The 115,000-nt window shown below is 43.2% G+C and overlaps 1 protein-coding gene across 1 annotated transcript; it reads right to left on the bottom strand.

Moving 5' to 3' along the window:
• Positions 1–7,060: 7,060 nt before the first annotated feature.
• Positions 7,061–88,678, bottom strand: LOC137645868 (negative elongation factor A-like). Its single transcript, XM_068378866.1, has 10 exons — positions 88,469–88,678; positions 70,709–70,830; positions 50,398–50,542; positions 40,822–40,987; positions 29,380–29,543; positions 23,452–23,707; positions 22,371–22,666; positions 21,569–21,844; positions 17,329–17,428; positions 7,061–10,502 (listed from the first exon to the last, which is right to left on the bottom strand). The coding sequence occupies exons 1-10, from the start codon at positions 88,676–88,678 to the stop codon at positions 10,321–10,323; spliced, it is 1,917 nt and encodes a 638-aa protein (XP_068234967.1). The 3' UTR covers positions 7,061–10,320.
• Between the last annotated feature and the right edge of the window lie 26,322 nt (positions 88,679–115,000).

The raw sequence follows: 115,000 nt of genomic DNA, 5'->3' as shown, positions 1-115,000 counted from the left end.
TTAACTCCAAGATTAAACCATTGTTCTCTAGTCTTGGGTAGTGCCATAGCCTCTGTACCACGATCTTCCACTGTCTTGGGTTAGAGTTCTCTTGCTTGAGGGTACACTAGGGCACACTATTCAATCTCATTTCGCTTCAACTTGTTTTGTTAAAGTTTTTATATTTTATATAGGAAATATCTATTTTAATGTTACTGCTCTTAAAATATTTAATTTTTCCTGTTTCCTTTCTTCACTGGGCTATTTTCCTTGTTGGAGTCCCCAGGCTTATAGCATCCTGCTTTTCCAACTAGGGTTGTAGCTTAGCAAGTAATCTATCCCTCTCCATATACCAAGGCACTTCTAAAATTTGGGTGGTAGCCAACATCAAACAAATGAAAAAAAGGGGACCTTTCCTCTCTACGCTCCTCCCACCCTGACGAGGCACTCAACCGAGTTTGGCTAGTACTGTATTGCTAAGGTGCCCCAGCCCACCCTCCCCTGTTATCCACTACAGATGAAGCTTCATAATGCTGAATCCCCTACTGCTGATACCTCCATGGTCATCCAAGGCGACCGGAAGGAGCAGCAGGGCCTACCGGAACTGTGTCAAAATCACTCGCCATTCATTCCTATTTCTAGCACGCTCTCGTGCCTCTCTCACATCTATCCTCCTATCGCCCAGGGCTTTCTTCACTCCTTTCATCCACCCAAACCTTGGCCTTCCTCTTGTACTTCTCCCATCAACTCTTGCATTCATTACCTTCTTTAGCAGACAGCCATATTCCATTTTCAATATGGCCAAACCACCTCAACACATTCATATCAACTCTAGCTGCTAAATCATTTCTTACACTGGTTCTCACCCTCACTACTTTGTTCCTAACCTTATCTACTCTAAATACACCAGCCATACTCCTCAGACACTCCTTCTCGAACACATTAAATTTCTGTCTCTCCGTCACTTTCATTCCCCACAACTCCGATCCATACATCACAGTTGGTACAACCACTTTCTTATACAGAACTCTCTTTACATTCATGCCTAAACCTCTATTCTTTACCACTCCCTTCACTGCCCTCAACACTTTACATCCTTCATTCACTCTCTGACATTCATCTGCTTCCACTCCACCATTTGCTGCAACAACAGACCCCAAGTACTTAAACTGATAAACTTCCTCAAATAACTCTCCATTCAAGTAATAATAATAATAATCTGGAGAAAGCTTATGATAGAGGTGTTAGAGACGTGATGTGGAATGTGATGAGGTTACATGGAATTGGTGGAAGGTTGTTGCAAGCAGTGAAGAGTTTAAACATAGGAAGTAAAGCATGTTTTAGGATTGGAAATGAAGTGAGAGTGGTTTCCAGTGAGAGTGGGGCTGACACAGGGATGTGTGATGTCACCATGGTTGTTCAATTTGTTTGTTGATGAAGTTGTGAGAGAGGTAATGCTTGAGTGCTTGGTTGAGGACTGAAACAGAAAGATGAGAGTGATCATGAGTGGGAGGGGAATCAGCTGTTGTTTGTGGATGATACTGTATTGGTTGCTGAGTTGCAGACTCGGAGGAGAAGCTGGGTCGATTAATGACAAGACGTTGGGAGGGTAGGCTATGTGAGAGAAGGAAGTTGATAGTTAAAGTGGTTAAGAGTAAGGTTATAAGATGCACCAAAATGGAGGGTGGTGCTAAGTTGAATGGAGAGTTACTTGAGGAAGTAGATTAGTTAAAGTACTTGGGGTTTATATACTGTAATGTACTTAAAAACTTTGAATGCTATTAACTGTAAAGTTCACGTCAATATATAAGTACTACGTATTTACACAGATGAGGAAAAACCACTACTGTATATTCACTAGTAATGTACAGTAACAATTTGGATAAATATACTGATCATATACTATGTACCGTACTAAATACGAAAGTACTGTATCTTTTACCACACTATTTACAACAATACAGTGGTACCTCTACATACGAATTTAATCTGTTCCACAACCTACTTCGGATGTAGAAAATGTCCGGATATCGAAACGAATTTTCCCATAAGAATACATTGAAATAGGATTAATCCGTGGTTGAGCCCAAAAACCTATAATAACTTCTTAATAAACTACTAAACATAATTTCCCATGAGAATAATGCACACTAAATTAGATAATAGACATGTAAAAAAAGAAGAATTATCAAAAAATGATAAATAAGAAACGGGTTTTTAGCGTCACTTTACCTTAGAAACTCCAGCGCAGGTGTTGTTGATCTTGCTACACAGAGAGGAGACGGACGGGTGGCGAGGAGGTAGAGAGGTTAACTACGATAAGCTTACACTACCGTAACTTTTTCTAACTTACACTAAGTGAACTTTAACATAACTTAGCTTATTTTTTTTTATAATTTATATTTTTTTTTACATTTTCTTTTTTTCTTTTTGATGATTAATTTTAATCACTTTCACTCTCTACACTTGAAATTGATTGAATTTTTTTCTCTTCACTCTTTGCTGTTTTCTTTGAACCACTTCCTTCCTCTTCATCACGAGTTCGCTTCGTAGTTTTTTTAAAGAAGCTATCGATAGAAAGTTGCTTGGTACAGCTTTTCAGAATGTTTCGAAAATAAGTTAGGGAAACATCATCAAACTGCGCAACTACACGACAAACCTGCAATTTCTTTGGATGGTATTTGTCAATGAAGTCAACCACGTCTTGATATTTTCCTAACACCTCTTTTATTTGCGGCGAACCTATTGCAAGTTCACTCATACGGACGCCATGCTCATGCTTTTCAATAATTCCTTGCTTTACTTCTAAAGAAAGCATTCCCTTATACCTTTTCTCACCACTACTACTACCACTTGCGAAACTAAGCCTTTTAGGACCCATGATTTACGTAAAATACCGTAAAAGGATGAACGTAAAAATTCACGATTAAAACACAGTTAATAGCAGAACGCACAGGGCACAACTACACGAAGCCGAGAGAACAGAGGAATGTCCCAAGCCACGCTAATTGAGGGCCCCTCCGAGGTCGAAGTGCTGCCTTCTATCGGCGGAAATAAAAAACACATCAGGTGCTATGAGCACCGACTACGCGTACGAGTATTGTTTACTTCGGGTGTCGAAAAAAAAATTCGAGTGTAGAGTAGAAAAGTGTTCGAATTGTACTTAGCGTGTCAAAAATTCAGATACAACCGGTACGACGAAAATTGCTTACTTCGTATGTCGAAATAAAATTCGGGTGTAGTGTCAAAAATTTGCTTGAATTTTACTTCGGATGTTGGAAAATTCGGATATAGATACGTTCGGATGTAAGGTTCCACTGTAATAATACTACAGAACATATATGACATACATTATTGGGAAATATTCGCCACAAAGGCACAGTTGGTGAAGTGGATGAAGGATAAGCTGTGTCGTTACAAATGGATGAACAATGAAGTGATGTAACTGCACAGCATGACACATCTACATGGATGAGGTATCACTGCTGCAAATATAAAATGATTAAAAATGGATTAGACAAAGATAATTAAAAATCATATACAGTACAGTATAATAGAACTGTATGTACATGTATGTACAGTTAGAAAAAATTAAACTAAGGTACTTTATTGTACTGTATTAAAAAATTTTAAAAATGTACCCGTATTTAATTTCAACACTGTAAATTATAAAAAAAATTATAACTATAGTCTATTTTTTATAGCGGTGCATATTTGCACTTGACTCACAGAGGTGCCCTTTTAGCTCGGAAAGGTTCCTGATACCTGATTGGTCGGAAGTATTTTTGTCCGAACACCTTCATTGTTCTCGAATGATTACCAAGTAATGTGAATCGAAACTTATTTTTTAACCTATATTTCTCCATCATATATATGTTTTGTCAATAAACAATGTGAAAGAATAAATATATTATAAAGAATCGTCTTGGTAAGTCTAGATTTAATAACACAATCCGCCGAAGTCAACGACAACAGCTTGTTTTCGGATGCACGCTTTGTAATTTTGTAATTTTTCACATATTTTAACACTAATTGGGATAGATTACACTCATCATAAGTTAAACATGTTATTATAAACTTTCTTTGAATACCAGAACTTACCGAAAACATGGAATTAATAAAACCCGATATTCGTGAAAACTAATGGGGAGGTAAAAGAACAGCCTGTAGTGGCCTGCGGAAAAACGATCCCTTCTGACTCGTAGACGCAGTTTGGTTTTTTCTTTCGTAATATAGTTCGGCCTATTCCTTTCAGTTTAAATAGTCTTATATTGTTTCTCTTCGTATTATTTTGCTTAGTATTTTCCCACATTCCTGTTCCTCACCGAATATCTATCTATTTTCCCCGATATCCCTTCTTTCATATAGGCCTATGTGATATCCGCACTACGATTCCTTATGTTTTGCACCTTACGTCAGTAAGTATGTAAATAATAATAACAACATAAATGTTATGCTGTGTAGCAAGTATAACCTATTCTGTAAACCTGATATTAAGCATAGTATTTTTTTATTCCCGCCTCTACACTATTTTAATGAGACTAGCACGCGCTTCCCTTCAAGCCATCACTTTCGACAGAGGATAAGTAATAAGGAATCGTAGTGCGGATATCCCATATATGAAAGAAGGGATATCGGGGAAAATAGATAGATATTAGGTGAGGAACAGGAATGTGGGAAAATACTAAGCAAAATAATACGAAGAGAAACAATGTAAGACTATTTAAACTGAAAGGAATAGGCCGAACTATATTACGAAAGAAAAAACCAAACTGCGTCTACGAGTCAGAAGGGATAGTTTTTCTGCAGGCCACTACAGGCTGTTCTTTTACCTCCCCATTAGTTTTCACGAATATCGGGTTTTATTGATTCCATGTTTTTGGTAAGTTCTGGTATTCAAAGAAAGTTTATAATAACATGTTTAACTTATGCTGAGTGTAATCTATCCCAATTTGTGGTAAAATATGTGAAAAATTACAAAATTACAAAGCGTGCATCCGAAAACAAGCTGCTGTCGTTGACTTCGGCGGATTGTGTTATTAAATTTAGACTTACCAAGACGATTCTTTATAATATATTTATTCTTTCACATTGTTTATTGACAAAACATATATATGATGGATAAATATAGGTTAATAAATAAGTTTCGATTCACATTACTTGGTAATCATTCGAGAACAATGAAGGTGTTCGGACAAAAATACTTCCGACCAATCAGGTATCAGAAACCTTTCCGAGCTAAAAGGGCACCCCTGTGAGTCAAGTGCAAATATGCACCGCTATAAAAAATAGAGTATAGAAAACTACATTATCATACGTACATTCTGTAAAATTTTAAAATCTTAAAATGGAAAAATTACTGAAAAATGTCTTACCATTTGGCATGGGGATGATAATCATCTATGACATCATTGTCACCGATCTCCATTGTGGTTGCCAGAGGAGTGGTTTCAAGCTCGGGAGAATTTGTGGAGGAGGTGGTGGTGGCAGTTTCTCACGATGAGGGAAGACATTGCTATGGGCAGCTGCTTCACAGACTTCTCCATCACATCCAAGATGCTTTTGTAACCAGTCTCATCCATGGAACGTAAGAACTTCAGAGCACATACCAATGAATGATCCATGCTGTATGCCATTCGCTTCAACTATTCCACCAACCAGAGCACAGACTCCATGGCAGTGTTGGTTTGCTTGTCCCCCAAGTGGCAATTGAGCTTCTCCAATGGATTCTGTTTCAAGCTCATAAAGTCTGCTAAGGAGATAAAACTGTAGAGTTGCTCGAGAGGTACATTCCTCTCCTTCATTACAATCAACAAAGTAGACCATAAAGAAGTGCATGATATAAGGTCTTCTCCAAAGAATACACCAATTTCATCACCATACATCTCTTTTATGGAAAGGCTTGTGTTTTAAGATCAAAATAGTTGGTCAGAGAACTACGACTTCTGCCAGTTCAGTACAGTAAACAATTCCGTCAATTCACTTAAATCAAAACTGGAATGTCTTGGCGAACTACTTTTGCAGCTACAAAGAGCTTTAGGAAATTGCACCCTAGAACCCTATATAACCTGGACCTTTAGTCTGGGATGGAGGAACAGGTGCAAATATCACATTAGGGCTCCCACTTTGAGGTGCCCCTACCTTCCATTATCTGGTAGACATCTTTTACTATTTGAGTGGGAAGGCTTCAAATGAAATTGTGCCATCAATGCCTTTGTTAATTGTTGAGAGGGTCTCAATTTTGAAAATGCAATAAATCCATTCTATCTCTTGTATGAAGGAAGATTACTCTTGTACCATTGTTTTCAATGGGCTTTGTTCAAATCTCCCTACAGGCATACTTAATCATGAAATAAGGTTTGATTTTAGGAGTGTCCTTCTCCTAAAAGAGCAGCTAACCATAGCTAAAGTGTCTCTTCTACCCTTACCAAGAGGAAAGTAGCCACTGACCAATACCATTGAAGTAGTTAACCCCTTGAACGAGGAAGAATTGTTTGGTAATCTGTGTTGTAAGGTGTATGAGGGCAGAGGAGAATATGTAATGAATAGGCCAGACTATTCAGGGTGTGTGTAGGCAAAAGGAAAATGAGTCGTAACCAGAGAGAAGGATCCAATGTAGTACTGTTTGGCCTGTCAAAGGACCCATTAACTGAGGTAGTATCTCGACAGTTGGTCCATACACTTATCCATTTATCTAGGAAAAGCAATAAAAAAAATAAAACGGCCAAATCTGAGAAGGTACTATTTATGGCAGAAGTTCAAAGTGAGGGTCTAGTTGCCTAACAGGTTAGTGGGGGCTTCCGCACCACCTGTCAGTAATTAGAACTACCTTGTTAAAGTTTTAATAGCTGTTCCAGCTTCACAAAAGTCATACTCCTCAAATTAAAGGATGACAGTATATAATTGTGTAGGAACAAATAAACTGAGCGTGAGAAGTTGGGATAAAACAGTCTGTAGCCTGACAACACATGATTAATTAGTAGAGTTGTATAACAGTATAAAAAAATTATTATTTCAAAGATTTAGACATTGTGGTAGACTGCAACGTAACCTATGAGATGAAGGACATTAATAAGGTCTGTTCAGATGGTTCACTTTAATCACAAGGTTTCAAAATAGGCTAACATAATAAACTGTATTAAATATAACCACTCTTTCTCCATCCTAACATGACACAATAGTAATTCTTGTGGTAGATTCATGAAAAAAATATTTTCTAAAGGCAAAAAGCAAAGAAAAATTATCTACAAAAACTTGGACCAAAATAACTTAAGAGAAAATGACAGTGGGCTATGACCTGCACGGTCCACTCCTCACAAGTTACTGGAAATTGCAAATAATCTAAATGGTACTGTATATGAAACTATTATGCAACCGTGAAACTGGTAACAACTGCACCAGTACTCAATTAGCATTGAGATCTGATTAATTTAACTAATCTACCTTTTAAACATACATGCATCACAGCATTTGTGTCTGCAAACGGTTCATTTCATCAAAGACATTACAAAATAGATCAACACTGAAATATCTCTTGAACTTCACAGCATTTTCTAATCTGCATCTAGCATTAGCAGACTTTTCCAAAACTCTCCAGACTAGCTCGTTAATGTAATGAGAAATGAATAACAAAACAAAAATATTTACAAAAATAAGAAAAAGAGAATCAGACTTGGGCCTACTATTACATATATATATATTTATATACTAAGCTCTAAATGATACAGGTACAGTTGAGGAAGACCTAAGGTTGATGTTGCTAATATTTCTGTTATGTACCAATCAATTTTATCACAAAAGACCAGAAGCATAAAACAGAACGCATTGCTTCATCAACCTTAAAGGAGATTCCTTTGTGTGGGACCTGGTCAGATCACACTGGCAGCTGGCTTGACTTGACCTAGGACGCGGTATTTCCTCACAGGAAATAAAATAAAAATAAAAACCAAGTTATATTGCAAAAATACACAAAGCAACTAATATACAAAACGTTTGATATACATCTTCAATATGAAGGACATTTTCATTATAGCTAACATTATTTACAGGTAATAATTCTATTTCTTTTGAAAAAGTTATATAAACATGCAAACATTAAATTTACAGCTTTAGACATGTTTGCATAAAACAAACAACTGTACCCCTCACCATAATAGGAAATTATTTGGTGGCATTTCTGTTACACATCTTGCCAATATCCACTCAAGGGCAACATTTTTATCAATCTTGCAATGCAGCATTATAATCAAAGCAAATTATTAAGGTAGCACTGTTGCAAACATCACTTTATCAGGCATGAAAATCCTGTTAACAAGAGCTGCGATGTAGATAATGTAGAAAATCTAGTTTTATGAAAATGTGAAAAACACATGAGACGTATTGAGGATTCATCAACAATAACCTTTGGCTTTTGATAGAAAAATACAAAAGTTTTCTGGCACACAATGCTGAATTAGCCATCCTGAGGCACAATTTATATACTGTATATATATATATGATTTTTTACAAATCTCAAATGTACAATTCAAACATTCACTACATTGATAAAGAAAATAGATCAATCTGAACACTCTTAGGCCTTAAAAGATGAACAATTCAAACAGAATATAACCACAAGCCTACCTGAAGCTGCATATAAATTAAATGGCAACTTAAAAACATAAGGCAAACGTTATCAAGAAGGGGCTGAAAAACATTTAAATTTCATTTGAAATGAGATATCCACTTATACAGCTATTTTTCAATTCTTCCTAACCTTTTCTTCGCAGTATTTTTCAAAAGAATTAATAGAAAGAACTACTTTTTTCCATAACTATTTATCAAGAGCTCTGAACATTTCATTCAAAAGCTCTAAGTATTTTATTAATCAATGAATAACTATTATTACATATTCAAAGAGCTTCATATCAATTTCAAAATACAATACACCATCAACTATACAACAGGTGGAGTATTTGAGTCACATTATACATGATTATACTGTAGTTTTTCATATATATATAAAGAATATTAAGTGATTACCAAGTTTACATGAAAAAATGAAAGTACATAAGAGGTTCTGCCACTTACCTCCTGTACCAAAATGGAATGGATAGTAAAAAGTAGTATGAAAGGTCCCTGTCAAGTTTCATCATTCAAAAGGATGGGCTTCAAGGATTTTTTTCCATATGTCTAAAAAAAGTATACTGTACATAGTCTACTTAACCAGCATATCAATATCAATATCCATTTAAAACTTCTCTAAATCAAATAAATTGCACTTGTATCCCTTCAGGAATAGAAATATGAATGAATATGAAATCAAATTTAAAATTTGCAGTTTCAAATGACTGGGATTAATTTTCTTATTCCACAACACAATACAAGAGTGACCACATAACAATCACAAAAATAGAAATAAATACAAGGGATGTGGAAACCACAAAAATAGAACAAAAAATTCTGAAATTTCTTCAGCCTATTGAATATCCTGTATATCAAAATAAGAATATCAGCTTCTTTTCATCACTGGAAGAACAAGGGCATTTATTCTCAAGTGTACTGTATAAAATTAACAAGGTTGGCCAAAGTAGGTTGAGGTAAATCCAAATTCACCTAAAGTGAACTAGATAAGAGGATAATTGGTGAAATACAGTACTGATTTTGCTACCATAATCATTCCAAGAATGTTAGCAAAGTAAAAAATAACACAGTTGTTCCCATTTAACAAAATAAAAATCAATATCTTGTAATTGTACATTTTAACAAATATGCAAACTCTGTTACATGACTTTTCAAACTTCCAACAACTTCATTCTAAGTTCCTCTTTACCAGAAAATTAAATCGGACTTCATTACTGCCTCCTTTTGATCCTGATGTTTCAACGTAGGGTACGTCACTGTCTTTGTTGTTGAATGATAAATGCACTTTAAATCCAAGGACTTTGGCTCAAAAAGAGCCAATTTAATTGCACTTAGCTTTATTATTCATTATGAATAAACTCTCTATAAGTACAGTACATAAGAATATATATAATTTTCAATCTTTACATTAACGTAAGTAATACCTCTGTATACTTTTCCCCTTTTCTAACTGAACTCAGTTCATTGTAGTACTTTAAAAATAAAAAAAAAATAAAATACAGCTTTTCTTTTACTTAGACCTATGTGATACAAACAAAAATGCATTCACAGTCTCATAACTTTGGCTGTAATGATTCAAATATACTGTCCTTCATTTAAAGGACAACTACAAGATCAGGCAGGCACTAAAGCGCTCTCAGACACTTCACTTTGTAGTACCTTAATACCACTCAAGTAACACATGCAGCAAATAACAATTCTATACCATTCGACTATTAATCACTCGGGGGCAGGCAGCGGTCTGTACTTTTTAATGCGTTTCCACTCTCCAGTGTTGTAATTCATTTGGAAGTGGGTCTCAGCTAACATGGTAACGAAGGTTCCATCTGGCTGTGATACAGTCTCTTCCCCTTCACTTAGCTTGATGGTCACAATATTACCCAAATGTGGACATGGGTTTTCTGATATAAAAAGAGAAAAAAAAAAATCATAAAAGCCTTGAAATTTAGTTTATCATTATCAAACTTACTTTAAATACACAACAAATATAGTTTTGTAATTTTAAAATCCAAAACGTTCACAAATATGAGTATAAAGCAAAATGCAAGCATACCCAATAAGAATTATGGATTTTGTACCATAAGGCAAGGGAGGATATTCATTGCAAAGATGCAATTGGGATAAAACTCTGCAGTTACACAGAAGAAAAACAAGTTGAACAGCAAAATTTAGAAAAGTTAAAGGGAAGGTTTTAAAAGTCTACATGTTGTAACCTATCATATTTTTTTTGTTTAAAATTTACATTTACGTACGTAAAACAATCTCTCTCTCTCTCTCTCTCGGTGGGTGAGGGAAGAACTTAAACAAACAAGTAACCTAACAAAAGTGATAGGTCTCTCTCTCTCTCTCTCTCTCTCTCTCTCTCTCTCTCTCTCTCTCTCCAATGTAAAACTTATAATCACTAGGTCCATCCATATACCAAAGGCACTTCCCCCAATTTTGGGGGGTAGCCGACATCAACAATGAAACAAAACAAACAAAAACAAAGAAGGGGACCTCTACTCTCTACGTTCCTCCAGCCTAACCAGGGACTAAACTGAGTTCAGCTGGTACTACTAGGGTGCCACAGCCCAACCTCCCACATTATCCACCACAGATGAAGCTTCATAATGCTGAATCCCCTACTGCTGCTACCTCCACGGTCATCTAAGACACCGGAGGAAGCAGCAGGGCCTACCGGAACTGCGTCACAATCGCTCGCCATTCATTCCTATTTCTAGCACGCTCTCTTGCCTCTCTCACATCTATCCTCCTATCACCCAGAGCTTTCTTCACACCATCCATCCACCCAAACCTTGGCCTTCCTCTTGTACTTCTCCCATCAACTCTTGCATTCATCACCTTCTTTAGCAGACAACCATTTTCCATTCTCTCAACATGGCCAAACCACCTCAATACATTCATATCCACTCTAGCCGCTAACACATTTCTTACACCCGTTCTCTCCCTCACCACTTCGTTCCTAACCCTATCTACTCGAGATACACCAGCCATACTCCTTAGACACTTCATCTCAAACACATTCAATTTCTGTCTCTCCATCACTTTCATTCCCCACAACTCCGATCCATACATCACAGTTGGTACAATCACTTTCTCATATAGAACTCTCTTTACATTCATGCCCAACCTTCTATTTTTTATTACTCCCTTAACTGCCCCCAACACTTTGCAACCTTCATTCACTCTCTGACGTACATCTGCTTCCACTCCACCATTTGCCGCAACAACAGACCCCAAGTACTTAAACTGATCCACCTCCTCAAGTAACTCTCCATTCAACATGACATTCAACCTTGCACCACCTTCCCTTCTCGTACATCTCATAACCTTACTCTTACCCACATTAACTCTCAACTTCCTTCTCTCACACACCCTTCCAAATTCTGTCACTAGTCGGTCAAGCTTCTCTTCTGTGTCTGCTACCAGTACAGTATCATCCGCAAACAACCGATTTACCTCCCATTCATGGTCATTCTCGCCTACCAGTTTTAATCCTCGTCCAAGCACTCGAGCATTCATCTCTCTCACCACTCCATCAACATACAAGTTAAACAACCACGGCGACATCACACATCCCTGTCTCAGCCCCACTCTCACCGGAAACCAATCACTCGCTTCATTTCCTATTCTAACACATGCTTTACTACCTTTGTAGAAACTTTTCACTGCTTGCAACAACCTTCCACCAACTCCATATAACCTCATCACATTCCACATTGCTTCCCTATCAACTCTACCATACGCTTTCTCCTGATCCATAAACGCAACATACACCTCCTTACCTTTTGCTAAATATTTCTCGCATATCTGCCTAACTGTAAAAATCTGATTCATACAACCCCTACCTCTTCTAAAACCACCCTGTACTTCCAAAATTGCATTCTCTGTTTTATCCTTAATCCTATTAATCAATACTCTAACAGAAAATAAATCAGCTCTCTCAATATCTTTATCACTGGAGGATTCAGAACAAGAGCTATCTTCATCTGGGAAGCCTGTCATCTTCAGCATCATTCCTGGCAACACTCACAAAAATGCTGGAGAGAATGTTTAGCACTTAGTGCTCCTTTTTAAGTTTGCTGTTCACTGGAGCTTTTGGACACACAGCAGTAGCTGGTATGCCTCAGAAATAGGGAAAGCTTGAATCTACAATGGGGGATTTTTCTGAGTTGTTGGAGTGTGAGATTATCATTGTACAACATGTTTGGAAAGCTCTTCCTTCAGCCACAGTGTCCCAATACAAAACTTCACAGTGGCAATCCCCACAGTGTGCCCTAAGTCAAGAAAACTGATAAGTAGGCTGATATGAAGGGTTTTGTTTCGGCTTAAGCAGGTTCCATGGCTGTAAATCTCTGAGTGTCTTTTTGGTGCCCATTCCCTGATAGTTTTGGAGCCATTCTTTTGTGACAGGCAAAGGAGTAAAGCTTTCCCTATAACCTTGGGGTCTGTGGCTCCCACACTCATTGCACCAGTAATCCAAGCCCTGTATCTATATTATGTGTGCCAGTGAGTGTTTACTGCTTCCCATGAAAGTGATTCTAGCATTGGTTCTAGGTAGAGCAATCAATGCATTAGAACTTCATCGTCGATGGTGGCTCAGAAGATTTCTCTGCTTGCAGAACCTGAAGGTTAAGTTGGTAAGACGAAAATGCAAGTTCACCTCTCCTCCTCTTACATGTCTTCCTCCCACTTTTACCCTTCTTCCCAGTAGAAAAAGAAGCTGAGGAAGGTTAGTCATTGTTGCAATAACAGGACTCATGACGACACTAACACCACCGCCTCCTCTTAGGAGGAGGTAAACGGTTGCTGGTGGTACACTGCCCCATGAAGGATGGGATCAATACGTTCGGGGACAGGTATCTGGTCGCTGGTCCGACTACTCTGGTAGCCAAGCTAACAGAATCACAGCCTCACGCTGGGCTCTGCACTTTGCTTGATCATGACCCCGTGCTAGAGCCAAAGCCCCATGCGCCTAAAGAATGAGGTCAAGGCACCATGCTACTGGAGAATGGGGTTATGATGCCATGCTCCTGGGGGTTGAGGTCATGGCACAATACTCCTTGGGGTTAGAGCCATGGCTCTGTGGGGCTGAGGCCCAGATTGCTAGCTTAACTACCCTGTATCAGCATGGCTAGCTGATACAAGGGCCGTGCACTCCTGAGTAGGGAGAGTGCTCTCCCTTCTCTTTTAGATACTTAGGTATCGCAAATGGCACCTCTTGAGGATATCAACACTTGCTTGCAGGTAACTGGCAGCCACAGGTTAGTGAATGATGTGACATGATCCTGTGCACGTGGCACAGGACTGCAGTTTACTTTCTGCCAGGATCAATGGCACCTCTTGAGAATATCAACACTTGCTTGCAGGTAACTGGCAGCCACAGGTCAGTGGATGATGTGACATGATCCTGTGCACGTGGCACAGGACTGCAGTTTACTTTCCGCCAGGATCAACAGAGAAAATACTTGATACCTCTTCTGGCTATAGGCTTGAGAGATTTTTCTCCCCAATGAAAACCACCTGGCCCTTTATCAGACCTCAATTACAATGCTGGTTTTGTCCTTTGGACAGAACGCTTGTATTTCTGGGGAGGGGGCCTAGTATATCTCCTGAGCAATCTCCAGTCCTCATTCTTTGCAAAGGATGAAGACGCTCAGGGTTCTCGTGCCAATGGAACCAGAGAACCTAATCAGAGTAAGCCTTTTTGGAGGTTCTTGCCTTCACAATGAATTGGGTGTGGTGATCATGGGAGCAGCTTCTAGTGAGTTCTGTCCTGATGGGCACTTGGAAACCCCTCAAAGGTTGAGATCTTCTTTGGAGCTGACATGGACAGATCATGCTAGTCGGGCCTGTATCATGATGACGATGAGATCTGTGAAACTGAGAAGTCTCTCTTCCAGTGTGTTCAACAATATCCTTCATTACACGCTTCAAGGCATTGGGGTTCTATGGAATCTTCTGCACTTGCATTTCTTTAAGTTGACCCCTCTGTATGCAAATTGATGACTAAGTCTCCACTTGGAGAGACTCGGATCAAGCCAGTAGCCATGGAGACTTTCTGCCATTAAAATCCTCCAAGCAGTCTTGTGACAGGTACCATGATGTACTTTGCAAAGATGACGATGTTATCAACTACTGACACTTAGCAAAGTACAGGAGACTCATGCTGTCTGGTATAGTGATCTTTTTATCACATAAGCTATAAAACCAGTATGCCAACTGAGGGAGAGGGGCCCTCTGATATCCCAATTCTCAAACTAGTTGGTCCAGAGGTAACACTAGTATTTTGGAATACTTCAGTATGCATGTCCAACTGAAAAGCATAAACTCTCCTCTTCAGGGGAATTGCCTATGCTTGTGAAGAGCTTTGACCTGTCTTGCCCATGCCAGGACATTAGGCCACTAGAGTCAGATGTAACCTGTGTTCGTAAGTCTCTTATGCAAGCCCTCCATGACCCTTTGAGGTCATCAGACAGAGTTCTAACTCTTCTTGCTAGGATTAATTTTGGAGAAGTGAGTTAGCAAGTTGCAAGGATTCTCTAATCTTGTCTTTCAACTAAAAAGCATAATCTCTCCTCTTCAGGGGAATGTCTATTCTTGTGAAGAGCTTTGAGCTGTCTTGCCCACACCAGGACATTAGGTCACTGGAGCCAGATGTTACCTGTGTTCGTAAGTCTCTTATGCAAGCCCTCCATGACCCTTTGAGGTCATCAGACAGAGTTCTAACTCTTCTTGCTGGGATTAATTTTGGATAAGTGAGTTAGCGAGTTGCAAGGTTTCTTTCACCTCAGAAGGGAAGAAAAAGATCTCTTAAACTGGTGCCTGAATTTGGGACCAAACTCAGAACCCATAGACACACAACTCCAACGCGCAACCTTCTCCCTCCCCTCACTTGATGGGTGATAATTAAGGAAGATCCTTTTGTGACACGTGAGGGCTCTGAGGTGCTACAAGTACAGGACTTGACATCACAGGTTAGAGCATCAGCAAATCTTCCTTAGCACTGGCAAAAACAAAGAAATCATTTTCGAGAACAGGATCTAGAAAGCTAGAGCATCAGCGGCTTCCTTAGCACTGGCAAAACCAAGAAACTTATCAAAAACAGGACCAAGAAAGTTATTGAGAACAGTTTCTTTTTGGCTTCTTGGGGGAATTAAGGAGCTTACACTCCAACCTTTGAGGAGGTTTCAGGTAAGAGCTCAAACTACAGGTCATGAAGTAAGGGGTATTGAACCCACTTTAGTTTTGGAAGAACCTTGCAGTCATTATTGATATCATTACTAGGTAAGCTACAACCCTAGTTGGAAAAGCAGGATGCTATAAGCCCAAGGGCTCCAACAGAGAAAAATAACCCCGTAAGAAAAGGAAACATGTAATAGACAGGTAAAGAAGAAATGTGAAAGTGCCACAGTCTTCACAGCCTTCTATTCTAAAGAGCATACCCAAAAGTTCTTTACATTTTTGGTTCTTGGCCCAGTGGTGGCCGCCCTTGTAGTTATATAGCTTCCATGTTGGGGACAGAAAGCATCTTGTCATGTAAGTCTGTGGGAAAGATAGAATGGACTGGATCTTCTGCTTCTTCTTTTCTTCCCCTCACTTGGAAGATGAAGCATTTGTATTATTACATTAATGCTGGTAAGCTTCAATTCTGAACACCATTCTTATTAGATTATCTATAAAAAGCAGTTTGGCCCATCCTCCCTTTACTAGAGGAAGATGGTGGAATGAATACTTACCTATTGGCTATCTTGTGTCAAATATTTCATTTCAGGGTGTGTCATCTCTTAGGGGGAGAAAGAATCCTTCAACTGAGAACCAGGTATAAAACCAAGTACTGATCAGACCCTATAAGCATAATCATCCCTATCATGGGTTGACAGGAGATTGCTAGAGTTACCTCCCTTGCTCTCGTGTGGGACCATGAGACTGACATGTTCCATGAAAGAAAAAAACTACCCAGTTCAGTTCTAAGTGACTTCATACTCTCCAACAAGCATCTCTCCCTATTTTAAAGGACAAAGGGTTATAAATGAGCAGGAACAAATAAATTTCAAAAGCCATCTTTATTTTTCTACCTATAACAATCAGACCTTTAAAATTGAACTTTTCCCCTCAACCACCCCTCTTAGTCTTGAGCAAAGGTTAAAAGTAAAGAGTCTGGAGAGTGGGCAAAGCTACTCGTCACACCAAGCAGTTGTTAACAATTTCAAAGGAAATTCCAACTCAGCTGAAGACAATTCCCTATTTTAAGACTCATGTTTGCATTGCTAAGAAAATCATTTTTTTTTTTTTTTATATACATCTATATTAGATAATTTTCCAGAACCTATTTGAAAATTATACTTACCTTTTAGAATAAACAGAAAAACAATCTACTTTTAAAAATTGTCCAGATTAGCAAGGATTATGTTCGGGTTAAATGAAATATGGTGCTACTATAAGTTTTGGGCCATGGCACATTTCAGTTACCTTAAATACAAAATGCTAGCATATGAGACTGCATCAACTTTAGATCACTGCTAAATCAAAAACATTTACCTTTTTCATAAAATCATAATCTACTGATTAGCAAGATCGTTAAACAAAGTAGATTCCTTTGCAAATCCATCATATGCTTGAGAATACGATTCTGTTACCAAAAAAATAGACATAATTTTATTGAAGAACAGTATCTATATGTTACTACAAATTTATAAAAACTAAATAACTAAATATATAACATACCTCTGGAACCAGCCATAAAACCAAGGATAAGAGCTTTCTCCGGTCGAGTGACTTTGTTGCTTGTGCGAAACATTTCCTGTGCTTCCAACATTTGTTCTCTCTGTAAAATGAAAAAAATTCTATTATTACTGAGGTAATAAAAAGATACATGGTTCTTTTGAAATAAGCCAAAGCACCACCAAAAAGATTGGCAATTGTTTTTACAGAAGATATGACTACGGGAAGAGGAGGAAAAGTAAAAATATTACTATTACTTTTGATAACCAGCTATTGAAAACATAAAAACTATTATAATGTGGCTGTCTGCTAAAGAGGGTGATGAATGCAAGAGTTGATGGGAGAAGTACAAGAGGAAGGCCAAGGTTTGGGTGGATGGATGGTGTGAAGAAAGCTCTGGGTGATAGGAGGATAGATGTGAGAGGGGCAAGAGAGCGTGCTAGAAATAGGAATGAATGGCGAGCGATTGTGATGCAGTTCCGGTAGGCCCTGCTGCTTCCTCCGGTGCCTTAGATGACCGCGGAGGTAGCAGCAGTAGGGGACTCAGCAGTATAAAGCTTCACCTGTGGTGGAAAATGTGGGCTGTGGCACCCTAGCAGTACCAGCTGAACTCGGCTGAGTCCCTGGTTAGGCTGGAGGAACGTAGAGTAGAGGTCCCCCTTTTTTGTTTTGTTTCTTGTTGATGTCGGCTACCCCCCAAAATTGGGGGAAGTGCCTTGGTATATGGATGGATGAATAATGTTTATGATATCAATCCAACTTCAAACTTATAATGTGAAAACGGCCTTTTAATTCACTAACATAAAATATCATCAAAATGCCTGCATTTTACAAATCAAAATAGACTCACAAGGCTCCCTTGAAGGATTTATTCTTAAATACCGACAGAAAATAACCAAAAGTTAAGGAATATAAATAGCAAAGAGAGAATGGACTAAAGGTATCCTGCACAGAATTTTTAGTACAAACATCAATGCTGCACAAGTTATAGTACAGTAGTGGTATCCCCCTATAGGGTGTATCTAACTTAGTTAGGAATGAGCTTTTATCCCAAATTTACCGATTAGATACTAGCAATCTTAGCGTTAAATATCAATTTCTTAATTCTATATATCATTATTTCCTTTCCTCACAAGGCTATTTTTCCCCTGTTTGAACCCATGGGCTTATAGTATTCTGCTTTTCCAACTAGGGTTGTAGCTTAGCTAGTAATAATAAAAATGATAACAATAATAATAATTAGACAATAAAATAAAATAGTGACTGAAAAGTTTTTTGAAATTAAGAGTCAGTGGCAGAAAAAAAAAAAAATGAAAACTATAACATCCTTAGCTATAAATTTTATCACTCTAAAATTTTCATGTACATATAATATTGCCTACAGCATAAACATACCATTTGAAATACAAAATAAGTACACAGTAGTATTGTACCTAGGTTTACTAGTAACTCTTAAATACATGCAAATCAGGATACTAGCACACAGATTCAAATTTGATTAAGAGTATTGCATCGGTCAGTGAATATTTTTAGTTCTATATGACCATTTTTCATGGAAAAAAGACAGTACGAACGAAACTCATCTGATGCGTAGACCTTCTTGGGCGTAATGAACATCTCAAATTAATATGCTTTAAACGTTTAATAAGACTTATGACGTCTCTATGAATATTCTACTGTATACAGAATTAACTATTGTGTGCTCTCATTTTCATTGCTGACTTTTTAAAGAAAAATTTTCTGACCAATACTACTTTTAGGTAATGATCCCACTGCTAACACTCATTGGAGCTCTATTTAAGGGACATGACTCAGGCCCATTAAAGAAATGTTACTTTGGGGTCATTTCAAACTTAATCTACTTTTTTGTTTCATAACCAATTTTCAACATTTAAAAAACATTTTAAAGATAACTTTCTTGGCAAAAATATTATAAAAGTTGTTCCTTATGAATCCTCATTCGTTTAAATGTTGTTTTCCAAACAAATTGGCAACTAAGTAAAGATTGTTATTTTTCATATGCAAGTTTTTAAAATTTTCCAAAAACATTCTATAAATACAAGAGCATAAAATTTTCCATCTTTTCCTGTTTGAATGATTATTACTAGTCAATAAACAAAACAGTAAGTAGTTTCAATTATTTTTAAAAAATTTCCTGCCCTGAGAAATCACGTAAAGTTTTTTTTATAGAAATGGTCAAATTAACTTTATTATGAGTTAGTATGGACTTTTAGCAGCAAAGATACCTCACCACTAGGGATCATAAGGGCATAATCACCATATTGCAGGGTTATTTACAAAACAGTAATGAGCCCCTTCCCCCAAATCCAGAAATATATACTGTACTGTACTTTACATGTACACTACAATTCTTCATCAATTCTGTGTCTCCTTAGCTTCCTATGAAGTGTACCAGATTTAAAGAAGCCAACTGTACAAAATGCCCACACTAGTAAGATGTTGCTTGCACATTCTCGTTAGCGTACATTCTGGGCTAATTTTATGCTCTAGTCATATCTAATTATTGTCTCAAATTTTATGCTTAGTCATATTTAATTTTTGTCTCGGAAACTTTGCACATCTTTAAATAAAATGTTATCATAAAAAATGTACGAGCAAACAAAGAAATACAAGGAATATAGCATACAGAAATGTACAACAAATCTTTACCTTACAATGCTACAAGGAACAGAAATACGAGACTCTCCAATGAGGTGTTACAAAGAATTGTTAATGTGAAACTATTAAAAATATATTTTCCTCAAACTCTTAAAGAAAGAGTAAATAAATAGGCACAGGTACTATGATCAGAAAAGGGTTGTGTAAGGGACCAGATGTGCTTATGTAAATAGAAGAAAGGGATGTTTTAACGATAATATTGTTTCACTAAACACAATATTTGAAACATGAATTACAGACATTCTCCAAGCCAGAAATGCAACAATTTGTATTTCCCCAACTGCAAGCAAAAGAACACGAGTCGTACCCTTTCACACATTCATCATCATCATCTCCTACACCTATTGACGCAAAAGACCTCGAGTAAATTTCGCCAGTCGTCTCTATTTTGAGCTTTTAATTCAATACTTCTCCATTCATCATCGCCTACTTCGTACTTCATAGTCCTCAGCCATGTAGGCCTGAGTCTTCTAACTCTTCTAGTCCCTTGTGGAGCCCAGCTGAACGTTTGGTGAACTAATCTCTCGAGGGGGGGGGTGAATTCTTACTTAAAAATTCACACTTATTAGAGCTTTGTAATATACAGTTGCTAGCAAGGGTTTCCAGGTTAGTTGGTGGAATTTGGAATTTCTTTGAAGTTGTGACTTGATTTGGTAAGTGCATCTTTTGCACTTAGGGTCACCAAGTTGTCAATTTTTAGTTGTCTACAAAATATTTGTTTTGAAAGCGATTATTCTGCATATGGATCATGTGATCAAGCCAATGGTGAGCTTGTGTATCCTGTTCATTCCAGAATGTGTAAAATCCAATTTTTCCTGTTGCTTGAAATAGTGTCAAAATAGAGTTCAGGATTCTGCAACTTCCCGTAGAGTTAAGATATACTGTACATTGGTTTATATAAATATTTGGATTTCAGTGGTCGGTCTTCCCTAAAGTTTCATACATCTCATATCCCTAAACCAGTTTGCTAACCAGACCTAACAGGAGATGTCCAATAAGCAGGGGAACAGGACATCCAGGAAGTAAAAGCAGGCTTTACACTAACACTTCATCCTCTTCAAACACTTAGCAACCCTATATTTAGAGCTAGTCTAAGGCAAACTGTAAATAATCTATACTCAGATCTTCAGGCTGTGTTCACATTTGTCAAAAAAATTGGAGCACATGAGACATTGCCAAGCAGGTCTACTTAAGCTGAGGAAAGTTTATCAACCTTAAAAATAGGAAAGTAGTGAAATATTGCCAAGAGGAAGCATAGATATTTGTTGTGTTATAAAGATGCCAGACAAAAAAAAAATGCTAGTGTCAGGAGAATATATTCTAGAGGAATCTTCCACTATTCTGTTGTCACAACTTTCCTGCTACCTCTTATGGGAAACTACATTTCTAAAGCCATTTTTCTTGATAAAATTAACTTTATAAAAATGTTATTTCTTAAATTAGTAACTCAATTAAATTCTATTTTTGCCTGATTGTATTCTGCAAATGCTTAAAATAATTCTCAAGTTTTCATCAAATAAAAATATAATGTGAAGGAGGATTTTCTCATAGCAAAAATACTTACAGTAAGAGAAAGGCCACGCTTCTGTTGAGTTTGCTGGTGCGTGTTAACAGCTGTTTGATTAATAGGAACCTGCTGCGTCTGTTGATTTTCAGCCGGTGGTGTAGTAGTTGTAGGTGTGAAGATTATCTGCGTTGGTGCTGTGACTTGAGTAGCTTGCTGTGGTTGTGATGGCTGCTGCTGTTGTGCTGGTTGTTGCTGAACTGGAGTAGCTGGTGCAGTAACCAACGTAGTGGTTGTCAAAGGAGTTGCAGCATACACCATATCAGGCTGAACAGGCTGAAATAGAGTAATAATCAATAGCTTTAAATTCCTACCTATAGAAAAACCAAATTGTAACTACTATTTACAAAAATCAAACCTAATCACAAGCAGAACTCCAACAGTCACCATTTTCATTAGTTTATTCTCCTTAGAGAATATACAATACTTAAGAATGTAAAAAAAAAAACTACAATTGTACAGAAAAAAAAATCTGATTAAAAATTATATATGTGTCATATAAATAAAATTACATCTATGAATTGTGACTACTGTTGTTTTAGACAAGAGAATAAATTGAAACCTCAAATATCATAGTTTTACAGCTTTATGATCATCCAATTTATTACATTATGGAATGATCAGACACGACTTCATTTCTAAAACACAAAAACAAATAGCTTACCCAACTAATGATACAGGTTATGACAAAAGATATTCTCAATGTGTTTAAAGAACTTACTAGTAACCTTAAATATTATTGTTAACCAGGCCCATATTAAATTTTTGCAACTGACAAAATCAACATATCTTAGTAACGTACTTGTAAAGTTGCATACTGGGGCTGGGTACCAGAGGCAGCTTCTGCAGTGGAGGTTGCTACTGTTACAGGTGTAGCCTGTACAACTTCTGCTGTAGTGTATGCAGCATTGTGTGTTACAGTGCGATAAACTACAGTAGGTGAACCAGTTGCTTGACTGCTAGGTGTAACGATGATGCGTTGTGGGGTAGCTGCACCAGCAGGTGTAGTGGGAGTGGTTGGCGTAGCTCTCTCCCCATTGCTTGTTGTCTGCTGCAAAGTTGGTCTTGTAGTTATAGTACCAACCGTTACAGCATTTGCTGAAAGATGAAAAAAAATATTCTTAATTCATTTGTTACCCTACATAGTAAGAATAACATAATTAATAATGAAGTATTCTAAAAAAAAACAAATCAAATTTCATGAAACCACATCAAAACACCAAAACATTTCTGTAAATAAATGCACAAAGTATTAAAGAACAATGTTTTTACATGCAAGATATTTTTCTTGAAAACTATTACTGTATGATTGGCCTTAATTTAGTGCTGCCCTTGATTTCAAACCTTAACAGCTAGGAGTAGTTGGGTCTTTTCTTAGTATCATTATTGAATTTTTAAGAAATCAATTGCTAAGAGTTGTTGAAGGGCACCACAATGACTATAGAAATGTAATATCTGGTGTTCTTTAGGGGAATGTTCTTGGCCCCTTATTTTTCATACTATATATACATTTTGTTTGGCATAGAAAACAAGTTTGTTGTATGTGCAGGTGATGCTACTCTTTTTGCATCAACTTCACCTCCTGAATGTAGATCTGGAATTTCCGAATCCCTTAAAAGTTCGGATAAAATTAGTGCATGGTGCAAATTGTGAAGCAAATTTACTTTTGAGAAACACATTCCGTATGTTTCGTCTTCAATTTTAAAAAAAATTGAGAATCTTAATTCTTTGATTTTATTGAGGATTTGTATTTATGTATTTATGTCGAAACCTACACATTAACAAAACAATGTTTATGTTTATTTCTATAAACAGGTGTCATCATTAATTAAAAAATGACAAGTACTGTATATGAGTTAGATTTAAATAATATAAAGTCATACTGTGTAAAGTTGTTGTAGTGCCTGCAGCTGAAGGTAACAATGTGGTAGATGGTGTAGGTGGTCCTGGAGTAGGTGGATTGGAAGGCGTAAGACCCGCAGCATAATCGGGGGTAGTTTGCTGCTGTGGAGTTTGAGGTGGTTGTTGGGGTTGAGCTGCTCCCTTGGAATCTCCTGCCTGTGATTCTTTTCTTTTTTCTTCTGTTTCTGCTGCTTTTGTTTCTGCTGCTGTGTCCTGAACTTTTCTTCTCTTTTTTGCCTGCAAATTCAATTTAACATGTTCAAAATCATTTTTAAAATGCAAAGACCCGTCATATCAGATAAAGTGGTTATTACTCATTTATTTATCTGCCCTCTCAAAGATATAACTTCATGAATTCAAAGTTCCTTGTGTAACAGTAATTTGCCCTACACATTAAATAGCAATTCAAATCATAAATAACCCCACCTTCATACAAATCTTGTTTGATTATTTTAAGGCTTCAAATGTTTCTAATACAGTATATTTGCTCATTTCCCAATTTGCTGCGTCTGGCTTTAAAAAGACATCATAAACTCCAAACACCAAATGTACTGGCATTGATAGTCCACCTAACATTCTTAATCAAAATATTTTGAGGGGTCACATCATGGTTTGTCAGCAGTACATTAACAAAATCAAAAGAAATTCTAAGCCAGATATCAGCAAAAGGAAACGGGAAATACCACTGGATAGAAGTTTGTAAAAAAAATAAAAATAACACAAATTTTACAGTAAACTTAATTTGTATTTTTTTAACTATACAAAACTGAGTCCTTCAATGAAGATTGATTCAGGAGCAGCTGGAACTTGGCACTTAAAAGCTATAAAAAGGTGTCGGAGGTAGCCGGTAATTACTGGCCGGTGGCGTGGCAGCTACATACCCTTGCCAGTACAATGAAAAGTCCCTAGGCTTGGCCCCCACATCCTCTTGCCAATATAATGAAGTCACTAGGCTTGGCAACCATATCCCCTTGCCAGTACAATGAAAAGTCACTACGCTTGGCAGCCACATCCCCTTGCCAGTACAATAAAAAGTCACTATGCTTGGCAGCCAAATCCTCTTGCCAGTACAATGAAGTCACTAGGCTTGGCAGCCATATCCCCTTGCCAGTACAATGAAAAGTCACTAAGCTTGGCAGCCACATCCCCTTGCCAGTACAATAAAAAGTCACTATGCTTGGCAGCTACATCCTCTTGCCAGTACAATGAAGTCACTAGGCTTGGCAGCCATATCCCCTTGCCAGTACAATGAAAAGTCACTATGCTTGGCAGCTACATCCACTTGCCAGTACAATGAAAAGTCACTACTCTTGGCAGCCACATCCCCTTGCCAGTACAATGAAAAGTCACTAGGCTTGGCAGCCACATCCCCTTGCCAGTACAATAAAAAGTCACTATGCTTGGCAGCCAAATCCCCTTGCCAGTACAATGAAAAGTCACTACGCTTGGCAGCAACATCCCCTTGCCAGTACAATGAAAAGTTACTACGCTTGCGTCTGGGACTTTCAGGAGAGGAAAAGGTGGGCAGTTGAGTTAAAGGATTCAGATTTCTGTAGTTAGACAAATACAAATTACTTTTCAAATTTGTGATTTGTTTCTACACCAATAGAGGCCTTTGTCCTTTAATAGGAGACTCATCCTTAGGTGGGAGGAAGTCCCCATTACCAATCTGGTAAACCAAAATCCCAGGATCACTAAGCTATGACCTGATAAGGCATCTAGAATAGCATCCTAGACACCTAGTGAACCAAGGTAGAAAGTATGTATTAAAATACTGTTCTCGAAAAAATATTCGGTACTTGACCAGTGCGAGTAAAAGCTTACCAAGCTGAACACAAATCAGTTATGCGTTGGCCGTTGTTTCCAATGAACGTAAATATAGTAGGTTGGCCGGGGCACCTGCCACCCACTGAGATACTACCACTAGAGTGTTATTGGGTTCTTTGACTGGCCAGACAGCACTACATTGGATCCCTCTCTCTCGTTACGGCTTATTTTGTTTTTGCCTACACATACACCGAATAATCTGGCATATTCTTACCACATTCTCCTCTGTCCTCATAAACCTGACAACACTGAGATTACCAACCAATTCTTCTTCACTCAAGCGGTTAACTACTGCAATGTAATTATTCAGTGGCTACTTTCCTCTTGGTAATGATAAAGAGACTCTTTAGCTATGATAAGCAGCTCTTTTAGGAGAAGGACACTCTAAAATCAAAACATTTTTCTCTATCTTACTTGGGGATACACACGGGCATGCTATTCTATCTTATTGGTCTCCTCTTGTTTTTTTAAGTTTATATAATTTATATGTGACAGATCTAGTTTAATGTTGTTACTGTTCTTGAAATATTTTATTTTGATTATTTATACTTCTCTTGTAGTTTATGTATCTTCCTGTTTCCTTTCATCACTGGGTTATTTTTCCCTGTTGTAGCCCTTGGGCTTAAAGAATCTTGGTTTTCCAACTAGGGTTATAGCCTAAATTGTAATAATAATAATAATACACTCTGCCTAATTTTCGTTACACTATGCTATATCTTTGTATCTTTTTTATTTATTTTGATTCATTAGCGGGGCAAATGAAAAATAAGAGTGAAAGTGGTCATTTCCAGCCACAAAAACAGAATGCGTGTTTCAGATCTCAAATACTCTATGGCTAAGTCAACAATATTGACAATTTTAAAGAATAAAGAAATACCGGTAATAAAGAGAGCTAATGTTGCCAAAGAAGTGACTGCTTTAATAAAGCAAAGGTCTTAGGTACTTAGGAAGTGGAGAAGTTTTTACCTATTTTTATAAAAGAGAAACAGTTACAAGGTGATATCATTAGCGACGCATTTATTAGTGAAAAGGTGCTTGGTATCTATGCTAAGTGGGGGTGGGGGGGGGGGGGCAGTTCAAGCTTTAGTCAAACTCAGCCTGATACCATAATAACCAATGGGGCTGTAAACCTTTTCAATGATAATATTACGTCTCATTACCATAAGATTCTGAAAAAAAAGCAAAAGCAACAAGCATTGGCTCAGTTTTGAATTAAAGGAAAACTGCCCCAAAACAACAGAAAAGGGAAAAAATCCCCAAACCTCAATTACTAGACATTTTTATGAAATGGAAATCCCCCCGTCGGAAATAACACCTTCCTCCCTCCCCACATCGCCATTCACTTACGCTGTAATATCGCATCCAAATAAAAAGGTAAATTTTCTTATATTAGAATAACTTTTAATGTTTTGTGTGTTATTGTATTTACTGTTTGTGTAAAAAATTCAAAGCACATCACTTTTTCTATGCTAATTTGTCATGCTAATAGAAAATCAACTGGGACTTGGAATGCAATATTCACTTCTACATTATTTGTAATGGGAAATAATGATGCCTTATTCGAACGAATTCGTACTCAAGCATCTTTTTGGAACTAATTACGGCAGAAGACCAAGGTATTACTGTATACATGTAAGGTTGGTTAAAATGGCATAACGCTGATTCTATTTTTGTATTTAATATTCAAAGATGAGCAATGTAAAGCCTGAACTGATAAATGTCAACCCACATAAATAGGGGTATTACTGTACTCAATACAGTCTCATGTATATCTTTAATATCAGGGATGTCATTGGCATAGTGAATATTACACACTTTAATATTATCATTATTATTACTTACTAAGCTACAACCATAGTTGGAAAGCAGGATACTAAAAGCCCAGGGGCTCCAAGAGGGAAAATAGCCCAGTGATGAAAGGAAAAAAGGGAAAAATAAAATATTTCAAGAACAGTGACAACATTAAAATAAATATCTCCTATGTAAACTACAAAAACTTTAATAAAACAAGAGGAAGAGAAATAAGATAGAATAGTGTGCCTGAGTGTACCCTCAAGCAAGAGAACTCTAACCCAAGATGGTGAAAAACAATGGTACAGAGGCTAGGGCACTACCCTAGATTAGAGAAAGAAAAGGTTTGATTTTGGAGTCCTCCATATATAAATATGAAAACATTCATCATTGTTTATATTTCTATATACATGTGTATAGTTTCTGGTATAACTCTGAAGAATTTAGTGGTATGTATCAAATGCTCCCTTTATTCATAAAGCCTACATTCATTATGAACCAACCATACAGTATACTACTACTCTATACAAGTGCTGTATGTATTAAATAGTTCATATTTTAAAATGGGCTTTTGCCCAACTTGTTGGGTGCAAGCCCAGTACAGTGATTAGGAGGTATCCCCTTCCCCCTCTCTCCTCCCCAAGGTTGGGGAGCTGTGGACTTGGGAGGGCCTCTCGATTCAAGAGCTTGACTCCAGGCACTTAAGTCTCCATTTTCCTACACCCAACTTGTCTGGATGCCTCGATTACACCTGAAGTAGTCCTGAAGGGTTTGTTCCTCTTATGTCTTCTTTGGGTACAATTTTACCACATTGAGTAGACATACCCTGAACCTCTAAATTGGAGGAGGGGAATTGAGTAGGTGAGTGACAAACAATCTATTCCCCCTAATATTCTCATTTGGATAGGTGGTGGAATACACTAATCTGATTAAATACTTTTACAATATTTTACTTTTCTCATTACATATAGGTGACATGAAAAAGTTAAATACAGCACTGTATAGCCAGCTGATGCATACCAAGTCCACCAAACCCCTCTGGCATTATTCCTGTCACTAAAAGTGTAACTACTGCATTACTTGGGGGAAGGCTTGGGACCCTGTAATTTGCTCCATTTGATGTTAGTGAGTACAATCTGTCAAAATTAGGACCCAAAGGTGGCTAGCCAGCGAGATCAAATTTTTTCTTCGGCATCTTTATATGGGGAAGGGTTTTACCAGAAAATCTCTCTCTTTTCAACATCTCTTATGTTGGTGAAGGGTTTTGCAAAGATTTTGACCTTTACAGAGTACCTAGCTTATCTCATCTGTGTGAGACTTGGCAGTTAGGGGTTTCAGTTACAAAATCATGATGTACCAGGTCTCAGACCAAAATGCAGGTTATGGGTCCGAAGATGATCTAGATATCAGAAGAATGGCACAAATTTACTCCAAGGCTTCAACACTCCTTTCTGCCGACCAAGCTACTGTTCACCCTGGGTTCTGCTAGCTTGCAGTCCCCCATGGACCCCTCCTACATCACACAGATGGTTGATACTTCTGTCCACTCCCTCTAGAGAGTCTTTGCTAGAACTCATCAACTGATTGAGGGACCTGGTTCCTCTTGCTCCTCCCTTTGCCCTCCAGGATCCTGCAGTGCCTAACCCCTCAAGTCTGCAAGCCACAAAGAAAGAACCCAAATGGGGCTTTCCTTGTCAGGTACATATCTATTGGGAACAAGTTCAGTGACAAGGGAGGAGTCATTAGGAGTGGGGTTTTCTGCATCTTAATTTGCTATAACATATTTTACATATCTCGCTAAGTAAAATTTCTAGCCATGCGTCAGGTTCAAATAATTTGAGCATAAAATGTGGGTAAATTACAACTATAAGCATTCAAGCTGAACATCCTTGGTGAAGAAGGTTTGATATTAAATATTCAAATTTTCCAAATATCTGATTGCTTCTGGATTACTATGCATACTGATACTGACACCCAGTTTATATTTTCTTCTGTAGTAGTTTAAAAGCTCTTTCCCTGGCATATTTAATTATGCAATTCAAAGGTCAGCTTATGGTTCTTTACAATAATAAATAGCTCAGGGAGAACAAAAATTAGTTTAGAGTAAACAAATTTCAATCATTGCTGCCAGCTGTATAATCCTAATGCTTATATTTCTGCCCATATAGACTACAGTAAATCCAAGCTTGTCACAAATAATTGCACAATCACATTCTAAATCCTATTTGCAGCAGCATTCCTTTCCATCAACTAATAAGATAAAATAGAAACCAAAACAAAATTAAACTTACCTGCTGTGCTGCGATGGGCGACTCAGTAATATCCAAAAGTTTGATGCCACCATCTTTTCGAGTACCACTCGGACGAACTAAGGGTCTAGTGATAGGTGTTGAACCTAAACCTGACCCTCTTAAACCAGAACCGGGCAAACGACTTGGGATTCCCTTCATGGGTGCTGAAAAGCAAGTTGATATATTAATAATTTGAAATCGTTACAACAATTAAGACAATGAAATTGTACAAACTAATGTTCATTAAGAAATTTCCCCAATTCTTAATTTATCAGAACCAAAAATTCAATATTTTTACAATTACATGGGAATCAAAATGCAAATATCTTACACAATCTGAAAGCATCTTAATCTTAGAGCAAAAATAAAAAACAGTATCTCAACACACAATATCCTTCTCTCCAGAGACCATCCAGTGTGGTACTGTGAGCCAAACAGAGTTCAAACTTTGCTTGTTGTTCAGGAATCCCACCTTACTCAGTACTCAAATACTATCAAAATTCTTAAGGAGCTGTAACCTAATAACAAAATACAATTTTCTTCAAGAAAGGGGAAGGTATATGAATTACAGATAAATAGAAAAATAATAAATGTTATCATACCTGTCTCTATTTCCATCATAAAACTAAATCCCACACTTCCTAGGAGGTTCAAATTGATACTAAAAATATACACAATTTATTTTTCAAACAATTTAAATAAACATATTACTTTCAATACAATTTCACTTTATCAAGGAATAAAAAAAATGTCAACTTGCCTCTTGGCAAATAAACCAATTTAGAAAAGACATCAGGATATAAGGAAGCATAGGGTTTGATAGACACTTGACAATCCTCCCAAAATGAGATAACAGATTTAGTCTGTTATGAGGGAAACAGGAGTGTAGCCTACCTGCACCATTTGCCTAATCCAGCAACTAAAGGAGGCAGCTGGTGCACTCCCCACGAAGAAAGACGTAGAAGTAGATTACTACCTAAGACAAGATGCTTAGTCTGTCACTCGAGGGTGCTGGGATTACTACACAACCAGTTGAGTGGCTATCTCAGGGCACAATAAAACATTTCCAAGGACTTGTGGGCAACGCAAAAAAAAAGATAAAAGAAGCTGAAAATGGTTTAGCATCTTCAGACCCTAGCCATCATCAACTGATGTACCCACAGGTTCTTCTTAAGGGGACCGTCCGCGGTGGTATTTTGGCATACCAACTTGAAATATTCAAAAATCGTTTTATTGTCTCTCTGAATAGAGAAACATATCGTACATGCTCTCCAGAAGTTTCAACCCATTATTTTTACAAATAACGAAGATATAGAGGTTTTTAAATGATGACGTCATCCTTACTGTGTCGTCTGCATGACTTAGTTTGACAAAATCGTCTTTGTGTGTAATTTTGCATATATATAGCGATTTTTCACTTATATTTCGATCTATCGTACGTCTGGCAGAAATGGAAGGCATTTGTAGAGTGTAGATGAACGAAGTCTACTACAATAACAGAAGCCAAAGTTGCCAAAGATGTATAGAAGTTATAATGTATGCCTATGTTTACTTGAAGTTCGTATGTACATTGTGTTTCCACAACGCCTTCGGGAACATTATAGCAAGGCCAATGTTACCTAAGGTTGTAGAAAGAACAAATAGTCAATAATTTTTCCAAACAATTAAAATAGCGGTCTTTAAATGATGACGTCATCCTTATGGCGTCGTCTGCCTGACTGAGTTAGACAGGAGCGCAGTTCTCTCTCTCTCTCTCTCTCTCTCTCTCTCTCTCTCTCTCTCTCTCTCTCTCTCTCGAATTTACCACTGCCATTTATACAAATACTTTTATTTCTCTCTCTCTCTCTCTCTCTCTCTCTCTCTCTCTCTCTCTCTCTCTCTCTCTCTCTCTCGAATTATTTAAAACTCCCATTTATACAAATACTATAATAACAATGTTCAACTTTCTCTCTCTCTCTCTCTCTCTCTCTCTCTCTCTCTCTCTCTCTCTCTCTCTCTCCTCTCATGTTTCGAAATCTCGTACCTCTGGCAGAAATGAAAGACATTGGTAGAGGGTAGGTGAATGAAAACTACCACCTACGAACACATCACAAAGTTTCCAAAGACATATAGAAATTATAATGCACGTGTTTATTTACTTGAAGTTTGTATGTTGATTGTGCTTTCACAACGTCCTCTGGAATTTTATAGCAATGCCAATGTTACATAAGGTGATAGAAAGAATAAAAAGTAAGTGGAGAACAAGAAAACTGAAGACAAAGATGCCAAAGATGTATAGAAGTTATAATGTATGCGTTTGTTTACTTGAAGTTCGTATGTACATTGTGTTTCCACAACGCCCATCGGGAACATTATAGCAAGGCCAATGTTACCTAAGGTTGTAGAAAGAACAAATAGTCAATAATTTGTCCAAACAATGAAAATAGCGGTCTTTAAATGATGACGTCATCCTTATGGCGTTGTCTGTAGGACTGAGTTTGACAGATGCGTAGTTCTCTCTCTCTCTCTCTGTACATCCTTTTATTAGATAATAGAATGAATCTCTATTTTCATTTGTTCGTATATCCTTGCAAAAATTCTCTCTCTCTCTCTCTCTCTCTCTCTCTCTCTCTCTCTCATGTTTCGAAATCTCGTACCTCTGGCAGAAATGAAAGACATTGGTAGAGGGTAGGTGAATGAAAACTACCACCTACGAACACATCACAAAGTTTCCAAAGACATATAGAAATTATAATGCATGTGTTTATTTACTTGAAGTTTGTATGTTGATTGTGCTTTCACAACGTCCTCTGGAATTTTATAGCAATGCCAATGTTACATAAGGTGATAGAAAGAACAAAAAGTAAGTGGAGAACAAGAAAACTGAAGACAAAGATGCCAAAGATGTATAGAAGTTATAATGTATGCGTTTGTTTACTTGAAGTTCGTATGTACATTGTGTTTCCACAACGCCCTCGGGAACATTATAGCAAGGCCAATGTTACCTAAGGTTGTAGAAAGAACAAATAGTCAATAATTTTTCCAAACAATGAAAATAGCGGTCTTTAAATGATGACGTCATCCTTATGGCGTTGTCTGTAGGACTGAGTTTGACAGATGCGTAGTTCTCTCTCTCTCTGTACATCCTTTTATTAGATAATAGAATGAATATCTATTTTCATTTGTTCGTATATCCTTGCAAAAATATTCTCTCTCTCTCTCCTCTCTCTCTCTCTCTCTCCTCTCTCTCTCTCTCTCTCTCTCTCTCTCTCTCTCTCTCTCTCTCTCTCTCTCTGTGTTTTGAAATCTCGTACCTCTGGCAGAAATGAAAGGCATTGGTAGAGGGTAGGTGAATGAAAACTACCTGCTACGAAAAAATCACAAAGTTTCCAAAGACATATAGAAATTATAATGCATGTGTTTATTTACTTGAAGTTCGTATGTTGATTGTGCTTTCACAACGTCCTCTGGAATTTTATAGCAATGCCAATGTTACATAGGGTGATAGAAAGAACAAAAAGTAAGTGGAGAACAAGAAAAAAGAACCAAGAAAGAGGGAAACATGAACCCAGACCCTACTTGAAGAGGAAAGACATGCACGAACGTTAACAAAACTGACAAAGTCGGTCACCCCCAAAAACAAGGGTAAACCACCACAAAGTTACTTAAATGCAGCATTTACCCCAGGCATGCATTGTGTGTGTTAATGAAGCCACAAAAGGAAGAAGAAAAAAACTGAATATTGATACTTAAAATATTGTTCTTGAAGGTGATCTGAATACACAAGATTCACCCATGTTTCTGTAACAACAACGAGAAGCGAATGGAGATTGAATGTTTATTGTTACGTAGCTACGCCCACGATAACTGAGTGGATGGCTCCTTGCTAGGATGCCATGCATGACATCATTCACAGCAAACGACTTACAGTTACTGAGGTGGTGTAGCAAGTTTAAATAAGCCTCAACTCGCAAGTCTCCAATATCCGCAAAAAGTTTATGCTTTGCACGTGGATGCACTGGCTCTAGAGCAGGGGAAGCAATATTTCTTTGATAATCAGCTTATATCGGATTCCTGTTCTAGCCTTCAACAGGAAGTCCTTGGAGACCACACAGCACTCACATAAAAAACAACAAGGGATGCATAAACTTATGTATGAATGAACAACACTATATAAACAAAATGATATTTTAATTATAAAATAAATTTTTTAATATACTTACCCGGTGAATATATAATAGCTGAGCCTCCGGCGGCTCGACAGAAAAACACAAAAACTCACGAGCAATCGCTATGAAGGTTGCGGGTGTGCCCACTAGCGCCAACTATCGGCCAGATACCGCATATACATGTAAACAGCTCCAGTTCTTCTCATCCCGCTGGGTCTCTATCGGGGAGGAAGGGGGCCTTTAATTTATATATTCACCTGGTAAGTATATTCAAAAATTTATTTTATAATTAAAATATCATTTTTAAATATTTAACTTAGCCGGTGAATATATAATAGCTGATTCACACCCATGGTGGTGGGTAGAGACCAGAGTTAATTAAGTTTACAGCGTATATGCTTAGAGTTTTTGACAGTTATATCATAACAAAACCCACATATATATAGGTACCTGGTAAGGAAGTTGACTTAGACGATTACTCTGCCTTGTTAGTCTGTCTTCCTCACGAAGCCCAGCCATCCTCTTAGGATGCTGAAAGACTCCCAGGAGCTGAAGTATCAAGGGCTGCAACCCATACAACAGGACCTCATCAAACCCCTAATCTGGGCGCTCTCAAGAAATGACATTTGACCACCCGCCAAACCAAAAAAGTATGAGAAAGGCTTCTTAGCCTTCCGTACAACCCAATTAAAAAACATTTCAAGAGCAGATTAAAAGGATATTGGAATTAAGGGAATGTAGTGGTAGAACCCTTACCCACTACTGCACTCGCTGTAACGAATGGACCCAGTGTGTAGCAGTCCTCGTAAAGAGTCTGGACATCTTTTAAGTAAAATGACGCGAATACCGACTTGCTTCTCCAAAAGGTCGCGTCCATAATACTTTGCAGAGATCTATTTTGCTTAAAGGCCACGGAAGTTGCTATAGCTCTTACTTCGTGCGTCTTAACCTTAAGCAAGCATCGGTCTTTTTCATTCAAGTGAGAATGAGCCTCTCGTATTAAAAATCTGATAAAATATGACAAAGCATTCTTTGACATAGGCAATGATGGTTTCTTAACTGAGCACCATAATGCCTCAGATCCACCTCGTAAGGACTTAGTACGAGCTAAGTAGAACTTAGAGCTCTAACTGGACACAGCACTCTTTCAAGTTCGTTGCCTACGATCTCTGACAGGCAAGGTATATCAAAAGACTTAGGCCAAGGACGAGAAGGCAGTTCATTTTTGGCCAGGAAACCAAGTTGAAGTGAACATGTGGCTTTTTCTGTAGAAAAGCCGATGTTCTTACTGAAGGCATGAATTTCACTGAACCTTTTAGCCGAAGCCAAGCACACTAGGAAAAGCGTCTTGAGGGTGAGATCCTTCAGGGAGGCTGAATGTAATGGCTCAAACCTGTCTGACATGAGGAACCTTAGGACCACGTCTAAGTTCCATCCAGGAGTTGCCAAACGACGTTTCTTAGAGGTCTCGAAAGACTTAAGGAGATCTTGGAGATCTTTATTGTTGGAAAGATCTAAGAATCTATGACGAAAGACCGAAGCCAACATGCTCCTGTAGCCCTTAATCGTGGGAGCTGAGAGGGAGCGAACATTTCTCAGATGTAAAAGAAAATCTCCGATTTGGGCTACAGAGGTACTGGAAGAGGACACAGATGCTGGCTTGCACCAGTCTCGAAAGACTTCCCACTTCGACTGGTATACTCTGATGGTAGAAGCTCTCCTAGCTCTCGCAATCGCACTGGCTGCCTCCTTCGAAAAGCCTCGAGCTCTTGAGAGTCTCTCAATAGACTGAAGGCAGTCAGACGAAGCGCGGGGAGGCTTTGATGAACATTCTTTACGTGGGGCTGACGTAAGAGATCTACCCTTAGAGGAAGACTTCTTGGAATGTCTACCAGCCATTGAAGTACCTCGGTGAACCACTCTCTCGCGGGCCAGAGGGTAGCAACCAACGTCAACCTTGTCCCTTCGTGAGAGGCGAACTTCTGCAGTACCTTGTTGACTATCTTGAATGGTGGGAATGCATATAAGTCCAGATGAGACCAATCCAGTAGAAACGCGTCTATGTGGATTGCTTCTGGATCTAGGACTGGTGAGCAATAGATTGGTAACTTTTTGGTCAACGAGGTGGCAAAGAGGTCTATGGTGGGTTGACCCCAAGTAGCCCAAAGACTCTTGCCCACGTCCTTGTGGAGGGTCCATTCCGTGGGTATCACCTGACCCCTCCGACTGAGACAGTCGGCCAAGACGTTCAAGTCCCCCTGGATGAATCTCGTCAACAGGGAGATGCCTCGATTTCTTGACCATATGAGAAGGTCCCTTGCGATCTCGTACAGCGTGAGGGAGTGTGTGCCTCTTTGCTTGGAGATGTACGCCAAAGCTGTGGTGTTGTCTGAGTTGACCTCTACCACTTTGTTTCGAAGAAAGCTTTCAAATTTCATCAAGGCCAAGTGGACTGCTAATAGCTCCTTGCCGTTGATGTGCATGCTCTTCTGACTTGAGGTCCACGGACCCGAGCATTCCCGACCGTCCAGGGTCGCACCCCAACCCAAATCCGACGCGTCTGAGAACAACACGTGGTTTGGGTTCTTGACTGCTAGGGATAGTCCCTCTCTCAGACTGATATTGCTGTCCCACCATTTCAGGCATACCTTTACTGGTTCGGAGACTGGGAATGACACCGTCTCTAACGTCTTGTCCTTGTTCCAGTGAGAGGCTAGATGGAACTGGAGAGGCCGAAGGTGTAGTCTCCCTAGCGAGACAAACTGCTCCAGGGATGAGAGAGTCCCTACGAGACTGTTCCAACTCCTGACTGAACAAACGTTCTCTTTTCAGAATTAGTTGGACTTTGAGCAGGGCTTGTTCTATTCGGGTGGCAGACGGAAAAGCTCGAAAAACTGGACTGCGAATCTCCATCCCCAAATATAGAATAATCTGGGATAGGATCAGTTGGGACTTTTCTAGGTTGACCAAAAGTCCCAACTCCCTGGCCAGACTCAACGTCCAATGTAGATCCTGCAGACAGCGAAGACTGGACGATGCTCTGAGAAGCCAGTCGTCCAAGTACAGGGAGGCTCGGATTCCCGATAGATGGAGGAATTTTGCCACATTCCTCATGAGCCTCGTAAACACGGGAGGAGCAGGACTGAGGCCAAAGCACAGGGCTCGAAACTGGTACCCCACATTCCTGTAAACAAACCTCAGAAACGGTTGGGAATCCGGGTGTATGGGAATGTGGAAGTATGCATCCTGAAGGTCGAGAGAGACCATCCAGTCGCCTTCCATTAATGCTGTCAAGACAGCCTGGTAGACTTCATCGTGAAGTTTGTCTTGACAATGAACACACTGAGCGCACTTGCCTCTTACGTCCTCCTGCAGTGAACGTGGCTGCCAGATCATTGGAGCCATCCCTGATAGACTTGTTCCTGCAGAGAACGTGGCTGTCAGATTACTGGAGCCATCCCTGAAAGCCTTGTTTATGCATGACATAATTGTACAGCAAAACTTCAAACGCTCGAAAAAAAAAAACTCCTAACAGGAGATGGTCTAGCTCTGAAGCCGACCATAAAATCTTGGAGCGTCTCATGGCCGGGCGCCAGGGAGAGTCTATGAGGTTTGAGAAGTCTATCTGGGCAGAGGCAGGAACTCCCAAGCCGAGAACTTCTCCCGTGTCATACCAGACTCTCGCTCTATAAGCCAGCTTAAAAGGAGGGAAAGCAAAGGATGTCTCCCCCAAACTCCTCCTGGTGATTAACCAGTCGCCTAGCAAACGTAAAGCTCTCTTAGAAGAGCGAGAGAGCACTAGCTTAGAAAACAACGGCTTCGAAGTAGCTAGGCCTAGTGTAAACTCTGACGTTTAGGCGAACGAGGAGCAGCAGTTACAAAAAGATCCGGACAAAGATCCTTAAAAATCAGCATGATTTATTTAAAGTCCATAGAGGGCTGAGCAGCTTTAGGCTCCTCTCCGTCTGACAGAGTCCTCAAGGGAATATCAGTAGGAGGGGGATCAGCAACTTCCTCATCTGAAGGAACCTTGTCCGACAATTGCCGAGTCTCAAGCAAGGGAGAGACCTGCCGTGGTGGCAATGCTTGACAAGCAGTCCTCACGCAAAGGAGCAACAGTAGTAGTCAAGGACGCTATGTCATGTAACTGCTTAAAGGACTGACCAGCAACAACAACAGGTGCGGGAGGACGCTCGACGTCAACTCGAGACTGCCTTGACTGCCTAGACTGAGCAGTCAAAACAACTCTTGACTGCGGTGCTTGACGCTCAACGTCAAAACAAGTCAACTATGCTGGTTGGCGAACGTCCTGAACGTCAACAAGAGCAAGCGGCAGCGGCTGAACGTCCACAAGCGGCTGAGAGTCAACACGGGACTGCATCGAGAGAGGCTCTACAAAACATGATTGACGTGACTTAGTAACGTCAATGTCAACAGGACGAGCAAAGGCTCGTTTGGGCGGCTGACGGCCAGGATCTCGATCAGCTAAGCGGCGAGGATCATCGTGAACCTGCTCGGCAGAATAGTCCTCCATAAGAGAGGCAAGCTTATTCTGCATGTCTTGCAGTACAACCCATTTAGGATCAACGGGAATGGGTGCGGTAAGAGACGAGGGTAACGTCTGTGACTGCAAAACCTTGCCTACAATAAGACTCTCGGAGCCTGTGTTACGCTTTTGTTTAGGCGGCGAGCAGTCTTCCGATGACTGCATAGGGTCAGAGCTGTCCCAATGGCTACAACCAGGACGCTGGACCTGTCCTGAAGGGACTGACTTTCGCTTTAAGGGCCTCGAAACCTTGCTCCACGGTTTCTTACGCGAAAAGCCTTCGGATGACGAGGAGAAAATCGTCTCGCTCGTCTTATGGTAGGGGCGGTCTTGATGAGACACGCCTGAAACCATAGAGGGAACGTCTGTTCGCTGATCAAGGCCTCTCGAACCCATAAGTCCTACGACATTACTTCTCCCTGGGGCTTGGGAGCTTGCAAGAGGTCTCGGACTAGGCGAACGACAGGCACGAACAGACGAACCCTCGGTCGCAACACTGATAACACTTTGCGCAATTATCACTTTATCACTACGATTTTCTGTTTTGCACTTACTTCACTGAAATCGATTTTTCAATAATTCACATTAGGCATGAATAAAACTGATTTCTACCTGAAGCAACGCAATTCTACCCTATATCAAAAGGTTATAATTGTGAAATAAGTCGTATAATGTAAGCACATTAATACAAGCAAAAAACGGTAAACATATATATCGAGGGGGAAAAAAGGAAATATATAAAGATAAAAAGATCAGTGACTGGGGAGGAGACTAAACACTAGTTCATTCAAAACTACGTTTTCAATCTCTCACCGTACAGTGCCTTGGGACGAGAATAAAAACTAAAAACGTTTTATCCTTTCTCCCCGTACAGAGACTTGGGATGAGAGTAAAAAACTGACTCGAGAACAACGTTACTCGCTTGGGACGAGAATAAAGATCGGAACGTTCTCTCTTCCTCTCTCTCTCTCTCTCTTGATTTCACACCGAAGAGAAAAGCCCACTCACCTTTCGTCAATAAACAGGTTATTTGACCAAAGGAAAAAACTGAAAGGACTAAGAAACTGAAAATTAACAAGTTCCTTTAAATTAGTATTTAAAACATTTCAGTTTGAAAGAAGAATGAACAAAACGTCAGAATCGATTTACTCTTTCTGCAAAGTGAAACCGTGATTCTCTCTCTCTCTATCGTAACGATAGAGCGCAAACTGCGTAGCATAAATAAACCAAACGTTAGTTCATCTTTGAAACAGTACGAAGACTATTCAAAGAAAATCTTTCATAAAATATCTACTAAAAAATATTCATTTAATAAGTTTTAAATCATTTGCTCTGTAAAAGTTATTTACGATTGAAAGGGCTCAACGTTGTTTAACTTCGGTTTCCAAGTTAGGACCGCCTACTCTCGGATTAGGGGAGGAATAGGTAAGGTCGCATCTAAACAAATCATTAAAATTTATCTTGATGTTTATTATAAATGGAAAGCTAATCGAAGAGGCCTAATAAAGGCGGTTGAGATATAAAATATATAGAGGAAAATCTATAATTAACAACAACAATTTATAACGTGATAAGATAATTGCTAAAAGCCTAAAACACACTTCCATACTAAGGGAAGGGTCGGCCATTTTTAAAAGTCAAAGAAAGTCCAAAAAAACAATCCAAAGTCATCAACAATTAAATCTATCCAAAAAAGAGTTCAAGATTTAAGTTGAAGATAAAACACCTGCACTGCGAAAGCTCAAACCAAAAGAAAGTACTTCACCAGGACTGTTGAAAAACTCCAGGTTAACAGCGAGTAATGGTACGTCTTGTCGAACAGACCGACAGAGAAGAATTGGGTCTGTTTACATGTATATGCGGTATCTGGCCGATAGTTGGCGCTAGTGGGCACACCCGCAACCTTCATAGCGATCGCTCGCGAGTTTTTGTGTTTTTCTGTCGAGCCGCCGGAGGCTCAGCTATTATATATTCACCGGCTAAGTTAAATATTTAAAAATCATGTAAAAAGACTTCAATCTATATTTGTTATACCTTTTTATATGGTTTATTCTATCCTTGAATGCTCTGCAACAAATCTGAGGATTCATTGTCAAAATTTGAAGTAGGGCAAGTCTGAGTAAGCAAACACTACTTTATTCTCAATGAACACACCAAATTTGCAACGTAAGTACCTCTCCCAATTCAACACATTTTGTAATATTGACCAACCAGAAATAATTATAATTTTCTAAAAAGAAAGAAAATAATACGTACACAGTGGAGATACAGACTCACTCACTCTCTCGAGCCCCTATTGTGATCATGACCAAACCCATGCAATTCGAACCCATGCAATTCGATCAAAACTGTGACTCAAAATCCATAAAATAATAAAAACAGCCAATTATACAGTTTTTTTATTTGTTGAATCTATAGTATTTTTAGTCGTATCTACTGATGATGTAAGGTAGTGTTTATAACCTCTAACTAACTAAAATTAAAACTCAGCTTGTTAGTTACCAGATGTGACAAATTGCTCTTAGATACATTTTTCCCATGTCTAGTTCTTTTTAATCCTTTTTTTTTCCTTAGACTCGGTTACCTCATATACTATCCAAATAAATTTACTATTCCATGAGAGTTATATGCTCACCTTTTAGTGTTACACAAAAGGCCAACCCTAGGAGTGTTTTGACTCTGGTCTTATTAAACTAGCAACTAATAATACAAAGGCATAAGCATTAACTGGTCTAAACCTATACTTACTGGTATCAGGCATTTTACGTGGCATCCCTCTCGACCTAACAGGCACAGTTGGTAGTTGACTTTTCTTTATGTTCGCTTGGGCATCTGCAGAACGACTAATGAGTTCAGCTCGCAACGCTGCAGCCTTTGGTTTTCTTTTCAAAGCAAAATGCTTTGTCACAGGTGGCTGGAAATTAAAAATTTACATTTTCATAATGACCTACACAGATTACAGGTATTTTTTTTTTTATAAAAATAGACAAAAATAAAAAATCATACAAATGACAACTTTGGAAGTAATTCATATTTTTCCTAACGATACAAACCTGAAGCTATTTATAGAGGATATTACTTTTGGCGAAGCTGAAAGACAAGCCATAAGACTTTTAATAAGGGTTAACCACCCACCTGCTCTTAAATTTTAGAATGTATAGTAGATGAACTCAAGATGCTTCATCAAAATAAAAATGTTATTTTTATTAATAAAATAAATTTTTGAATATACTTACCCGATAATCATGTAGCTGTCAACTCCGTTGCCCGACAGAATTCTATGGAGGGATACGCCAGCTATCACAATACTAGAAGGGGGTGTACTTACCAGCGCCACCTGTGGCCAGGTACTCAAGTACTTCTTGTTGACACCTCCTCAATTATTCCTCGGTCCACTGGTTCTCTCTGGGGAGGAAGGGAGGGTCGATTAAATCATGATTATCGGGTAAGTATATTCAAAAATTTATTTTATTAATAAAAATAACATTTTTCAATATTAAACTTACCCGATAATCATGTAGCTGATTCACACCCAGGGAGGTGGGTGAAAACCAGTGTACAAGATTAAAGGATAGCTAAGTATCCCATATTTCATATAACAGTTATCTCAAATAACAATGAAATAATAAGTACCTGGTAAGGAAGTCGAATAGAACCGTTACTCTGCCTCTTTATTTAAGTTCGTCTTCCTTACTGAGCGCAGCGTTCCTCTTGGAGGCTGAATCAACCCAAAGGTGCCAAAGTACACGGGGTTGCAACCCCTACTAAAGGACCTCTACCAAACCTTTAACCTAGGCGCTTCTCAAGAATGAATAGACCACCCGCCAAATCCAAGGATGCGGAAGGCTTCTTAGCCTACCGTAACAACCATAAAAACAACAATAAAAGTATTCAAGAGAAAGGTTAAAAAAGGTTATGGGATTAAGGGAATGTAGTGGCTGAGCCCTCACCTACTACTGCACTCGCTGCTACGAATGGTCCCAGGGTGTAGCAGTTCTCGTAAAGAGACTGGACATCTTTCAGATAAAATGATGCAAACACTGACTTGCTCCTCCAATAGGTTGCATCCATTATGCTCTGCAGAGAACGGTTTTTATTAAAGGCCATCGAAGTAGCTACAGCTCTTACTTCGTGGGTCCTTACCTTCAGCAATGCAAGGTCTTCCTCCTTTAAGTGAGAATGTGCTTCTCTGATCAGAAGCCTTATATAATACGAAAGCCCATTCTTGGACATGGGTCTCGAGGGTTTCTTGATGGCACACCATAAGGCTTCTGACTGTCCTCGAATAGGTTTAGACCTCTTAAGATAATATTTGAGAGCTCTGACAGGGCAAAGAACTCTCTCTAGTTCGTTACCTACCATGTTGGAGAGGCTAGGTATTTCGAACGATCTAAGCCAAGGACGTGAAGGAAGCTCGTTCTTTGCTAGGAATCCAAGCTGAAAAGAACATGTCGCAGATTCGGTTGTGAAACCAATGTTCTTGCTGAAGGCATGAACCTCACTGACTCTCTTAGCTGTTGCAAGGCAAACGAGAAAAAGAGTCTTGAGGGTGAGGTCCTTGAAGGAAGCTGACTGGAGAGGTTCGAACCTAGATGTCATAAGGAACCTTAAGACTACGTCTAGATTCCAGCCTGGAGTGGAAAGACGACGTTCTTTAGACGTCTCAAAAGACTTGATAATGTCTTGAAGGTCCTTGTTGGAAGACAGGTCCAAACCTCTGTGGCGGAGAACTGAAGCCAACATGCTCCTATATCCTTTAATCGTAGGTGCTGAAAGGGATCTCTCATTCCTAAGATGTAGAAGGAAGTCAGCTATTTGGATCACAGAGGTATTGGTGGAGGAAATTGAATTGGCTCTACACCAGCTTCGGAAGACCTCCCACTTAGACTGGTAGACTCTACGAGTGGAAACTCTTCTAGCTCTGGCAATCGCACTGGCTGCCTCCTTCGAAAAGCCTCTAGCTCTAGCGAATCTTTCGACAGTCTGAAGGCAGTCAGCCGAAGAGCGTGGAGGTTTGGGTGCAACCTGTCTACGTGAGGTTGACGTAGAAGGTCCACTCTTAGAGGTAGAGTCCTGGGGAAGTCGACTAGCCATTGACGTACCTCTGTGAACCATTCTCTTGCAGGCCAAAGGGGAGCAACCAGCGTCAGCCGTGTCCCTTCGTGCGAAACGAATTTCTGCAGAACTTTGTTTATTATCTTGAACGGAGGGAACGCGTACAGGTCGAGATGGGACCAGTTCAGTAGAAAGGCATCCACATGAACTGCTGCAGGGTCTGGAACAGGGGAACAATACAGCGGAAGTCTCTTGGTTATGGAAGTGGCAAACAGATCTATGGTAGGTTGACCCCACAAGGTCCAAAGTCTGTTGCACACACTCTTGTGGAGGGTCCATTCCGTGGGAATGACCTGATTCCTTCTGCTTAGGCGATCCGCTGAAACATTCATATCGCCCTGGATGAACCTCGTGACCAGAGTGAGGTTTAGACCTCTTGACCAAATGAGGAGGTCCCTTGCGATCTCGTAAAGGCTCCTCGAATGGGTCCCTCCTTGCTTGGAGATGTAAGCCAAGGCTGTGGTGTTGTCTGAGTTCACCTCCACCACTTTGCCTAGCAGGAGGGACTTGAAGTTCAACAGGGCTAGATGAACTGCTAGCAGTTCCTTGCAGTTGATGTGGAGAGATCCTTGTTCCTCGTTCCACACTCCCGAGCATTCCCGTCCGTCCAAGGTTGCACCCCAGCCCGAGTCCGATGCATCTGAGAAGAGATGAAGATTGGGGGTCTGAATGGTCAATGATAGACCCTCCTTGAGAAGGAGGTTGTGCTTCCACCACAGGAGAGTGGTCTTCATCTCTTGGTTGATAGGGATAGAGACTGCTTCTAGCGTCGAGCCCTTGTCCCAATGAGCTGCAAGATGGAATTGAAGAGGGCGGAGGTGGAGTCTTCCTAGCTCGACAAACAGGGCCAGTGATGAAAGGGTCCCTGTGAGACTCATCCACTGTCTCACTGAGCAATTGCTCCTCTTCAGCATGCTCATGATGCACTCTAGGGCTTGGCTTATCCTGGGGGCCGATGGAAAAGCCCGAAAATCCTGACTCCGAATCTCCATTCCCAGGTACACAATGGATTGGGAGGGAATGAGTTGAGATTTCTCTATATTGACTAATAGACCTAGGTCTCTGATTAAGTCTAAAGTCCAACTGAGGTTCTCCAGACAACGACGACTCGTGGAGGCTCTCAACAGCCAGTCGTCTAGGTAGAGGGAGGCTCTGATGTTCGACAAGTGTAGGAATTTTGCTACATTCCTCATCAGATGAGTAAAGACCATAGGAGCTGTGCTTAGGCCAAAGCACAGGGCTTGGAACTGATAGACAACCTTTCCGAAAACGAATCTCAGGAAAGGTTGGGAGTCTGGATGAATGGGAACGTGAAAGTATGCATCTTTCAAGTCCAACGAGACCATCCAGTCCTCCTGTCTGACCGCTGCTAAGACCGACTTGGTCGTCTCCATCGTGAACGTCTGCTTGGTGACATACTCGTTGAGAGAGCTGACGTCCAGCACTGGTCTCCAACCTCCTGTCTTCTTGGCCACAAGAAAGAGACGGTTGTAGAAGCCCGGGGATTGATGGTCCCGGACTATAACCACTGCCTTCTTCTGCACCAGTAGCGACACCTCCTGTTGCAATGCTAGCCTCTTGTCCTCTTCTTTGTAGTTGGGAGAGAGGTTGATGGGTGATGTGGTCAGAGGTGGTTTGAGGCAGAATGGAATCCTGTAACCGTTCCTCAGCCAACTGACAGACTGTGCGTCTGCACCTCTCTTCTCCCAGGCTCGCCAGAAGATCTTGAGTCTGGCTCCTACTGTTGTCTGGAGAAACGGAGAGTCAGTTTTTTCCTTTTGATGTCCTGGATCCTTTCCTAGACTTGCTCCTGTGAGAGTCTGGACGGGAGCTTCCTCGGCTGGGGGCTCTACCACGAAAGGGCGGTATGAACCTAGTAGCAGGTGTATCAGCAACTGGGGAGCGATAAGTCTTGGGGACTGAGGTGGCAACCTTAGACTTACGAGCTGATGAGGCTACAAGATCGTGCGTATCCTTTTGTATCAGGGCAGCAGACAAGTCCTTAACTAGCTCTTCGGGAAAGAGGAACTTCGAGAGCGGAGCAAAAAGGAGTTGTGACCGTTGGCAAGGTGTAATGCTGGCGGAAAGGAAGGTACACAGTTGTTCCCTTTTCTTCAACACCCCTGATACAAACAACGACGCTAGCTCACCCGATCCATCTCTGATGGCCTTATCCATACAGGACATTAAAAGCATGGCAGAATCTTTGTCCGCAGGAGAAGTTTTCTTGCTGAGGGCCCCCAGGCACCAGTCGAGAAAGTTGAACATTTCAAATGCTCTGAACATCCCTTTCAGTAAGTGATCCAGGTCTGAGAAGGTCCAACAAACCTTCGAGCGTCTCATAGCAGTTCTCCGAGGCGAGTCCACCAGACTTGAGAAGTCAGCCTGGGCAGAGGCAGGTACTCCCAAGCCTGGTGCTTCCCCTGTGGCATACCAAACGCTCGCTTTCGAAGTGAGCTTCGTCGGAGGGAACATGAAGGAAGTCTTGCCAAGGTGTTGTTTAGACTGTAGCCACTCCCCTAAGATCCTTAAAGCCCTCTTAGAGGATCTAGCTAGGACAAGCTTAGTATAGGAGGACTTAGCTTGTTGTACGCCCAGCGAAAACTCAGATGGCGGAGAGCGGGGAATAGCAGAGACAAAGTGGTCTGGGTAAATCTCCTTGAGTAGAGCCAAGACCTTACGAAAATCAATAGACTGTGGAGAAAGCTTGGATTCGTCCACGTCTGATGAGGGATCAAGGTGTGCCTCCTCATCATCCGACACCTCATCACCAGAGTGTAGCGAAGAGATCGGACAAGAATGCTGAACCGCAGAGTCAGAACGGGTAGGAACAACAACAGAGGTTTCCTCTTCCAGTAACTGTTGAGGGAAAACCTGAGGCTCAGACTGCAAAGGCTGAACAACAGACGAAGCAGAAGGAAGGCGCATGGGTGAAGGAGGTTGACTCCTAGCAAGAGAGGTTGAACCCAAGGGTTGCGCTAGCTGAGCGGAGGACGGAGGCGGAGCAGCCCGTTCCTGTTCCTGTGATATAAGCGGAGCATGATGAGGTTGAGGCTGCGCAGAACAAGGTAAAGTTCTCGCAAGCTGAGGCTCCTGAGGCGCAAGTCCAGGGTGTAGAGGAGCTTGCCTAGAGGAGGGTTGAGCTCGCTGCAGCGATGGCTGAGCAGACTGACTCATAGACGGGAGAGGTTGTTGTACCTCAACCGAGAGTTGCACCACTGGTGGAGCAGCAGGGAGAGGCGGAGGATGAGTGGAATAATCCTCCTGATCCCAACGTAAAGGTTGCCTTAAAGAAGGCGTAGGCTGAACACCACTGGGAACAGCGAACTCGGAAAGTGGCTCAACATCGTACGCCTGGCAGATGGTGCTGCGACCAGGCGGAGCGAGCGCAGGCTGGGCGAGCGCAGGCGGAGCGAGAACAGGCGGAGGGAGTGTAGGCGGAGGCGGAGGTGCAACACTCTCAGCCCGACACTCACGCATCAAGTCCGAAAGCTGAGCTTGCATGGACTGAAGCAGAGTCCACTTGGGATCGGCAGAAACGATAGTAGACTGAGGTAAAGCCTTAACAGTCGAGCTCTGTTGTGGCAGAACCTTACTCCTCTTGGGCGGAGTACAGTCGACAGATGACTGAGGCGAGTCAGAGCTGAGCCAATGACTGCAACCTGGCTGAGCACTCGCGGACTGGACTCTACGTTTAAGCGGTCTCGAGACCTGAGACCAACGTTTCTTCCCCGACAGTTGATCAGCGGACGAGAATAAGACGGGCTCAATCGTCTGCAGGTGGGAGTGACGGTCTTTGGAAGACACGCCCGCAACCACCGAGGATAGTTCTGTGCGCCTAACAAGGCCTGCCGAACCCTTATGCCCTTCGACATTGCTTCTCCCCTGGGCATGGGAGCTTGCAAGAGGTCCCGGACTGGGAGGACGACAGGCTCGCACAGAAAAATCCTCACGCACCACACTGGCACTAACACTAGCACTAGGCACTGCACCGACACTAGCACTCGTCACAGCACTGGCACTAACTCCACCCACTGCACTCTTGACCTTCAGCTCTTTAACTTCGGCCATCAGAGACTTATGGTCACTTACCACTGACTCTACTTTATCGCCTAAAGCCTGAATAGCACGCAAAACAACTGACATATCAGGCGGAGGGCACACAGTAGGTTCGGGGGTAGCCACTACAGGGGTAGGAAAAGGTAGGGGATCATGAGGTGAGGAAAACAGTGAAGAGTGAGAAGAACTCCTCCTAACTCTACCTCTCTCTAACTTAGTTGAATATTTTAAAAGACGGACAAAATCCAATTCGGAAAGTCCGGCGCATTCCTCACATCGATTTTCTAACTGACAGGGCCTGTCCCTACAGTCAGAACAAGCGGTGTGAGGATCTACCGAGGCCTTCGGAATACGTCTATTGCAAGACCTACATCGTCTATGGGAGGGAGCTTGCGAAATGTCAGACATCTTGTAAACCAAAGAGTTAGCCAAAGGGGGTTCCAAAAACAAGCAAAAATCGTTAACGTTATATCAGAACTATATAAAAGCTATCTAGCTAATATAAGAAGGATTCCAGTAATGCAACAGCCGTTAATCTGAGAGAATACTTCACCAAATATCCGTGAATAAACTCGAAGACCATAAGCGTATCCCAGAACGTCTTGCCGGAAGCACGACAGAGGAATAATTGAGGAGGTGTCAACAAGAAGTACTTGAGTACCTGGCCACAGGTGGCGCTGGTAAGTACACCCCCTTCTAGTATTGTGATAGCTGGCGTATCCCTCCATAGAATTCTGTCGGGCAACGGAGTTGACAGCTACATGATTATCGGGTAAGTTTAATATTGAAAAATATTTTGTTTCACAACAAATCCTTTACTTACATACAGCCCGAATTGCTATTGAAAAGATATATTCAAGCAATCAAACCCCAAGAATGGTGCACATAACCTATAGGACCCGGAATATGAAAGGTTAGAAACACAAGGTTAGGTAACTCACAGTCGTCCTAAGAACCATCTTTGAAGCAAAAGTTGTTGGGTAAACTAAACAAGAGGACACAATCTATTCTTTTAACCTCAATAGTATATCTCTTTAAAATGTTATACATGAATAAATAAAACAAAAGAGAATTAGTAAGAGGAAGTACAAGAGGTGCTTTTTGCAAGTCCTCCCTCCAAAGTAAATCCAGACCACTTGGTACTTTAGAGAAGCAAACTATTGAAAAAAACGTGCCAATGAGTCCAGGACTTCTGATGACTAACAAAAGTTCATAAAATAAACTATACTAGTGAAAATTTACTAGCGAACCTATGGGTTATTTTCATAAGAGCATATTACCACACTAAACAAATTTTCTTGTTCTATGCAGCATAGAAAAGGGAAAAACCAATTTGACCACTAAGTGTGATGGGTGACCAAGATTAGGAACAAGAGGAGTTAGTCAGATTTTTTTTTTCTAACATGATGTGAAGGACAATTAAGAACTAGGTAAAAGATTTGTAAGGAAGGGGACACTCATGAAACAAATTGATGATAGAATTATTTTCAATGATTTTCATTAAACTGAGAGATGTAGACACAGTAAAAAATTCCTAATCCTTGAATTTTATGATGGATGTTAATGATTTAGCTATACTATATAATTATCATAAATCCTTAAATGATTTGTCAAAGGCAGAACCAGATGGTGTTTTAAGAAATTTGTTTTATGAGGACTGTTTGATGAGAAAGGGGTTTACTCTTTCCAAAACTGGTCCTACAAAGGGAATTTCTTAAGTCCTTATTCTCAAGCTGAACAGACAAGAATGGAATGAAAAAATAATGATGCAAGTTGAGTTGAAAATAATTTCTCTTAGTTATTAGGACTGGCATATAAGCAAATGCAAAGAACAGTGCATAACATTACATTTGGCAATGCAAGTACTAACCTAAATGCAATTTATTGTTAATCGTAACAAAATTGTCCACCTAATCAAATGTAAGAGTAGATCACACTTTCATTTATTGCAAAACTCAGTGTATCCCTAACTGCAATACAGAATGTGGAGCATTGGCAGAAGATGGCAGTCTATTCTATATGCTCTTCACTCAACTGGACTAAACCAAAATAAACATTGACTCTGCAAAGGAGGAATCAAACTCTGACCTCCAGCATTAATGTTGACATCTAAAATAATTGGAGATAGTGAGTGCTAACATAATAACCATGTCTCAAAAGCAGAATAAAACAGACCTAACTTGATAATCCACAACAAAGGGCTGTTTTAAAAAAAGTGAGAGATCATGATGGTCGCTCATCAACGCTACCATAATGCCTTTATTTCCCACAGATCCCATAGCCAAAGACTCCCTCTTGGACTTCTTTCTCCTTGTGTTGTACTTGATCACTGAAAGGGGGCCAGGCCCTCCACTAGTCACAGGGGGATGACTGCGAGCAGTCATGCCCCATGCAAAAAGGGCATAAAGAATGGAGGTCCACCTTTCGGGATTGCAACAAAGTTTATAAGACCAGAACTGCATGGCTACATGTGACACCTCCATAACAATCACACAGATACACTATAAAAAAGAAAAACATCAATAATAGCCAAGATTTGTCAAGTGCAGAGAATGTATGTGTAATTCTCTATGGCTGAAATCATAAGGCTACCGAGTGTACTGGCAGGGATTTGGGGCTTCTCTAACACCTTCCGACTACTACCAACACCTTATAAATTTTCAAGTTGCATTCTAGCCATGATAAAATCACATTCCTATTACAGGACTCAGGTTGAAATACGTGTATAACAAACCTTTCTACTCACCACACACACACCAATCTGACAATTATCTTAAAAGGAAAAACAAAAGATTAAAACAGCCAGTTAAAGATGCTGGAACTATGTCTTAACACTCCAGCAGTTAAAAACAAAGTGGCTACCAAGTGAGCTAGCCGGGGGGGCAGGAAGCTTCCCTTCGACACCAGCCAGTCACTACTTACACCTCATTATAGATTTTAACAGGCCCGTTTCCAGCATAGCTGAAATCATAAACCTATCAAAGGACAATGGTTTGTATTTGTGTAGGAACAACTGAAACTTATAGCATGAAGTACTAAGCTTGAAGCGTCTTAATAAATATGATCAAATCACAGCAATTTCTCAACATTCTACCTTAGGAAAAAGAAATATACAGAAAATATAATGTATCTACACGAAAAATACAGTACCTGATTTCCTGCTGCTGCTAAAAAAGCATTTCTATTTAGGTAATTACATTCCATTGGTAATAAACCAAGTTCACTATGCTTTTTGACTAATTTTCGTAACTCAGTGGTCAGATCATGAGTGATACGTTGGTTTTCTGGAGGTTCCCTGAAATATAAACAAAATTATTGTAAACACAATATTATGGAATATAACTTTTTAATTTGTATTTTCTGTAGCTATACAAGCCAGTCCTATATCATAAAATCTTTAAAAAGATATTTGCATTTTTTTATCTATACAAACCTGAATCATTTAATATGAGTATAATTTCGGCAAAGCTGGAAACGGCCTTTTCAACTTTTAACAAAGTGGTTGTAATTGATGGTGGAGAGAGGGTGGGCCCCTTCAGCACAACAGTGTAACCCTCAATTGTATGGTGATTGAGGCAGGCACTGTAACTTAAGAACTCATCTGCTTAGTTAAGAAAAATTATATTTTTAATTTAAAATAAATTTTTGAATATACTTCCATCCATCCATATACCAAGGTACTTCCCCCAATTTTGGGGGGTAGCCGACATCAACAAAGAAACAAAACAAAAAAGGGGACTACTCTCTACGTTCCTCCAGCCTAACCAGGGACTCAGCCGAGTTCAGCTGGTACTGCTAGGGTGCCACAGCCCAACCTCCCACAATTCCACCACAGATGAAGCTTCATAATGCTGAATTCCCTACTGCTGCTACCTCCGCGGTCATCTAAGGCACCGGAGGAAGCAGCAGGGCCTACCGGAACTGCGTCACAATCGCTCGCCATTCATTCCTATTTCTAGCGAGCTATCTTGCCTCTCTCACATCTATCCTCCTATCACCCAGAGCTTTCTTCACACCATCCATCCACCCAAACCTTGGCCTTCCTCTTGTACTTCTCCCATCAACTCTTGCATTCATCACCTTCTTTAGCAGACAGCCATTTTCCATTCTCTCAACATGGCCAAACCACCTCAACACATTCATATCCACTCTAGCCGCTAACTCATTTCTTACACCCGTTCTCACCCTCACCACTTCGTTCCTAACCCTATCTACTCGAGACACACCAGCCATACTCCTTAGACACTTCATCTCAAACACATTCAATTTCTGTCTCTCCATCACTTTCATTCCCCACAACTCCGATCCATACATCACAGTTGGTACAATCACTTTCTCATATAAAACTCTCTTTACATTCATGCCCAACCCTCTATTTTTTACTACTCCCTTAACTGCCCCCAACACTTTGCAACCTTCATTCACTCTCTGACGTACATCTGCTTCCACTCCACCATTTGCTGCAACAACAGACCCCAAGTACTTAAACTGATCCACCTCCTCAAGTAACTCTCCATTCAACATGGCATTCAACCTTGCACCACCTTCCCTTCTCGTACATCTGATAACCTTAATCTTACCCACATTAACTCTCAACTTCCTTCTCTCACACACCCTTCCAAATTCTGTCACTAGTCGGTCAAGCTTCTCTTCTGTTTCTGCTACCAGTACAGTATCATCCGCAAACAACAACTGATTTACCTCCCATTCATGATCATTTTCGTCAACCAGTTTTAATCCTCGTCCAAGCACTCGAGCATTCACCTCTCTCACCACTCCATCAACATACAAGTTAAACAACCACGGCGACATCACACATCCCTGTCTCAGCTCCACTCTCACCGGAAACCAATCGCTCACTTCATTTCCTATTCTAACACATGCTTTACTACCTTTGTAGAAACTTTTCACTGCTTGCAACAACCTTCCACCAACTCCATATAACCTCATCACATTCCACATTGCTTCCCTATCAACTCTATCATACGCTTTCTCCAGATCCATAAACGCAACATACACCTCCTTACCTTTTGCTAAATATTTCTCGCATATCTGCCTAACTGTAAAAATCTGATTCATACAACCCCTACCTCTTCTAAAACCACCATGTACTTCCAAAATTGCATTCTCTGTTTTATCCTTAATCCTATTAATCATTACTCTACCATACACTTTTCCAACTACACTCAACAAACTAGTACCTCTTGAATTACCCGGTGAATATATATATATAGCTTACGTCTCCGACGGTCGACAGATTCCAAAAACTCGCGAGCGATCGCCATGAAGGCTGCCTGGTTTGCCCACCAGTGCCGACTATCGGCCAGATACCGCATATACTTCTCCATAAATTCAGTTCTTCTCAGTCCGTGGGGTCTCTATCGGGGAGGAAGGGAGGGCCTTTAATTATATATATTCACAGGGTATGTATATTCAAAAATTTATTTTAAATTGAAAATATCATTTTTAAATATTAAACTTAGCCGGTGAATATATATATATAGCTGATTCACACCCATGGTGGTGGGTAGAGACCAGTATTAAAACAATAAAGGCGTATATGCTCAAGAGTTTTTGACAAATATTCAAAAAACAAACTTAAGTACAGGTACCTGATAAGGAAGCTGACTCTGATGAATACTCTGACTCATTAGTCCGCTATCCTAATGAAGCCCAGCGATCCTCATAGGATGCTGAAAGACTTCTAGGAGCTGTTATAATCAGGGTGAACACCCCTACAACAGGACCTCATCAATACCCTTTATCTGGGCGCGCTCAAGAAACAATATTTTGACCACCCGCCAAATCAAAAGCTTGCGAAAGACTTCTTAGTCTCCCGTACAACCCAAAACAATATTAAAAATTTCAAGAGAAGATTAAAAGGAAATTGGGATTAAGGGAATGTAGTGGTAGAACCTTCACCCACTACTGCACTCGCTGCTACGAATGGTCCCAAGGTGTAGCAGTCCTCATAAAGAGTCTGGACATCTTTCAAGTAATATGAAGCGAACACCGACTTGCTTCTCCAAAAGGTCGCGTCCATAATACTTCTAAGGGATCTATTTTGTTTAAATGCTACTTAAGTTGCTACTGCTCTAACTTCATGAGCCTTAACTTTAAGCAAATTACGATCCTTCACACTTGAATGAGTGTGTGCCTCTCTAATCAATAGTCTAATAAAATAAGACAATGCATTCTTCGACATAGGCAAAGAGGGCTTTTTAATGGAGCACCATAAGGCCTCTGAAAAACCTCACAGCGGTTTAGTTCTAGATAAATAAAATTAAGAGCTTTAACGGGCACAGCACTTTCAACTTCATTCCCAACAATCTCAGATAGACTGGAAAGTTCAAACGATTTAGGCCATGGACGAGACGGAAGTTCATTTTTGGCCAAAAAACCAAGCTGAAGAGAGCATACTGCTTTATTAGCGGAGAAGCCGATATTCGTGCTAAAAGCATGTATCTCACTAACCCTTTTCGCAGAAGCCAAGCTCACCAAGAAAAGAGTCTTGAGGGTAAGATCCTTCAGGGAGGCCGAACTTAACGGTTCAAACCTGTCTGACATAAGGAACTGCAGGACCACGTCCAAATTCCAAGCAGGAGTAGAAATATGACGCTCCTTGGAAGTCTCGAAAGACTTAAGAAGGTCTTTAAGATCTTTGTTATTAGATATATCCAAATTTCTATGCCTGAAAACAGAAGCTAATATGCTTCTGTAGCCTTTAATGGTAGATGCAGAAAGGGAGCGACCATTTCTCAGATAAAGCAGAAAATCTGCAATCCTTGCTACAGAGGTACTGGAAGAGGAAATAGAGGAGGACTTGCACCAGTCTCTAAATACCTCCCATTTAGATTGATAAATCCTGATGGTAGAGGATCTTCTAGCCCTCGCGATCGCTCTAGCTGCCTTCTTCGAAAACCCTCGAGCTCTAGAGTCTTTCGATAGTCTGAAGGCAGTTAGACGAAGCGCGGGGAGGCTTTGATGAAATCTCTTTACGTGAGGCGGACACAGGAGATCCATCCGCAACGGTAGACTTCTTGGAATGTCTACTAGCCATAGAAGTACCTCTGTGAACCACTCACTCGCGGGACAGAGGGGAGCAACCAACGTCAACCTGGTCCCTTCATGAGAGGCGAACTTCTGAAGAACCTTGTCTAGGATCTTGAATGGTGGGAAGGCATAGATGTCTAGGTGAGACCAGTCCAGCAGGAAAGCGTCTATGTGGGCTGCCTCTGGATCTGGAACTGGAGAGCAGTAAGTTGGGAGCCTCTTTGTCCCTAAGTCGCAAAAAGATCTATGGTGGGTTGACCCCATGTCATCCATAGCTTATCGCACACAGTCTTGTGCAACGTCCACTCCATGGAGATGACTTGTCCTCTTCTGCTGAGGCAGTCCGCTAAGACATTCATTTCTCCTTGCACGAATCTCGTCAAAAAATGACAAATTCGAAGATAATTTGTATTTTTCCTAACCATACAAACCTTAGCTATTTACAAAGGGTATTACTTTTAGCGTAGCTGAAATGGCGAGCCATTAGAATTTAACGAGGGTGTATTACCCCCGCGCTAGTTAGCGGGGGGTAGGGGAGTGGTAGCTAGCTACCCCTCCTCCCCCTCACACACAGGTGAATACTCACTTTCACTTAGAGGTAGGACTTGTCTTGGGGGACAGGGCTGGCGGGCAAATATGTGTAAATAGCTAAGGTTTGTATGGTTAGGAAAAATACAAATTATCTTCGAATTTGTCATTTGTTCCGTAACCGAAATACAAACCACGCTATTTAGAAGGGGTGACTTATCCCTTAGGAAGGGTGGAAAGTCCCCAGCCATACTGGCTTTGGCTTTACCCGGGGACTCAGAATCCGAGTGAGTCGCACTCGAGAAAAGGAGTCCCTGCATCTCACAAGTTCCTTGCTCCGCAAGGAACCATGTGGCCTACGTAAGCTTGTGTGTGAAGGAAGAAGTGTGACCCGTCCTAGGCAGTTGACCTGGAGTTCCAGAAGGAACTCTGGGTTAGGACGTTCCCAATATCACCTCGTCAGGGTATGGGGGACGCGACAGTATTGACTCAATACTCGGAACACAAGGAAGCATGGTTTACCTGCAGAGGTTCGAGGTCAGCTATGCAGAGACCAGGATGCTGCTTCCCCGTAGAGGGGATGATGAAGAAAGAAGTAAGGGCCAGGCATACTTCTTTCGTTCATGCAGACTAAAACCTGATAACAATTCCCTCAACCTTCTGCTACCTGTCCAAAAAGGAGCCTGAGGTTAGACCAGCTGTTGTGTAGCCACCACAGAGCGATAGAAAACGTATCGAGACTCCTGTGGGTCACGCCCTGCAGGAAGCGGGCTGCGAAGGTCATTAGACGCTTCCAGACTCCAGCTTGTAGCACCTGCGTCACAGAGTAGTATTACTCGAAGGCGAGGGACGTTGCGATGTATCCAACATCGTGCTGTAGGGCGACGTGACGGGGGAGGGTCTGAAGACAGGTCGAGATGAATGTCCTTGAGTCCGGGCTGAAGAGGTATACTGGTGACTCTCCCCCCATGTCCTCCTTGTGCTCCCAAATCGGCTGCAACTGAGGACAAACTGCAGCTGTTCCCAGCGCTAACCTCTCGATTCCTTTACTGGCAAGAAAGAGAAGGTTTTGGGACATCAGACACAGAATGGAGACTCGAAATCTTGAATGAATCGGACCGAAGGGCCGGGACCCTCAGATTCTGAGTCTAGCCAACAACTCAGGAGCGAGCCTGAATGTTGCCTTCCCCTCTTCCTTAGAAAGGGGGGAGTAGTAAGAGACCAAGAAGATTGCTTACACACTGGCCGTGGCCAGAGTGAGCAGAAGACCCAAGGCGGAATACAATCCGAGGCCTGTCGTAAAAGGGTCTTGAGAAGATCTCCTAAAGGACTAAAAGTCCGAGCCATGCTCCAAGTTGGAGGTCTTCCTCCATCTAGGGCAGGGACGATCGTAGCTTCGCATGAGCGAGGATAGATCCAGCGGGCAGGAAAAAGTTATTCCTTTAAGCCTGAAGGTCAGGGAAAGGCTGAGCGACAGGCATCATTGCTGAGAGCGGAAAGGAGTTTCCTCCCGCCGAAAGGCAATAAGACCGTTATTGCTGGAGAAGAGGCCTCAAGGGAAGAGGTATATCTCCCACGGCACCAACCACCTTAGACTCTTCACTTTGCCTGGGAGACCCCTGTGGATGACTATCGCAGATGACGCGACCTCCGTACCGCGACTGTAGCGGGTTGTCTCTTCTAGAGGAGGAAGCGTAGTGTCTCCAGGCATGAAGCCGAAGCGACGCCCCGGTTCGGGAGAGATGTCGCAGTGTGGTTGCTTGAGTAGTCTGCGCCGTGGGAGAAGCTCTCCCGGGAGTTGCGTCAGGGGAAGCAGAGGGTCCAGAAGCCGTTCTGCGCATAGTCCCAGTGGAGCTCTCCCATTGAAAGGTTGACAGACAACCTGGTCTTGTTGAGACCCATTGTCCACAGACAAAAAGGAGGGAAGACGCAGGCGTCGAAGTTGTCCCACCATCACCGGAATGCATCTTGCCAGAGTCTCGGGGTCTGAGACTGGGGGGAAGAATAGCGGAAGCTTGAGGTTCCAAGCTGTCGCAATCAGGTCCCCCAGACCAGCACTTGCTGGTTACCCAAGGTCAAAGACCCCCAGGTACACTCTCTCTATGAGGCTCTGCTCGGATAGTCTGAGAGAAACATTCCCCTGCCTGGAATGAGAGAGCCGATGGTGGTATTGAGAGAATCTCAATCATCCCGGTATCTCTACTGCAAGATGTGAAGGTGTGAAAATGCGTCCCCTGTTGGTTAGAATGAAGTCGACGCGCAACGGGGCGACTCGGCAGGAGCTGTAGGATCTGAAGAGGGGCCAGACTAAGGCCCCTAAGCCTGCCTGAATGATGGAGAGGTATCCTTCAGGTCTTGACCATAGGCCTGGACCGGAACATGCCCCCCCCCCCCCCCTTTCCTTTGACGAGTCCGAGAACCGCATCAAGAATGTGGGGAAAGGACGAGAATATCCACTACCATCAAGAGGCTCCATAGGTCAACACCCATTGCAGGTCTAATAGTTCCGCTGGTCCCATAGGGCCAGGGAGTCCGGTTAAACTTTGCCTGAAGCCACCGGAACTTGGATCGCCCCACATGGAACTTATCCTGAGGCGACCGTTCGGACTATAGACGGGTCAATGAGGAAAGAAGAACTAGGAAACGTTCCAAGGTAGGGCTGAAAGCTCTGCTTGACTGAGAACAGGTACTGCGACTCTCCCCAGTCTTGCCACAGTCAACCGAAAGGAAGGCTCGGAGGATGTGGTAACAGAATCTGGCGTCCCCAGGTGGTCACCCATCCAAGTACCGATGTTGCTTAACCTCGCTGGACGGACGAGAAGCGGGGTTTCCAATGTGGTAAGGCGGTTGACTCAATATCATGGCCAGATACTCCAGATGTTGAGGTAGAGGAAGAGAAGGCTCCAAGCAAAATACCATGAGCCCACACTCATGGTAAGCATCCGGAAGCTTGTCCCGGCGCTGAAGAAGGTCGAAACCCGAGCCTACCGGAGTTGACCAGCCCTCCAAACAACAGAGGAGGCGGAAGCCTGCACCTGAGCGGCCAAGAGGAAGGCAGGGAGAGTTCTCTGGGGAAACAAACCTGCTATGCCACGGCGGGATAGCCACACTGCATCATAAGCAGGAATACTTGCAGTATAGGCTGAATTCGACGAGCACCCTGGAAGATGGATGGAATGGAAACTGAAAGTTCCCGTCCTTCCGATCCAGGGTTTAAGGAGTCCTGTCGCCTCGTTACCAGTCTGATCGATTCTGCTGGTCTACGCTGGCCGAAGTTTGTTCGACAAACTTGATCAGGGCTGAGAGGTCGACTATGGACATCCCCTCTCAGATCCTTCCTTACAAGAAAGGATCGACTGAGGGGGCCGGGGGTGAAGCCGTCGATTATCCTAAGGAAGACCTTCGCCTAAGGTATGGATCACTCTGCCCAACCGGGCAACTCTGCTGACGCTATGGCATAGAGGTTCAGAGACACTGAATTCGCTGACAGAGACGGCAGGCGCGAAATCCTTGGCTACTCACAGAGATTGTGCGGGAATGGGCATCGGGAAGCTGTCATTCGGATGAGTAACCTTAAGCATCCTCCCAGCAAAAAACCTGCAATCCTAGAGTTCGTGAACTCCTTTTAGGACTATGCCCCCCCGGGGGAGTCTCCCGTGCCATCTGTTCCTGACAGGAGGAAACTGCAATTGGACACCTTGTCCCAGTTGTCGTAGCCGATAACTTAGGCCGACGTGGTTGAAAGAAAAGGGCGCTGGAGCCCTGCAGAGTCTGGAAGAAAGCGCCTTGGAGGAGTGAAACCGGAAGTCGATTTACTCCGCACAGCAGCTGTCTAAGTCTCTGTCCTTGGGCACAAACAAACTCTTCTCAAGGATGGAATGGTGTCTGAGGTCGTCGACCTCCACAGATGAGACACCCGAAGGAAGCCCTCAGTCAGCGCGTCCAGATGGTACAACATCGAGCTTGTCCGCAAGTTAGATACTTAACGACGAAAGGCCAAGGTGCCTGAGCTCGAGAGGAGGAAAGTACCCTTGATCTTCCTGTAGCTTCCTTGAACCAAACCTCGGGCCGTAACCGAGGAGGGAAAGAACCTGGTAGGCTCCCAGAGGAGGAGGTAAGCAGTCACCCCTTGTCCGATGGAGAAATCTCGAACGGAATGCCCCCAGGGAATGACGGGGAAGGGCTAACCCAGGTTCAGGAATAGAGGAGTGTTGCTCAGATCTCCCTTAAGTTTCTCCTATTCTTGCAAGTGCCATGCTCTGTGTTTATGGGGTGAGGCAGTGTTCTGGAAATACGCTCCAGAAGAACTCGCCAGGCTGGTCATGCTGCGAAAACCCCATTGGGAATCGTGGTCTCAATTGCCCTGGAGCTCGCGCGACGGGAATTCCTCGTGGTCGGCGAGCGATAACCCATAGACGAGCAATGGATACTGCAAGAAATAAGCCGACATTTGTGCGAAGAAACACTGTAGGTTCGCGCGACGTAACACCATCCGTCCGCGCGATGGAAAACCCGTTGGTTCGCGCGTGGGCGAACATTGGAGAGCATGAGCGTAGACGTGCAGGCGAGTGGTCGTGCGGTTGCACGGCGAGCGGTCGCGCGGTTGCACGGGCGAGCGGTCGTGAGAGTGGGCAGGTGGATGAGAGAGAGTCCGAGGCGGCGAACGCAAGCGTTAGCGCGATGGCGAGGAAACGCGCTGCCGCGTGGGCAAGGAGGACCGCTGGCGATATGGATCAACAAGCGATCGGTGGTGAGCTGGTGAGCGCTAACGCACAGGTTGGCGATGGCGCGTTGTGTTATGCCGACACGATGGTCGAGCAGTATGCGCAGGTGAGTGATCGTGCGTTGGCGAGCAGTATGCGAAGGTGAGCGATCGTGAGCAGTGATCAGCATGCGCCGGGTCGTGCGATGGTGATCAGTATGCGCAGGGTCGCGTGATGGTGATCAGCATGCCAGGGTCGCGCGATGGCGATCAGCATGCGCAGGTCGGCGGTCGCGCGATGGCGAACAGCATCTGCAGGTAGGCGATCGCGCGATGGCGAACAGCATCTGCAGGTAGGTGATCGCGCGATGGCGAACAGCATACGCAGTTGAGGGTCGCGCGATGGTGATCAGCATGCGCAGGGTCGAGCGATGGTGATCAGCATCCGCAGGTGTGTGGTCGCGCGATGGCGATCAGCATCAGCAGGTGTGCGGTCGCGCGATGGCGATCAGCATCCGCAGTTGAGGGTTGCGCGATGGCGATCAGCATCCGCAGTTGATGGTCGCGCGATGGCGATCAGCATCCGCAGTTGATGGTCGCGCGATGGCGATCAGCATCCGCAGTTGAGGGTCGCGCGATGGCGATCAGCATCCGCAGTTGAGGGTCGCGCGATGGCGATCAGCATCCGCAGTTGAGGGTCGCGCAATGGCGATCAGCATCCGCAGTTGAGGGTCGCGCGATGGCGATCAGCATCCGCAGTTGAGGGTCGCGCGATGGCGATCAGCATCCGCAGTTGAGGGTCGCGCGATGGAGATCAGCATCCGCAGTTGAGGGTCGCGCGATGGCGATCAGCATGCGCAGGTGAGCTAGTAGCTGGCGAACCATGTTCCTTCAGAAGTGTTGGAGAACGTTGGCGTGCCGGCTGTAACACACGTGGGCGATCCGGAGATCGCTGGCGAGCTGATGATCGCTGGCGAGCTGATGATCGCTGGCGAGCTGATGATCGCTGGCGAGCTGATGATCGCTGGCGAGCTGATGATCGCTGACGACCAGAAGGCTACGCGTGGAAGCCTGCGCAAAGAAGAAGAGTCCTTGACCCCGACCTGAACCGAAGTTCTAGATCGCAAGGGCGAACGTGGGCGCACAGGGCGCGTAACAGGAACCAACAGGAACCGCAGGGATGATCATCTTGAAAGCGTTGACGAACAGGAGAGCGCTGATGAGCAGAAGAACGCCTGTGTGCTCACACTGAGCAGGAGCAGGAGAGAACACAGCAGAAGGGCGCGCAGGGAAACCCTGACACGCAAGGGAAGAACTCCAGTGGGGGCAACCCTTTGCCCCGAAGGGATCGTTGTCCGCCGGGAGACTGATGTCCGTCGGAAGACCGCTGTCCGTCGGGAAGACCAGACTGCTGTCCATCTGCACCAAGGCGGAAGATCGAGAAAAAGGAGTTGTAGGCTGCAAACGGAGATCCAAAAAGGCGCTTCAAGCACCCTTATAGGGAGATGAGAGTCCCTTACGACGAGGCGGACGGTGGGCCTTACGGCGAGGGAGGCCAACAGCAACAGCAACAGGAGAAACCTCCGAAGAGGAGTCTCTATGAGTGTACTCTCTCGCGAACGAAAGAGAAACACTTCGTGGAAGAGACTGATCAGCCAGTGACCTAAAAGGAGCAATCCTCCGAAGAGGAGCTCCTGCAGTTGCCCACCCCCTTGAGCGAAACTGCAGGTGCGACCGCTCAGCACCCAGAGCGTAGTCGCACGAAAAAAAAGGCAAGAGAAGAACCCCCCCAAAAGGGGAAAAACTCAAGCCTGGACAGGAAAAACTTCCCTCGGAAGGAAAGTTACCCGCCCAAGGATGCAAGCCTCCTGAGAGTTCTAAAATGAACTGGAGAGCTGTCCGTCGTCACGGGAGTACTACCAGTAGAAGGAGACACGCCCCTGACGAAAATACAAGGGGGGAGGCAGCAACAGCCGAATCCCCAGGACTCAACCAGACAGCTCACACCGTTGCTATATTACAGAAACGAACTAGATCGGTAACTGTAAAAAAATAAAACAAATAATATTAGTACACATTCATTCCCCCGGGAAGGCTCCGAAGAGGAATCCCGAGGGAAAGGAACAAGAATTACACAACAGGCACGTGCCTTCACAACCACTTACACTCGCGGAAGGAGAGCTGTAACTAAAACAGAATTATAACAATTATAATTATGTAACTATGTAATTATGAAATGAATGAACACTAAAGAAAGAACGAAAACCCCGAAAGGAATCGTTCTCCAAGCTGAAAAACATAAAACAACTACAATTAGATTCATAACTAATTGAGACAACATACGGCGTAGCAACCCCCCACATGGAAAGGAAGCTAGGCTACAAGGCCGTAGTAAAAGGGTGAACGACCTCAAGAGAGAGAGAGAGAGAGAGAGAAAGACATAAGTCAAACTCGATCGCCACCCATAAAATTACTCCGTGGTGGCCTAACTGCCGAGGCCTCCACGTAGATATCGTACACTACACACACAAATCTGAAAAGGAAACTTACTCATTTCTATACTCAAATATATATACAAACATGAAAACATGTTTACATATATATTGAGTAAATGAAAAGTAAGCGATTAAGTAAAGACAAAACAAACAGTGGCTGCCAAGCGAGGACCAAGACAGAGACGTCTGTCACAGTCCGAGCCAAAAGTGAAAGTGAGTATTCACCTGTGTGTGAGGGGGAGGAGGGGTAGGTAGCTACCACTCCCCTACCCCCCGCTAACTAGTGCGGGGGTAATACACCCTCGTTAAATTCTAATGGCTCGCCATTTCAGCTACACTAAAAGTAATATACTTTGTAAATAGCGTGGTTTGTATTTCGGTTACGGAACAAAGAGATGTTTCCCTAAAATGGAGTTTCTTCTGATCCGTGGACCAAAGACCCGAGCATTCCAGACTGTCCAGTGTCGCTCCCCAACCCAAATCCGATGTATCTGAATACAACACATGGTTTGGGTTCTTGATCGCAAGCGAAAGACCTTCTCGAAGGCTGACGTTGCTGTCCCACCAAGTCAGACATGTCTTGATAGAGTTGGAGATTGGGATAGAGATACTCTCTAAGCCCTTCTCCTTGTTCCAATGGTTTAGGTGAAATTGGAGAGAGCAAAGGTTGAGTCTCCCCAGAGAGATAAACTGCTCCAGCGATGAAAGAGATCCCACGAGGCTCGTTCAAACTCTTACAGAGCAACTGTTTTTCTCTTGCAAGTGACGGACTTTTAACAGAGCTTGTTCCATTCTTGTGGGAGACGAAAAGGCCCGAAAAATTCGACACTGCATCTCCATCCCCAAATAAAGAACAGTCTGGGATGGAGTAAGTTTCGACTTCTCTACGTTCACTATGAGACCTAGCTCCTTGGTTAGGTCTATGTCCATTTGAGGTTCTCCAGACAGCCATTTAATGACGACGCCCTGATTAGCCAGTCGTCAAAATAAAGGGAGGCTCTGATCCCTGAAAAATGTAGAAAGCTTGCTACATTTTGCATGAGCCTTGTAAAAACAAGAGGAGCAGGACTGAGGCCGAAACCCAGTGCTGGAAATTGGTACACTACTTTCCCGTCCACAAACCTCAGACATTGTTGAAAGTTTGGATGAATCGGGATGTGGAAGTATGCATCCTGAAGGTTGAGTGAGACTATCCATTCACCTCCCCTTACTGCTGCCAAGACAGATTTGGTAGTCTTCATCGTGAACTTTGTCTTGACAATGAACACATTGATTGCACTTACATCTTAAGTACTCCTGCAGTGAACGTGGCTGCCAGTTCATTGGAGCCATCCCTTATGGCCTTGTTCATGCATGACATAATTTGTACAGCAATACATTGTCCGCTGGAGAGACCTTCTTACTTAAGGCTCCCAGGGACCAATCCAAAAAATTAAATACTTCAAACGCTCGAAAAACTCCTTTCAGGAGATGATCTAGCTCTGAAGACCATAAAAACTTGGAGCGTCTCATGGCTAGACGACGAGGAGAGTCCACTAGGCTTAAGAAGTCTCCCTGGGCAGAGGCAGGTACTCCCAAGCCGAGAACTTCTCCTGTGTCACACCAGACACTCGAGCGAGAAGCTAATTTAAGGAGGAGGAAAAGCAAAAGCAGACTTTCCTAAACTTCTCCTGGATTCCAACCAGTCTCCCAGTAAGAGCATGGCTCTCTTGGAAGAACGAGAGAGAACTGACTTCGTATATGTAGGAGTCGAAGAAAGTCATGCCAAGAGTAAACTCAGACGGCGGAGAACGTGGAGCGGGCATTACAAAATGAGTAGGACAAAATTTCCCTAAAGAAATTCATAATTTAAAAACAAGGGATTGTTGGACAACCCTAGGTTCCTTCTCTTCTGAATGAATCCCCAAAGGTACATTAGTTGAAAGGGGGTCATCAACTTCTTCTTAAGAAGGCACATCATCTGATAAATCTAAAGTCTTGCGAGAGGGAGCTTTATATTCAGAATGACGTGAAGGAAAAACCTGACAGGCTACATCAACTTGTATATGAACAGAAGTTAAAGTTGGAGGGTCGATGTCACGTGACTGCAGAGAAAGTTATTCTACTACACGTCGAGACTGAAGTGACTGACGTTCAAACGACACATAGTAACAGTGGTGACTGCTGTACGATGCTAAATCGTGATTTTGATGACTGACGCTCGACGTCACGCCGTGTCTACGGTGTCTGCCGCTCAACGTAACGTCGTGTCTGCGGTGTCTGCAGCTCAACGTCACGTTGTGACAGCGGTGGCTGACGTTCAAAGTCTCGGAGGAACTGCAGTGACTGCTGATCAAAGTAATGACTTGACTTGACTGACTTTCGATCAAAGTTACCTCGAGATTTATGCTCCGCATCTCGTTGAACAGCAAAGCTGACACTAGGGATAACGTCAGCGTGACGTAACAAATCTCGTTTAGAAGGTTGAAGACCTGAATCACGTATCCCAGAAGCGTGACGTACAACAAGCAAAGGATCCTTTCACACAGGAACAGGATCGTAAGCTTTCATTAAAGAAGAAAGCTTTAACAGCATATCTTGCAAAACACCTAACTTCGGATCAACCGCACTCGCATTAGATCGTGACGTCAGAAACGTCTGTACATGAACGTCATCGCTATAAACGGGACTCTCATGATGACTACATCTAAGACGTTGATCTTGTTCTGAAGGAGCTAATTTACATTTCAACGGTCTCGAAACCTTACGCCAAGGTTTTTTTTTTAAAAGACGAATCAACGGAAGACGAGGAGAACTTCGTCTCTCCTGTCTAATGGTAAGGACGTGCTTGAAGAGCAACGTCTGATACCTTTGAGGGAACGTCTGTTCGTTGGTTTACACCTCTCACTTCCTTAGGTCCTACGACATTCCTTCTTCCTGGGGCAGGGGGAGCCTGAAAGAGGTCTCGGACTAGGCAAGCGACAAGCACGAACAAACGAACCCTCCGCAACACTGAACATGTTTTTCGCACTTTCTTCACTGACACTCGCATTTTTTAATAATTTCACATTAGACATGAATAAAGCTGATTTCTACCTGAAGCACGCAATTCTCCCTTAAATCAATAGATTAGAATTGCGAAAAATGTCGTATAATGTAAGCTCATTAGTAAAAAATGAATCACACATGCTAATATTAATAAACATATACCGGTACATATATATAGAATAAAACGGAAATATATAAAGTTAAAAAAGATCAGTGACATGGGAGGAGACTAAAACTAGATCGCTAAGGACTATGTTTTCAATCTCTCACCGTACAGTGCCTTGGGATGAGAATAAAAACTAGAACGTTTCATCCTCTCTCTCTCTCCCCATACAGAGACTTGGGACGAGAGTAAATATCTGAAAGGGAATAAAGATTTGGATCGTTCTCTCTCTCTCTCTCTCTCTCTCTCTCTCTTGTCACTCACAAGAGACTCCGTCAATAAAAGGTTATTTGACTAAAGGAAAATACTAAAAGGACTCAGCAATTGAAAATTAACACGTTCCTTTAAATTAGTATTTAAAAAACTTCAGTTTGAAAGAAGAATGACCAAAACGTCAAAATCGATTAACTTTCTGCAAAGTGAAACTGCGATTCTCTCTTATTCTATCGTAACGATAGAGTGCAAACTGCGTAGCATAAATAAACCAAACGTTAGTTCATCTTTGAAAACAGCATGAAGACTATTCAAAGAATAAATTTCTTAAAATATTTTCTAAAAATATTCATCTCATCAATCTAAACAAATATAAAAGTTGAATGGGCTCAACGTTGTTTAACTTCGTTTTCCAAGTCAGTACCTCCTACAAAGAATAGGCATAGGTCGCTTATAAACAAAAATATAAAATTTATCTCGGTGTTTAGTATAAATGGAAAGCGAATCGAAGAGGCCTAATTAAGGCAGGTGAGATATAAAATATATAGAGGTAAATCTATAAATATCAACAATAATTTATAAAGTGATAAAATAATTACTAAAAGCCTTTAATACACTTCCGTACACTGAGGGAAGGGTCGGTCATCTTTGCTCTATGGAAAATCCAGAGAGAGATTAAAAAAAAAAAAAAAAAAAGCAAGGGTAAAAAATTTTTCTCTCCTTTCAAAAGAATTTCTTTTGAAGATCGTATTGCTTGAGAATAATCCAACACGGCGAACGCCATAAAACCATGAACAAGTACTTCACCAATCAGTAGAAACTTGAGGTTAAGCGCGAGCGGAACCAATGCTGTCACTACCACCGACAGAGAAGAACTAAATTTATGGAGAAGTATATGCAGTATCTGGCCGATAGTCGGCGCTGGTGGGCACACCCGGCAGCCTTCATGGCGATCACTCGCGAGTTTTAGGAATCTGTCGACCGTCGGAGACGTAAGCTATATATATATTCACCGGCTAAGTTTAATATTTAAAAATACAAATTACTTAAAAATTTGTGACGGTCCTAGAATAATGCAAAATAGTCCTTTTTAGGAGGGAGGCAGCTCCAATAAACAAACTGGTTGGTTTACTTATCCTGGATATGTCAAAGCACTTTGGTCCTGTAAAAGAGCAAAAGTGTTGACTTGTGTCAACCTACCCTAACCTGATCATGGTGTTGCAGGAGATTGGTAGGCGATCAAAGAACCTGCATCCCCATGGATATGTTGTCTGAAGGTATACTCCTTCGTGAGTAATGGGTTTGCACACATTTCGTCCATCCTAGACCTCATTAGGTGAGGGGGATCGCTGTTTGCTGACCAGTGATGCGTCAGAGACCATTGGAGCAATCGCTGGTGAAGACACCAGTGAAGCATGAACTTCTCTAATGACGAGAGATGTCCTAGACGAAGCTGTCATTGTCAAGCTAGAAGTTCTTGTTCATAAAGAAATGGTCGCACTACCTAGACGTTTGCATATGCGGTTGTCTGATGGATACTTTTGCTACTCCCATATCTATCAGCATACCCAAGTATTCCATCCTTTGCCTGGGTGTGAGACTGGACTTTTCCTTATTGACCACAATCCCTAGATTGCGGCAAATGAAAAGAAGTCTATCCTGATCCTGAAGTAACTTTCTCCTGGAGGACAGAATCAGCCAGTTGTCCAGGCATCTTATCAAACGAATCACGTTTATGTGCGACTTAGACAAAATGAGTGTAAACACTTGCTTGAACACTTGGGGAGTGGTAGTCAGTCCTAAGCGTAAGACTTTGAACTGGTAAACTGTTCTCAGGGGGATGATGTGGAGGTAGGACACTTTCTATGTACATATCCAATGGATGGTGATCTGAATGTACAAGTCTTTCAGATCTAAAGAAAGCATGAATTCTTTCTTTCTAATGTTAGCTCATACAGTGTTTGCCATCTTTTATCTTGAAGGGAGTTTGACAGACAACCTCGTTCAGAGAGGAGAGTTCAATGACCTGTCTTCAGCTCCAATCACTTCACCACCGGGAAAACACAAATATAAAAGCCTGAAGAACTGTACAACTTCTTGTGCGTTCTTCTTTACCATCACCTTCACTTCTGCCTTCAGGGAGAGGACTCTTGGGGATCCCAGATGGTAATTTCTGAAGGTCATCGGTGCCTGAGTGAGGGGAGTGAGGGAAGAATGGGAGTCGATGAAAGGTAAGCCAAATTTGTCCTGGAGGACTTCTACCACCCAGTTCTAGGCTACGTGGTGCTGCCTCGTTACTCAAAGGCTTGACAGGCATCCCACCACTTGCAGCAGCTGCAGGAAGAGACTGACGATCTCAACGTGCCCTTTCTCCCATTACTGCCCTTCCTAATCTGGCCATGACCGGTTCAAAAGAGCAGAGCATTATCCACATATTTCCTAGAGGTGCAGATCTAGTCCTGGACCTTGCATGAGTCTTCTTTAGAGTGGACTTCAGTGCTCTTGCTGTGGCAGCATCAAGTACTCGAGAATGTAGTGCTTTCATTCTTGCCCTTTTATGGCAGCATCTAGTACTCGAAAATGTAGCGCCTTAGTTCTTACGCTTCTATGGCAGCATCAAGTACTCGAGAATGTAGTTCCTTTGTTCTTGCATTTTTCCACTAGGGTCCCAGCTGACAGCGTAGTCGCTGACAAGTTGAGCGGAAGATAAGGAACTGTGTCATTAGACACAGGGGACACGGGCAAAGCTGAGAGCTCCTTCCGAAAATTTAGCTCGAAAAGAACTACTAAGAGACACAGCTAGTCGAGTCCCACTCAAAGAAAAGAATGAGCTATTCAGTCTCTTCAGCATAAACTTTGGGATTGCCAAAGTTGACTCCAAAGGCTCCTTCTTAGCAAATGCTTCCTACTGATGAAGAGTTCATGCTCCCCGCAAAAAGTGCAAAGAGGAGGATTAACAGTAGGTTTCAACAAAAACCTTACACTGGCTTTGCCTGGACACATTTGTATCTCTTTCATTTTCATTGCAGATCAAACACACTCAAAAGATCAATGGCAGATTTTAAGTAAGGCAACAACATTGTCTGTACTCATTGGGGCCAAAGTCAAAAGTGCTAGCCTTAAAACTGACAGTTCAGCAGGGCTTCCTGCACCTCCTATGAGTAATGTAACTATAACTACCTTGTTAATCATTCAATGGCCATTCTAGCTTGCACTCAGTCATGTTCTTATTTTAAGACAATAGTTTGTCTTAGTGTAGGAACAAGTCAACTTAAATGGACAATACTGTTCTGAGAATGATTCATGTGCAATAGTATATCTCACTAAAATGCGGGATTCACTAATAATCATACTTTACTAATTATACATATAAAATGCTTATACAGTGGAACCTCTACATCCGAACGTATCTACATCCGAATTTTCCAACATCCGAAGTAAAATTCGAGCAAATTTTTTACTCTACACCCGAATTTTATTTCGACACACGAAGTAAACATTACGCCATTGAGTGTCGAGTGCTCAGTTCTCTGTTCTTGTGTGTATCATGTGGTTGTCCTCTGTTTGGTCTGTTATTAACAGTGCTTATTTTCTTCCTTTTCTCACATTTCCTTTGTGATTTTACCGATAATCATGGTGCCTAAGAAGCTAAGTTTCAGTACAGGAAGAAGGCAATTCTTTCATTAGAATTGAAGCAAGAAATTATAGAAAAACATGAGAGCAGTGTGCATGTGAGTGATACTGTATGGCTAAACAATATGGCCGGAATAGGCCTATGATCTCGAGGATCATCAAGCTGAAGGCACCCATTAAAGCAAATAACCATTGAAGGGGAATACCATTATTACAAGACATCGTAGCAATACCCTGGAAGAGATATAGCGCCTCTTATTGATAGGGATAAAGGACAAAGAGATTGTTGGCAACGATCATTTGTGAGAAGGGCCAGCGTGATGAATAGAAAGAAAGAAAAAAGTGAAGCAAAGAAAACCAAGATAGCGTTAACAAGCTCTTTTAAATAAGACTTCTCTCTTTTTCTGTTTCTCTCTAAACATAGCATTAACAGGTTCTTTAAATAAAATCTCTCTCTCTCTCTCTTTCTTCTTCGCTGTTGTAGTGTTAGATACGTCTACGTCTATTATTTTTTTTCCGAGAGAGAGAGAGAGATTAAACAAAAATGTGTTTAGAGTACATATGATTTTTAACTGCGTCAATGAGTTGAAAAACAATTAAATGAAATTAAGAAAGTAATAACAGCTAATCTGAATTCCTTTATTAACTAAAACAAATATTGATTCAAACACACTCGTGTGCGTATGCACAAACACACACACACAGGTGCAAGAATTTTGCTACGCAGTAAGAGAGACGGTCAGGGAGGAGGTAGAGATGGTGACTGCGATAACATACCGTAACTCGTCACTGAAAGTGATGAAAATAAAAAATGAAAAAAATAAAAAAATGTGAAAAATATGAAATATAAAAATAAAATAAAAAAATAAATAAGCTTAGTTAGATTAAAATTTCCGTAGTGTAAGTTACGGTATGTTATCGTAGTCACCATCTCTACCTCCTCACCGATCGTGTCTCCTTGTGCGTGTGTGTGTGTGTTTGCGGATACGCACACGAGTGTGTTTGTATCAATATTTGTTTTAGTTAACAAAGGAATTCAGATTCGCTGATATTGTTTTTTTTAGTTACATTTAACTGTCTTTCAACTCGTTAACGCTGGTAAAAATCATATGTACACAACACATTTTTGTTTAATCTCTCTCTCTCTCTCTCAGAAAAAAAATTAATAGACGTCTCTAACACTAACAGTGAAGAAGAACAAGAGAGAGAGAGAGAGAGAGAGAGAGAGAGAGAGAGAGAGAGAGAGAGAGGGAGTAAATATTTAAAGAACACGTTAACACCATGTCTACCTTCTCGCCGATCGTCTGTCTCCTCATGGGTAGCAAATCCTACACCTGCGTTGGCCTGTCTCTAAGGTAAAGTGGCAATAAAACACATTTTTTATTCATTATTTCTTTATATTTATCTTTTTTACATGCTTCTCTCATATTATGCAGTTATGTTATTGTTATGCGTAATTATGTGTAGCCATTTATTGAGGATTTATTATGGGTTTTAGGCTGAGGAACGAATTAAATGAATTACCATGTATTCTTATGGGAAAATTCGTTTCGACATCCGAACATTTTCTACATCCGAAGTTGGTTCTGGAACGGATTAAATTCGTATGTAGAGGTTCCACTAAAACAAAATTGTTAATATGCTTACCTGATATCCAAGTTAAGATTACCAGTAGAAGGACAAGTTCTCATAATTTCTGCCAACATTGCTACCCAGGTTTCACTGTCCAACACTGCCACTTCCATAATCTCCTCCAGTTCTGATCTCCACTATAAAAAGAAAAAGTACTGTTACATTATGCTCAATATATTTGCTTATAAATTACGTTGGTTAAATTTACACTTCATTACTTATGACTCTTGCCTTTAAATATGAAAAATTCGTAGGTAATTTGTATTTTTCCTAACTATACAAACCTTAGCTATTTAATATGGGTAATTACTTTCGGCGTAGCTGAAATGACGAGCCATTAGAATTTTAACGAGCGTTTACTACCCCACCGATAGTTAGCGGGGGGTAGCTTGCTACCATCCCCCCTCACACACACCTGTGCTTGAGCTCACTTTGCTTAGAAGGAGGACTTCACGGGGGATAGGGCTGGCGGGCAAATTTGATTAAATAGCTAAAGTTTGTAGTTATGAAAAATACAAATTACCTACGAATTTGTCATTTGTTCCGTAACTGTAATCCAAACCAGCTATTTAATATGGGTGACTCACCCTTTAGGAAGGGTGGTAAGTCCCAGCCAGTACTAGCTTTTGGCTTTGCCCGGGGACTCAGTATCTGAGTGTGTCAGCACTCAACAATAAGGAGTCCCCGCACCTTGCTAGAACCTTGCTATGCAAGGGCTGCGGCCTACGTAAGCTGTGTGTGAAGGTATGAAGTGTGACTCGTCCTAGGAAGTTGACCTGTAGTCCTTTAAATGGAAACTTTAGGCTCGGACTCTCCCAATACCACCTCGTCAGGGTATGGGGACGTGACAGTATTAGCTTAATACTAGGAACACAAAGAAACATGGTTTACCTGCAGTGGTTCGAGGTCAGCTGTGCAAAGAACCCCGGATGCTGCTTTCCCCAAGAGAGGGGAGGATGAAGAAAAGAGTAAGGGCCAAACATACCTTTTCATTCATGCAGACTAAGACCGGGTAACAATGCCCTCAACCTTCTGCTACTTGTCCATTAAGGAGCCTGAGGTTTTAAACCAGCTGTTGTGCAGCCACCACAGGGCCGATAGAAAACGTATCGAGCCTCCTCTGGGTCACGTCATGCAGGTAGTGGGCTGTAAAGGTCATCTGACCCTTCCACACTCCTGCATGTAGAACCTGCGTCACTGAAAAGTTCTTCTTGAAGGCCAGGGACGTAGCTATGCCCCTGACATCATGTGCTCTAGGGCAACGTGACGGAGGAGGGTCAGGATTCAGGGACAGATGGATCACCCTACGAATCCATGCCGAGATGGTATTCTTGGTAACCCTCCTCTTAGTTCTCTCAGTGCTCACAAACAATGCCTGCACTTAGGGATGAACTGCAGCCGTTCTTTTGAGATACAGCCTCAGACTCCTTACTGGACACAGTAGGAGATGGTCTGGGACATCTGTTACAGGCCGAAGACTCAAAATCTGGAAGGAGTCGAACCGAGGGTCCGGCACTCCCGGATTCTGAGTCTTAGCAATAAAATCAGGGACGAATCTGAACGTTACCTCCCCCCATCCCCTTGAATGGGCGATGTCATAAGAGAGACCATGAAGTTCACTGACTCGCTTGGCCGAGGCCAAAGCTAGTAGGAACACCGTCTTCCAAGTTAGGTGGCGATCTGAAGCCTGGCGTAATGGTTCGTAACGAGGTCTCTTAAGAGACCTGAGAACTCGAACCACGTTCCATGGAGGAGGTCTGACTTCTGACTGAGGGCAGGTAAGTTCATAACTTCGTATGAGTAGGGAAAGTTCCAGCGAGGAAGAAATGTCCACTCCTTTGAGCCTGAAGGCTAGACTTAAGGCTGAGCAATAGCCTTTCACTGCAGAGACTGAAAGGCACATTTCTTCCCGCAAATACACGAAGAACTCCGCTATTGCTGGAATAGTGGCATCGAGTGGAGAGATACCTCTTCCACGACACCAACCACAGAAGACTCCCTTCTTTGCCTGGTAGACAGATGCGGATGACCTTCGCAGGTGTCCAGACATCCTGCTCGCAACTTGTTGTGAAAATCCTCTCTCAGCAAGGAGATGCTGGATAGTCTCCAGGCGTGAAGTCGTAGCGAAGCTATGGCTTTGTGGAAGATGCTGGCGTGTGGTTGTTTGAGTAGCTCGTGTCGTGGAAGGAGTTCTCTTGGAAGTTCCGTTAGGAGTTGCAGAAGGTTCGGAAACCATTCCGCGTAATGCCATAACGGAGCTATAAGGGTCATCGAAAGATTGACCGATATTCTGGTCTTGTTGAGCACCCTCCTCATCAGACAGAACGGGGGAAAGGCGTATACGTCGATGTTGTGCCACCGTTGTTGGAAGGCATCTTGCCAGAGTGCCTTGGGATCCGGGACTGGGTAGCAGTACAGCGGAAGCTTGAAGTTCAGCGCTTTAGCGAACAGATCGACAATCGGGGAACCCCACAAAGTCAGGACTTTCTTGGCTATTAGATGGTCCAAAGACCACTCGGTACTCACTATCTGAGACGCTCTGCTCAGACTGTCGGCGAGCACATTCCTCTTGCCTGGAATGAAGCGAGCCGATAGTGGAATCGAGTGGGCTTCGGTCCACCTCAGTATCTCTACTGCGAGATGGGATAGCTGCTTTGAAAAGGTACCTCCTTGCTTGTTGATGTAAGCCACTACTGTGGTGTTGTCACTCATCACCACCACAGAGTGACCTGCCAGGTATAGTTGGAACTGTTGAAGGGCCAGGAATACAGCCTTCATTTCTAGCAGATTTATGTGGAGGCACTTTTCTGATTCTGACCACAGGCCTGAGGTCCTGTGTTGCAGAACGTGCAGAGCTCCTCTTAGGAGGGTTGCTCTTGATAGGTCAGCTTGCTGATCCAACGGCCCTAAGGGACGCCCTCATCAGTTCTTCTTGTCTCTGTTACAAAGTGTTCACCTCTCTTGTTCGCGAGAGAGGACACTCATAGAGACTCCTCTTCGGAGGACTCCCCCTGCTGTTGTTGCTGATGTTGCTGAAGGCTCAGTTCCCCCCTCCGAACATCCTTCGAAGGGGCAGCTGAGTCCAACGGTCTCTCCTGCGAGTGCCTCTCCCCCTTGGGAGAATTCACTAACAGAGACTCCTCTTCGGAGGACTGATGATGGTGCTCCTGTCCGTGGTCGTCTTCATCTTCAGCCCCGCAGAGGATCCTCCTCGACGAGAACAGACCGTTGCAGCTGCTTCGCTAGACCTTTCGGCAGATCGTTCGCGATCTCCGACACCTGCCAGACCTTCTTGTCTTCCATCTCCGTTCCTGGATGCAGATGCGCAGTGGGCGCCACTCCATCACGTTTTCCAACGGGCACCGCTCCCTTCGGGGCAAAGGGCTTATCTCACAATGTGAGTAAGTCCCTTTAGTGCCAGGTTTTTACCTGTGCAACCTCGGAGTAGTTCGTAAACGCTCTCCTGCTGTGGCCCAGACTTCTGCTGAGTCTCGCCGTAGATCTGATCGCCAGCGCTGCTGAGACCTTCTGTGCGGCTATGCGCCATGTGCACCAACGGTCTCCTGAACGCCCGCGCGGGTGGGGGCAGGGGAGGGCGCGGATTCAGGAGCGATGGCGAAAGCGGGGGCGCGTGAGCACGCAGTAGCTGGACCGGGAACGTGGTCCCTAGAGCGCGTAGGCGATAGCGAGGGCGTATGGCAAGCAGGGGCTGGAGCAGGAGGCGGCCGAACGCGCGGGCGTGCAGCGACCTGGTGCGGCCCTGAAGGACGCGACATAATGAGGGCGCCTGAGCGCGTGTCCAAAAAAAACCGGCCGAGGCCGCGTTAGCGCTGGAGCAGGGTCGCGAGCGACCTGGATGGAGCGTTGGCGCTGGTCGGATAAGATCGGCATACTCGCCTATGGGCGCGTTGGTCGCGCCAGCAATCGTGGGCGCGCATGGCGCATATCAGGATGCGGTCGCACTGGAGTGCGTTGTTGCGGCGGCTTCGTAGGGCGCGCCGTTGGATGATAATGCTCTGGTGTTCGCTGAAGGGCAACCTTAGTCGCCTTGAATACAGGAACGGGGCGTGTAGTGGGAACAGGGCGCGTTACTGGAGCGTCGTGCGCGGTTGCATCAGATGCAAGCTCGCGCAGACTAGAGGGAGAGCCCAGAGGCGGCCGTGAGCGCCCGAGCGCTAACTTGGTAGCCTCCTGGGCGACGCGCTGGGATGTAGCAACGCGAGGGCGCATTGGTGAGCGCGCGGGCGCTGGAGCTGGAACCGCGTGTCTCCCTAGACGAGCGAGACGAGTTCATAGGAACCTGTGGGAGCCTGCGCGCCAGCTTAGGTGCCTCTTGGACCGTTCGCGACGAAGCAGGAACTGGAGGGCGCGTGAGCGCAGGAGCGACATATCAGGAACTGGGCGCGTATGCGCAGGTGAGCGCTAACGCGCTATCTCAGGAACTGCTGATGGGCGCGGTGGCGCAGGTGGCCTCTGGGGCACCGGTGGGCGCGTATGCGCAGGTGAGCGCTGGAGCGCCGTATCTGGGACTGGGAGCGTATGCGCAGGTGAGCGCTGACGCGCTACCTCAGGAACTGCTGGAGGGCGCCGAGGCGCCGAAGGGCGTGGGCGCGCAGGGGGACCCTGGCGCGTAACAGGAACGGAGGCGCGAACGCCTGAGGGTGAGCGCCGAGGCGCTAAGTCAGAAACAGCAGCAACATCAGCATGCAAGCGCTCAGGCGGTGTCTGGCGCTTGAGGGCAAGAGGCGCAGTATTGCGCTCAAGACCCTTCAGCCCCAAAGGGCCCGGAGACTGCGCAATGGCAGTATCAGGAGGCGCGTCACGCGCATCAGGAACTCTGGAAGTGGATGGTCTGGGCGACAGGTCACAATGTCCCGAAGGACGACCATCCTCCGAAGGGGATCGCGAACGATCCCTGGAGAGGTCTAGGTTGGTAGCTGGCAGGAAAGGAGAACAGCGAGTCGTCTCCTCAGCAGAGGATTGTGGTGACGACGAGCCGAAGAGGCGCCTCTTAACACCCTTATAAGGGGAAGGAAGGCCTCTACGGCGAAGGGGAGGACGAGCCTTCTGCCTTATACGCCCACGAGGGGCCGTGGGATCAGCAAGCTGACCATCGATGGGCCTCCGAAGAGGAGTCTCTTTTAGTGAACTCCCCCGAGAGGGAGAAACACCGGCAGGAGAGACCGTGGGACTTAGCTCCTCTCTTGAAGGATGTTCGGAGGGGGAGTCAGAGCCTTCAGCTACCTCAGCCACAGGAACGGGCGTTTGGCTAGACCCACGGGATGTTTCCGTCACCACAAACAGAGGATCTATCTCCGCTGAAGTTGGCGATTGTTTGACGGCCGCACCCAGTTTGATCATGTCAAACAGAGCTTCATTGGAGGGCGAACTCTGTAGCCCCAAGTTAGCCCAAAGCTGCAAAAGATCCTTATTAGACACAAATTCCTCCTCCGGGGGAGGAAGGGCAGCTGCCTCGCTATGGTAGGCAACTACCTCTCCCTCACCCCAGGATCGGTTAACAGCACTGCGGTCTACGCTACCACTCGCTCGAGTGGGAGCTTCGGAGGAGGAAAGGGCTACGGAAGAAGTAGTCATGGGATTTTCTCTCTTAGCCTTCTTCTTGCGTCGCCAGGCAATCCTCTCCCACTGGGAGGTAGACCACTCCCTACACTCAATACAGTGAACCCTCGCTACTTCGCGGTTCGACCATCGCGGATTCACCACTTCGAGGATTTTTTTCATAGCCCATGTCTATACATATATTGCGGATTTTCCGGAAATATCGAAAATACCGTGATGTGACCGATGGTGCGAGATTGGAGAAAGTAAGGAAAATTGAATCATGATTGATTTTCAATATAAATGAAACTTTGAGGAGCAACAAAGATATCATTTGTTAGAGAGATAGAGAGAGGTAAGGAATGGGAGGTAGTGAAAAGTAGCCCACAGAGAGAGGTAGAGAGAGAGAGAGAGAGAGAGAGAGAGAGAGAGAGAGAGAGAGAGAGAGAGAGAGAGAGAGAGAGAGAGAGATAGGTAGAGAGAGAGAGAGAGAGAGAGAGAGATAGAGGGGGGTTTAAATGTAATAAACAAAAAAATTTGATAGGTTATAACACATTGGTGCTTATGTAATATCAACTGTATACTGTAGACGGTTTGAATAAGTTAAGAAATGGTATAAATGATACTTTGTTAGTGTATTCGTACACACTCAAGAGCGGCAGCTAGATGACAGCTGATCTAATCACAGCCAGAAGTAAAAAAAAAAAAGTCAACAATACTCAATTTTTAAAACACACCCGAAATTTAAAAACAAAAGTACACGCTTTCTTAATGTGCAATTAACTATTTAAAGAGTGGCAATTTTCTAGAATAAAATGATATTTCCCAAAAAATAGTGGTTTGCTGATGAAATCAGATGCCCTATTTTTAGCTATGATTGAAATGGATGTAGACTCGGCCTAATTATTTCGTTTGGTCTTTAATTGACACTAAGAAAACTAATTTTAGTTTCTTCATCTAAATGTAAGTATTGTATAACACGAAGAGAGAGAGAGAGAGAGAGAGAGAGAGAGAGAGAGAGAGAGAGAGAGAGAGAGAGAGAGAGAGAGAGAGAGAGAGAGAGAGAGAGAGAGAGATGAATCAGCTGTTGTAATCAAATGGCGTGTTTTTGTTTCGTGAGAATTTCATCGCCACGACTTTAACAACAACATACTGTACTGAACTTTACAGTATTATACAGACTACTGTAATATGATAAAGTAAAATATTTGTAATCTATTTTATATGAAATGGGGCTATTTTTGTTTTGTTTAAAATTTACATTTACGTATGTAAAACAACTCTCTCTCTCTCTCTCTCTCTCTCTCTCGTAGATTGTTTTCCTGCTTTGCTACGTATGTATGATTTTATATAGATACGGTAAATAATATTTGTAATAACATATTTTATAAAAGCTTTTACTGTAATATCATTATTTATCACTTTCATCATGCGGGTTAAATTCCTTAGTTTGTTTACTGAGCGTACTTTATGACGCCGTCGTTTCAGGCGGCGTCATAAAGAAAAAAAATTTCATTTGGAAGTCCTTAGAAAAATTAAGTAAAACATGACAAATTCGAAGATAATTTGTATTTTTCCTAACCATACAAACCTTAGCTATTTACAAAGGGTTATTACTTTTAGCGTAGCTGAAATGGCGAGCCATTAGAATTTAACGAGGGTGTATTACCCCCGCGCTAGTTAGCGGGGGGGTAGGGGAGTGGTAGCTAGCTACCCCTCCTCCCCCTCACACACAGGTGAATACTCACTTTCACTTAGAGGTAGGACTTGTCTTGGGGGACAGGGCTGGCGGGCAAATATGTGTAAATAGCTAAGGTTTGTATGGTTAGGAAAAATACAAATTATCTTCGAATTTGTCATTTGTTCCGTAACCGAAATACAAACCACGCTATTTACAAAGGGTGACTTATCCCTTAGGAAGGGTGGAAAGTCCCCAGCCATACTGGCTTTGGCTTTACCCGGGGACTCAGAATCCGAGTGAGTCGCACTCGAGAAAAGGAGTCCCTGCACCTCACAAGTTCCTTGCACCGCACGGAACCATGTGGCCTACGTAAGCTTGTGTGTGAAGGAAGAAGTGTGACCCGTCTTAGGCAGTTGACCTGGAGTTCCAGAAGGAACTCTGGGTTAAGACGTTCCCAATACCACCTCGTCAGGGTATGGGGGACGCGACAGTATTGACTCAATACTCGGAACACAAGGAAGCATGGTTTACCTGCAGAGGTTCGAGGTCAGCTATGCAGAGACCAGGATGCTGCTTCCCCGTAGAGGGGATGATGAAGAAAGAAGTAAGGGCCAGACATACTTCTTTCGTTCATGCAGACTAAAACCTGATAACAATGCCCTCAACCTTCTGCTACCTGTCCAAAAAGGAGCCTGAGGTTAGACCAGCTGTTGTGTAGCCACCACAGAGCGATAGAAAACGTATCGAGACTCCTGTGGGTCACGCCCTGCAGGAAGCGGGCTGCGAAGGTCATCAGACGCTTCCAGACTCCAGCTTGTAGCACCTGCGTCACAGAGTAGTATTACTCGAAGGCGAGGGACGTTGCGATGTATCCAACATCGTGCTGTAGGGCGACGTGACGGGGGAGGGTCTGAAGACAGGTCGAGATGAATGTCCTTGAGTCCGGGCTGAAGAGGTATACTGGTGACTCTCCCCCCATGTCCTCCTTGTGTTCCCAAATCGGCTGCAACTGAGGCCAAACTGCAGCTGTTCCCAGGGCTAACCTCTCGATTCCTGTACTGGCAAGAAAGAGAAGGTCTTGGGACATCAGACACAGAATGGAGACTCAAAATCTTGAATGAATCGGACCGAAGGGTCGGGACCCTCAGATTCTGAGTCTAGCCAACAACTCAGGAGCGAGCCTGAATGTTGCCTTCCCCTCTTCCTTAGAAAGGGGGGGAGTAGTAAGAGACCAAGAAGATTGCTTACACACTGGCCGTGGCCAGAGTGAGCAGAAGACCCAGGGCGGAATACAATCCGAGGCCTGTCGTAAAGGGTCTTGAGAAGATCTCTTAAAGGACTAAAAGTCCGAGCCATGATCCAAGTTGGAGGTCTTCCTCCGACTAGGGCAGGGACGATCGTAGCTTCGCATGAGCGAGGATAGATCCAGCGGGCAGGAAAAAGTTATTCCTTTAAGCCTGAAGGTCAGGGAAAGGCTGAGCGACAGGCTTCATTGCCAAGAGCGGAAAGGAGTTTCCTCCCGCCGAAAGGCAATAAGACCGTTATTGCTGGAGAAGAGGCCTCACGGGAAGAGGTACATCTCCCACGGCACCAACCACCTTAGACTCTTCACTTTGCCTGGGAGACCCCTGTGGATGACTATCGCAGATGACGCGACCTCCGTACCGCGACTGTAGCGGGTTGTCTCTTCTAGAGGAGGAAGCGTAGTGTCTCCAGGCATGAAGCCGAAGCGACGCCCCGGTTCGGGAGAGATGTCGCAGTGTGGTTGCTTGAGTAGTCTGCGCCGTGGGAGAAGCTCTCCCGGGAGTTCCGTCAGGGGAAGCAGAGGGTCCAGAAACCGTTCTGCACATAGTCCCAGTGGAGCTCTCCCATTGAAAGGTTGACAGACAACCTGGTTTGTTGAGACCCATTGTCCGCAGACAAAAAGGAGGGAAGACGCAGGCGTCGAAGTTGTTTCACCATCACCGGAATGCATCTTGCCAGAGTCTCGGGGTCTGAGACTGGGGGGAAAACTAGCGGAAGCTTGAGGTTCCAAGCTGTCGCGATCAGGTCCCCCAGACCAGCACTTGCTGGTTACCCAAGGTCAAAGACCCCTAGGTACACTCTCTCTATGAGGCTCTGCTCGGATAGTCTGAGAGAAACATTCCCCTGCCTGGAATGAGAGAGCCGATGGTGGAATTGAGAGAATCTCAATCATCCCGATATCTCTACTGCAAGATGTGAAGGTGTGAAAATGCGTCCCCTGCTGGTTAGCATGAAGTCGACACGCAACGGGGCGACTTGGCAGGAGCGGTAGGATCTGAAGAGGGGCCAGATTAAGGCCCTTAAGCCTGCCTGAATGATGGAGAGGTATCCTTCAGGTCTTGACCATAGGCCTGGACCGGAACATGCCCCCCCCCCTTTCCTTTGACGAGTCCGAGAACCGCATCAAGAATGTGGGGAAAGGACGAGAATATCCACTACCATCAAGAGGCTCCATAGGTCAACACCCATTGCAGGTTTAATAGTTCCGCTGGTCCCATAGGGCCAGGGAGTCCGGTTAAACATTGCCTGAAGCCACCGGAACTTGGATCGCCCCACATGGAACTTATCCTGAGGCGACCGTTCGGACTATAAACGGGTCAATGAGGAAAGAAGAACTAGGAAACGTTCCAAGGTAGGGCTGAAAACTCTGCTTGACTGAAAACAGGTACTGCGACTCTCCTCAGTCTTGCCACGGTGAACCGAAAGGAAGGCTCGGAGGATGTGGTAACAGAATCTGGCGTCCCCAGGTGGCCACCCATCCAAGTACCGACGTTGCTTAACCTCGCTGGACGGACGAGAAGCGGGGTTCCAACGTGGTAAGGCGGTTGACTCAATATCATGGCCAGATACTCCAGATGTTGAGGCAGAGGAAGAGAAGGCTCCAAGCAAAATACCATGAGCCCACACTCATGGTCAGCATTCGGAAGCTTTTCCCGGCGCTGAAGAAGGTCGAAACCCGAGCCTACCGGAGTTGACCAGCCCTCCAAACAGCAGAGGAGGCGGAAGTCTGCACCTGAGCGGCCAAGAGGAAGGCAGGGAGAGTTCTCTGGGGAAACAAACCTGCTATGCCACGGCGGGATAGCCACACTGCATCATAAGCAGGAATACTTGCAGTTTAGGCTGAATTCGACGAGCACCCTGGAAGATGGATGGAATGGAAACTGAAAGTACCCGTCCTTCCGATCCAGGGTTAAAGGAGTCCTGTCGCCTCGTTACCAGTCTGATCGATTCTGCTGGTCTACGCTGGCCGAAGTTTGTTCGACAAACTTGATCAGGGCTGAGAGGTCGACTATGGACATCCCCTCTCAGATCCTTCCTTACAAGAAAGGATCGACTGAGGGGGCCGGGGGTGAAGCCGTCGATGATCCTAAGGAAGACCTTCATCTAAGGTATGGATCATTCTGCCCAACCGGGCAACTCTGCTGATGCTATGGCATAGAGGTTCAGAGACACTGAATTCGCTGACAGAGACGGCAGGCGCGATATCCTTGGCTACTCACAGAGATTGTGCGGGAATGGGCATCGGGAAGCTGTCATTCGGATGAGTAACCTTAAGCATCCTCCCAGCGAAAAAACCTGCAATCCTAGAGTTCGTGAACTCCTTTTAGGACTATGCCCCCCCGGGGGAGTCTCCCGTGCCATCTGTTCCTGACAGGAGGAAACTACAATTGGACACCTTGTCCCAGTTGTCGTAGCCGATAACTTAGGCCGACGTGGTTGAAAGAAAAGGGAGCTGGAGTCCTGCAGAGTCTGGAAGAAAGCGCCTTGGAGGAGTGAAACCGGAAGTCGATTTACTCCGCACAGCAGATGTTTAAGTCTCTGTCCTTGGGCAAAGACAAAACTCTCCTCAAGGATGGAAGGGTGTCTGAGGTCATTGACCTCCACAGATGAGACACCCGAAGGAAGCCTTCAGTCAGTGCGTCCAGATGGTACAACATCGAGCTTGTCCGCAAGTAGATACTTAACGACGAAAGGCCAAGGTGCCTGAGCTCGAGAGGAGGAAAGTACCCTTGATCTTCCTGTAGCTTCCTTGAACCAAACCTCGGGCCGTAACCGAGGAGGGAAAGAACCTGGTAAGCTCCCAGAGGAAGAGGTAAGCAGTCACCCCTTGTCCGATGGAGAAATCTTCAACGGAAAGCCCCCCCGCCAAAAATCCTTCCAGGGCGGGAGAAGGAGAGAGTACTCGTGCAGGAGAGGGGACCCTCGAGACCGACCTCTTGGGAACCAACTTCGCCCTGGGGAAAGTCACCACGAAGTCCACTCCTCTCTTTCTCTTCAGCGTAGGAGAGACAGCCGCTGGTTTGTTACCCTGGCCGGTGAGTGCTGGTTTCATAAACCTCATTAACGCCCGTGCCAGCGGATCAAACCATGTCTGCTGCTCCAAGGACACAAGAGTCCGAAATCCTCGCTAAGGTGAAAGGGATCGGGCGATCCTTTGGAGAGGACACGACGGTTCCTGCCTGAAAAGAAGGTGGGAAGAATGCTGTACTGACCTGTCTTCGTCCTGCACTACCAACCTGTGCTTGGATGGAGGTGATCCCGAGTGCCGCCTAGGAGCACGCGTCCCTGCTGCTACCACCGGCTGTGGAATTCGCCGCGAACTATGGTCGCGCGAGGGCGAACGGTCGCGCAAAGGCGAATGGTCGCGCGGGCGCACAGGCGAGTGGTCGCGCGGGCGCGCAGGCGAGCGGTCGCGAGGGCGCGCAGGCGAGCGATCGCGCGGGCGCGCAGGCGAGCGATCGCGCGGGCGCGCAGGCGAGCGATCGCGCGGGCGCGCAGGCGAATGGGCGTGACGGCGAGGGATCGTGCTGCCGCGTAGGTGAAGAAGATCGCTGGCGGTAAGCGATGGCGAGCAGCATGTGTAGGTGAATGATCGCGTGATAGGGTGCGATGGTGATCAGCATCCGCAAGAGGGCGAGCGTTCAGGGTTGTGCGATGAGGAGCAGCATGCGTAAGCGGGCAATCGTGCAGGGTTGTGCGATGGCGAGCAGCATGCGCAGGTGAATGATCGCGTGAAAGGGTGCGATGGTGATCAGCATCCGCAAGAGGGCGATCGTTCAGGGTTGTGCGATGAGGAGCAGCATGCGTAAGCGGGCAATCGTTCAGGGTTGTGCGATGGCGAGCAGCATGCGCAGGTGAATGATCGCGTGAAAGGGTGCGATGGTGATCAGCATCCGCAAGAGGGCGATCGTTCAGGGTTGTGCGATGAGGAGCAGCATGCGTAAGCGGGCAATCGTTCAGGGTTGTGCGATGGCGAGCAGCATGCGCAGGTGAATGATCGCGTGAAAGGGTGCGATGGTGATCAGCATCCGCAAGAGGGCGATCGTTCAGGGTTGTGCGATGAGGAGCAGCATGCGTAAGCGGGCAATCGTTCAGGGTTGTGCGATGGCGAGCAGCATGCGCAGGTGAATGATCGCGTGAAAGGGTGCGATGGTGATCAGCATCCGCAGTTGAGGGTCGCGCGATGGCGATCAGCATCCGTAGTTGAGGGTCGCGCGATGGCGATCAGCATCCGCAGTTGAGGGTCGCGCGATGGCGATCAGCATCCGCAGTTGAGGGTCGCGCGATGGCGATCAGCATCTGCAGTTGAGGGTCGCGCGATGGCGATCAGCATCCGCAGTTGAGGGTCGCGCGATGGCGATCAGCATCTGCAGTTGAGGGTCGCGCGATGGCGATCAGCATCCGCAGTTGAGCTAGTAGCTGGCGAACCATGTTCCTTCAGAAGTGTTGGAGAACGTTGGCGTGCCAGCTGTAACACACGTGGGCGATCCGGAGATCGCTGGCGAGCTGATGATCGCTGACGAGCTGACGATCGCTGGCGAGATGATGATCGCTGACGAGCTGATGATCGCTGACGAGCAGAAGGCTACGCGTGGAAGCCTGCTCAAAGAAGAAGAGTCCTTGACCCCGACCTGAACCGAAGTTCTAGATCGCGAGGGCGAACGTGGGCGCACAGGGCACGTAACAGGAACCGCAGGGAAGATCATCTTGAAAGCGCTGACGAACAGGAGAGCGCTGACGAACAGAAGGGCGCGCAGGGAAACCCTGACACGCAAGGGAAGAACCCCCGTGGGGGCAACCCTTTGCCCCGAAGGGATCGATGTCCGCCGGGAGACTGATGTCCGTCGGAAGACCGCTGTCCGTCGGGAAGACCGTTGTCCGTCGGGAAGACCGTTGCCCGTCGGAAGACGAGATTAGACTGCTGTCCATCTGCACCAAGACGGAAGATCGAGAAAAAGAAGTTGTAGGCTGCAAACGGAGATTCAAAAAGGCGCCTCAAGCACCCTTATAGGGAGATGAGAGGCCCTTACGACGAGGCGGACGGAGGGCCTTACGGCGAGGGAGGCCAACAGCAACAGCAACAGAAGAAACCTCCGAAGAGGAGTCTCTATGAGTGTACTCTCTCGCGAACGAAAGAGAAACACTTCGTGGAAGAGACTGGTCAGCCAGTGACCTAAAAGGGGCAATCCTCCGAAGAGGAGCTCCTGCAGTTGCCCAGCCCCTTGAGCGAAACTGCAGGTGCGACCGCTCAGCACCAAGAGCATAGTCGCACGAAAAAAAGGCAAGAGAAGAACCCCCCAAAAGAGGAAAAGCTCAAGCCTGGACAGGAAAAAAAAACTTCCCTCGGAAGGAAAGTTATCCGCCCAAGGAGGCAAGCCTCCTGACTGTTCTAAAATGAACTGGAGAGCTGTCCGTCGACACGGGAGTACTACCAGTAGAAGGAGACACGCCCCTGACGACAATACAAGGGGGGAGGCAGCAACAGCCGAATCCCCAGGACTCAACCAGACAGCTCACACCGTTGCTATATTACAGAAACGAACTAGATCGGTAACTGTAAAAAAATAAAACAAATAATATTAGTACACATTCATTCCCCCGGGAAGGCTCCGAAGAGGAATCCCGAGGAAAAGGAACAAGAATTACACAACAGGCACGTGCCCTCACAACCACTTACACTCGCGGAAGGAGAGCTGTAACCAAAACAGAATTATAACAATTATAATTATGTAACTATGTAATTATGTAATTTAAAAATGAATGAACACTAAAGAAAAAACGAAAACCCCGAAAGGAATCGTTCTACAAGCTGAAAAATTAACAACTACAATTAGATTCATAAACTAATTGAGACAAAATGTACGGCGTAGCAACCCCACCCACACGGGAAGGAAGCTACAAGGGCGTAGTAAAACATAGTAAAAGGGTGAACGACCTCAAGAGAGAGAGAGAGAGAAAGACCGAAGTCAAACTCGATCGCAACCCATAAAATTAGGCCGTGGTGGCCTAACTGCCGAGGCCTCCACGTAGATATCGTACACTACACACACACATCTGAAAAGGAAACTTACTTATTTCTATACTCAAATATATATACAAACATGAAAACATGTTTACATATATATTGAGTAAAAGAAAAGTAAGCGATTAAGTAAAGACAAAACAGACAATGGCTGCCAAGCGAGGACCAAGACAGAGACGTCTGTCACAGTCCGAGCCAAAAGTGAAAGTGAGTATTCACCTGTGTGTGAGGGGGAGGAGGGGTAGCTAGCTACCACTCCCCTACCCCCCCGCTAACTAGCGCGGGGGTAATACACCCTCGTTAAATTCTAATGGCTCGCCATTTCAGCTACGCTAAAAGTAATAACCCTTTGTAAATAGCGTGGTTTGTATTTCGGTTACGGAACAAATTAGTAATAACCAAATCAACATACTGTACTGAATAATCAATATAATTGATGCAAAAACTAACCTATAAACAGATGTGTAAATGCGTCTGTTTCTTCATTAGGATCAGAGATAAACGTAAACAAAACATTGGTTGCCATTTTTTATCGTGCTTTTTGGCGTGTTTAGGAAACGCATGATATAAAGTCGCCTTTAATATTTGTGCCTGTTTTAGTTTAGGGTACTGTATTACATGCATTAAGTGTTCTGTACATTAAAGGGTAGTTTGTTAACAATACTACGTACAAGGGAAGGTTTTAAAAGTCTGAATATACGTGTTAAATAAATAGGTAAATATGGTGTTACTACTTCGCGGATTTTCACCTATCGCGGCCGCGTCTGGAACCTATCTACCGCGATAAACGAGGGTTCACTGTACATACATTAGACCTATCACACCGTTGACCCCTACACTGAGGGCATAAGGAGTGAGGATCCGTGTCCAAGGCCGACATAAAAGTACCACAAGGGCGGCCAGAAACTCCAGGGCACGTACGCATGATGAGTAATAGAGGCCAACTTCACACACACACTGAAAAGAGAAAGCAAACAAAATTATGGCAGTCAAAAACGAGGAGAGCGCAGACACATCTGATGACTCTCTAAGCCATAAGTAAAGTGAGCCTTTCACCGGTGTGTGGGGGGGGGGGTAGCTAGCTACCCCTCCCTACCCCCCGCTAACTAGCGGTGGGGTAGGAAACCCTCGTTAAAACTTTTATGGCTCGTCGTTCAGCTACGCCAAAGTAATTACCCTATGTAAATAGCGTGGTTTGTATTTCAGTTATGGAACAACTGAAACTTGATACCCACATCGCCGGCGTTTCTTTGTTTAAGCAATCACCACAGTAGAACTACAATACCAAATATGCTTATCTTCCCTAAAAAGTAATGGTTTCTGACACTTAGGACACTGAACACTAAAAGGTAACACAGAATGTCGACGGAAAAAATTACATTCATATTTTGCATGTTCGGGATATGCACCACCATGATATTTGCCTATTACCTAAAATTAATCGAGCTCACAAGAGTCACACAACTGAATTTCACTATCCATACCTTTAAACTGATGGCGGAAAAGAAAATCCTTGGTCTGTTGGAACCGTATTGTTTTCTGATTGGTTAACAATGAAAACGTCATAAATTGACAGCCAGTTACATAAAGTGTAACAATTGAAGTCATCATCTCTTTAACGAGGACCAACCAATCCATAGTATTTTGGAGAGAATCTGGTATGTTTGTAGATGGAAGTTGTAGATTAGCTAATTGTCGGAACATTGGCCTGAAGCACCTGTCTTCGAATGGCATAACGTCAAAAGTATTACGTAATTCCAAAAACGTTTGTTATTGGCTGAAATCAATGAGTTAACCCACAAGAGATGAAACAGGTGATTTGGGTGGTTGTCGATAACAAATAAACAAACTCAGTTTACTGATGATTGGTGTAGAAGGCAAATATTAAGACGTCATAAAATAACTTCCAATAACAGAAGTTGAAAGGTGGAGCCAACAACCAAAACAGATTGGTTCTTTGCGTACGCATTGAGAAGATAAATTTACCACCTACTAGAATGAGATTTACGAAGCTTCAACCTAGTAGAATGAGATTTACAGAGCTGCCGGTGCCCATGAAAAGAATAACATTGGACTTCAACTTTTTCAGGTGAACTCGCTAACGTTTTTCTTGATTTTTATAAGAACTAGGTATTTGCGACAGATAATATTATACAGAAATACTACAAAACACTTCCTTAATATAGTGAACTAAATTAAAATACGCTACATTATTAATGTCCATAAATAAAATAATACTGAGGTTTTGAGTTATGGTGGGTCGACTACCGTGTAACATTAATGAAACACAATCAAAACACTGGAGCTTCTGTTTGCCAGGACTTCTGGATGCATAGAAAACATGACTTTCCATCCTATTTCCTATGGAGTAGTTCGTAAGTGTTCATCGTATTACTACCTCCAAACCTAACGGACCTAATGATTTATTGGTATTTGTTTTGCCGTATGCTCAAATCACTCAGGATTAAACATTATCTCACTGCTCCCATGTCCTAACAATATGTTCTTGAGTAATTGATCCATTTTTAATTTAGCATATATTTTGAATATATACCTAATGTACGGTGACGTCACAAACTTCTCTTTGGTTGACTATGTTGACGATGTCGGTTCCAAATCACTTAGTACCTCCCCCTACCCCCTCCCGCAACATATCTTGCTATTTTTTGCTTTCCCGGCATTTAAAGAACCTCCTGATTACTGTAAAAATAAAAATAAATAAATAAATAATATAAAGAGTGGGAATGCATAATTTTGGAGTAAATGGACAGCATGCTCTTGTAAACAAATACCCTGGCCGCTGATATACAAAGGCTCCTAAACTTTCCCCCTTAACCTAACCTACAAGCCGTGTCCCTACCACTTACCTAACGGGGGGCTAACGCCACCCTGCGACCCCCTTACACTGCTATATTCTAAGTTAGACATAATACATACAGGTGGCTGCTATCCTACATAAACCCCAGCTTAGCTTGTAATAATAATAATAACAATAATTAATAATAATGGTTGTGATGTAATTTAATATAGCAGTTAAATAATTTTGACCATAATACAATTCAACTATCATCTCTAGCCTACCACACGTTGCTAATAATGAAACCTTAAAGATCACCTACTACAGTTCCCAAAATACACATAGATATAATTAATTAATTAATCAATTTTCTCGACAATCGAACAACATAACATGAAAAGATTCCGTTACCTCCTCAACATTGCGCTTCGGGATGTGAAAAAACGAAAGCAATAATTTCAATTTAACTTGAGTTTGCAACTCTACGAAGCATTCCTTGATGTTTCTCAGAACTTCAACATTTAACTGAGAGCAAATAGAGCCCTCAGACCAAGTATCAGCTGATGTGCCGAGTTTATTATGAAGCCACAGCGATATATCACCATCCCGCGCCGCCGCCATCTTTGTTATGAACAGTGACGTCACGTAAATCGTAGACGCCATCTTGGTGACATCATCTGCCGGGAAATTTAAAGGAACTCGAGGATACCTTCAAAGTATATTATTATTATTATTATTATTATTATTATTATTATTATTATTATTATTATTATTATTATTATTATTATTATTATTACTTGCTAAGCTACAACCCTATTTGGAAAAGCAGAATGCCTATAAGCCCAGGGGCTCCAACAGGGAAAATAGCTCAGTGAGGAAAGGGAACAAGGAAAAATAAAATATTTTAAGAGCAACAATATTAAGATAAATATCACTTTATAAACTATAAAAACTTTCACAAAACAAGAGGAAGAGAAATAAGATATAAGATAGAACAGTGTGCCCGAGTGTACCCTCAAGCAAGAGAACTCTAACCCAAGACAGTGGAAGACCATGGTACAGAGGCTATGGCACTACCCAAGATTAGAGAACAATGGTTTGATTTTGGAGTGTCCTTCTCCTAGAAGAGCTGCTTACCATAGCTAAAGAGTCTCTTCTACCCTTACAAAGAGGGAAGTGGCCACTGGACAATTACAGTGCAGTAAGAAGAATTGTTTGGTAATCTCAGTGGTGTCAGGTGTATGAAGACAGAGGAGAATATGTAAATAATAGGCCAGACTATTCGGTGTGTGAGTGTATAGGCAAAGGGAAAATGAATTGTAACCATAGAGAAGGATCCAATGTAGTACTATCTGGCCAGTCAAAAGACCCCATAACTCTCTAATCATAGTATCGCGCCGGGTGGTTGGTGCCCTATTTCTTTAATCAAATTTTATGTTTTGAGTCAATAGAATGAATAAAAATATATCGTCGAGATTCACCTTTTAAGACTATTGTAGGCTAGTCTTATTACCATCCAGGAGATTTTTGAAACCTCTATCTCCCCTTAATTTGTCCATGATATGGATACGTTCCTTTATCGGGAATAGTTTATGGATTGCTTGAATAAATATTTCTTCTGTTCTATGATTATATTAGAATATATTGTACAGTAGACTATTTAGTTTCTTGAAGGTCATCTTTGATACATAGTCATGGTATTTGTGATTGCACAGGTAGATATTTGCAAAGAAACTTCCTGTTCCGAAGCAAATTATAGAGCCTAACCATCGAGTGCATAGGTGTTACTAAATAAGAACTCGGTCTATTTTGATCACTTGTATTTGTAGCAGATCGATCCCAGACCAGGACCGTGGGTTCAAACTGTTAACTGGGGAGACCGCTATTGTGGTTGGGCACCAAAGTGGGGGTTGGGCTTGCTCGGCTAACGTTCTGGTGAGCATTTATTATGATGATAATAATACTGAAACTAGACACCTTAACCTTTAAAACCTATTAACATATGATATTACATGAACATTATTCTCTACCGCCCCCTAGTCTTTGGTAGATCTCTAGGTAGCCATGCACATAAGGATAATAGATGGATAACGTGTTCACATATGGGTTTCAGTCTTTGGGAATATGGTCATTAGACTATTCCATCAAGTATCAGAAGCAAACAAAAGGGGATTATTCTGCCCCACAAGTGGAAGACATGTCAAAGTCACCAGATGTTTGCCAAATCGGTGGTTGTTTAGCGTCAGTGCCATGCCTGGTGGTGCCGTCCGAAGACCTGAAGTCTAGTTGCTTCTGAGGAGGAAGCACCGTGTCCCTACCTAATTGGTCATCTGGTGGAAGAGGGGGTTAAGAGGACACCAAAGCTCACGCAGTCCCACCCATGCAGGACAAACCTGCAGAACGACAGACTCATCAGGTGCTGGTGATTGCAGCAGGGAGGTGGTTAGGGCCTGAGCCCTGGGCCACATTAAACCGTGAAGGGTTGGTACTTGATGACTGGAGAATCATTGGTATTGCTGGTGTCTTGTAATGGAGGACTGCATGGTTAGATATGATCCCATTGGGGGCGTCACAGGTGAACGGTTGGGCTTGAAGATACAATTGTGAAGGTCATCCTTGATGCAAAGTCGTGGTATTTGTGGTTGCACGGGTAGATATTTGCAAAGTAACTTTCTGTTTCCAACTATATTCTGCCTGCGCCATCAAATCACAATACATACTGGTTATGTAGACAGACTTCTATTATTTGTTCAGTTTTGTCTCATTTTGGGTGATTTGGGTCAGCCTGGTTTTGGATTCTCACGTGGTCGCAACTATGAGAGGTAGCATGCGTCTTGTATGTTCAGATCAGTGCTCAGCTGCTTTCATATGCCGGTTTCTAAGTGCTTCCTCTCTGGCAGCTGTTGCTCACCAGGTTTCATGTGGTCTGTACCAACCCAGGAGGAAGAGAATGAAATCCTTGACATACCTTTCAAAGACACATTGGGCTGGAGAGAGTTTGGTGTCTTTGTCTGGATAGTTTCTGTACTGTAAGATCGCTTGCTGAAGGAGTCAGTGCCAAGGTCACAATATGGTCCCGTATTATCTATAATGAGCCTTTTCATTGCCTTTACTCTGACCTCAGCACGGCAGATGCTGTGGGGGAATGCAACAGTTGACAGGCGATGATGTACACCTCAAGTTTTCAAGAAGTGATGAACTGCAGTACCAGTGAACTCAAGACCGTCATCAGATGAAAGTTCATCAGGTATGCCGTATGTAACAAATGATCTGCGTAGGCTATAAATGATCCCAATGGAACCTCCTAATGTGTGTTCGACATTGGGCCAGTTTGAGTATCTGTCAACAATGACTAGGTGGTTCCCTACTTTGTAATGAAAAAAAGTCTGTGCATACATACTGGAATAGTTGTAAGGGGGGGGGGGGTGTTAGGTGACGCACTGGGCTGAGATGGTGCCATATTATTGCAATGGTTGCAGCTGTTTCTGATAGAAATGACTGCAGGGGTGATTCCAGGCCAAAAAAGTAGACATCTAAGCTCTCATGAATGAAGGTGGTATCACGACATGGTCTTTGTAGATTACTAATCATCCACTCTGTACAGGTGGCCACGAAATTGATTGTATTCTTGTAGTGGTTCAGTAGTTAATGGTGGAGTTTTGGCATGCCCGCTTCGATGATATTTACTAGAATGGACAATTTCTCATCACTGCTCATTGTTATGTGAACCGTGTCTCAGATCAGGGGCTGCAGAGAGTTCAGCGAAGAGGTTGCAGCCAGGTGAAGTGTTCTTGTCATCATCCTGTTGTGCCTCAATGTAGCAAATCCCTCAATAAAATGTGTGCCAAATACTAGAGAGTGGGGGGAAGGGAGTTTCCAATGTATTAGTCTGTGTGATGGCATATATGTTATTCCCTAGGGGCTTAGGTGCATCTTGGGAGGAAGACCCTCACCAGCTGGGTGACAGGAGATGGTGTCAGCAGCCTGATGTTTCACACCAGGTGGACGGGTTATGCGGAATAGGTATTGCAGGGGTTTTTCCTTCATGTTTCTGAGTCGAGTGATTGACATAACATCAAGAGACCAATATCCCAATAACTTGGGAATTGGTTTATGGTCTGCAATTGTGATAAGGTCTTTACATCCCCGAACAAAGGCATGGCTAGGGCTACTCCCTCCACTGAGGCATAGTGGGATTCAGCAATATGCATGAAGCAACTGCCAACTCGAGTTATTTTTCAACCTGACAGGCAGCAGAAGAGTTCTGTTTTTTGGGCAAGCACAGTATTTTTAGAAGAGCCAGAATCCTATCCCAACTTTGGACCAGTCAGTGCCAAGGCATATTGGTTTGGTTCTATTAAAGATCCGTACATCCTCTTCAATCTTGCTCACAATTAGCCATTTGGATTCTTGGAGTAGCTTGTCTAAGTCGTCAGTCCAATGACAGGATAACCATGGCTTTAGAAAATCACAGAAGGGCAGCATCCATTCAGTCATGCTGAAGGTGAAGGACACTTAATTAATGAGTCAAAACCAGGATTGGATATCAGAGTTGGAAAGTCCAGGATTGCCTGTAGGAATTTTCTGCGAGGTTTAACACTATCAGTGTGATCTTGAACCTTGAAAATTGTACATTCTCCTAGCCAAATATGTCCAACCAGTTGCATGTGTGGAAGAAACTTTCCTCCAGATCTTTAGCTTAGAGGAGTGTATCATCTATGCACTTGATCTTACTCAGAATATATTCAATGATTTCATCAAAATTCCTGGAGTATCCATCACCAGTTGCAATGTATCACCGAGGAGCAGTGCAATAGTGGTATCTGCCACATAGGGTGGTGAAGGTGGTAGTGTGTCTGTCTTCTTCTCTGAGAGGGAAGCTATAATATCCATTTCATGAAACAATCACTGATCTCACTGTTCCATGTGGTACCTGTTATCGTGTCTTTTTTTGGCGTTTAACACTGTTAAACATAATCAATTGATAAACTGTGAGTCTAGTGGACTTGTTGTCATTCTGAGTTTGGGCTTGCATGCTGGGCTCTGTTAAGATCATGTTCAACAAAGCTTAAAGTTTTCTTGGACTGCTTCATCTTAGCATTTCTACGTAAACCACCCGCTGAAACTGTACTTCATCTAGAACACACCTCACCTCACTATTTCTGCAGCCTTTGCTAGAATCGCTATATCTGACACAGCTTGCTGATCGTATGCAATCTTTACGCTGGTGCTGATGTCTTTTTCAAAAATCAGTAGCGCATTTCTCTCCTCTGAAAGTACTCTCAGGCATGGAACCATCCTTATCAGTGCCTGTTTACGTCGTGTGCTGTTTGGGGGAAACATCCATAACAACATCCATCTGTGATGGCCTGGGTGTGTACATTTCTAGATCTGCAGGCCAAAATTCTGGATATGCTACAAGATCTCTTACTTCTTCTATGAACATGACCAGTCCTGCCAGGGCAAGTGCCTTGGACTCAGCCTCCTTGGTTTCATCACCACGAGAAAACTCGTATAAATGATATTCAATGTTGTGGAGAGCAGCCAAGCACTTAGCATGATATTGAGTATCTTGTCCCATCAAGTCCGTTGTTATAAGCTTCACCAAAAATGCTGTGTCCTAAAGAAATGTGGTTGCATTTCTGACTCTTGTGTTTATATCTGGGAGTGAGGCACCATGAAGTCCGTCTTTTTATCCTGCTTCTCCACAGGAAAAAAAAAAAAAAAAAAAAAAAAAAAAAAAAAAAAAAAAAAAAAAAAAAAAAAAAAAAACATATTTGTGTGGCGTACTTTGATGATGCCAATACTTTTCCTTCTTTCCACTGGACTGAAGGTCAGTGTCCTCTCCAAGTGATAGGAATCAATGGTGTTGTAACAGATTTTGTGCCATCAAACTCTGTGTTTTTCTAATGCTTGTTGTATGCCTTTGCCTACGCCAAGTCACTTTGAATCGAAGTCAAATGGAATTTTACCCACCTTTTCATGTTTGCACATTTTGGAAGTGAAAGTCTTGTATCTTGATTTTTTTTTTTTTTTTTTTATACAGGACATCTGTCTGGTTTGTCTTTCTTGACTTGACAGATTGTGCATTTATTCCAATCTGTAGGTATTGGTGTAGTTTCCTATGAAGGTGCCCCTTCATCACTGTCAGTCACAATCTTCACAACCTTCGACATACTATCTTGGACCTGTAATAATATGGTGATTTTACCAACTATTATTCATTCATAGCTCAATGTGTATTGATTTTCCAAAATATACCAATCATTTTTTATAAAATCATGTACATAACAACCATCAAGTTACTACAAATTTAGCACTTGAAAATGTACCATTTTTTTACACAAAATTGCAGCATTTTGAAAACATGTCCGGTAAATATATACCAAGTTTGGTTCTTATATCACCATTTGTACTATTGTTCTGAAATTGTTCTAAGAAGCTGTATTATTACACTAACTACATCTTTCTTGCTCTGGCTCTCCCTCTCTTGCACTCTGAAGGATTTGACAAAGCTTATAAAAAAAAAAAAAAAAAAAAAAACTTGCACAATATAAAATTCTTGGCATTATTCTTGAATGCAAATTCAATTTGAGAAAATATATTTCATTTGTCTTTTATTCAACTGTGCAAAATAAGATTAGAGTTATGAGGTCTTTCAAGGTCTTAAAAGAACTATATCTAGAGGAAATGCATTGATTTTATTCTGCCATTTTTTCAATATTGTTTTAATGTCTGTACTCCAACAGCTTACTCATATTAAATCGTTGAATAAAACCTATTAGATTCCTATCCCTGATTATTATTATTATTATTATTATTATTATCATTATTAATTGCTAAGCTACAAACCTAGTTGGAAAATTAGGATGCTATAAGCCCGGGGGCCCCAACAGGAAAAATAGCCCAGTGAGGAAAGGAAACAAGGAAAAATAAAATATTTTAAGAACAATAACATTAAAATAAATATTTTCTGAATAAACCATAAAAAACTTTAACATAAAAAGAGGAAGCTAAATTAGATAGAATGGTGTGCCCGAGTGTACCCTCAAGCAAGAGGACTCCAACCCAAAACAGTGGAAGACCATGGTACAGAGGCCATGCCACTACCCAAGACTAGAGAACAATGATTTGATTTTGTCTCTTATACCCTTACCAAGAGGAAAGCAGCCATTGAACAATCACAGTGCAGTAGTTAACCCCTTGGGTGAAGAAGAATTGTTTGGTAATCTCAGTGTTGTCAGGTGTATAGGGACAGAGGAGAATCTATAAATAATTGGCCAGACTATTCGGTGTATGTGTAGGAGAAGGGAAAGAAATCAGAGAGAAGGATCCAATGTAGTAATGTCTGTCCAGTCAAAGGACTACATAACTCTCTAGTAGTAGTATCTCAACAGCCGGCTGGTGCCCTGGCAAACCTACTACCTCTGTACTAAGCCATGGGACCTTCATCCAATTATCTCATTATACAGTATAATAATCTTCATAATTTTTACAATAATGTACATTCAAATCTTGTCTGATTATACCATCCACAACGAAGTAATAATCATTTTGCTGACAATAACAGTGCTGCTGGCCTTTCTTTCACGAGGCTTAGTGCTACACTGTACTCTAGAAATTTTATTCCAGCCGTGGTCTAATTGTGGATGGATTGTCCTAATGGTATTTTTCCTTTGTTTTTTATAAAGACAGCAGATTTCTTAGCTCCAAAGTTATCTGTTATTTTGCGCAAGTTAGCAAGAAGAGGAGCTTTTAGCACTAGTTGGAGAATTGGTAATGTTACTCCTCTATGTAAATGTGTTTGTGGTAGCTCAAGTCCCACTGATTACCGCCCAATTTCCATAACTCCCATATTATCTAAAGTTTTTGAACGTCTTCTGGCAAAACGTCTTAATAGGTTTGCTGAAGGTAATCATCTACTCCCTAGTTTGCAATTTGGTTTTCGTAAAGGCCTTGGAGCATGTGATGCCCTTCTTACAATCTCCAATGCTGTACAGAAATCCCTTGATTGTGGTCGGGAAGTTCGTATGATTGGCCTTGATTTTAGTGCTGCCTTTGACCGTGTTAATCATGAGGCCCTTGTTTTCAAACTGAAACAGTTGGGAGTGGGTGGGTTGTTTCTTAGCATTATTATTGATTTTTTAAGTAATAGATCTCAAAGAGTTGTTGTTGATGGGCACCATAGTGATTATAGGAATGTGATATCCGGTGTTCCACAGGGTAGTGTTCTTGGCCCATTACTTTTCATACTATATACACATGACATGTGGTTTGGCCTAGAAAATAAGCTTGTTGCATATGCAGATGATGCTACTCTCTTTGCATCAATTCCATCCCCTGAATGTAGATCTAGGGTTGGTGAATCTCTTAATAGAGATTTAGCTAGAATTAGTGCATGGTGCAAATTATGGGGTATGAAGTTGAATCCTAACAAAACTCAAAGTATGATTGTAAGTAGGTCAAGGACGGTGGCTCCTCAACATCCGGATCTCAGTATTGATAATGTTTCTTTAAATATGTATGACTCTTTCAAAATTTTAGGTGTGATTCTCGACAGTAAATTTACTTTTGAGAAAAATATAAGGTCTCTGTCTTCTTCAATTGCACAAAAATAGGCTTATTGAGAAAGTCTTTCAAGATTTTCGGTGATCAATCTATTCTGAAGAAGTGTTTTAATTCTTTCATTCTCCCTTGTTTTGAGTATTGTTCTCCTGTTTGGTCTTCAGCTGCTGATTCTCATGTTAATTTGTTGGACAGAAACTTACGGTCTATTAAATTTCTTATTCCTGATCTAGATATTAATCTCTGGCACCGTCGTTCAATTAGTTAATTATACATGTTGCATAAGATTTTTCATAACTCTGACCATCCTTTACATTCAGATCTGCCTGGACAATTCTATCCTGTTCGTAATACTAGGTAGGCAGTTAATTCTAATAGCCAGGCCTTATCCATCACGAGGCTCAATACTACGCAGTACTCTAGAAGTTTTATTCCAGCTGTTACCAAGTTGTGGAATGATCTTCCTAATCGGGTGGTTGAATCAGTAGAACTTCAAAAGTTCAAAGTTGGAGCAAATGCTTTTTTGTTGACCAGGCGGACATGAGTCTTTTTATAGTTTATTTATGACATATTTGTTTTTGATGCTGTTAATAGTTTATATATGACATGTCTGTTTTGACGTTGTTACTGTTGTTAGAATGATTTATTGTTAATTTGATCTCTTCATTTATTTATTTCCTTATTTCCTTTCCTCACTGGGCTATTTTTCCCTGTTGGAGCCCCTGGGCTTATAGCATCTTGCTTTTCCAACTAGGGTTGTAGCTTGGATAGTAGTAATAATAATAATAATAATAATAATAATAATAATAATAATAATAATAATAATAATCATATGCAGTAGTTAAATCAGTGGAACTTCACAAGCTCAAGTTTGATGCTATACTCAACACGGCGAGAAATGGTCAATAGGGAGGGGACCTGGTTTAAAATGGATTCCCCCACTGGTGCCACATCTCCATTGATCACTGGACTGATCTCGTACCCGTTACTCTCTGTCTCTTTCTTATTCGCCTTCTCTGATTTATCACCAATTCTCATTGTTTTTGCATTCTAATATCCCTTCTATTCTATTCTATTTTTCTTCCTCTCATTTTGTTAAAGTTTTTATAGTTTATATATGAAATATTCATTTTAGTGTTGTTACTGTTCTTAAAATATTTTATTTTATTTTTTAATTACTTTTCTTATTTCCTTTCCTTATTTCCTTTCCTCACTGGGCTATTTACCCTGTTGGAGCCCCTGGGCTTATAACATTCCTGCTTTTCCAACTAGGGTTGTAGATTAGCAAGTAATAATAATAATAATAATAATAATAATAATAATAATAATAATAATAATAATAATAATAATAATAATAATAATATTACTGAACAGGTGATAAAAGCCTCGTTTCATAGATTATCTGTGGCTGATTCAACTATTGCCCATCTTAACTGGTTTCCATATTAGTAAGCTTCAACAACAACAACAACAACAACAATAATAATAATAATAATAACATCGACGATTAATGTCCAATACCTGAAGATCCAAATTGTACCACATCCAGGTCAAAGAGTAATGACTCTTGTTAAAAAGTAAAAGAAAATAAACATAGAGACATAATTTCCGGAATTTAGTTCATGAAAGGGAGAGAAGGCTTATTTCAAAATAAATTATTTTATTTATAGGTAAATTAAAAGAGAAATACCTCAAATGCATTTGTTAGATTTCTCAGACGTTAAAAACGAGAGTGCAAGATCTGATTTGTGAAAATGTGTAATCAACCATTTTATTTATTTAAATTCCAACGAAAATAACAACTAAATGATTATAATGCTATACACACCTGAAAGCTTCCATTCGTGACCCACCCATTTTGATGTCAAGGAAGTTGAAGATTGTTGAACATTACCACTAATGTATAACCAAGACTAATGGTAGCTGATAAAGTTAGGTTACGGTTTTTATAGCAAAATATAAAAATATAATAAAAAGATATGCATTTTATATCATAGAATTACCTTAAGCCTTATATATACATAAAAATAACATCTAATTTAATCAAGATACGATTAAGATAAATGATCAAAGATCCATTAAAAATTCGTCTCCTAACTTTAACTAAAAAGAAGCCAGATTATTAGAAAGAAACGCATCTTGCTTTAAAACGTCGAAATATCTGGATATGAGGTTTAGGAATATGAATATGCCAGGACACAACAATAGTTCACATATTTAGCTTATGTAATTTAAGAACCTTTATTCAGAAGATAAAAAAAAACATTATTTTAAACAACGTATCAAACAATAATGGTTAAGACGTATCTGATGCAGCTCTGGCATGCATCATAAATTACGTCACATTTAGTAAATACTGATCAGGAGATTTATCCCTAGATTTGGGGATTTTGGATATCTGATAGGGATGTTCTGTACAAATTTCTATGAAGAAACAAAGATGAGTAAACAATTATATTGTTGCAATTAGTTTACTTGCATTTATATGAAATATAGTGAGTAATTTCTATATTAGTAAAGCCTACATGATCAGAAGAAAATATATTTGTGGAATATTAGTAAAGCCTACGTGATCAGAAGAAAATATATTTGTGGAAATGGGAATTTTTGGACATTTTGGAGGGATTTTTCATCATGAGTTTTGGGGATTTTTAGACTAACCCATCTGGCAACACTGGATTTAGTAAATACTGATCAGCTGGTTCAGAAGTTTCAGACGGTCACGGGAGTGTAACTCATAAGTAAAAGCTATTTGCTCTACCTCAAGATTACCTTCTAATAACAACTAAAACGCCGTCATCATGTCGATTGCTAATATGGAAAGTAAGTCATTTTCTACTCCTTTATTTCTTTATATTATCAGAGGCTAAAAGCCTTTCACTAAGTTTACTGTAGGTAGCCACGGGCGACAGATTGGCTACTGTAGAGAAAACAGTTATAACTGAGACCATTTCTTGGTTGAGCTTACAGAAAGTCGAGATTTATAATGTACTTGAATAAAAATAACAAAACTAAACCAATACCTAATTCTGAAAAGGGTAGAAGGATGCAGTGACCTTTTCCGTGTTTTAAGAGGGCATTTGCAGATCGGCGGACTTCTTTAGCTTTAGCCATAAAAATCATTATTAGAATCAATTTTAGAGTGTTATAATTTTAGTTAGGTCATTAAAACACGTATAATTGAATAGATGTGCATAAAACATGTATAATTGAATAGATCTTTGCACATACACTATTTTGAATCCCACATACTACTGGCGGAAATCTCTATTAACAAAGTCACAGATTTTAATAGAAAAATTACTGTTTTGCTCCTTTTTTCGTCATAATATACCATAAGAACCACAATCCACCTTCTAGTTCACAAAAACACTGATAGGTGGTCCTTCTGCCTGTAAGTTACTTGTTCATACAGAATAAAGGGCCCAATGTTTTATATTATAAACCTCTCTGTTATTTATTTTCAGTATTGAAATATGCAATATAACTGTAGTCCTATTGTATTGATCATGTTAATAATGAAAGGTTAGGGTAGAAATGTGAGTATGTTATATTTAGTCTGATCATTAGAAATAGAAGCCAAGTCCATGCTCGAAAATATGCTGAAGCGCGAAGCTACACCTCACCCCTTCGTTAAGTGTGTATTCAGTATTCACCCCTTCAAGTTTGTACAATTGCTATTAACATCGAAATACTAGCCCTCAGGGTTAACGCGCATAGTGAAACATTTTCCGCTTACCAGAACATGGGAGCGTCGAGATAATGATTAATCTTGAGAGAAGCAAGCATACGGCAAAGCAAAAGCCAATAAATCATTAGCTCAATTAAGTAAGGAAGTATTTGTAATACAATGAACATTGCTATGAACGAATCCATAGAATATGAGATGGAAAAACTCTGTTTTCTATGCGTCTAGAAGTCTGGCACAGAAGCTATACTGTTTAGACAGTTTTTCATTAATGCTAGTCAGTTTTAATTACAGTAAATTTTTTTTATTATGGTGATTGGTGGAAACAAGGACTAAAAAAATTAATTTAAGTATCAACACAGTTAGACAAGCACACTATATTTTAAGATGTTTGAATGTAATGAATGACGATACCTAGCGCAAAGCCATACCTTCTCAGTTAAGGTAGTCGACCCTTCATAACTCAAAAACTGTAATTCCGCCTGGAATCTTTATCTAAAACTTCTAAAACACCATGAAATACATTAAAAATCAGTCTTGTTTTCTGCAAACTGTGTATTGTACCATTCTATAATTTTAAATATTAAACTTAGCCGGTGAATATATAATAGCTGACGTCTCGGACGGCTCGACAGAAAAACACAAAAACTCGCGAGCGATCGTCATGAAGGTTGCGGGTGTGCCCACCAGCGCCAACTATCGGCCAGATACCGCATATACATGTAAACAGCTCCAGTTCTTCTCTGTTGGTCTTGTCGACAAGTTGATTCCAGTACTCTCTGTTGACCTGGAGTTTTTCGTCATTCTTGGTGAAGTACAGTACTACTTTTTGGTTTTGAGCTTTCGCAGTGCAGGTGTTTTTATCTTCAATTTAAACTCTTGAACTCTTTTTTGGATAGATTTTATTGTTGATGACTTTGGATTGTTTTTGGATTTTCTTTGACTTTTCAAAATGGCTGACCCTTCTCCAATTCCTAAATTTCGTAAATGTAATACTAGGGATTGTAACAAACGTCTTCCAAAGGCCTCTCTCGACCCACATACCGTGTGTTCTAATTGTCGGGGTAAAACCTGTCAATTAGGAGATCGGTGTGAAGAGTGCGTGGTACTTTCGGAATTCGACTGGCTAGAGTTTGATAAGTATTCTCGTAAGCTAGAGAGAGATAGGGTGAGGAGAAGTTCCTCTAGATCATTAGAATTTTCCTCCTCCCATGCCCCTGAACCTAATCCTTCCCCAGTAGTAGTTGTGCCTGAACCTTCTACTAGCACTCATGAACCATCAATGCGGGATATGTTGCGTGCCATTCAAGCGTTGGGCGAGAGAGTTGAATCTTTGGCTACGGACCGTAATCAACTCATGGCGGATGTAAAAGAGTTAAAGTGTCAGAGTGCCACATTAGAAAATCGTGGGGATAAAGTGATTAGTGCGCAAAGTGTTATCAGTGTTGCGACCGAGGGTTCGTCTGTTCGTGCTTGTCGTTCGCCTAGTTCGAGACCTCTTGCAAGCTCCCATGCACCAGGGAGAAGTAATGTCGTAGGACTTATGGGGACGAGAGGCTTTAACCAACGAACAGACGTTCCCTCTATGGTTTCGGGCGTGTCTCGTCAAGACCGCCCCTACCATAAGACGAGCGAGGCGGTTTTCTCCTCGTCTTCCCAAGGCTTCTCGCGTAAGAAACCGTGGAGCAAGGTTTCGAGACCCTTAAAGCGGAAGTCAGTCCCTTCAGGACAGGTCCAGCGTCCTGGTTGTAGCCATTGGGACAGCTCTGACCCTGTGCAGTCATCGGAAGACTGCTCGCCGCCTAAACAGAAGCGTAACACAGGCTCCGAGAGTCTTAGTTTAGGCAATGTTTTGCAGTCACAGACGTTACCATCGTCTCGACCCGCACCCACTCCCGTTGATCCTAAATGGGTTGTACTGCAGGATATGCAGAATAAGCTTGCCTCTCTTATGGAGGAGTATACTGCTGAGCAGGTTCACGATGATCCTCGCCGTTACGCTGATCGAGATCCTGGCCGTTAGGCGCCCAAACGAGCCTTTGCTCGTCCTGTTGACGTTGACGTTACAAAGTCACGTCAGTCACGTGACTTAGAGCCTCACTCGGTGCAGTCCCGTGTTGACTTTCAGCCGCTTGTTGATGTTCAGGACGTTCGCCAACCAGCTAAGTTGACTTGTTTTGACGTTGAGCGTCAAGCACCGCAGTCAAGAGTTGTTTTAACTGCTCAATCTAGGCAGTCAAGGCAGTCTCGAGTTGACGTCGAGCGTCCTCCCGCTCCTGTTGTTGTTGCTAGTCAGTCCGTTAAGCAGTTACATGACGTAGCGTCCTGGACTGCTACTGATGCTCCTGTGAGTGTGGACTCTGCTTGTCAAGCATTGCCACCAAGGCTGGTCTCTCCCTTGCTTGAGACTCATCAGTTGTCGGACGAGGTTCCCTCAGATGAGGACGTTGCTGATCCTCATCCTAATGATAATCCTTTGGACGTTTTGTCGGATGTAGAAGAACCTAAGGCTGTACAACCTTCGATGGATTTTAAGAAAATCATGATGATTTTCAAGGATCTTTTCCCAGATCATTTTGTTGCTGTTGCTCCTCGTTCGCCTCCGTCTGAGTTTGCGCTAGGCTTAGCTGCTACCAAGCCTGCCTTTACTAAGCTAGTGCTTTCTCGCTCTTCTAAGAGGGCTTTATGTCTTCTAGGCGACTGGTTGGATACCAGGAGGATTTTGGGGAAGACGGCCTTTGCCTTCCCACCTTTTAAGCTAGCTTCTAGATCGAGCGTCTGGTATGACACGGGAGAAGTTCTCGGCTTGGGAGTCCCTGCCTCTGCCCAGGGTGACTTCTCAAGCCTCGTAGACTCTCCCCGTCGCCTGGCCATGAGACGCTCGGAGATTTGTTGGTCCTCCTCGGACCTTGACCATCTACTTAAAGGCGTATACAGGGCCTTTGAAGTTTTTAACTTTCTAGATTGGTCTTTAGGAGCATTAAGTAGGAAGATCTCGTCTGCTGACCAAGATGTATCCTTACTTATTATGTCCTGTATGGACAAAGCCATCCGCGATGGCTCCAATGAGCTCGCCTCCACCTTTACGTCGGGAGTCTTGAAGAAGAGAGAAACCCTTTGCTCTTTCCTTTCAGCAGGAGTTACTCCCTGTCAAAGATCGGAACTGCTCTTTGCTCCCTTATCGGCTGCCTTGTTTCCACAACAGCTGATTAAGGACATTGCTGCTTCGCTTGTGCAGAAGGACACACATGACCTGATGGCTTCTTCTGCTCGCAAGGGAGCTCCTTCTTCATCCTATGTTGTGAGACCCAGAATCGAGACTCCTGCGTCTAGATTTATCCCGCCCTTTCGTGGCAGAGATCCCAGCAGAGGAGGCTCTCGTGCCGAGGGAAAGAGAGGTAAGAAGAGAGGAGCCAAGTCCTCCCGTGGCAGAGTCTGACTGCCCACGGCCTCAGACAGCGGTAGGGGCCAGACTGAACAGCTTCTGGCAGGCCTGGGAGAAGAGGGGTGCAGACCAAGAGTCTGTTCTGTTGCTCAAGGAGGGGTACAAAATACCGTTTGTACGCAGACCTCCTCTAGTAACAATTCCCATAGACCTCTCTCCCAGGTATCGAGAGGAGTCAAAGAGACAAGTCCTACATCACGAAGTGTCTCTGTTGCTAGAGAAGGGAGCGGTGGTGAAAGTCTCGGACCTTCAATCACCGGGGTTTTACAACCGTCTCTTCTTAGTCCCAAAGCATACAGGAGGTTGGAGGCCAGTGCTAGACGTCAGTGCGCTCAACGTTTTTATTACGAAAACAAAATTTACGATGGAGACCACGAAGTCCGTCTTAGCAGCGGTCAGAGAGGGAGACTGGATGGTCTCTCTCGACCTGCGAGATGCGTACTTCCACATTCCTATACACCCGGATTCCCAACCGTTTCTGAGGTTTGTTTACAGGAATGTGGTGTACCAGTTTCGAGCACTGTGCTTCGGCCTCAGTCCTGCTCCTCTCGTGTTTACGAGGCTCATGAGGAATGTGGCAAAGTTCCTTCATCTATCGGGAATTCGAGCCTCCCTGTACTTGGACGACTGGCTTCTCAGAGCATCGTCCAGTCATCGCTGTCTGCAGGATCTACATTGGACGTTGGGTCTGGCCAAGGAGTTGGGACTTTTGGTCAACTTAGAAAAGTCCCAACTGATCCCATCCCAGACGATTCTATATTTGGGGATGGAGATTCGCAGTCTAGTTTTTCGGGCTTTTCCGTCTGCCACCCGAATAGAACAAGCCCTGCTCAAAGTCTGACTAATGCTGAAAAGAGAACGTTGTTCAGTAAGGAGTTGGATGAGTCTCGTAGGGACTCTGTCATCCCTGGAGCAGTTTGTCTCGCTAGGGAGACTGCACCTTCGGCCTCTCCAGTTCCATTTAGACTCTCACTGGAACAAGGACAAGACTTTAGAGGCTGTATCAATCCCGGTCTCCGAACCAGTAAAAGCATGCCTGAACTGGTGGGACAGCAACATCAGTCTGAGAGAGGGCCTGTCCCTAGCAGTCAAGAACCCAAACCACGTGTTGTTCTCAGACGCGTCGGATTTGGGTTGGGGTGCGACCCTGGACGGTCGGGAATGCTCGGGTCTTTGGACCTCAGTTCAGAAGAGCATGCACATCAACGGCAAGGAGCTATTAGCAGTTCACTTGGCCTTGATGAATTTCGAGAGCATTCTTCGAAACAAAGTGGTAGAGGTCAATTCAGACAACACCACAGCTTTGGCGTACATCTCCAAGCAAGGAGGCACTCACTCCCACACGCTGTACGTGATCGCAAGGGACCTCCTCATATGGTCAAAAAATCGAGGCATCTCCCTGTTGACAAGATTCATCCAAGGGGACTTGAACGTCTTGGCAGACTGTCTCAGTCGGAGAGGTCAGGTGATCCCCACGGAATGGACCCTCCACAAGGACGTGTGCAAGAGTCTTTGGGCGACTTGGGGTCAACCCACCATAGACCTCTTTGCCACCTCGTTGACCAAAAGGCTCCCAATCTATTGCTCACCAGTCCCAGATCCAGAGGCGATCCACATAGACGCGTTTCTACTGGACTGGTCTCACCTGGACTTGTATGCATTCCCACCATTCAAGATAGTCAACAAGGTACTGCAGAAGTTCGCCTCTCACGAAGGGACAAGGTTGACGTTGGTTGCTCCCCTCTGGCCCGCGAGAGAGTGGTTCACCGAGGTACTTCAATGGCTGGTAGACATTCCAAGGAGTCTTCCTCTAAGGGTAGATCTCTTACGTCAGCCCCACGTAAAGGATGTTCATCAAAGCCTCCCCGCGCTTCGTCTGACTGCCTTCAGACTATCGAAAGACTCTCAAGAGCTCGAGGCTTTTCGAAGGAGGCAGCCAGTGCGATTGCGAGAGCTAGGAGAGCTTCTACCATCAGAGTATACCAGTCGAAGTGGGAAGTCTTTCGAGACTGGTGCAAGTCAGCATCTGTGTCCTCTTCCAGTACCTCTGTAGCCCAAATCGCAGATTTTCTCTTACATCTGAGAAATGTTCGCTCCCTCTCAGCACCCACTATTAAGGGCTACAGGAGCATGTTGGCTTCGGTCTTTCGACATAGAGGCTTAGATCTTTCCAATAATAAAGATCTCCAAGATCTCCTTAAGTCTTTCGAGACCTCTAAGGAACGTCGTATGGCAACTCCTGGATGGAACTTAGACGTGGTCCTAAGGTTCCTGATGTCAGACAGGTTTGAGCCATTACATTCAGCCTCCCTGAAGGATCTCACCCTCAAGACACTTTTCCTAGTGTGCTTGGCTTCGGCTAAAAGGGTCAGTGAGATTCATGCCTTCAGTAAGAACATCGGCTTTTCCACAGATAAAGCCACATGTTCACTTCAGCTTGGTTTCCTGGCCAAAAATGAACTGCCTTCTCGTCCTAGGCCTAAGTCATTTGATATACCTTGCCTGTCAGAGATCGTAGGCAACGAACTTGAAAGAGTACTGTGTCCAGTTAGAGCTCTTAAGTTCTACTTAGCTCGTACTAAGTCCTTACGAGGTGGATCTGAGGCCTTATGGTGCTCAGTTAAGAAGCCATCATTACCTATGTCAAAGAATGCTTTGTCATATTTTATCAGATTTTTAATCCGAGAGGCTCATTCTCACTTGAGTGAAACAGACCGTTGCTTGCTTAAAGTTAAGACACACGAAGTAAGAGCTATAGCAACTTCCGTGGCCTTTAAGCAAAATAGATCTCTGCGAAGTATTATGGACGCGACCTTTTGGAGAAGCAAGTCGGTATTCGCGTCATTTTACTTAAAAGATGTCCAGACTCTTTATGAGGACTGCTACACACTGGGTCCATTCGTTGCAGCGAGTGCAGTAGTGGGTGAGGGTTCTACCACTACATTCCCTTAATTCCAATATCCTTTTAATCTGTCTCTTGAAATGTTTTTAATCTTGTTTTTGGGTTGTACATAAGGCTAAGAAGTCTTTCGCATCCTGGTTGATTTGGCGGGTGGTCAAATGTCATTTCTTGAGAGCGCCCAGATTAGGGGTTTGATGAGGTCCTGTTGTATGGGTTGCCGCCCTTGATACTTCAGCTCCTGGGAGTCTTTCAGCATCCTAAGAGGATGGCTGGGCTTCGTGAGGAAGACAGACTAACAAGGCAGAGTAATCGTCAAAGTCAGCTTCCTTACTAGGTACCTATATATATTTGGGTTTTGTTATGATATAACTGTCAAAAACTCTAAGCATATACACCGTAAACTGTATTAATACTGGTCTCTACCCACCACCGTGGGTGTGAATCAGCTATTATATATTCACCGGCTAAGTTTAATATTTAAAAATTATATTTTCAATATTAAACTTACCCGATAATCATGTAGCTGTCAACTCCGTTGCCCGACAGAATTCTACGGGAGGGATACGCCAGCTATCACTATACTAGAAGGGGGTGTACTCACCAGCGCCACCTGTGGCCAGGTACTGCAGTACTTCTTGTTGACACCACCTCACTTTTTCCTCTGTCGTGCTTCCGGCAAGACATTCTGGGATACGCTTATGATTTTGGAGTATTGTTCACGGTTTGGTGAAGTATTTCTCTAAGATTTCAGCTTTCGCTATACTGGAAACTTTACTAATTAGCTTAGATAGCTTTTATTTGGTTTTGATTAATGGTTAACGATCTTTTTGCTTGATTTGGAATCCCCCTTGACTAACTCTTTGATTCAAGATGTCTGACCTTTCACAAGCCCCACCCCATAGACGATGTAGGTCTTGTAATAGGCGTGTTCCGAAGGCCTCGGTTGATCCTCACACCGCTTGTTCTGACTGTAGGGAAAGACCCTGTCAGTTGGAAGATCGATGTGAGGAATGCGCCGGACTTTCGGAACTTGAATTTGTTCGATTCCTGAAATATTCAACCAAGTTAGAGAGAGAGAGAGTTAGGAGGAGTTCTTCTCGCTCTTCACTTTTTTCCTCACCTCATGATCCTCAACCTTTTCCTCCCCCTGTAGTGGCTACCCCCGAACCTTCTATTTGTGCTCAACCTGATATGTCCGATGTTTTGCGTGCCATTCAGGCTTTAGGTGACAAAGTGGAATCGGTGGTTAGTGACCATAAGTCTCTTATGGCAGAAGTCAAAGAACTTAAGGTCAAAAGTGCAGTGGGAGGTGATAGTGCCAGTGCTGTGCCAAGTGCTAGTGTCAGTGCGGTGCCAAGTGCTAGTGTCAGTGTCAGTGTGGTGCGTGAGGGTACTTCTGTGCGTGCCAGTCGTCCTCCCAGTCCGGGACCTCTTGCAAGCTCCCAAGCCCAGGGGAGAAGCAATGTCGAAGGGCAAAAGGGTTCGGCAGGCCTTGATCGGCGCACAGAAGTATCCTCGGTGGTTGCGGGCGTGTCTTACAGAGACCGTCACTCCCACCCGCAGACGATTGAGCCCGTCTTTTACTCGTCTGCAGAAGAAATGTCAGGGAGAAAACGCTGGACTCAGGTCTCAAGACCTCTCAAACGCAAAGTCCAGACCTCAAGAGCTCTACAACCTGGTTGCAGTCATTGGATTAGCTCTGACTCTCCGCAGTCATCAGGTGACTGCACACCTCCTAAGAGAGGTAAGGTGATGCCGCAACAGACCTCATCTTCTGTTAAGGCTTTGCCTCAGCAGACCTTAGCGTCTGTCGACCCCAAGATGACTTTGCTGCAGTCCATGCAGTCACAGCTTGCGGTCTTAATGCGTGAGTGTCAGGCTGAGAAGGTTACACCTCCTCCTGCGATCGCTCCGCCTCACCGCAGTCCAGTCTGCCAGGCGTACGATGTTGAGGTTCCTCAGGATACCTTACCGCGTACTGAGTTGCCAGTTACCAGCGGTGTGCAGCAACCTCCGCCTTCCTTAAGGCAACCTCAGCAATGGGAGCAGGAGTCTTATGCCTTACTTCCTCCGCTTCCGCTTGCGGTTCCACCAGCGAGGCAACAATCTCTTGAGGTACGACAACCTCTTCCATCCATGAGGCAGCCACCTCAGCACTCGCTGCAGCGACCTCAACCCTCCTCAAGGCGAGAGCCTCAACTCCTTAGGCTAGCACCTCAGGAACCTCAACTCGCGAGACAAGAACTGCGTTCTGCGCAGCCGCTACCTCAGCTCTCGCAGCTCACACCTCAGGAACCTCAACTCGTTCCTCAGGAACTTGCTACTGCGCATCCGCAACCCTTACAGCAAGCGCAACACTTGAGACAAGAAACTCATGCTAGGAGTCAGCCACCTCAACCCATGCGCCTACCTTCCTCTACTCTTCTTGACCAGTCTTTGCAGCCTGAACCTCAGGTTTTAACTCAGCAACAGAGACTTGAGGATGAAACCACAAGCGTTTATGCACCCGCTTGTTCAGATTCTGCTGTTCAGCATACCGCTGTTACATTACCTCTCACTTCGCTACACTCTGGTGATGAGGTTTCTGAGGAGGAAGCTGCGCACCTGGATCCCTCATCAGACGTGGAAGAACCCAAGTCTTCTCCTCTACCCATTGACTTTCGTAAGGTCCTGGCTCTTTTCAGAGAGGTATACCCGGACCATTTTGTTTCTGCTACCCCCCGCTCTCCTCCATCTGAGTTTTCGCTGGGCATGCAACCTGTTAAGTCAACTTATACTAAGCTCGTATTTGCTAGGTCATCTAAGAGAGCTTTAAGAATATTAGGGGAGTGGTTGCAGTCTAAACAGCAACTAGGGAAGACTTCCTTTATGTTCCCACCTACTAAGCTCACTTCTAAGGCGGGTGTATGGTATGCCACAGGAGAGGAACCAGGCTTGGGAGTCCCTGCCTCTGCCCAGGCTGACTTCTCAAGTTTGGTCGACTCTCCTCGTAGATCAGCAATGAGGCGCTCTAAGGTTTGCTGGACCTTCTCCGATTTAGACCACTTCCTAAAGGGTGTATTTCGTGCCTTTGAGATGTTCAATTTTCTAGACTGGTGCCTGGGGGCCCTGAGCAAGAAGACCTCCCCTGCGGACAAGGACTCGGCCATGCTTTTAATGTCCTGCATGGATAAAGCTATTCGGGATGGGTCTGGCGAGCTTGCTTCAATGTTTGTGTCAGGAGTTCTTAAGAAAAGGGAGCAACTTTGCACTTTTCTTTCTTCCAGCATCACACCTTGTCAAAGGTCTCAACTCCTTTTTGCTCCGCTTTCTAAGTTCTTGTTTCCCGAAGAGCTTATCAAGGATTTGTCTGCGGCCCTGATTCAGAAGGACACTCATGATCTTGTGGCCTCTTCAGCTCGTAAGACTAAGGTTGCTCCCTCAGCTCCCAGGACTTACCGCACCCCAGTGGCTGATACTCCTGCTACAAGGTTTATTCCGCCCTTTCGTGGCAGAGCCCCCAGCCGAGGAAGCTCCCGTCCAGACTCTTCCAGGAGCAGGTCTAGGAAAGGTCCCAAGACTTCAAAAGGCAAACACTGACTCTCCTCCTCTCCAGACAGCAGTAGGAGCCAGACTCAAGACCTTCTGGCAAGCTTGGGAAAGGAGAGGTGCAGACGCCCAGTCTGTCAGGTGGCTAAGGGAGGGTTACAGGATACCATTCTGCCGCAAACCCCCTCTGACCACTTCTCCCATCAACCTCTCTCCCAACTACAAGGAAAAGGACAAGAGGCTAGCGTTGCACCAGGAGGTGTCGCTCCTGTTACAGAAGAAGGCAGTAGTTATAGTCCGGGACCATCAATCCCCGGGCTTCTACAACCGTCTCTTTCTGGTGGCCAAGAAGACAGGAGGTTGGAGACCGGTGCTGGACGTCAGCGCGCTCAATGCTTATGTCACCAAGCAGACGTTCACTATGGAGACGACGAAGTCGGTCCTAGCAGCGGTCAGGCAGGAGGACTGGATGGTCTCGTTGGATCTGAAAGACGCTTACTTTCACGTTCCTATTCATCCAGACTCCCAACCTTTCCTGAGATTCGTTTTTGGAAAGGTTGTGTACCAATTCCAAGCCCTGTGTTTTGGCCTAAGCACAGCTCCTATGGTGTTTACGCATCTGATGAGGAATATTGCAAAATTCCTCCACTTATCGGACATCAGAGCCTCCCTTTATTTAGACGACTGGCTGTTGAGAGCCTCCACGAGTCGTCGCTGTCTGGAGAGTCTCAACTGGACTTTAGACTTGATCAAGGAACTGGGTCTGTTAATCAACTTGGAAAAGTCCCAGCTCATTCCCTCCCAATCCATAGTTTACCTGGGAATGGAGATTCGGAGTCAGGATTTTCGGGCTTTTCCATCGGCCCCAAGGATAAGCCAAGCCCTAGATTGCATCCTGAGCATGCTGAAGAGGAACAGTTGCTCGGTGAGACAGTGGATGAGTCTCACAGGGACCCTGTCATCATTAGCCCTGTTCGTCGAGTTAGGGAGACTCCACCTCCGCCCTCTCCAATTCCATCTAGCAGCTCATTGGGACAAGGATTTGGCGCTCGAAGCAGTCTCTATCCCTGTCACCAAAGAGATGAAGTCCACTCTCTTGTGGTGGAAGACCAACCTCCTTCTCAAGGAGGGCCTATCGTTAGCGATTCAGACCCCCAATCTTCATCTCTTCTCGGATGCATCAGACTCGGGCTGGGGCGCGACCTTGAACGGACAGGAATGCTCGGGAACGTGGAACAGGGAACAGGAAACGCTCCACATCAACTGCAAGGAGCTACTGGCAGTTCATATGGCCCTAATGAACTTCAAGTCCCTCCTGCTAGGCAAGGTGGTGGAGGTGAACTCCGACAACACCACAGCCTTGGCTTACATCTCCAAGCAGGGAGGGACCCATTCGAGGAACCTGTACGAGATAGCAAGGGACCTCCTCATTTGGTCAAGAAGTCTAAACCTCACTCTAGTAACGAGGTTCATTCAGGGCAACATGAACGTCTCAGCAGATCGCCTAAGCAGAAAAGATCAAGTCATCCCCACGGAATGGACCCTTCACAAGAGCGTGTGCAACAGACTTTGGACCTTGTGGGGTCAGCCTACGATAGATCTGTTTGCCACCTCCATGACCAAGAGGCTTCCTTTGTACTGTTCCCCAGTTCCAGACCCAGCAGCAGTTCATGTGGATGCTTTTCTGCTGAATTGGTCCCATCTCGACCTTTACGCATTTCCACCGTTCAAGATAATCAACAGAGTCATTCAGAAGTTCGTCTCGCACGAAGGGACACGGCTGACGCTGGTTGCTCCCCTTTGGCCTGCAAGAGAATGGTTCACAGAGGTACTACAATGGCTGGTCGACGTCCCCAGGACTCTCCCTCTAAGAGTGGACCTTCTACGTCAACCTCACGTAGACAAGGTGCACCCAAACCTCCACGCTCTTCGTCTGACTGCCTTCAGACTGTCGAAAGATTTGCTAGAGCTAGAGGCTTTTCGAAGGAGGCAGCCAGTGCGATTGCCAGAGCAAGGAGGGTATCCACTCGTAGAGTCTACCAATCCAAGTGGGAAGTCTTCCGAAGCTGGTGTAGAGCCAATGCAGTTTCCTCTACCAATACCTCTGTAACCCAAATAGCTGACTTCCTATTACATCTTAGGAATGAGAGATCCCTTTCGGCTCCTACGATTAAAGGGTACAGAAGTATGTTGGCTTCAGTTCTCCGCCACAGAGGTTTGGACCTTTCTTCCAACAAGGACCTTCAAGACATCCTTAAGTCTTTTGAGACTTCTACAGAACGTCGTTTACCCACTCCAGGCTGGAATCTAGACGTAGTCTTAAGGTTCCTTATGTCTCCTAGGTTCGAACCTCTCCAGTCAGCTTCCTTCAAGGACCTTAACCTCAAGACTCTTTTCCTCGTCTGCCTTGCAACAGCTAAAAGAGTCAGTGAGGTTCATGCCTTCAGCAAGAACATTGGGTTCACATCCGAATCTGCAACATGTTCTTTACAGCTCGGATTTTTAGCTAAGAATGAACTTCCTTCACGTCCTTGGCCTAGATCGTTTGAAATTCCTAGCCTTTCCAACATGGTAGGTAACGAGCTAGAAAGAGTTCTTTGCCCTGTCAGAGCTCTGAAATATTATCTTAATAGGTCAAAACCTATACGAGGACAGTCAGAAGCCTTATGGTGTGCAATCAAGAAACCTTCGATGCCCATGTCCAAAAACGGAGTTTCGTATTATATAAGGCTTCTGATTAGAGAAGCCCATTCTCACATGAAGGATGAAGACCTTGCTTTGCTGAAGGTAAGGACCCACGAAGTGAGAGCCGTAGCTACTTCGATGGCCTTTAATAAGAACCGTTCTCTGCAGAGCATTATGGATGCAACTTATTGGAGGAGCAAGTCAGTGTTTGCATCATTTTATCTTAAAGATGTCCAGTCTCTTTACGAGAACTGCTACACCCTGGGACCATTCGTAGCAGCGAGTGCAGTAGTAGGTGAGGGCTCAGCCACTACATTCCCTTAATCCCATAACCTTTTTAACCTTTCTCTTGAATGCTTTTATTGTTGTTTTTTGGGTTGTTACGGTAGGCTAAGAAGCCTTCCGCATCCTTTTTGATTTGGCGGGTGGTCAATTCATTCTTGAGAAGCGCCTGGGTTAGAGGTTGTGTAGAGGTCCTTTAGTATGGGTTGCAGCCCTGTATACTTTAGCACCTTAGAGTTGATTCAGCCTCCTAAGAGGAACGCTGCGCTCAGTAAGGAAGACGAACTTAATAAAGGCAGAGTAACGGTTCAAGTCGACTTCCTTACCAGGTACTTATTATTTCATTGTTATTCTGAAATAACTGATTATATGAAATACGGGATACTTAGCTATCCTTTAGTCATGTACACTGGTTTTCACCCACCCCCCTGGGTGTGAATCAGCTACATGATTATCGGGTAAGTTTAATATTGAAAAATGTTATTTTCATTAGTAAAATAAATTTTTGAATATACTTACCCGATAATCATGATTTAATTGACCCACCCTTCCTCCCCATAGAGAACCAGTGGACCGAGGAAAAAGTGAGGTGGTGTCAACAAGAAGTACTGCAGTACCTGGCCACAGGTGGCGCTGGTGAGTACACCCCCTTCTAGTATAGTGATAGCTGGCGTATCCCTCCCGTAGAATTCTGTCGGGCAACGGAGTTGACAGCTACATGATTATCGGGTAAGTATATTCAAAAATTTATTTTACTAATGAAAATAACATTTTTGATTATAAAATAAATTTTTGAATATACTTACCCGGTGAATATATAAATTAAAGGCCCGATAGAGACCCAGCGGGATGAGAAGAACTGGAGCTGTTTACATGTATATGCGGTATCTGGCCGATAGTTGGCGCTGGTGGGCACACCCGCAACCTTCATGGCGATCGCTCGCGAGTTTTTGTGTTTTTCTGTCGAGCCGTCCGAGACGTCAGCTATTATATATTCACCGGGTAAGTATATTCAAAAATTTATTTTATAATCAAAATATCATTTTTACCCATTATTATTATTACTACTGTATTAGCTAAGCTACAACCCTAGTTAGAAAGGCAAGATGCTGTATGCCTACGGACTCCCAGAGGGAAAAATAGCCAGTAAATAAAGAAACAAACTATTCATCATCATCATCATTTCCTCCTACGCCTATTGATGCAAAGGGCATCGGTTAGATTTCGCCAATCGTCACTACTTCATTTATCATCTACTTCGCGCCTCATAGCTGAAGGCCTGGATCTTCCAACTCTTCTAGTGCCTTATGGAGTCGGGCTGAACCTTTGGTGAACTAATCTCTCTTTGGGAATGGGAAGAGCTTGCCCAAATCATCTCCATTTACCCCTCATCATAATCTCATCCACATATGGCACTTGAGTAATCTCTCTATTAAACTATTAGAAGAAAAAAAAAATACAAAATATTGTAAGATTAGTAACAACGTTGAAATAGATCTGTCATTCATAAACTATGAAGAGAGATTTATATCGGCCTGTTCAACCCATAAACATTTGATGCAAATTTGAATTTTTAAAATCTCGTATTCAACTGCCTGATTAGGAAGATCATTCCGCAATCTGGTCACAACTGAAATAAATTTTATAGATTACTGTATATCATTAAGCCTTATGATGGAGAAGGTAAGACTGTTAGAATTAACTGAATACTTAGTACTATGTACAGGATGGCACAGTCAGGGAAGATCTAAATGCTAAAGATGGCCAGAATTATGGAAATTTTTTGTTTTAACATGAATAAAGAACTAAATGAATGACAGTACCAGTGATTAATATCTAGATCAGGAA

Source organism: Palaemon carinicauda, chromosome 8 (assembly GCF_036898095.1).
Source record: "Palaemon carinicauda isolate YSFRI2023 chromosome 8, ASM3689809v2, whole genome shotgun sequence".
In the NCBI taxonomy this organism is placed as follows: domain Eukaryota; kingdom Metazoa; phylum Arthropoda; class Malacostraca; order Decapoda; family Palaemonidae; genus Palaemon; species Palaemon carinicauda.
This window is presented reverse-complemented; position numbering and strand designations above follow the sequence as displayed.

Bases quoted from the DNA above. Each gene is read 5' to 3' on its own strand.
- LOC137645868 (XM_068378866.1), bottom strand. From the start codon at position 88,678: ATGGCGGCGGCGCGGGATGGTGATATATCGCTGTGGCTTCATAATAAA. The intron at 70,831-88,468 runs GTAACGGAATCT...TTCTTTTTATAG, and splicing joins CGAAGCGCAATGTTGAGGAG to TGGAGATCAGAACTGGAGGA. The intron at 50,543-70,708 runs GTAAGCATATTA...TTTATATTTCAG, and splicing joins AATCTTAACTTGGATATCAG to GGAACCTCCAGAAAACCAAC.